This window comes from Poecile atricapillus, chromosome 1 (assembly GCF_030490865.1).
Source record: "Poecile atricapillus isolate bPoeAtr1 chromosome 1, bPoeAtr1.hap1, whole genome shotgun sequence".
NCBI classification, from domain to species: domain Eukaryota; kingdom Metazoa; phylum Chordata; class Aves; order Passeriformes; family Paridae; genus Poecile; species Poecile atricapillus.
This window is the reverse complement of record NC_081249.1, coordinates 33,450,138-33,564,565: the sequence shown is the minus strand read 5'-3', so window position 1 is coordinate 33,564,565 and position 114,428 is coordinate 33,450,138. Positions and strand designations below refer to the sequence as shown.

The 114,428-nt window shown below is 41.1% G+C and overlaps 2 protein-coding genes across 9 annotated transcripts; both read right to left on the bottom strand.

Annotated features, from left to right (window-relative positions):
• Positions 1 to 2,555: 2,555 nt before the first annotated feature.
• Positions 2,556 to 67,085, bottom strand: JADE3 (jade family PHD finger 3). Of its 8 annotated transcripts, none has more exons than XM_058854569.1 (13): positions 66,816 to 66,906; positions 51,820 to 51,948; positions 49,272 to 49,324; positions 35,002 to 35,061; positions 33,782 to 33,864; positions 23,141 to 23,298; positions 21,086 to 21,276; positions 18,732 to 18,943; positions 16,086 to 16,253; positions 10,337 to 10,453; positions 9,402 to 9,875; positions 7,527 to 7,644; positions 2,556 to 6,015 (listed from the first exon to the last, which is right to left on the bottom strand). In XM_058854569.1, exons 4-13 carry the CDS (start codon positions 35,048 to 35,050, stop codon positions 5,123 to 5,125), a joined length of 2,463 nt encoding a protein of 820 aa, XP_058710552.1. In that variant the 5' UTR covers positions 35,051 to 35,061; positions 49,272 to 49,324; positions 51,820 to 51,948; positions 66,816 to 66,906; the 3' UTR covers positions 2,556 to 5,122. The 8 variants fall into 8 exon arrangements, with proteins under 8 accessions (XP_058710552.1, XP_058710532.1, XP_058710542.1 ...); XM_058854549.1 differs by lacking the exon at positions 66,816 to 66,906 and adding an exon at positions 66,231 to 66,622; XM_058854559.1 differs by lacking the exon at positions 51,820 to 51,948 and having other exon boundaries at positions 66,816 to 66,892.
• Positions 67,086 to 74,170: 7,085 nt separating this feature from the next.
• On the bottom strand, positions 74,171 to 91,067 carry RP2 (RP2 activator of ARL3 GTPase). The gene is made up of 5 exons (XM_058829425.1): positions 90,853 to 91,067; positions 81,533 to 82,198; positions 79,776 to 79,890; positions 78,164 to 78,249; positions 74,171 to 76,755 (listed from the first exon to the last, which is right to left on the bottom strand). The coding sequence occupies exons 1-5, from the start codon at positions 90,991 to 90,993 to the stop codon at positions 76,672 to 76,674; spliced, it is 1,092 nt and encodes a 363-aa protein (XP_058685408.1). The 5' UTR covers positions 90,994 to 91,067; the 3' UTR covers positions 74,171 to 76,671.
• Between the last annotated feature and the right edge of the window lie 23,361 nt (positions 91,068 to 114,428).

Sequence of the window (114,428 nt, the reverse complement as noted above, 5' to 3'; positions counted from 1 at the left end):
AACTGTTACGGAACTGTGAAATTACAACTTGTGTCCTGCTCCCCAGTGCTCTTTTCTCAGGTTAGGATGGGTGGGGCAGCACCTGAGGAAAACAACAGAAACCAGAAAAAATGTCTTTAGGATGTTTAAGCCAAAAGAAACCATAAAGGTGTCATTATGGAGCCTACCCAGAGATTTAAAACAATGTATATCAGATAAAACAGCCAAGGCGAGGCAGATACCCAGCTCCAAGGCTGCTGAGAAAGCAATGGAAGGCAGGGAGGATCTGCCCAGCCTGAAACAATAGAAGAATCCCAGAGAAAGGGCAGGGCAAGGTGGATCCAGGAGGTTGTCCCAGACAAAAGAAGCCGACTGGAAAAAGGAAAGATTATCTGGAAGCTGCATACACAGAGGCAAGGAAACTAATGAGCAAATATCCAAGGCTGCTTTTCCTTCTACAACCACGTGGTCACACAAATTTATTCAAGCTCTCTGCTGAGGGGTGAACTTGAGGAACAGAAACAGGCATTTCAAACAACCTACCCAACCGCTATGTAACATTTTCTTTCAGAAGTGTGTGCTTGCAGTCACTTTAATCCACCTGTCACATCCCACTAGATGCACTGACTTGGTTAGGAGCAGAGCCTGGCAGCACAGCCAGAATCATCTCTGCAAGAGGGACATATCATCACAAGAGTTTCACTTCAGGAGTGGCAAAAGTGCTCAGCCATGAAGCTGGTGTAAAAGGAAGGTTCTGAAGCAGTAGTAGCAGGGCATCTCTCATGAAACCAGAGCCCAGAAGTCTGTGTCTTCACTTCTTCCTAAGGAAGCTGCACTGAAGCACTCCATTGTTTTCCATCTCTGCCCTTCCCCGGTATTTTTCCCTTGCATGCCAAGCTCTGTGGTTGTGCAAGCAGCTTTTGTTCCTTAATTCGCATCAAAAGCATATTTTCCTAATAGATGTGTCAATTCACTGCAGTGCTAAACCTTTACAAGTACTGGGATCAGTGGTTTCGCTGGATTATCTTCGAAGCTCCCAGAGGAAGGCTTTGAACACTGGGTCCCTCCCAGGTATCAGATCCACATCATGTGTCTACAGAACAGCCTGCACATCCAGGCCAGGTCACCAGAGGTACCACATCAAATCAAGGGAATGTTTCAGGCTTAATAGCTAAACAATTTTAATTTCTCCTTCAATTGTTTGGGATTCATGGTGCAAAGAAAACATTCTACAAGTGATATACACAAGTATACAAGAACGGAGAAACAGTTCTTTTAGGGCAGAAATGATGGTGCTCAGAACCATGGTGCAGTCTCTTTAGTCCTTGGCCCATGTTACCATCAACAAGTAAGCCCACTGAGTTATTTGAAAAGACTCTACAAACCAATAGTAGCTGTTTCCAAATTAATGGGGACACCAATCTCCTTCCTTGGCCCTGTCTTTCCCACATCCCAGCCACAAGCAGATGGTATGTGGAGAGAGAATTAAAAGCCACCAGTCAGAGAGTCACAACAAGGAAGTCTGCTGCTGGTATCTGTTGCAAGATGCCTTTAGGGAAGAAGAAATCCTGGTCCTGAAAAACAACTGACAGTTCAGTGTGTACTGCTTCTTCCTAGTGCTGGATTTTCTTCCCTTCTGTCTGCATCTTTACTGCCTTTTCCCCTTTTTTTACCTCCTGTTTGCTTTTCAGCTGAGGGATTTGAGCTCTATTTCATGCAAGCTTCACCAGCTGCAGTTCCATCCTGCCTGGGGCTACCTGCTCAGTCACTCCAGTCCTTAAGCCAGTCCACAAGTGTGTTGTTGGCCACTCAGCTCTGACTCACTCTGCTGCCACCACCAGACCCATCGCAGGCAGGAGCATCACTGCTGCCTGCAACACCCACATTGCAAATCCCATCCTTCTCTTCAGCTGCAGAGCCATTCAGAGCAGGAGGGATGCTGTGGGATCAGTTGTGCAGCCAGCCCAGCACCTTTTCCTCCACCTTCTCGTTTTGCCTTCTCTGCTCCAGCCCAGGGAGCAGCTCCTCTGTGCCAGAAAGGTACCTCACAGCACCGGCCTGTGGGAGCAGGGGGAATTACAGCAAAAGGTCAGGTAAAACCGACAGGAGCCCGGGAACCTGCTCACCCCACTCTGCCCTTTGCACACAGACTGGCGAGTGTTCAGCTGCGCACGGCTGCGGGGGTACAAGAAGAGGGATCAGACAGAAGGCCTGGCTGCGGCTCTTCCTCTATAAGTCACTTTGTCCGACCAGGGAAAACCAGCCGTCCTACAGCATAAGCAAATACATTGAAAAGCGAGGCCAGGGCAGCAAATGGTCTGTTACATTTGCTCAGCTAGGCAGAAACGAAAGCCAGGCTTGCACTGTTTGCTATACACAGCAAATTAGTGCTCAGCGACTCTTTTTTTTGGGAGGCTGAAGGGGAAGGGTTTGCCTGGATACTTAACTTGTTAAAGTATTGCCAAATCTGCAGAAATAATTTAGTCCTGATGGACACAGAACTGATGAGTTTTACAACCTGCCAGACACAGAGAGTAAAGCCCTGAATAAATCACAACAAATGAAAATATTGTTAGCAGTTTCATAATTTAATGAAAAAGTACTTGTAAAAAGGGGACATCTGAAAAAGACCGAGTCCATCTTGGAAAATTGAATATATATATATTTATATATATAAAACAAAATGCAAAAACACAACAAAAAATTGACAAATAAGGTTAAGAGGTAATACTTCAAAACAGTTAGCCACCGAATGCACAATAAAAACTAGCAAATGCACTTTGGGGACAATACTTGAGAACTACATAACCAAGGGCTCCTTCATATGTCTATTAAAATCATGTAAAAATAAGCAAAACCATTGCCCAGACTGGAAACAACTGAATTGATAACCCCAGAAGAGCAGAAACGCTGAGTTTTGCTGAAGCACCATTTTCCCTCTCTTCTGTCATATGCTTCCAGCCACAAAATAACATGAACACTTTGCTGACCTCCCAGATAAGTGTTCCCAATAAAAGCTTCATAAAATTTCATGGCCAGTGAGAGAGGATTACTAATAAATATTGAAGGAGAATTAAGAGAATCAGAACCAGAATACAAATGAACAGACATTTGTTTACTTTCTGAATGACCCATGGCTTAGAACACAAAGCATTTCCCATAAAAATAAAATATGTGGAAACCTAAATTGCTACTGCATATTTACACCAAAAGAAATATTTTTGAAGATACAGCTATAGAAAGATCAATTACACAAATATACATAAAATCAAGAATTAAAAAAAAAATTAAAAAAAAAATAAAAAAAATTAAGATGCATGAAGCAAACAGAGCAGATTGGCCAAGTATACTTTTTTTATTATTTCACTACTGAAGACTCCTCCAGCCCCTGACCTGCTAGTGCTATTGCAACTAGGGAGATTTCAAAGTTTAAAACAAATCTGAGAATCTCGTTGCCATTTCCCAACCTAAAAGCAATAAATTAAAACTATGAAGCGAAACAAGTTGCTGTTCAGATCCTGCATAGTCATCTTCACACTGTGGGGGGAATGCCTTTTTGTTTGTAGACAAAAGTGAACCCTCAACAGAGCTGTACAACATGCCCTACACGACCTATGGGTCATTTCAGCCAGTGATGTGGGGACAGAAGATGCCTCTTTATGAAATGTACAGCATTTCAGACAAAAACAGTGCAGTTGTTTTGCTGATCAACACAATACCATCTGTAAAACAAGAAGTTAGTTTGCATTCAAACAAAAAATGCCCTGTCTTTGAAACAAATAGAAAGGGTTTCATTCCCTTCCCTTCTCAACTCCTCAGTCAGTATTGGCTAAAATTTAATCACCATTTAACAACTGCTGATTTTAAAGGACATACAAAAAATGTGTTAGACTGGGAAACAGCAACTGATCCAGAGGTTGAAAAGCAGCGTAATAAAATAGTAGATTTTCAGCAATTAAAAAAACCCATTTTTAATTAAACCATCATACTCTAAATGATGACTGGCTAAAATTTTACAGACCTAGATGCCAGAAGACTCCTATGCCTGTGTTCAGGCAACTAGGGTTGAAAATTTGCACCTGAAAAAAAATCAGCTGAAATTATTTCTAATTCAGCTGACTTTAAAAATACCAGGTAAAAACACCTCTGGATATGAAATCTCAGTTTCAAGAGGAACCTGGCATCACCGGTGATTGCCTAAATGTAAGTGTCAAATAGCATTTTTCTTTGAAGTAGTACATCTACTTTTGTAAACACTATCCACAAAATTAGCCATCTGTACTTGTTAGCTGGGTAAAATATTTACAAGTGCATCCCACAACAAGCATCTATGTACAGAGATTAAAAAAACTGAAGTACTAGAAGTTGTATATTTACAAAATAAGCGAATTATTGTGAAGAGAAACACAACCTTCAGCAAAAGCAGGGAATGGGGGCACGTCTAGAGGTCAGCGAGTTTGGCAGCGCCAGCGACGCCTGCTTCCGCCCTCCGCAGGGAGCCTGCAAACGCCACTGCAGGCAAAGCCTCCTGCAGAAGGGGATCGTCTCTTAGTAGTCACTTTGGGCCTGATCCAGCAGAGCACACCGGCATGCGCTCGGATATCTGAGCACAAATGTTCCTGGGGAAACCAGCAGGACTTCTCACATGCTTAACTTCCTAACACAGCCGCAAGTGCATTGCTGGATCAAAGCCATACTGCAGGTGCCATAACAACGCAGTTTCAGTGTCTCCGTTTGCAGTCTCTTGCAACACCTTAGAGCAATGCAAGGACTTCTTTAAAACCTGTCCACCACCACGAGACTGCCTCCACATGAACACAGTGCCTTGCACTTAAGCTGGCAAGGTGGAAGCGGTTTCCTGAATTTCTGCACAGTTTACCGCTTTGTGCTCTCCCAGATGTTACCCTCTGATAAAACACACGATTGATTTCCACACGACTTTGTGGATAACTGAGCTAACCTTGCAAAGACTGCAAACCAATTCACAGTTGAATAAAACGACTGATTTCTCTCCCCTCCCCCATCCCCTACTGCAGCTCTTCCTAAATAGGTCCTAGACTATTTTCCGGAACCTTTTGATGCTGAGCTTTGCACTGGTACACTGGAATACATAAAGTCTAAATTACCCCGTGGGGGCTTCTAATCACCTTTGTACCGAACTGTGAGATATCATATTCTTTTTGTTTCTACTGTGACAGTCTCTTCCAAAGTCTTTACTCGGGCTTTCTCTCTCTGAGCTACTTCGTCTTAACCGCACTTGCTCTTTGTTTTCATCACTTTCTGCTTCAGAGTCACTCAGCTCTAAGTCAGGACAGTACCCATCATTGTCCTGGTATGGAGCACCTTCAAGTGTCTGCTTGCTCCACAAGCGATCTTTTGTTGCAAGTCTTCTTGTTGGCTTTTCACAGCACCGGAGATCTTCCGTGGTCCTCACCAGACTGTTGGTAGCCTCTTTAAAGGACCGGCTGAAATGTTCTATGGTGGATTTTCGGAATCCACTCTGGCTGGCCAAGTGAGCCGTGAGCACAGACTCTTGTTCGTAGGATGTCTGGCTGGAGCTGTCTCTCTGGCTCACATCTCCAGCCCTGCCCATCAGACCATTGGATTTGGACACCAGCCTTGAGTTCTCCTGCTGCACCCGCCCATTCCCGATGGACGACTGTCCGTGCAAAGCAGCCTGGAGCGCTAAAGGCTTCCCGGATGGCTGGCCCCGGTGAAACTCCATCAGCTGCGTGGGGCCAGAATCCTTTACTTCGCTCCGAGGCTTGCCAATCCCTACCAGCAACCCGTTACTTCTGCTGTCGTGCTGATACCTGGCATAAGATTTTGCTTTCATTTCAAACGATTCCTTTGACATTGGCACACTCCGTTTGCTGTAAACAGTGCTGTTGTTGTCAGGAGAAAGCGGTCTGTTGCCAGGCTTCAGCGAGTTATTTTTGCAGTCTCCTAATGCTAATTTGGGCATTTTTAGCTTCAGGGTGATCCTGGGAGGTGGGTAGAACAGTGTGTTCTCTAGTGCACTTGTCAGTGTATGGCCTACAGGAGAAAGAGGCGAGGAAGCAGAAGAAAAAGAAAAAAAGGCTTTTTTAAAAAGGGTAATTTCTTTTGTCATCTGTATCAAGTTTTATAGTCCATTATACGATCATGCAACAGTAAGAAGCATTTGCAAATAATTAGTGTGAAATTATTTTAGGACACTAAGGAAGAGCTGGGATAACCAAACTGTTCCAAATTATCTACAACTTTGGAATTTAGGTAAGCATTTAAATATTTTCATTAAAAACAACAATGCGCCCTTTTTACGGGGCTTTAAGCCAGTGAATTGAACCAGTTTTGAGATATGACTGAAGCTGTTCCAACAAAGCTGTAAAAAAGGTTCATATTCAGTTTTGGATGAAGAAAAAAATGCTTCAAACTGAGTTTCAATTTGGACTTAGTTCAGCTCTCCGCTTTGTATTATCAAATTCTCTAAGTTTTAAAAGTTTTTTACCTCAACACATGAGTTGTTTATGGTAATACATGCATACAGCACCCACTGCAAGTATCAAGCTATTATAGTAAGTATTAAAAAAGCACTTGTATTTTTAAAGACATTAAACAAACTTAGTAGACATTTCTAATAAAATGCATTTACACAAAAGCAAGGAGCTTCAGAGTGCCGCTGCTTCCATGAAGTTCTAGTCTGGTCTAAAACAGTTTAAAAAATCCATAAAAAACCTTATCAGTACTAATGACACCTATCCATGTTTCAGGGGCAGAGAAAAAAAAGCATGAAGACTTCACCCTAAACTGGTGAAGTATGTATCTTGAAAGACGAGATCTCAATTTTACATAGTAAAATAGCTGCCTTTCCTATTAAAAAAAAATAAATCCCAGTAACTACACCGGTATGCATATGCTCTTCCTCTTTCCAAATACTGTATTCTTTATTTTAAAAAGTTGCTGTAAATGTGAAAAGCAGAGTGGGGTTTGGCACCTGAGCATTCCTAAACAGTTACTAGTCTCTGTTAATAACCAGAGCACTTAAACTCTTTTTGAAGAAAGGAGAGCAACTGCAGATGGCAAGCTAGCAAATCTGCGCTGTTCATGACATGCACAGGGCACATGAGAACAGCAGTGATTCCCACCAGTCACTCATTCTCTTGCCTGAAGGAATCAACTACTAGCAGCAGGCAGAAAAGCCTTCTCAGCTGGAGAACCAACCAGCAGGGTACAGCTTGCTGTGGGGAACCAGTGCCATAGACCAGCAGCCCAACAGTGCAAAAGCCTAGAGATCACCACTGGCTCATTTCTGCTATCTGGATGCCACAGTGATAAGCAAGAGGCATATACCAGAAACAGCCATAAAATAAAGAAATATTCAAGTAAACATTTTAAGCGATTAAAATGTTCTCTTTGTGTTGCTGCTTTGATTGACTATGTACTTGAAGAAAATTCTTAAAGGCATTTTTACATGTTAAAAGCACTATTTAGGAACATAAAAAGAATACACTGCTTTAGTTTAAATACAGGCAGGATTTATAAATATTTTACATGTATATGATTACCTGCAGCAATTTCCTGATTAATGAGTTGAACTTGCAAGTTGAAGACCTGTTCATGTACTTTACTGTGGGACAACTTCAGTTTCTCTCTCCTGCTTACCATGTAGCAGAGATTTCTTACCTATGGAGGAATAACAGGACACTTAACAGGCAATAAGAAAATAAACCCAGATATAGTTTAAAAAGTGCATCAACAACAAAATCAAAACATGCAAAATCCCTTGTTAAAGTTCTTGTGAATATAACTGAACATACCTAATTATGCATTAAAAATATGTTCAGCCTGGAGAAGAGAAAGGTCTGGAGAGACCTTACTGCAGTTTTTCCCTATATGAAAAGGGATTATAAGAAAGACAGAGACCAGAGGCTGTAGTGACAGAAAAAGAGGTAATGTTTTTGAACTGAGGGAGGGCAAGTTTACTTTGGGCAGAAGGAAGACATCGTTAACAGTGAGACACTGCAACAGTTGCCCAGAGAAGTTGGGGAGGCCCCCTCCCTCAAGTGTTTAAGGCCAGACTGGATAGGGCTTTGAGTAACCCGGTCTTGTAGGTGTCCCTGTCCATGGCAGGAGCGTTGGAACTAGATGGTCCCTTCCAACCCAAACCATTCTGATTCAGTTCCACATAATTCTACTTTTACTACTTGTTTTAGTTAATAGCAACATTTCCACCTAAGGCAATAGAATAAGAAGAGACAGTGAAAGTTCTTGATAAACACCAGTAAGGGCTTTTAAAACACAGAAACAGCATAGGGGCTGGTTGAAAGGTATCTGCCAAACACACTTTCCCCAGCACTGTCATCTGTTCAGAACTGGAATCTACCTAGAAACAAAATTCCAAGATTCCCAAATTTATATTTATCCCAAGATATAACAGTTACATAATCTTGTGGCACAGAAGTTCAGAAACTTGGAGACAGGCATTTAAAATTATGAAACACCTCCACTCAGAATAAATATATCAATTTCAACAAAATCTGGTGCAAACCAAATATTTATCAAACAAAAAGCTTGACATGGTCTCTTGAAAACTAAAAAACAATCCACCCCCAAATACCAACCCTCCATGTGAGGTATGTTATGGGTTTTAAGTTTTTTTGTAAAGTAAGCTTCCATATCAAAAGCAGTGCTGGAAAAGATCTGAGATTGATTATGACAGATTCAAGACAACAGTTACACTGAGAAGTGCAAATCTCAGCTCCAACAATCTTCCTGTATTTTCACGTTGTTCTCTCTCCAATACTGTTTACCCTTTTCTTACAACGCTATTATCTCTCTTCTGATTTTACTTCCCCTCTCCTCATCACATCTATTTTATTTTATTACCTTTTTTTTACATTCACTGCCTACCTCTAAGCACTTGAAAATTGTGGGTGACCCTACCAACCCAACAGGCAGCCTCCAAGTGGTAACAAGTCTTACTCTTATTTTTTGCTTAATAAAAGCAACAGTTTTTTTCTCATTTAAACTCTATCACTAACTAGAACTACAGTGGGTCAAATAAATTTCCGCATTTTTTTTAACATTTATTCAACTGAAGCTGAAGTCATAGAGTCAATTACCAAATATGTCCATTGTGCACAGAATTATGCATCTTAAAACACATAAAGGAAGTCAGCAAGTAAGCATTTAAGCAAGTCAGGAAGTATTCCTGTCACATCAGACCTTTCACTGGACTGAGAGGGGCAGCTCTTGTAAGTCTCTCCAGAAGGCAGTGCAGCATATCAGAACACTTGAGTTGAAGCCTTACTTTTTCTTTCTTTTTAATTATTATTTTTTCAATCATCTCACTTTGCTTTCCCCATTCTCACTCTCATCCACAAACAAAGATCTTGTTCACCTGCAAATAGTTTTTCAAAACTGTACAAGTTAATTCTTACCCTCTCTAGGTCCTGCCTTAAATGCATGAACATCCTCATGCGAGTATGAATGCTATCTTCTTTTGGTTGCACCAAGCCATTTTCTTCATCCTCCTTGGGAGGAAACAATGGTTTGTTAAAGTTACTTTTTCGCTTTAATTTCCAGTAATTGTAGATGAAGTCTACAGCAAGTTTAGGAAGGCCCAGCTCTGCTGCAACATCTTCCACTTTTACTAGTGAGTAAAACTCTTCTTCCAGCTCTCGGAGTTTTTGGGCTCGCAGGCTCGTTTTCTCACTCTCTGTTTGCTTCTGCTCTGACACGCTCTTGGGGTGCTCCTCAACATCAGGCAGTGAATTCTGCTTGTTCTTGCTGTGCTTTAGACAATACGACTTGAACTTGACCTCATCCCCATCATCCAGGATAGTCTTCATCTCTAAACTATGCTCAAAGGCACAGGTGACATGAAAGGCAGTGATGCAGCTTTTCACAGAACACTGCAGACAAAGTAAAACAAAAAGCCTCAATTACTAACAGTAACAGCAAACCAGAAAAAAAGGACATAATTACCTCCACTACATGAAAATCCATCCCTGCCAAAACTGATTTCCTACACGTTCTTAGAACTATTGATTCCTTTGAAATTGGTATTACCCAATATAGCATTTTCTTGTTTGCAAAGAGCGTTCAATGGAAGGGGTTTTCTGTCCATCTTTGATACACACAGTAGTGGCTCTGAAACGTCTCAGCTTTATTAAAAAGGTGGCAACCCAGACTAATTCTTAATCTCTGTCTAGTAAAATAATTTGATAGCAAATGGCTTTGAAGAAGTAGACATCTATACAACAGCAATCTCCATTGTAAAGCATCTCTGAACACAGGAAGAACAAAATGCAAAACCAAAACTGCCCTTCTGACAGATTCACCCTTGCAGAGTCATTATGGGACAAGTACATACCTGAATGCAAGCACCAGTTTTCAGTTTGCATAAACTACACACTAGAGCCCATCGACTTGGTGGAATGTGAGACACCTTTGTGATTGGCTCCATCCTTTCTGGGCAAGCAATACTAACCTATAAAGAAAAAAAGCAGTGCAGAAAACAGTTATCAAAGGAAAAAAAAACCAAAAACAAACCACCAAGCTCTCAATATATACCAGAAGAAAGCTATCCATTCATTTCTCTTCCTGCAAGATCTCCATGTGCGCATACTTCTCAGAAAGGGACCCCAAAAGATCCCACATGCAGACAATAGTGTGGAATACTATTAGTTTAACCTGGTAACTCAAAGCTGCAATTATTCAAAATATTTGAGGCATCTACAGCACACCCTTGTTACGAACCAGTGTACTGGTTCCAGCCAGGACAGGGTTAATTTTTGCAGTAGCCAGGAGGGAGCATGGTTAGGACCAGAGGTTATTCTACACCAGCTCACATCATTTTCTGAGAGTGGGGGAAGGGCTGTCTTCTGGTCAGGTAAGTGTGGTGTGAAGACAGCAGTCGGGTAGCACTGGCTCCTTCTGCTACTGATATTGCAGCTCTTACTGTTTGTTTTCCTTTGTTTTTCTTATTTCATTGCTGCTTCCAGGAAGTTGTTCTTATCTCCGTCCATGATCCTTACCATTTGTGCCTCCAAATCCCCTCTCCAGCCTTCTGTAAGGGAGGTGGGAGTGGTGCATGATTTGAAGTGTTTCAGTGGGAACACTGAATTGGAGAATACCATTCCTAAACCACTACCAGTTGAGAGACTGCAGAAAATGATATTGAAGTTTATTTCCATTCCCTCGTGGTTTTGTTTTTCCTCTGTGCTGCTTTCACAGGTTTAACTTAAAAAGTGCCAAAATATAAGCCCATCAGAACAAAACAGGAACACTTTCCTGAAAAGTTCCTTCTATAAAATCCCTAGATCTGCTACAGTATCTGCTTCTGTAAACTCAAGATTTGGGACAGAGCCAGATCTTTCAGTCAGCAGCCAGGAAAAGCCTTGCTTCCCAGATCTGCTTCTCCATGGAGCACTCCCACTGCAAGAGATAATCCTAACACACTTTCCTAACTATGGACTGTATCAAATATAATTTGAGAAAAAATACAACAAACTTCTCTTATTGCAAAGCAGGATATATTGTCTTGTGCTAGTTTTCACAGACTTAGTCTGGATGATAAATTTGTCTCTGGTAGACCAGATTATAGATAGTACTAAAAGAAAGGAAAAAAACCCCAGATATAGACAGGATAGCTTTTCCTGTTCTTCGTTATATTAACTTTCACATAACTATTGTGATAGAAGTTTCTCAGTTGCCTGTTGTCTATATAGGGAAATGAGGACTTTCCTCTATGATCTGGAAACCAAAACAGATATAGATATATCTGCAGGAAAACCTGAGCCTTGCCTGACAGGATTTATCTGAGCACAGAAATGAAAACTTTGCCAGCTCTCTGACTAACATGCAGAACTGGGCCAGTATGGCACATGGGAGAAGATTTCAGTGGGATAACTGTCCCAAGAACATGTGTCCAAGAGCTTGGATTTTTCCACTTCTACAACACTTTTTGAATTTAGCAGTTGTGTGCCTTGGAGAGCTACCTGGCTGAACCAAAACCACAGTGCTGATACTAGCTAGGAAGCTCTCCACACTTTCTGAAAACACATTTGAATAGAGCAGACCTGTATTTCCTGTGGTGGGAATATGGACTTCTTCTCAAAGGGTCAAACTTAAGAATTCAAAGAAAGGAGGTTCCTAGGTCATGCTCCATAGCACTGGAAGGCCAGAAGAAAGCTGATGGCTTAAAAAAAGCAGTGAGGGATGAGATTTGAACAACATTTACTTTCTTTTTCTAGAAAACTGTAAGAACATTACAGTAATTTTCTTGGATTAACTCCACAGTAAGAGACACCCAGGAAAATCTGGGTTGCATGAATTATTTTAACATGTGATAATTAAACTGGCAACTTTACAAGAGCCAGTAGACAAAGCTGAATTTCCTAGCTTCATATATTCATTCTAAAACATGTTTAATCCCCAAGTATGGAAAGCTTTGCTTCAGCAGACCTCCCCAGTGAGGTAGACTAACCCAAAGATAGCAGTGCTAAGTCACAGTTGCTATGCTGAGAATATTTTTGCTACTCTCTCCTTATCATGCATTGCTTTAAGGATCATTTAAGTAGGTGGAAAAAACAGCCTTGCAAGAGATTACTCGGTTCGTCATTTCCATATTAGGAAAAAAAGAGTTGACCAAAAATTTATGAATTAATGACAAATTGTCTCAAATAAGATAATGTTTGTTACAGTACTTCCCTCTCTGATCTTCCAAGTGCAAACCTCCATCTTCTGGAATATACTGAGGTCAACTGGCTGCATGGCATTTCCAAGTCTTCATTAGGAAGACACTTAGATGCTTCAGAAGGTTCAGGTTTTAAAGAAGAATAGTCCGGCAACACATGATGCACTCATGAGACAGATGTGCTAACAATTTAACCTCTTGTGGCCTTCCTATAAACGGGTGGAAAAGTGACATGACTGGAATGCTGGAGTAGTTCAACAAAATCATGGTCAGCGCTCTTCAATATCATCGAATGTAGCTTTTGTGCTTCCAAAAGGCAAGAGCCTTTCATGTCCCTAACTTGACCATGTTCAAAACAGCTGGTTACAAGTTGCACACAGGTATTTCTGAAACAATACTGTACTAAGATTGACTGTTACCACTACAGTGAGAGACAAGACTTCCCTTAGGAATTAAGGGTTGTGTCAATGGGTCAGGCTATCTGTATTCTTTTCAAAAACAAACCAGAATCTGCAATGACTTTTCTGGAAACTGAGTAATATCAGCTTTCCACTGGGCTTCCCAGCCAGAGCTGGGAATTGACATAGAGCTTTTCCCTGTCCCTCTATGCCCCCTTAAATGTTCTCCCTGCTTCTTCCCCAGAGGGGACTCATAAGGTCAGGAAACATTTATATTGGAAATACTGTTCACTCAGCTTGTAAAGCTGACTGTTGATATTACCCCACTTTGTAAAAGCACAGAGGCACTCACAGAGTCAGGTGCAATTTATTAATACTGGCCTTGTGCCACCTGCATGTTTCTGCAGAGAGGAGTCAAGGCAAAGACCATTTGAACTTTGCTGCTCACAAGGGATCCAGAGAGCAGAGGCAAACTTTTCATCCCCCAAGAACTCCCATTCCAAGGCAGAAATGATCCATCTGCCATAACATGTAGTCATTTTCTCCATTTCTTCACCTTGCATCAGGTTACACCGTGACTATACTCTGAAGAAGTTCTTTGAGTGGGAGAGAGTGAAGACAATGGGTTGTTGAAGCCTATTATCTGCAACTGTTATGCATGTGATCAATCACCCTGCTGTCTTCTGCTTCCCTGCTAACCAACAGCTGCACCAGTGCACAAGGATCTGCAGCAGTGGCCGGGAAGGGCAGCCCAGTGGCTTGTGCACAGTCACTCACAGGAGCCGCTCAGGACGGTCAATTGTATCTTTCCTCTACAGACGGGGGAGTGTACTGGAAGAGGACCTGCCTGTTATAGGTTATCTAAGGCAGAGAAACACCTTGAATTTCAAAACACTCAGTACAGGTTTTCTAGTATCAGTGTTTCCTTTTTCTTTTGTTTTGTTTAGAAGAACACCTTTCAAAAAAAAACATGAAATAGACCACACACGTACACTAAAGCAAAGGCAGAAGAAAAACAGGATATAAACCAAGGAGTACACTTTGGAAAGTAAAAACCTTCAATCGTTCCAGTCAAGGGAGCAAAAAGAAAGCCTTTAAATACCATTAACTCACAAAGAAGGCAGGGAAGGAAAATATTTTAAGACAGTGCTGAATGAATTAATGCAGGAGAATACCTGGCACAATTGACTGCTACAATGCTAGACTACACTTGGTGACTCATGAAGTCTCTTTGAACCTTTTGCCACAAGACACAGACATATTTATAGCTCCTTCCTCCCTGCTTTCTGCTTTGCTCCGTTTTGTTAGGGCCACAAGAGGAAATACCAGTGACTTTATAATTCATGTTTCTTTTAGGAAGGTCCAGCATGCTAGTACCTTGGAAGAGAAAAAATAGATATATGAGAATACACATTCTCCCCTAAAGCATCCATCCCTGGCTCGTCAAACTCTACGTGTTTCTTGCCCCCTGCAGCACATAAGGCCACTCCAGACAGGAACTGACCTGCCATTTTAGTAGAGATTTACAAAGGGTTTTCCTGGCTTCTCTGGTAACGGAATTGTTTTATAAGTGACTACACACAAGCCGAAGAGAATGGATCCGAGAGGTATTTCCCATGCCTGCAGGTATCTGCCACCTCTTCACTATGACTGACATACTTGCATTGGTGTGGAGAGGAGGAGGTATCCAAAACCTAGAATCACTGAATGGGCTGTGGAAACAGCTGGATCCAAGCTCTCCCACCCTGGGTATCCCCCAGCAGCTTCTCTTCCTCCAGAGCCAGAGGGAGATGGGCAGGCAAGAAGCCAGCGTGTGCTTCCTGCCCGGCCACCATCTCCTTCCCAAACCTCACTATTCCTCTTCTGCTGATGAGAACAGCCAGGCAACCACATGCAGAACAGACCTCTTAGAAAAACCAGTCAGCTCAGAGCCAGGAAAGCTTCCAGTCAAGACACTTCATAAGCACAAGAGAAGCGATTTTTAGAAAATAAATATTTTTTGTTTTTTTCCTCAACTTCTCTCTCCTCAAAGGTGAAAGAGATGACAGAAAACACAAGTAGGCCTAAAAGTGCAACTGCAAAGAAAATTTCCTTAAGAAGAAGACATATACACCTGAGACAACTAAGAATTACACATTATATCTGGTTGCTAAGTCAAAAAAATACAAACCAAAATCTTAGTATCTTCCTCAAAGTTGTGCACACATTAGGCCTGTCTGTACTTGAGAGCAGAAGATTTAGAAAATACCGTCTCCTTGATTTCATGGTGCTGACAGATACGGCTACTGTCTCACATTAAACCACCCACCATAATGGATTTGTGAATCTTACCAGAAATAAAACATAAATATTCCAAGTACAAAATTAAACACAAACTCCATCTACACCTAAGTGAACTTTCTCTTTTACTGAACTACACTGTGATGCTAAACTTGATTGAAAATGGAGGAGGAAGTGTAAAACTTCATTATGAAACTCTCCGTAAATGCTATGCACAGATACATCAAAAAAGCTTTTACTTATAAAGTATATACAACATGGACATAAAAAATTCTCATCTCCCCACCATTCAGAAAAATTTTAACTCAAAGAAACTTTAACTACAAACCTCAGCTTACATCTTATAGAAATAATGGAGTGCAGGCAATCTTTAAACAAACAAAACTCTGAAAAAATGAAGATAATCATGCAAATTATACATCCATCCAAGCACACAAATTCATCCAAAAATCTGAGAGACAATGAACCTGCAGTTTTAAGATACAGCTCTTAAACAGTAATACATTAGCCCTTTCTAGCAGATCACAGATACCATAATGACACCAAGAAGTGATTGCTGAGTAAATGGAGGTGACAAAGTGACTCATTAATAGAATACAAGTCGAACTCTCACCCAGACTTCACAGACTGAGCAGGCCTATCAGAATAAAACCCAGTATTATGTCAAAGACCTAAAATCATGAGAATGTATAAAGGCAGAGGATGGAACAAGAAGGAAGAAGACAGGAGAGAAATTAGGGTTTTACCTCTGGAATCCAAAGAGCACAGCTCACATGTGCCCACTTGGTGCCTGTCCTGGTAGCTTTCATGGCACCTCCTCTTTTGGGACAGAGGAGGCACTGAGGATGTATTCCCAGGACACAGGTGCGACACAGCCAGCTCCCTTCAGGTACTTTTAAGATTCCATAGCAAGCCTTGGAGAAAAACAGGTATTGGAATCATTGTGCTGAAATTATTTCACACACAAGCATTCACATTCACACAGAGCAAAGCTTTCAAAAAGTAAAGGCAAAATCTGGCCTTCACTTAATCTGCTTGTGATTTCTTTACCTTAAAATAAGTCAAGTAATCCAAGAGACAAACAGTCTCAAAAGCAATAGTTTTTACACCTATTTATAAAACTTATCAATTGGGACTGTGCAACAGCACCGGTGGTACAAACCTTCACTTTTGCTTTTATTGACTTTAAACTTTCTGAAGTATACAAAATGGATATTCCTTTAAATTAGCTTCTGTATCTAATACTTTCTAAAATAACAATTTCCTACTGCTAAAAATGTAACACTCTTCTATTTAGATATGAAGGGGTATGAGCTGTTTGGCTGAAAAGAATTTCCTGCAATGTTTGCAGTTACAGTTCTGCGTATTTTTCTTTACATATTTATATAATAATGCAACAACAATTACAGCATATACTGGAATTAAAAGATGCTGGGTTTTATGCCCATTTCCCAAGTATTGAATTTAACCACATGGAAAATTAGAGATTTCTTAAGTTTTTCTAGGTTTGAGAACTAAAGGAAAAAAAGGAAAATTAATAGTTTGATTTCCAATTCAAATTCCTCGTGGTAGTTAATGGAACCACTGGTGGATGCTGCTGTATGTACACATCCCCCCTATCTCCATGAAGCTGAGCATACCTGAAATCAGTGGCTGTCATCAAGGTCTAATTTCACTCATCCACTCCAAATAAAAGTTTTATCAAAAGGGTGGATATCACAGGAAATCTCGTAATTTCTAACACTATCTCTGGTAATGATAACATTAAAAGACTCAAAAGAACAGGATCATTAGTTGTAACCGTTCTTTCAGATTAAATCTAGTAAAATTCTTATACTTGCCTTCCTAGCCTTCTGCTAATAAGATCTGAGTATTTAATATTAAACATTATCATAAAACACTGTACATTTATGTCAGGCTTGTAGGGAGGGGGACTTTCCTGAATTAAATGTGGCAAGACTGACTTAACCTAAATCTTTTTTTGATGTGACAACTCCTGTAAAAGCCCAACAGGGGGAGCTGCAATCCAAATTTTACAAGTGTTCTACTCTCCGGTATATTCCCAGCAGAATTCTTTCTGCTACTAGAGCAGAAGTGGCATTACATCTAAGATTGTATCTAGGGTTTTGGAAACGGACTGAAACTATTTTCTAATTTTAACTGATAAGCAAAGGACGCCTAGACCACTGAAACAGTAATTTCACAACATGTTTGAGGCAGCACAACATGGTACCATGAAGGAGGAATTTTCTCACACTCCTCCTCCCCTCCACCTCCAAACTGTGTGATGACAAAGACCTGAGGCTACTTGTTGAACCAAAGCTGATCCAGATCAAAATGCGACAAGCTGTTGTTATAGTTAGGATTTGCTCTAGCCCAGACACACTCCAGTTTGTTTCAGGCAGATCCAGGGCAAGGAGGCAGCAGACCATCAACTCAAGCTCAGCTGTCAGCTGACAACCATGAGCCTTTGACTGCAAATCCATCATTACTCCTTAACAGGCACAAGCAAGACTGCAGCAGGCAGCCCAGCTGCCAGCCACATTCCTGTCCTGGCCACCTGGCCACAGCCAGCTCAGGCTCACAGGCTGCTTCACACAGGGACTCAGGTCCAGAAAGCAGCCAGGCTGGAAGCCAGCCCACTGTGAGCAGGAGGTGACAGGTCTTTTTTCAGCCAGATATGTTTTCGCAATATTACTTGCAGTCAGTACAAAAATACATAAAAAGAAAGAATTTTCTTGATCTCTTTTCAATTTATAGCAAAACTCCCTTCCAGAACAGGATGCACAAAAACCACAGGATTCATACCCTTTTTCTGATTATAAGGATACCTTTACCTGACTATGCTGAGCTCAGGCAGTGCAAAGTCTTGGCTACATCTGAAACACTATAAATATGAGCACCACTCAGACTGAGACCATGGTTTTTGCAGGTGCTGATGGCTTCTGAAAAGGATCACTTTGTTAAAGTGCCTACATGTGGTTCCAGATCGACAGTCTATGTCTGACCAAGTAACTAGTCAGCAAAGAAAAAAAAAATAGCTCTGAAACAAATGATCTTTAGATTCACAAACAGGCAAACCAGTATTTCCTGTCCTGTTTATCTTCAAAAGCAGATTTAGTAATAGAGGAAAAAATTATTTACAGTTACAGAAGAAATAGCTGCATGTCCTAAAAACACACTTTGCATTTCTGCTAGACTGTGGCTGTCCACATGCTAGGCCACTTAATCTACTGTAATTATTAGAGTCCAAAAATTCACCTCAGTATCGCGCCACCATATGTAGAAAACCGCAAAGTCTTCCACTTAACATTTAAAACCCATTCGAATTCCACACTTGCCTGGATAAACTTAGACCACAGGATAGTGTCAACACTTCTGCAGGCACTAACCTGATGGACACAAATATTACATTTGTCACAGAACACCATGTCATTCCCATCTTCACTGTCTGGGGACCGGCACACATCACAGATGACATCCTCATCATATTCGATACCCAACCCCTCTTCAGTCTCGATGGCATGATTCATATTCTCATGACAGTGCCGCTCCAGCACTTCAATTGTCTTTTCCATTGTGTTTTCATCCAGGAGCCCACATCCTACAACAGAGAAAGGGTAGGGCAATTAGAGGACAGTCAGATGCTTCTGACTGAGTCAGAGAAGCAGGAAGAGAAACAAGACAATTTCTAGCAACTAATGGAGTAGACACAGCATCTAAAAATAAAAATAGACAAGATTTTTCACTCACAGACCAATTATAACATTGTTTTATAAATATGAGCAGAACTACTGCTTGAGTAAAAATTTCACACAAACCACAAGGTTGCACCTGGAAGAAAACACTGCAGCATAAAAGACAGCAGTTGCTGTAACTGCTGGCTGCTCTCATACAACCCTTCCTGCACTTCTGTAATTTTACACAACACTAATGAAATCCAAAAATCTCACACTGTGTTCTTCTGAAGACTAATGCCCTAGGAAATAAAACTTATGAAGAATACTTCATATCTTGTAATGATACAGAAATTGCCCTAAGTACCTCTAAGTCCACTGTGATGGAGTGATCAAAGCACGATGATCATGAAAAGTGCTTTTGCTTTTATTTTTCTGATTTTTTTTTAAAAGGTAAAATGGTAGATAAATATACTGTTGCAATCCATACTATCTGTTCACTTGAACACTACACATGCTACATACACTCACCACTAATCAAACTTAGCATAAGCAGTACCACGTAAAAAGTATTTGGTATGAGACCGGCCCTCAGTTTGCAGCTTCAGGACATGCACTGTGTAAGAAACCCTATGGTGTTCACAGCTACAAGCCATCTCCAAACTGCATCTTGTCAAAGTCCTTGCTCTAAAATGATCATGATGTTCACAGCTTATGATTTACTCAGGTCTTTAAATACTGGGATATTCATGTAAAATTAAATGCAGAGGCTAATATTTTAACTGAGGCTACTAATTGTGACTCCTTGTTGCAAACAATAAACGGGGAGAGTTAAAGAATTCTCTCCCATGCCCTAATACTTTCTCATTGCCTGAATTAAAAGAATTACTGAATCATTCAGGTGGGAAGGGTCCTACAGAGGGCTTCAGCCTCTGCCTGGGCTCCAAGCAGAGTCAATAGGAAATCCAAAAAAGGCTGCTGCTCAAGAGATACATGCAGTCATACCTTGAAAATCTCCATGGATGGAGATCTGCCCCCTTGAAAAGCCTACAGCTTTTGCTTACAGCATTCCTGTAGACCTGGGAAGTTTTTCTCCTTTCTTCTACTTATATGCAAGCTTTGGCACTGGAGCTCTGTTCTGAACTCCCTACTTCACCAAACCAGTCTCCCAACACATCTACCCATTTTCCTGAATGTATAACTGGAACTTTCTTGTGCTTGGAGGACAGCGTTCTTAAAGTCCTGATAGCTCTCTTCTGTAATTCCACCCTTCAGAGCTGCCTCCCAGATCCCACCCAGTTAGCCAAGTAGAAATGTGCTGTCCTGAAGTCCAGGACCAGAAAAACTACTTCCCCTCCTCACTCCCCTCCAGATCTCAGTCACTGCTATTTCACTGCTACTACAGACAATGCTGCCATTGATTATCACTTCTCTACAGGTCCTTCCTATTTTATTAACAGCAAATCCAAGAGATGCCAACCTGTCCTTCCTAAAGGACATCCAATCAGCAATGGCAGAATACTAGCCACACAGACTATTCCACCACAATTCAATTATTCCAGTGATAATTCCAATATTATTTTCTATAGCTCACTCCCACCCATAGATCTCTATACCCACAACTTGCATGGCAAAATAAAGTTTACTTAGCTGATTTTGATGGGCTAACATGTGTGAAATTTAATTACTCTGTTAAGAACCCAGCATGCAAGCTCCTCAGAACTCTGAATTTGTAGATATGTTCCAAGTTCAAGAAATGGAAACATCTGCTTTCCCTACATAAAATCTTTAACTTTTGAAGTCTTAAAATTAATTCCACCTGGTGTGGACTTCTCTCCTGCCTCAGTCTGCAGAAGTTGCAGATGATCTTGGATGTCAAGAAATTTTAAAATATAAAATATAAAACATTAACAGTAAAGAAAAGTAATTACTTTTTAAGTTCCTGTTTATCTTAGCACTTCCATTCAATTCTCATTCAGCAATCTTTAAGAGAACTTACACACTAGACCAGAACTCAAACAGCAGAAATGAAGTGCAGCTTTTGAAATGAGAACATGTTGTGGAATTACCCATTTCTGCAAGCTCTTCATTTAGTTCCTGGAGCCAAAAGATGTCCATGTCATCCAAGTCATAGCGACACACAGATTCTGCTAGTTCCAAAATGTTGATGTAACCTGGTTCTGTGGGTTCTTGGCTGGAACAGTGGATGTATTTCCTGGGTCGTGTATACAGTACTTCTTTCACTTTTTCTGCTACAACCCTGTGAGCGAAAAGAAAAAAAAGAAATACTTACAGCTTTTTAAGACCCATCCTTGAAAGACATAAAATATTTGCTGTAAGTGCAAAGAAAGCTGGGGCTTCACAGCCAGTAAGTATAGTCAGCCTAGGGAGACAGGATTCTGTAAATGTAATTTTTTTCAGCCAAAATGTTCCAATTCCATTACTACATATACAGAACCCTTTTTTAAAATGTAAGCCTATCCATATGATTTCTATAACAAATGCTACTAGTACGACAAAGCAACTTTCTGAAACCCACAGAAACTATTATGCACAAAAGCAATACAATCTTTGTCCTATATTCTTTCTAAATGACATAAGGAAATCTTGCCAATCATGAAAATACCAATCTCATGAAAATACCACGTTTTCCATGAAAGTTAAATTTATTCTACTGTAGTGTCTGTGTGTGTGTGTGAAAAGCCCTTGCTCTCTATTTGGGATACTCAGTCTACCCTTATTTTGTAAATAACACCTTATCCATGTTACAAATACATTATTTTTGTTATGCAAGAAACATTCTGATGCCAAGCAAAAATGTAAAGAGGAAAAGTCATCCAAGAAGCAAGAGAGAAAAAGATTTGTGTTCCCAACCTTTCAAGTATTTTTGGAGATAAAACTCAGTGTTTGATTGGTTTGATTTTGGAATGGAAAGAATAATCTGAAGTAGATAAAGTTCAGTCTTTCTCTGAATTCAATGCAAAAAGCCCTACATGTGGAAGGAAGCCAGAGAGTTACAGAATGGAATAGTGCCATGCATGAGCAGCTCTACATGCTTTCTGGAGCCGACCCTCCACAGGATAAGGAAAAGATAAAAACTCTGGAAAATAAGACAGCAAAGAAGGAGGAGGCAGTTGTCAAGCTGTATCCCACATAATTGTGACTGGACAATGTGGATTATCAATGTTAGCACAAACAATATAGTTCTGCCATTCTTCATCCCCCTTCACCCTGCTCATTTTTTCCTCTAATTCCCTTGTGAGCCTTTATTTTCCCTGGTCCAGCCAAATCTATAGCAATTTTTTCTTCTAATATAATACTGCTGGTATGAGCTGCAATATAGTTATTCTAATAACTTGGTACTGACAATAGCCTCAGTGGAAATTAAATTATGCTGGTTCAGCACTTTCACCAGACAATTCATTAATCTTTGTCTTGAAGACCACACTGGCATTAACCTTTCTGTGTTGAAACATGCTTTGTTTCTACCAGGAAGGGTTGCAGGACTACAGTGCTATGTTTCCCTAGTCTAAATAGCCTGTGAGAGAACAGAAGATTCTTTATCTATCTCCAGAATCTGAGATCACTGAATTTCTATAATGTTAAGCAGCCAACTGTGGTGAGAGAAGGTAGAAAGGGTTAAAACATTGAGAATAACCAAAACTGGATTACATAAACAAATGAGTAATTTTACCAGGTATCAGTGATTACCGAATGCCTAGTGTAGGGATTATATGCCTATATCATCATGCTGTGCAGGGAAACCTTTCAAGTAATATGCATAAGATATGGGTTTATTTTTAATTTATTCAACTCCCCATACTCAAATAAAAAACAGCTTTTAATCCATAGCACCATGTGACTGAGGAAAAAATATCTTTTTACATTCACAATGTAGATACTGTAACAGCATGCAGACAGAATGAGATCTGGACTGAAGTGCCACAGAAATGTTTTCTAAATAGGCACTTATGTGGTTCAAGAACATGTCTGAAGGCTGCTACACTGAAGATTTAAACATACCAACAGAAGAAAGCTGACTGCACTTAGACAACTTGGTTTTGAGCAACTGTCTTCTCTCAGTTGCCATTTTGTGCACATAATCCACATCTGATCACCAATACCTGAGAGAAGGCTGTGGAATAGTTTCTGGACTGGCTGGAACCTGAACCCCTTTCTCCCATTCCTGTTTCCACGTGTCCGCGAAGACGTAATACTCATCAGGGTTGACATGGTGAGAATCTGGGAGTTTCATGGCACTAATGAGATCCTTGCGGAACACCTGCAGGAAACACAGAGTGCAAAGATGTATTTGAGAAAGAGCATAACACTTAAGAATGTGGCAGGTATTTTTCTTACCTACACTGAACAATGCATATACACTGATAATTTTTTTAAAGAATATCAGTACAAACATATCAATTTGAAACTACCTAGATTATTAAATTTTGGTGTATCAGGTACAGTATGATGAGAAGTTTACACTAATTCAAAACCATGCTACTGCCCAAAGGCTAACCAGAAGGAAGAAGGTTTTTACAGGTAACCAGAGAGAGGAGAAAGGAAGCCTGCCTCTGATTCAAGACTCCTGACCGTATTTTCAACCAACTTATTGCCAGTCTGTAGGCTGTATCCAAACATAGATACAAGGTAGGATATCCTTTTCTTTCACTCAGTTCAGCTACTTTAAACTGTCATATTCATCATGGGCTACAAACAGTTGCCATGGCAAAACTGATGGATAGGCACTTGCTCATTTATTAAAACCACTTGAAGTTTTATTGGGTGGGATCTCTGAGCTCAAAGGCAAACAGCTGCCTTTGCTGGAACACAAGACCCGTGTTGCTCTGTGTCTAAGCAGTGATGGACAAAATCCAGCCTCAGCATCTTTTAGGAAACCTATACAATGAAGCAAACCATAGTGGCAGATCTCCAGCTGTAACACTTGGCTCCAAAGAGTTAAGTTGTTACAAGCATGCAAACATGATTATCAGTCATCTCAGAGCTTACTTAATATCTGTCAACTACAGGTGCGTGCAATTTAAGTAAAGGGCATATGTATCCTCTCTGGGTTTTTTCCTCCACTGCTACACTGCACCAGCTTAATGTTCACTAAAGCAAAACAGGTACTGTGACTTGGTTTAAGGGTGACATTGCAACTAATTAACTGTATTATTGTAATGAGAAATCAAATCCCCAGAGGGCAATAAAATGAAATGGAAAATATCCTTGCAGTAAGTTGTGACAGGTTCAACTCTCTTCCCACTAATTCAGTTTTATAACAAGAGAAGTAATAAACTATCATAGAGCCCAGTATCTTCATGTACCCTTTTCAATTTGACAGTATCAGACCTGTTATGCCTACTCCAAAAATTCTCAGCTGTTCTTGGAAACCATCAAGTAAACATTATTAAAAAAAGTCTCTGTGCTAAAAAGATACTGAAATAGCTGCTGGTGACCTGGAACATCAGCATTACTTCATTATGTTCTACAGCTGTATCTCATATGGGCAGCCAGGAGACCAAGCTGACCGAGGGTACTCAAACCTACGGACTCAAGGGTCTTGTATTTGCTATTAACGTGTTATCTGCCTTGGTTCAGAACAGACTGTTCACTGCTGTCTTCTGTATAAAACTCCTCAGGTACCTAACAGGCCTATATTAAAATATGAATGTCAAGAGCAAAAACATTGAGACTGCAAGCATCCATTCTTTTTCAAGCACTATATGTACACAAAAATAAAATGTAAAATGATTTATGCCACTTAAAAGGCATTTTAGTTTTCTGTGTTACAGGTACAGAGATGGGATTATGAGAAGCACTAACAGGGCACAATTCCAAAGAACACCAGAAGGAAAAGGTATGATACAGGAGAAGTGCAATGACTGCTTTAATTACTAGAAAATATATTTCTCAAATCTTATCTGAGGAGTGCTTTACAAACTACCTTTTAAGCCACTGACAGAATATAAAAGTGAAATACTTCATATCAAACCCACTATTTCTTAATCACTAGATGAAAAGTGCTACTAAAGACATCAGTATTCTAACTACATAGCTTAGCAGCAAATCTTCTGATTATCCATTACAGATGCAAACTGTATCTCTATTTTTAGAGCACAAACTCCCTGGAGCATGAACTTCTGCTGGGTTTCTTTTGACTGTTGTAAGTACTGACCACACCATCACCACGCCACACCAGTAAGTTCTCTGCTTAAGACTTTAACAATTTACAGTAACAATTAACAAGTAACAATTTACAGGTACCACTGAAGGTCAAAGATTTAATCAATAAAAAGATTAACTGTTGAAACCTTAAGGGACTCCAAAACTCAGCTAAGACTTCCTAAGAATTGCCTGTTCATACTCATGATTAACAGTGCAATTGAGGATTTCCTGCAGACACTTGGAATCATTACGATCTTTAGCTCTAGTCATTCTTCATTTCTTCACGTGTGCCAAAGCAGGGTCTTCCACCAGTAAAATACTCTCAGTGGGCATCATATGAGAATACTCAGTCTGTATTTCCTTTGTTGTGGAAGTAAACCAAAACACTCAGGGGACCCAGAGAGAGTTTTCTGACAAATCAAGTAAACTCTACTTCAGCAGTCAGCCTCAAGGCTATTGAACTAAGCCATCTACACAAAGAGCAGCACACATGCCTTCAGGATTTAGATAGCCAGCTTCTTCTTATGGCTGCTTCTTTTCCAACATTTATTTGAAAAACAATGTTGCTCCTTTACTGTGTCCACAGAACAACAGCTAGTCTTCTCCACAGCAAACACTCTCCCCTCTTGCCAAGAACCACCCGCACTTCCAGTTAGCCCATGAAGTGCAGTGGTCATCTTTCAATCACCCCAAAGTAATCCTACTTCTGACTTTATATAAAGCACAACCCCTCAACTTTATTTTAACATCAACTGTAATATCATACATATTGAAAATACCTGAAAAATGAGCACGCCAAGGCTAGGCTTATAAGGCATTCCCATCCAGAAACATCACTCCTCACTACCAGACTCAGCTGATCCCAAGTGTCCTTAGAACACAACAGAACAGAGCTGAGCTATAACCAAGTGCAGTTCCCAGAGTCTGCTGCATACACACAGAAGTGGGAAACTCTGCACCACTCAGAGCCTCCCACTACTCACAGTAGTTACTGTGTGACAGTGGGATTTTTTAAAAATAATTTCTAACAAAAAGAGCATGAAAGTACAAAAAAGTTTTAGCCTTATCATGCAAGACTGCTTGGTCTGAACTTAAAATTTCATTTTGCTGCTAGGATTTTTTTACTTCAACCACAAACAGTGCAGCACTTTGACTAAGTTACATCAATGAAATGTTTCTGCTTATGTCATCGTCTCATAAGCTAATTGTTACCATTTCATTAAGAACTTCTATTACATATTTCATGCTTTAGAACTGGGGCTTAAATCTAGAATGAAAGACCTTCTTCTTTAATCATGTTGTGATTTTACACCCAGCCTGAAATGAAACACTACTCAACCACTCGCTCAACCCCTCCCCTGTCTTCCTCCCCTGCAAACCCAGTGAAATGGGGAGGAAAATCAAAGTAAAACTTGTATGTTGAGATAAGAACAGTTTAATAATTGAAAATAAAGTCAAATACAATAATAATGGTAAATTATAGTAACAATCACGATAATAAAAAGGAAAAAAGCCAAACAAGTGATGCACAATACATTGCTCACCACCCACTGACCAGTGCCAGATTCTGCTCCCCAAACCCAGACAAGCTCCCCTTCTGGGTAACTCCCCCAGTTTACGTAACAATTCTGTGGTGTGGAATATCCCTTTGGTCAGCTGTCCCAGTTATGCTCCCTCCCAGTCTTTTTGGTTTTGTGGTCTGTTTATTTTTTTATTGTGTACCTCCTCACTGACAGGGCATGAGACATGTAAAAAAAAGTCCTTGACTTGAGATAAACACAAATTACCAAACAACCAAAGTATCAGTGTGTTATCAACACCATACTAATTCCAAATCCAAAACACAGCACTGCAACAGCTATTGAGAAGTAATTAGCTCTACCGTTGCTGAAACCAGGACAGGTCAATATTAAGTGTTTTTCTCTGCAGTAGAGGTCTGTCTGCTTTTGCTGAGGAAATGAGAACCTCCTAGTCAGCTCTGCGGGACACACTGCCATCTATAAAGCCTTTAAAAGCTAAATTCTACAAAAAGTCTTGAGAATTACGGATGCTCTGTTCCCCCAAAGTACTAATAAACCAAGCAACAATCATATCAAAGATACTGTTCGTGTATTATATTTGTTTTTCAGACTTCTGAGTCCTATTTAGAAATTATGTTAGAAGAGTATGTCCGAGGATAATTGACTTCTTAGAATTTATTTGAAAATGCTTCACTGAAAGCCACCTATGATTTGAACCCAAACTCATTCTGGAAGCACTCTATGGAAATGCAGTATATTATCTTCCTCGCTGGACCCTGCTGTGCTTACTCTAAATAAATCAGGCCCTGAAACAAAGAATACCATTTTGCATAAAGTACCCCTATCCATTAAAGATATCAGGAAGAATACAAGTAATGCTATAGATAACTACAGTAATTTTACTAGCACTGAAAACAGAGAAGGGTCTTGACAAAAAAACGGCCTTCTACAAATCCCATCTTTGATGAACAATTCAAACATCAGATCTGCACAGGCATCATGTCAGGCACCTTCTGTTCATGACCACAGCAAACTTCAAACCACATAAAGAAAAAAATCAGTGAAATAGCTTTTCCAATACCCCTCTGCAAGCTACTACCGAAGCACGTATGAGGAAAAATAAATGGATTGTGTCACCTCTTAAAAATGAAGTGAAAGCCAGCACTTCTTGTGACATTCTCCATGCTTTCAGGTACTTTGATCAACTGCTTGCAAACTCCCAACACAGGTATCACTTGTCACAAGCATCTAGGCCATGACTGGGAACCACACCTCCAAGGCTTAAGTAAATTATGGGTTAACTGCCCTTGTTACAATCAAAGCCCACTATATGCTGGATTGCACATAATTGCTTCAGTCAGGAGGCTTCCCCTGCACCCAGCAGAGCTCAGCAACAGGCTTTTCAGTTCACACCCATCACTTAGGGAGTCAGAAGACTCACTGGTCAGAAACACAGACCTATGATTTTTTAAGAAGCCAGAGGAAACTACTATGTCCTGTCTTCCCTGCAAAAGTATATTAAATCTTTCACAGCAAACAGCTTGGAATGAGGGCCAGCATCTTCGCTAACCACATAACAGCTAGCATTTTCCTAGATTTTTAGTGTCCCTCTCAATGCACCTCAGAGGCCAAGTTTGGAATTCCACCATCAAACACTTGAGTTTATATGAAATGTAAATTACTCAAGAGTTTTTCCATCATGTTGAGGGTTAAATCATCTTTCTTTATTCTCCTTTGAAAGGATGTAGTAACTTTCATTCCATAAGCATCCCCAAGCACTAAGGCTTACTCTACTATTCTCAAGTACAGGCCCTCAGCAAACACTCACAACACAGCAGGTTTACACCTGTAATCACCTCATAAATAATAAAACAAAATTTAAATTCTAATACAACCTATTACAAGTGTAATATAGCCACATAGTATCTGAGCATAGCTTATTTCTGTATAGATATTTGACAGTATGTGCAAAAAACTGCCCATTTACAGGGGATGAAGTTCCAAGAACAGAATTTGGTGAGCTTATCCTGGAAAGGTAGAAAATTTTTTGTTAATACATTGCAACCTGGGCGTGAAGTTTCTCAACTAAGACACTTACCTTATAGAGAAGTACAGGAACTTAAGGCAGGTTTGCTTTGGTTGGTTGAGGGATTTTTGGCAGTAAAGCAAATAACAGGCAATATAAATTTCAAATGGAAATGAAACTACAGTTCCAGGCACATATACCAACTGGACTGAGAAACTTAAAATGTTAAAAATGCTGTGATAGACAGGAATATGTGTAGAATTAAATCTGTAGTTCTCAAATAGCTACACAATTTGACAAACAAGGCAGTAAATCCTAATGTTAAAACCCCCTACTCCCTAAAACTATTTTAATGAATTATCCAGGACTCAAGCAAATTAAATATTGTACTTTTCATCTAAGTAGCCATGAATCTTCCTAGCCTCCTTTTACAAGCAAGTATAGGAAAAGCCAGGAAATTGGATACTAAATCAATGCTACCTAGCATCATGTCTCTGACAGTATCTCATGAGCCAGAAGAATGTGCAAGAACATGTCAAATTTCCTTCTGGTTGCTGATCAGACATAAGCTTTGGATTTTGGGGTTAATCCTAGCAATCAATTTTTAATGTGGTATTATTTTATACAGATATTTTAAAAAATCTGTACTTGCTATCATCTGTCCAATTCCTTTTTTAATCTTGTTTCATTATCAGGCTCAACAACATCCTGTAGCAGACGAGCCCCCCAGCCTAATTGCATGAAAAGGATACACTTTTAATTGCTACAGATTTTCTAACTTTTGACCCCATTTTTCAATGCTCACAGCTGCCTTTTCTCTCCAGTTCTTCCATTACAAGGACAGACAGAACCGAAGCACTCTAGCTCTGCTGTTTCCAACCCATTCATACTTTACTGTTATGCCTGCTCATTCACTTCAAAGGTAAAATAGCTCAGCCTTTTCACAAGCAAGCTCTTCTACACCTTTCTGCATTTGGGTCGCCTCTTCCTAAAGAGTTCAAATAGCCCCAGACAGTAACTCAAAGGGGAAAATAAAAAAATCATAGAAGTAACTGATGAGTTTGCACCTCCAACCTTACATATTTTTTTTTCAATCAACTGACCTAAGCAGGCTAAAAAGTAGCTCATGGGTAACGCATGTTTGCCAGAGGTCTTGAGAGGCCTGTACACCTCATCCCAGATAATTCAGGATTTTCTAAGGTAAGCATGCACATAAAAGTGGCAATCTCTTATTACACATGGTACATGCAAAGCAATCTAATTTAACCACATTGTCCATTCATTCACACAACAAAATCAAGCACTTTCAAACTGCAGAGTCCATTTGCTGCCAAGAGTCTAGTCTTACAGGGTGCTTCTCAGGATCAAGACCAACGATTTATGTGGCACTAAAATGCCACTAAAAAGAGTTTCACGTACCCAAGTACTGAATGCAGACCATTTACTTTTGGAAGACAAGCTGCATTTCACATGATAATACAGCTGTCACAATCTGCAATGAGGGATTAAAAACTACTCTTGCTGTGAGATTCAAAACCTTATTTGCAAAGAGAGGTAGAATATTGCCATGTTATATGGAAAGGGTATTTAAAAAAAAGCACAGTGCTACCTTAACTTCTTTGCAGTTTCAAGAGGGAGACGGGATTGAAAAAAGATACACATAAATTTGAGTCTCATAAAGATCTCTTTTTTGTGATCCCACAAGCATAAGGGAAAGGACATGGTCAGTCATTCAGGACAGTCCAGCTAATGAGTTTTCCCTGCAAAAATGATTCCCACTACTTTGCCATCATTTTTTGCCACAGCTTTCATGGAGACAGGAAACTGCCAAGGTTTCACACTGAGCCAGACATCCAAATGCCTCCTACCCTGCTGCTCTACACAGCCTATTGCAGAGGGCTGTGAGTCCCTCCTGTCTATGTTTAACACCACAAATGGTATGAGGCCAACATCATCATAAAAGTCTCCAAACCAGCTATGACTTTGTATTATTGGTGTGTCTCTAACCTCAACACAGCTAATTTATTCACAGTAAAATGCTAAAGCTAAGTGGGTAACAGAAATTTTAAGTCACCATTTCAGCAGTTTGTGATGATTGTAATACAGAAGGGAAGCAGCAAGAAAGCAACACAGTCATGCTTTTTGACATTACCTACCGAAGCACCATAGTCTGAAAAAGCCTCATTATAAGCTTCCCTTGTTCTCACCTTCTTCTCCAAGAAGACTGGAGTAAGTTGAAACCAGGTCCAACCCCATAACATCCCTTCTGGATTGATACAGGCTCTGGAAATGGGCTTTGACATTTGCACTGTAACACGACACCTCTTGACCTGGCAGTAACACCAGATGACCCCAAACCCACCTGGATTGTAAAGCACCTAGAAGGCAATTCAAGGCAGAGCAGTCCTCAGATGCAGCCACTCATCACTTTTCACAGGCAACTTCAGAGGACACTGACATATTTAGGTAAGTCCTGAACTGGCACATGCATTCACTACTTGCTTGTTGGAGTACCAAACCCAAGCTTTTATTTGGAGAGAACCCAGGTACTCAGGTTGGGCTGGTGATGGTAGAGGAAGCAGAAGAAAGCGTATGTATTCACATGCAATTTATTTGAAAAACCAAGGCTTACTGGCATGAAATAAAAATTAATGCATGAAGACCATGAACAAAAATATTCCCTAACAACTATTTATAGCTTTGACCTTCTAGATTTTCTGCATCACTAACTCAAGAAACAGCCTGCTGCCTGGCAAGCAGAGGTGAATGAAAGGAGAGCAATGACAACTTGTTACAGAAAGGCCTTGCTAAAGAGATGCTGTCAGCCTGAAAACCTAAATTTCTATCTAATAGATATTAGACAACTATTAGTACAAAAAGCTTGTGAGATTACAACATGATTTTTGGAAGGGTGTGCAGTGGGGTCCCTTTTCAGTATTTGCTTTGCACCCCTGTCACCACTTGATGCATAAATAATCAATTTCAATGCTCTGCTGACAAAAGCATTTAATATAATACACTTCCCAGCATATGCTTTTCAAGGGGGTGAAGGGAACGCTTGCTTTTAGTGGAACAAAAGCAGAAACTTTTAACCAGAAGTCTTGTGTTCAAGAGATATAGTACAACTGTCACCTTCCACTTCCTTTCCAGGAGAATTTAGTTTTTTTCAGGGATCTTTTAAATATTGTACTCAGGACATTCTTTCCAAAGAGGATATATTCTGAAGTTTGGGATAAACTTTTTTTTTTCTTCTTTTTTCCCCCCCAGAAGGAGAATCCTAAATCAAATATGACAAAGAGATTCCAGCACTACTCGAAGGATTACAGAATGAAATAGACTTGTTAAATTTCAAGTGTATATTCCAGATTTTGTTCCTCAAAGTTTCATATCTTCAAGCATTAAAGGAATCAAAATTTTTCCTCGGAACTGGTAAAAGGCAGGAAAAATTATCTCAAAAGGAGGAACTGAAAACACTGCTCATTTTAACTCCTAGAACTTATGCAAACAAATCACTTGTATGCTACATAGATGGACCACATCTTCATAATTATTGTTTTAATATACATATGCACATAGAGAAAGAATGGAGCAAACTTAAAGAAGGCTGTAATAGGGCAATCTCTAAGAGGAAGAGATACAAGAAGAAAACTGAATGGCTGGGCAGAAAGAAGGGATTGGTAGGGGACTAGCACTGAGACGTATCTGAAACATCAACAAGCCTGGCAATATATGTGCTTCAGCTCCCATTTACACAGCTTAACTGGTAACAAAGTTACTGCTTAGGCACACATGAGCAGAACTTACAAGACCTCAGTAGTCACAGACTGTTTTCACATTTAAATTCTTACAGAACCATAATCCTCATAACAACATCTTAAAGGCAAAAAGCTTACTGGGTTTTTCTTAACCTTCTTGGTGGCTGCATATAAAACACTACATAGCTAGTTCTAGCCAATTTTATTTTTTAGAACTTTTTTTTTGCATTTTCTTTTAGAAATGTGAGTTTTCTTGAATTGACTTGCAGTAAGAATTAATCTTCCAAAGAAATGACACATTCTGTATCATTTACCCTGTTCTTACTACACCAAACCCACCCAGTTAGCAGCATTTAGAAAAGAAGTATGAGGCACACTTGCTGAATAGCTTAAGCTATAGGAGCACAATCTACATATTTCACATAGCTTTGCACAGCAGTAACCACTCAGGTAAAAAGCTGCTGGTATAGTAAACAACTTCTGGGACGTAACTTCAAATTCTGTAGAAATTAAGTGGGGCCTGTCAGTCTTTTTTCAGCAGTCATACTAAAACTCTGAAGGACTCATTCCGAGGCAATGTGATAATAAGTAAGGGGAATTAGCTGCAAGAAATATTTCTCCAATTTGCAGTCAGTATCTGACTTCAGCCCTTAGGAAAGCAAGCACAAAATCTGGAGAAGGCAGCCAACAAATCTTCCACTAAGAGGGGCTACCAATGGAATGGTTGACAGGACAGCTTTGGGCACTGGATTGTGCATACATATCAATTTATTAAATGGGTCAGTACAGGTCCAGTGACAGTGGTGGTAAGTGTTGAGGTTCTAACAGGTGGAGATGGCAGAGTAAACAAAAAAGCTACATTGATAGTAAAAAGCCAAGAATAACGAAGTAGCAGTGCAACCACTGCACATACATATCTTACCCACTTAAGTCCTGCTGTTTCATCCTGAAGCAAAAAGACAGTATCCTTCCTAAACACACACATATGAACAACTTTTCTGTGCTATGCTCTCAAATCCTAAGACCATACCAGCTTTTGCCCATTTCAAAATGATATTAAAATTCCAGGGAAAGAAGGAACTGCATGTTACTATCTGCAAATGCCGTAAGTCATTTTGGTCCATCAAACACCAGAGTTCCTGTAATACTCACACGGTGAGGAAAATGCGGGTTCACAGAGAACTTGACAGGTGACAAAAGGACTTACCAGCACTAGATTCATAGCTCACTTCTTCAAGGCTTAGAAACATGAAAACTGTATGAAAGAAATCTAGCAGTGAACAACCCAGTTCTTACCTCAGCAGGCTTCTTTTGTTCATTTGCTGGTGTTTTTGACTTGCTCCTGTATTTAGAACAAGAAGAAAAGGAAGTGGAAGGACCTGTTAAAAAAAAGAAGAAATAAAAAAGGATCATTATAGCTCAGTTCAATTCATTTGATTTTTCCAGTAAAACACAAGGCACTCCAATCTCTTGAATTATAATTTTTGACAAGATGTGGGAAAAAAAAACCTGTTAGGCAGTCTGTAGGCTTAATTTCAGCTCCTCCTGTTCTACTCATTCTTTATAAAACCACAGCACACCAAGTTTATGGGTACATTCTGCTCTGCCCAATACAAGCATGAGTAAACAGAAACAAGCAGACAGACTGCTTTCCTTCATTTACTTCCCTTCTAACAAAGTGGAAGAAAGAGTAATACAGAGTTTGAAAATGCTCAAAAAAAAAAAAAAAACAACCCAAAGAACAAAGTAATGACACTAAAATGTGCTAACAAGAGATACAAAAAACCCATATTGTGGTATCTTAGATGTTTCTGACAAAATGTTATTTCATCAGAGGATACATCAATGACTTGCAGCGAATATCACAATGAATCATTGTTATCTATAGAGCTATTAGATAGGCACAGGTTTAAAAGAAAAAACAAGACCCTGCCACACAGGGTTGTTCCGTTTTGGGTTTCTTGCATATAAAATGGGAAGATATTTAGGTGGATGTCCGCCAAGGAAGACTTGAAATGTAACTTTACTAAATTGTTGAACAGACCAAAGTGGATTAGATCAAGAATCAGTATGAGATAATGTAACAATCAGTATACTGATTATAATTCTAACACATTAATGTTCAAGTAACTTGCCACCCCCAACTGTTTTAATGTTGAAGCTCTGCATACCATGATACAACAGGATTCTTTTTAATATAATAATCACAGAATAGAACCCTGGGCAGTAAAATTTCTCTTGATTTACAAATTTCTTCTTGCCAACTATGAATAAGAAAGATATACAAGTTTCTCTTGAAATTCTAAGTATACTCAAAACTACCCTTATAAGATCCTTAGCCCTATTTTCCTCCTGTAACATGATTCAGAACACCAAAGACCACAAATGCAAAAAGAAATCAATCAAGAAATATGTTTTTTCTTGAATTTTAAGAGGTGCAACGGTTTGCCCTCAAACCACAGAAGGAAACCACAAGGGGGTGATAGACCAAATAAAAACTAGCAGGTATTACTTACTCTCATTGTCTGAACTGTCACTGGTGCTTAGATGCCTGTGGCGTTTCATCCTGACGCATCCTAAAGAGTGAAAAAAAAAAAAGTTGATGGCAACCGTTCTACCAGAAAATCACCAGCTGCTGGCTGACACCAAGTTCCTCACACTAAAGGCAAAGCTCCTCTGAAGAGGTCTCAGGCATTGAAATAATCCCAGTTAAGTCATTATGTTTTATTTCTGTAAGCAACTATTAGATCACAGTACTATTTGTGAAACTGAGCACCCTCAAAACCAGCATGCCTCTGCTGGGCAGAGCTTGCTTTTAATTTTGCAGAAAGAAGTGCAACCCGCCAGCTGATTCCCGGCAGGGCATGAGCGGTGCACTGCTCGACTCAATGTCCCATCTGTTCAGCTGGAGGAAGAGTTGCCATGGTGGCAGTAGCTAGCTGAGAGACGGGTGGAGTCCAGGAAATAAGGTGGATGCACAGTAAGGCAAGGATTTAGAAATATAACATACCTTAAAAAAACCTGAACAAAGAAACAAATTTAAAAAAGTAGAAAGCAAACTTAAGGCATCCATGCAAAGCAAAAGGAAGATTTTAAATAGCTACAATCATAGAAAGCAGTACTGATGCAATTTAAGTCATCTGATCATCATTTATTTCATAAGCAATGTGGTTTTCCCAAGTTTGAGAAGGGATCAAGAGTACCACTGAGAAATACTTCAGTGGCACTGCACCAGCTGCATTAAAAAAAGGTATTGAGCTTTTCAAAATTTATTTTTTAACATGTAATGCTACAGAGAGAGGTGTAGAAGAACTTTCTTCACCTCTCCTTAATAAAAGAAAAATCAAAATGGTTATTAGCTATATACTCTAAATAAGTGCCAAGAAAAATCCATATACATTCTTATTAGTCCTGCCACTCTATAATATTCAATGTTACGTTTGTTAGTGAAGGCTCAGTAACAGTTCACAATTAATAGCAGTAAATAAACCCTATGTTTGTAATGGATTGAATGAGAAAATCAATAAAGAAAACAAGTAAAAACTAATTCTGCAGGAATATACAAGAATTCGATTTTTTTGCTTGTTTTTGAGCAGAAGATAGGCCCAAGCAGGTTACAGATAGCTGAACCTGAAATGTCTGCAGTACTCTAAGTGCCAGCTTGGCTATACCTGAAATGTAAGCAGCTTCATTGCTTAAACATAACCACATGCCATTAAAAAAAGCAACACAGCTGAATATCCCATTTGATAAGAACTCCACATTAGTTACTGTACAATGGGTCTTGAGATTATCCAAATACCACGGGATAAACAAGATCACCAGACAAGAGAAGCCTGCCCAAAGGCTTTGAAGAGATTGAAATTGAATTGTTTGCAGCACAAGTGTTTAATTTAGTGGAAAATTTCAGCAGTCTTTGTATTTAAAAGAGTGAGTTTACTGAATCTAAATGCAGTGATTACTCAAAGTTTAAATCAATCCCTTCAACCTGTTATAAAAAAAGATATTGTCCACACTCCTGAAAGCAGACAAAGGAAGCGATGCTTCCAGTTTTCAAGAAAGCAGATACAGAACTTCTGAGTCAAGTATTTAACCTGGGGGAAGACAGAAGACACAGGACAAAGGTCATTTGCATCACCACTTAAGCAACAAAAAAAAATTCCATTAAATAACAAATAATTTCCCATTAATTCACCTTCTCACAGCTCAGACAACATAGGGGAGACAAGGCAGCCATGCTATATGTACAGGCCAGTGTCCAAGAAAAGAGTGATATCAAAAATTAAATACCCGAAACACTACAGGACTTGTCTTCCAGTGAGAAATATAAGGTAGCTTGTACAGAGGAAGAAACTTCCATGAAGCTCTTGGACAAAAGCTATTTGACATGTAGAAGGCACTTGGGTGAGAAGGACTTGCCTTTTTAGATGTTTTGGGGGCACCAGGCTTGAAGTTTGCTGCAGGGTACTGCAGGCAGGTCTAGAAGACTACTTGCAAATTGCCAACATGAGAAATTGAAAGGCATGGATTTTAAACAAGAGCAAATAAAGTTGTACTGCCTGCTTGAGAGCTTGCACTCCAGGCCAAACCCAGCCCCTTGGAGTACGCAAATCCTCCTAAAAAATGCAGGCTCTGCCCAAGACAACTTAGCTGCTGGAAGGCTTCATCTCCAAACAACCTAGCTTAAAAAAGACCATCAGGTATGTTATAAGACCTTGGAAGACAAAAAGAAGGGTCAAGGTGAGCTGTATTCCCCACTTCAATTTCTTAACAAGTACTTCCATTTCTTAGCAAGAAATAGAAATGCTTGCTACTTTGGTTTTATGTTCAGATGAAATTTTGAGCAATTGTTAAAAGGCACTGAAAGCTTACAGCAGGCGATCCCCATCTCTTAGAGTACATACACACACACACACACACACACACACACACACACACACACATATACACACTATATATATTGTTGCATATAAACATGCAGCAATAAAACATTTTCACTCTGTCCTAAGGACATCTTTCTGCAGAGCATAACATGAGCATTCAATTGGAGTAGGATCAAACATGAGGTTGAGAGAGACAACTACAGGACAGAACACCCAGGAAGCCTGGAGTTCTGCCTGGGCAACTGAGAAACAAGAGCAGAGATGCCTATACTTCAAAGTCAGCTTATATAGAAATGGCAAGTGTAACAAAAACTTTAGCCCAGAAAGCACACCTCTGCCAACAACTCCATGAGGGTAGAAAAACAAACAAACAAACACACACACTGAACAAAAGTAACAAGGTGTTATTTGAGAACTTGTTTTGTAGCAGCTCAAGCAAGAGATTTACACCTCCATGATAGCAGACAGAAAGAGAACAAGTAGTCACTGAGGGCAAAAATCCCTAAATAGTAATAGTACCGGATTCCTGCCTGATTTTTTCAGCAATATTAACCACATCAACAGTGTATAAAAATCCACAGTTACAATAAGTTACAGGTGTGCTGTGTTTGGCAAGTCAGGTTATTTAAGTGCTAACAGGCTACAAGTTCACCCTATGTCTCCACACAATGCAGGAGGACCCAGAGCCTCAGCACCATTCAGCAGAGACCACCTCTACACTGGACTTCACTTTTCTTTTTAACAGAGAACTCCTTTCCTGTACCCTTGTGTACACTGGGACTGCCATACAACTTCCATCTCACTTCCACCGCAAAGCATGAGGTCTCATCAGAAAGGCTCCCTGATAATGATGCTTCCATTCCCTAGACACTAGAGAGGGATCCCAAAGTAACATTCATTCAGTGGGAAAGCTCCTGCCTCACTTCACCTGCCTGTGAAAAATAGAGAAGAATCAGCAGCTCCTCAATTCAGAAAAACAGGGGATACCCCCTTCTCCCTGCACCCCCATGAAAACTGATAACGTTTCTCACCTTCAGTCCAAAATCCCCAAAGCAGACTGGCATCCTTCTGTTTGTCAGGCATCTTGCAAATGGGCATGCTGAACTTCTTGACTGAATAGACTTAAGTTCTAACATTTACACTTTCTAGCAGTTCCAATGTACTAGCTAAGGGAGTGTAAAGCAACTCAACACTGAAACGTTATTGCAGAGCAAGATAAATGTGGCTCCACCTCCCCCCCCCCCCCCCCCCCGACCAAATGCCTGGAGAAAATCCTTGGTTCTCAGGCACTAGACCACAATTCTCACTAACTTAGAAAGTAAGTAGGGATGCTTTGGCTATGGACTTGAAGAGTACGCAGGCATTATAGGCAATCACAAGATTACTTCAAAAATTATCATTAAAAATACAAACATAATATACTTAGTGTGTTTTTGCCCATTTTTTTTCTTTTTTTTATCCGCAGAGGGACTAACATCTTATTAATCACTTGTATGACAACATATACAAATCCTAAAGATGCCCACCCTTCAGGGATCTTCTAACTGAAAACTGAAAAACAGAAGCAGCAGTAAGAAATCATCATGTCACAAGGAAAAAGATGTGAAACTCTCAAGGCAATTACTGCAATGAAATATTTGCTGGCATAATTTTTAATATGGATTACTAGAGTTATTCCTAAACTTGAACCATATTCTGCACCTGTTGCACATCTGACTTGCCAAGCCACGGCTGCACATTTATGCCAAATTTGCTTGAAGCAGCTTAAGACATGAACTGCAACTTTAAAAAAGAAAAGCCAGCCTCACTGCTTGCTGTCACCTTAACAACTGAACGCAGGTCAAGATGCCCTGAACCTTTTTGTGTGTTTAAGCAGAAAACAACCCTAGGAAAACCTCAGCCACAGACAGCAACATTGCATTGCCAGCTTTCCCTGGCTTCCAGAAGGCTGCTGTACATATTGGGAATTTTGCCCTGGAGACAGAACTGATGCTTGTATCCAACACATCACTGCACTTTCAAGGAAAGCCAGGAAAAAGCCACCCTGCACTCACCGGGCTGAAATTAAAACATGGATCCTGAGCTAAGAGGAATCAATACCTCAGCCAGCACGTGCAAGAATCTTAGGACAGCAACACTTGTATTTCCAAAAATCTAAGAGATACATTTTGAAATTAATGCTTTCTAAGTTATGTTTGCTCCTTTTCGCTAATTCACAAACAATGCATATATTACCAAGACACATACTGCATGTGTACGATTGTGTGTGTAATAACACACACATTGCTAAAGCGAACAAAAAGCAGCTACTTGCCTCTACCACCATTCTCTCCTGGCCCTGAGGAAAATCAATGTTGCACTGACTTAAGGCACTTCCCACTTTTGAAAAGCTAGTTACCATGGATTACTCAAAAAAATCACTCAAGCAGCTCATGTAAGTAGCTGACAGGTAACAAAATTTCAGAGCCTCATGCAAAACAAAAACCCATTTCAAATACCCAGAGAAACAAATAAAACAAATATTTTTTTTTTTCATTTTCAATTTGCATCAGAGTAAACAACTAAATTTACCAAATAAACTACTACATTTAGCCTCTTTTTCTAATGCATTCCTCTGGATAGTTCATCAGTAACAGCAGACACAAGGATGAGATATCACAGAGTCTGAATTTGTGCAGTATATTAGGCAAGACATCAGTGACAAGCGCACAAAATGAATCCTTAAAGCCAGCCAAGATTTCTGAGCAAAACAGTATCTCCAAGGAATAGCAGTGCTTCCTGGCTTCAGTTTGTTGCAGACAAAGGTTAAACACATCCATACACACTCAGTACCTGTTAGGACCTACAGAGATGGAAAACACAGAACCAGAAAATTCAAGAAACTGTTAAGCAAATATATCCTAGACCTGTGAGATTTTACTTCTTCACATCTTAAAATAGCACGACAAAAATGGAATTGGCCACAACAGTATGGAAATTTTCAAGTGGGACAAAAAGTAACCTACTTTACTTTATTAAAAAGAAAAACAGCATCTATGTATGAAAACCAAATGACAGACTACATGCAAATTTCAGATTAAAATTCTGTACTTATATTTTTACAATATGGCTTGTCTTAAAAAAAAAAAAAAAAAAAAAAAAGGCAGAGGCAGTAGGTAGCAATTTTCAAGTCTCCAAAATGTGGTTTATGTAACTGTTAAATTTAGATTAGGAGGCAAATTATCTTGAAAGGTCTCCAGGAAATGTAGTACAGTAAAACCATTTAAATAGGTCAGATTTCATAGTCAACTGCCAGGGAAATTACAAAATATGAATAGAGTTAATACAACCTTTCAAATAACTAGAGGAAGAGAAATCACTCGTGTTTGGGTTTATTATTATTATTTTTTAATATCTTATCTAATCTCACAAAAAGGCTATATAAACTGGAAAAAATACTCACTTAAAAACCTGGTGCAGCAATATTTGCTACACTGAAAAGGTTTGAAAGGTTAAACAATTCACAGAAGGGAACGTTCAGCAAAGTCACAACCTTAACAATCCTGTGATTGCTTTTTTATTTCACTCTAACCAGATAATTCTTAAAAATTTGTAGTATACTCCTAGTCTACTCAAGAAGCCCCTAATAGAGTGACCACATCTATCTTAGTCTCCCCTAACTCTCAAAATAAAATAATAAATTATTTTGTGAAGATTGTTCTGGGCCCATCATAAGATATGTTTTTTCTTGCTACTATTTTACACTAAGCCTTGATTAACATAATAATCTGTAATTCAACAAAGGAGGAATGCACCGGTTTTTAGAAGCAGCAGTACCAGCAACAACCAATTCCTTTGTTGTCAGGCAATAAATAACTGTAGCAAGCAAGGAAGTGCACATTACAGGAACCTGGTTAGTAACATGGGTCTGTATGAAGTAGCAACAAGACAGTCTCAAACTCTGTCTTTCTTGTATGTTGCCTCTTTATACAAAGCAATCTAGCAGTTGCCTCAAAGGTATTGCAGGTTTAAAAATGAGAAGAATAAAAGAAGTCCAAATTATCATATTCCAACATGACTTATCCCCTGAAATTGCTGAATTCTGGACTGAAGTCATCGGATAGATCATAAAACTAGGATGAAGAAACCCCAAATATAATCACACACACGCATTCATTGTGGCTTATGGGCCAAAAGGGAATCCTGACATCATTTCATGTGCCCTTTCTACCATGATGATCCATCATCCAGTCTAGTGCAAAGTACTTAATGACCATCACTCTGCCTTTCAAGTATAAAAAGAGGGTAATTGATGCGACTAAATATTAATAACATTCTCCAACGTCACAATAAAATACAGCACACCCCAAATACCTTTCCTGCCTTGAAAACAGAAGTAGTTTTTAATTTCTGGTACCATATCCATGCATTGACCCACTGCAAGGGCAGGGGAGCAGATTTACACCAGAGGCCTTTGAAATTGCCTGACACCTAGCAGCTTGTAAAAAACCAGAAATCCTCAGAAGAACAAATCACCAGCAACACGTGCAATGCCACCATTACCTCAGCAGAAACTCTCCAAGAGGCTACAAAGAAATTAAATTGCAATGTCTTCCCTGTGCTTTCCTGACATTCAGCAGTGACTGAGCACCCTTATTTTCATCTTTGAGGCAAGCTACTCGTGTTGTGCCTGTACACAGAACAGCCAGGTGGGCCAGGCTGACATGGAAATATTTCTGCTCATTAAACACACAGTTTTAGCATTAGCATCCTGAAGACGATACTGACCTCGGTAGAGTCAATTAAAATAAAAATAAACATAAGACTGCCATTAATTCAAGCAAATACACCACTGGTTCTGAGCTACTCTCTGCTTCAGTCCTCATTATCAATTTTCTACTCCTGAACACAACACTGGTTTTATACCAGCTGTTTATTAACAGGACTATCATTTTCCCAAAACAGCAGCAGAGATTTGGACACACAAAATTATTTCCTTCAAAACACCATATTGCATTTGAATGCAAGTCTGCTTTTAAAATAAAACAAAGAAACAAATCACTTCCTTCCCTAGAACCACAACCAGTCTGGTGCTGCCTGGCATCACCATGCTTACACGCCTGAAGTGTGTCTGCCTGGCTGCAGCCCAGTGAACACTCCTCACACCCACCTCCCAGCTCCTCTCACCCTCCTCCTGGCATCACTCCCAGACAGGGAAAAGCCTAAAATGAGGGTACATCCCTCAGGAAAGGGAGTCACGACCAGCAGGGTAGTGTGCCTGCCCACCCCAGCCAGATCCATCCCCTTGCTGTAGGCCCCTCCCTGGGGGAGCAAGGAAGTCTCCAGCATGATGAAATGAGGAACAAGTTCCCAATGGGAAAGTCACAATGATATTGAATACACAAGCACCACCACAAGCTGAGGTGGCCAGCAAGATATTGTCAAGGGCGATGCCACTACAGTTCTCACTTCCTCTGCTCAGCATCACATAAACTGTCTCTTGTCAGGCGGCTGGAAACAACACAGCAGCTAATTGATCCCTGAAGGAAATGCCCAGGAGGCAGGGGCCAGCTCACACGTGGCCCTCTAACTGCACCTGCACCAAGTGCCATGGAAAAGCACCTACCCCAGTTACTGATGCTCAGGAAGCTCATCCGCTTGGAAGAGCCTCAGCTGGGGAGACACAGTTATTGATCGTGTTCTGTCTGTTTTACAGGGCTTTCTCAGAAGAAAACTCATACTTGACTTAACACTAAGACATTCAAGAACCAAGAGACAAAAGAAGAAAAGAAAACCCCACTAAGCCCATTTACTAAATGAAGCTAAGGACAGTGTCTGTTTTGAAAAAAGACTGACGTGGATGCACAGCTACTAAAAATGGACCGGAACAGGTCATCACACCCTATGCTAAGCCAGGCAAACAAGGGGCTGCCTGCCCAGGGGGCTCAAACACCCAAAGACAGCCACGTGCCCTGTATCTGCAAGGAGACTGCAGGCACAGGCATGCCAAGCACTGGCAAGAAACAGGAGCAGCATACACTTCACCAATATGACTGAGCAGAAAAACCTCTGAGCGCTTAGCTGGGCTTTCTATTTTAAGAACTGGTATGATTCACGTTACCTTGGCTCTAAGTGTTTTTCAGTCCTCACCATATCTACCCTAATGATAAGCTCATATTAAGCAAGCACTGAAAGCCCTGACATTTCAGAGCTGCAGCGCAGAGCAGCCATACATCATGCTGGAGCCTCCGGCATCAGCAGGCAGCTGCATCCAGGTCTCCCAAGCGCATATTCTGTGACCTTGCCACTCACTGCCCTTCCTGCTGATGCACATGTGGAAACAAACAGAAGAAAAATCAGAAAAATCTCTACTATGCACTAAGTATTGTTCTGCTATTGCACAGTGATGAAACTGCAGGGAGAGGGGAGATGGGGACAAAAAAAAAACAAACCCACAGAAGTGTCACTACTTAATTGAAAACTAAGCAATAACCAGTATTAGACTAGCTCAAGTGAAGCCCCACTTTGCCCCATCTGCCTGATGTTGCCAACATTTGCCCACTTGTATCTTTTTTTGTTCTTCAGCTGTATTAATACATGCTTTCATGACAAAATACAGGTGCAGGAACTAGGATCACAGGCAGAAAATATTATCAAAGAAGGAAGGATCTAGAATTGTATGTGCTATTTGGGATTATGAAAAACTTTCGTATTAATAGCACAGGCAAAAGTTCTTATATCCTACAAAACACCTGCTTAAAAAATAATTCAATTTTTTTGTACTTTCTAATAAACATATTAAAGTAGGTTTCACTGTTCTTGCTTTGTTCTTTTCAAATCTCAAATAAAATAATCCAACAACAGCAGTCTGCATTAAATATTTTATCTGTTCTGACTCAGTCTTTTTTTTCACTTATAATGCTTTGAAGAGACTAACCACTTCACTGCAAAATTTTGCATCACCAATAAAACCTGAAGGATTGTAAAAGGCAGAAAACATCAATATGCATCTTTATACCCTACTCAAAAAAGTAAGAACACAAATATTTTCCTGCAGGAAACATTAGGCTGATAATTTCTTTCCTTATCTGACAAGAAATGACTGTCATTTACAAGTTGAAGTAAACAGTCTGGATGCTAGTTTTCCTCAAGTAAAAAGAATGCACGGAGGGGATCATTGGATAGGAACAATTAAAAGGAATGTACTGTCACAGCCAAAACCCTAAATAGTATTTGGAATATTTCAGATCACCGGTTGAATACTAACATTCTACTACATTTTCTAGCATTTCACATAACATGTATATATGCAATTGCCTTATTATTTTGGTTTTCCATGTCAAAACATCACAGCATGAGAAAACATTTACTATAAGGTTTCTTAAAACACTTTTTAGTTTAAAAAACGTTTTGAACAGACAAAAAATCTGTCTTAATAACTAATGGTTTAAAATTAATTTTAATATCCAGTCAATTAAATTAATGTTATGTACTACAATCTGTAATATACAAAACATCAAAGGACGCAGAAGGTCTTTTAGTCAAAGAGATTTAAAATAGATTTTAAAAAATAAACATCATTCCAGGTTTCTCCATATCACCAAAATGAGGTGGGGAAAAATCATTATGAAAGAGATACTACAGTCAACTGATGCTTGTCCATTTTTACGTGCAAAGTAAAGGCAAAAATCAAGTATTTTTCCCTGTCATAACATGAGCTGCAGCGACAACTAAATAGATAGATAGATAAATAAATAAACAAACAAATAAATAAATAAATAAAGCCCCAGTCCACTGGGGCTGATGCTACCCTGAAAAGAGGAAAGGATGATTCTATTCGTCCAAGGTTTCAAAAATGTCACATCTTGTTTGGGAAAGCAGTCAAGGGATGCATCCTGAAAACCACATAAGGTTCAATTTCTCATCAAATGGCCATGTTGAAGCCAAAGTACTTTTATATTTTTTAATGAGGGGACACACTGATCAAGACTGACCATTAACAGTCCTCTAAATTCCTCCTTCCTCTTCTGTCCTGCAGAAATAAACAAGATTTAAACGAGTAAGACTAGGCCATCACTATTCTACTGTTCCTAGTAGGAAACATGTCCTTTTCAAGCTGTGCTTAAGCTGAGCTGATGCAGGTGGCTTTTATGGCACAGGACAAAAGGTGCCAACCCACAGGGTGGATCACAAAGAACACAGGGACTCAAACAGGTGGACTCTGAAAGTAGAAGAGAGCACTCTCCATCCCCTGAGGATAAGGAACTATCACAGCTGACCTTCCAAAGCTGCCAAGGGGTGAAGTAATGAGTCTGCCTCCAAAGCAGATCTCTTGTCCACTCTGCACTCCTGTGCTGGCAAGAACAGAAATGCCTATGAGCAATGGAAGCAGGAAGGTGTTTCACCACATGTTTATTTAGCTGGTAAGAGCTACAAGATGCTGCAGCTGCTGCAATTGAATCCCATGCTGTCAAGAGCAGTACTAAAATCTCTGCTGAGAAACAGAAAGAGAAAAGATGTCCCAACTGAAAGTACAACTATGAAACTGAAAAAAGCAAACAAAACCACCTTTATAGCAGCATCACTCTTAAGACTCCGTGATGCAATGCAAAACCTGCAACTGATATGTTTTGTACATGCAACTCCACCTGGTCAGGGGTCAGGCCTGTAAAGAAGCTGCCTTCTCTGCAGGCTCTTACCTCACCCAGCTGCCAACATGGGGCAGACTGCAGCTGTACCAGTTACCAGGGGCTCTGCAAAGGAGAGAAGGCACAATCAAGCCTGCCCTTGGACTGGGGCAGAATAAAGCAACCCAGACTCTGGCCATCCACTTCACCAGCTCTGCAACACCAAAAGTGACTGGCTATTCACACAGAAGCTGTGATCCGGGGGCAGATCACAGATCAGGCATGTGCAGCTGCTCCCTCAGACATCCCTGCCAGTGAGGCAGAGAGCTGCTGGCCTACTCCAACATTAGCTAAGGTTTCCAGTTAATACATACACAGCCACACCACAGCACCTGTGAGACACTTCTAGGTCTGAGGAAGATGACAACATACACATTAACTAAATGTCTTTAAAAATATGGTATTTGGACATTCCCAAATTGCCTGTAGCCAGCTACTGTAGGAGGAGAACAGCACATTGATGCAAGAGAGATATACTTCTGGGAAGGCCCAAGAGCAGCAGCGACAAGCACCAACACAAGTCTGTCTGGTTTCATTTGCTACACCCACTCAGTGACACAGAGAAAGCTTTATGGATGAGCCACATTAGTGGATCACTCATTCATGCTAAGTGCAAGGCAGTATCTTCTAGCTCCCTCGACAGCATTGGAGAAGTATTTGCAGAATGTGAACCCCCAACTACAGCCATAAGGAAAGTTTGCCATGGCTTTAGTGTAAGAGATGAAACAGACTGAGACTATCAGTGAAAGGAGGATGCAGAACAGGGGAGATCTGTTTTAAGTGGCAAAGAGAAGCAACAGAATGAAGAGACTACTCACAGATTCTCATGGCCCAGGAGACAAGGAAAACAAAGTTACAGAAGAAACTTCAAGGGAAAGTAATTAAGTGAAGAAAAAAAGTCATTATGTACAAAATTACTTTGAGAAACTCCATACTATGGCATATTGCAGAGGCTGAAAAGCAAACAGATTGAAGAAAATTAGGCAAAATGGAGAACAAGGACTATTAAACACAATGTCATGTCAATCTGCTGGAAAGCTCAAATTCAAAATTTTACAACAGAGCCAACAGAACTTTATAATGCTTTCTTTCCCTAGGTGTCCATGGCTGACCATTATCAGAGACAGCAACTGGCCTAATTGCATAGGGTAAATCATCTGAAACCACACATACTCATAACCCATTAATTCCCCTCGGTACTATGGATTTCACTGTTTTTTAATTCACCACTTCCTAACCTGAACTCTGTGGACTACAGATAGATGAGTATCTATAGGGCTGTGATAAATGTTGAAATAAGTACGTCTATCAGATAAAGGTTTTGGTTATGATGACCACAACTAGCAGAGATTCTGACACTTGACATACTGGTTCCTTTGAAGTTTGTTAATTGCTGTTCACCAAACTACTCTGGTCAAAATTATTAAGTAAAAGATTAAAGCATTCCCAGTGTACTTCAGTTATTGATTTTTAGTTTTCCTTTTTTAAGGAGAAATCAAATAAACAGTTGTACAAATACAGCCTACATCCATCTTAGGGCCCTGTCCACCTGAGATTTTCTTTTGGGTTCTCTTCTATTCTGCAGAGATTCAATCCCTTTAATAACTACACTTCCATGTCTCAAGTTTAAGAATCAACTACACTTACATTTTCTTTACTTCACCTTCCTAATATGGATAACTAAGAGTGTTCTCATGTGATTCTTACAGGTTTATTATCTCAAACCTTTCCAAGATACACATCTTAAGTTATTCTGTCTCTCTCCTCCCTCATAAGGAAACAACCCAAAACCTCCAGCCAGCACTGTATTGCTGCACTTTTGAATTCTGCAAGCTAAAATCTTAAAAACCTACTTAAACTACTTAGAAAAATGTAACCATGCTTAAACTTTTGCTTGTAAAGCCCAAACATGATAGCGATCCATCTCATCTGAGCCATTAATTTCTTTGGTGAAATCTGTCTGAGGTCATCTTTTCCAGCTGCAATGGCAAAGCACAATGCATCGTAGCCCTATTAACAGTACAGAATCAGGTGGGAGGAGAGGCTGATGCTGGTTTTGTGTAGAAAAGAATTGCTAAGCCCTGACCCCTGGAAGACAAAGCGATGGTGCAAGAGTAGTCAAGGCCAAAGCTCTATTTGCAGAAAATCAATGGGTTATGCACAATAGCAGCTGCACTCAGATGTTCACAGCTCAGCTGGAGTCTGTAGATCTGGTCTCTAAATTCAGAGTATTTGACGTTGAAAACTAGAAAAAAAAAATTCCAAAAACAGTCCTCCCCTCCCCCCCTTTTTTAAAATTTAAACAGTCAAAACAGAAGCAAGCTTTGAACTAAAATTCTTGAAATTGAGATGAGTGAATCCCTTCTCTTTGCCGCTCCTTATGAAGCTTGGTAGCCAGCCAAATGGCTCAGCTTAGCTTCACTTTCCACATCAGTCCAAAAGTTGAATAAGTAATAAAACTTGCATGAGGAGAGGGCTTTATAATCACATTAGAGACATGCAAGGGAGACCGTTTACCTCGGTTCACCGGACAGCTTGAACAAGGCTTCATAATGAGGGACAGGTGTTGGCACCAATTAGGAACACTCAGCTCACCGCTGACATTGGCCCCTCAAAGCATTGACTGCACTTTAATCCTCTAACCCACATAAAAGAAAAGCAGAGTGGGCAGGAAAAAAAAAAAATCTAAAAATGCCTCTGCAGAGGACTGAAATATTTTTTGCTTACTTAAGGGAATAAAATAGAAGTGTCACAAAACTGCAGAAAGTTCACTATGAAGTATCTTGAGTATATCAAGAATCTAAATCTTCTGCATAAGCACAGTATTTAATTTTAGGAAGGGTATCACCATGTATAGTATGCATTCATCACAACTATCAAAATCTATATCCAGAAAAGAAGCACAGAATAAAAAGGAGTAGAAGCAGTGTGTAAATGTTGAGGTAAGATAAAATTATTCCATCTATGCCTATCAGCATTTCAAGCATTATGGGATACATAAGCTGGATTTTAACTGAGATTATTAAGGAGTCCTGCAGGCTGAAATGTTACTGTTAACAGCTTCTTTTATGACTTCCTCCCCTTTAAAAGACTTTATATTCCTTTAAAATTCAGAAAGCTTTCATTTAAAAGGTGATATCTGAAAGTTGAAGGTATATAGATTCAATTTACACATTGTAAACACCAACACACATATTTATTTATTTATTTTTAAGTATCATTTCCTCCTTCACTTACATGCCAGGTCATGAGGTAGATGTTTTCGCTTCAGCTGATGGCATCACAAGCTCCTAAAAAAATGAAAGGAGTGCTTTTAGGTAGTAGGAGTGACATCAAGCATTTAATGTTTGAGCTACAATTTAATTTTTGGCAAGTAAGTGAAGGTTGTATTAAATTTTTATTGCAACTTTCCCAAGCAAATGATATGCCCAGAATATAAAGCCTTAAATTCCACAATTCTCATTTGATATGTGGAAAAATGAAATGTATCAGCTACATGTGCACATACTATGATAGAAATGCAATAAGTACTACAGCTAAAAAGAAATTTATAAGAATATACTCAAAGTTGATTTTGCCATCCTCCTAACATGAATGGGATCCAACTTCACCAATACCAACCAAATGAAATTTTAATTAGTATTTTCTCTATACTGTTTTGGGAATAAAAACACTTCAACAAACACATTCAGATAGATGCACGCTTATTCAGCTGGCTTAAGGTGTTGACTTCTCCTTATACACCAAATGCTTTCTACCTTCAAGAGGGTCTTCTATGAACCAGGCATGCTTAGAAATTCATAGGAGGGCAAACAAAATAAGCATAGAGGGAAATCTCCATGTGGCTCCTGATTTAATTCCTCATTACATTCCTCCAGACCTCTCCTTGACAACCCCAAATAATTTAGCTTCCCTGGCAGGGATTTTGCTTACTCACCCTTTTTAAAATCCAGTCCTGAGCCTTGAGCAATATTCAATATGGGAATAGAAGGAATTTTTCCCTCCACCAACTGCCCATATTCCCCTCCTGCAGGACCATGCACATGTAAGTTTTGTGCCCTATTGTAATGCACATGGCAAAGGCATTAAGGCCGTCACACCCAACAGATGAGTTGCAGCACTCCTCAGAGATGTCAGCAGCCTGACCAGGGGCTGTCCTGGTGAGGCTTCTCCCATGCCTCGGAGCAAAAAGTTAACAAAAACGGGACAGCTAGGAGCTGTGGAAGAAAGCATTAGAGAGCAAAAATGCAAGTAAAAACCAAGGAAGCGATAACTGCATAGCCTGCCAGAACAAAAGGAATTTATAAAGGGGATATAACAATGTTTTTCTAACCGAAATAAGGCAGTTTCTAGCCGAAGTGTCAGCACCATACTCTAACATCTGCGCTCCTCCACCCATCTGGAGTACAAGAAAAAGATACAACCACCCATCCACTGAGGGGTGGCACAGATCCCATTACTTATTACAACTATTGTTGCTCAACTCAGGCTGTGGCATCAAAAGAAAACATTTCCTTACAATCTATGGAGGGGGTGGGGAAGAGAAGGGGAACACATAATGTATTACAGCTCCTGTATGTTGACCATGCAAAATTTTGAAGTTTTGACTCTACTAATTCTCTTTGATTTAAAGGTTCACTTTTTGGGGTTTTTTTGTGTTTGTGTGTTTGGTGTTTTGTTTCTTTGGGGGAGGCAGCAGAGGAGCTTGGTTGGTATGGGGGCTTGTTTTTTTTTTCATCTTCCTAAGTTCCTCTTCCCATCTTCCTGACATTCTCTGGCTACCCCACATTAAGCAATTAACTTTGAGCAACACAGGAAGATCTGTAGATCAAAGCAGTACTAGAGCCAAGGTTGTTGAAACATGAATCACACTATGTGGGTTGGGTTTTTAACTTGAGATAAGCAGACACACTCTGCCGCCACCGCCACCACACACACGCCCCAAAGGAATCCACAGGGTCCGTGCAGGAGCCTCCCGACTCATCCAGAGGGACCCGGCTCAGGGGCAGCAGAAACACCTGGCACTCAGGGAGCGGGGGTGGCCAGAGGGGCTCGCTTTAACAGCCCACTGCTGCTCTGTCTCGAGGCTCCAGCTAAGAAATGCCAAGAGCCTCGCCCACAAAATCCACTGGAGGAGGGAGGACAAGTGAAGAAAATAAGTAAATGATTAATAAATGGCTGGCTAATTTTTCCAAACATGACTTTGAATGAATTTTTCTTATGACATATTTCATTATGGGATAATTCTTTAATGTCCCGATTGAACCCATTTAAGTTTTCCATAGAAACACAAGCAAAGCCCTGGTTGTGGCAGCTCAAATGGCATCATTAAAATGCTACACAGCCTACAACTTTTAAGTGTGAACAAAACCACAGCTTTTGCCTCCCAGCTGAACCACAAAACTAATATATTTTTGAACTCTTAATTAAAAACACATTTATTTGCTCCATCAAATGCCAAGATGAACTCTGAAATACCGGAAGGTTCAACTAAATTTTTTTTTCTTTCTGTAATCCTTTCAGTATACAGTCATAATCTTCAGTCCCAACTTTACTTATTCCACAACCATGAACAAATATACAAAATGGGATGAAAAATACAGTTGCCCATAACAAATACTGTTTTCTGTTTTCCTCCTCCTTGTTTTCAAAGCTTCAAAAGCTGTCTTAACATATTGATTGAGAAACACTAAATTAAATCACCTCAAATTAATCATCAAGGAGTTCTTCCCCAATAGAGTTAAAAAAAAAAAAAAAAAAAAAAAAAAAAAGGGAGAATACCAACCTTCCCATGAGCAGCAAGTTCAGGAGCAGGGTAAAGAATGCACAGAAGATGCTCACCCTCCCCTCCACACAGACTGCCAACTCCTACTCTCCAGGTGCATTTGAAAAAGTAATGGGCCAGCAACAGAAACTGTGGCATGAAGAAACAGAAAAAAAAAAAAAAAAAGGAACTAAAAGACAGTGTAGATACAAAAAACAAACCTAGAAATGCACAGTAGCTTTTCATAAATACTGCCTGAAAACTAAGCATTACCAGGGAAAAAAGCGTCAGCAAGATTTATTCCTTAAAATACAACTTATAACAACAGAAGGCCACTTGGAACACAGATCTATTTTTGTAGTTATCACTACTGTTACACTATCACTCTCTCTGTATTTTACCACAGTGCTTACCAACAGCCAAGCCACCAAAACAAGAATTGGACTGGTTGAAAACAGAGCTTTGTGCTTTTCTCATCAACCAGCCCACACATTGCACTGCCATTTGCAAAAACAGAGATGGTTGCAGAAAAAATATCTGTCAGGGCCTCGAAAAAGGATGGCTAGGTAGGACCGAGAACTCGGACTCTGCATAACAGAGGCTCCTCAGCATCTCCAGTGGAGCCCCTTCCACACTGTGTGACCCTTACTGCCAGCAAGTTTGTCCCAGCATTTTAAGCACACCTTTCCCCATGCTGCTCAAGGCTTTACCAGGTCTCTCCCAGCACTGGACCCTGGTGATCCCGTCTCTTTCTTCTTGACACAGTTTGAACACCAACTTAACGCTCTTGTCAGTAGGTCCTTGTCTTTCCTCCAGACTAAACAAAATCCAGTTCTTTCACCCTCTGCTTACAGGATATGTCTTCTACATTTCTGATTCATCTAATTGCTGCTGTCTACTACCCTTTCCAGGGCTGGCACACGAAACCAGTATGAAGTTGTGATGTGTTGGACAAAGTCTCCCATCTGAATCCTTCCCTACACAGAAAATGCTGCTATCTTTTTACAGAAAAATATCCTTTACTGTCAGATGAGTTGCAGATAATAACCCTACATATAAACTTCAGTGCACTTGCTTTTGCAACAGCATGACTGTTGTCTCGAGTCCTGGCTGTGAGCAGTTATTGCTGCTGGGGCCCATTGCTCTCAGCATGCAGGAATGACCTTTATGCCACAGAGCTGCCCCTCCATGCCCTGCTCAGCCCCATCCAACCCCTCCTTCTAAACTCCTTCTCCAATCTGTCAAAGTAACTCTGAGTTCAAAGCTTCTTCTCAAGTAGACATGCAGCTCCACCCACCGGGATTCAGGTATTGAATGAACAGAGTCCTCATTCCTTTACCCACATCATTAATTGCAAATATTAATTCACCTGTCTTGTTTGAAACTAATTAGCAATTATCCCCTCAGTTTTCTCGGCAGCTACAAACATTCCTGTGAGCATTTCAGCTAATCCATGCCTCCTTAGCTAGCTTCTGATAATATGGATTGCCTGATAACTTGCATCATCTACTGTGCAATTCCTACCTCACAAATTACTTTCAAAACTGAATTAGAAAGCTGATCTTGTGCTGCTAAACCTCTGTTTCAAAAATAATCCCAGGCATAAAACACTGCTTAGGTGGGAAAGATATTAGAAAATAATTGTATAATTTCCTGGTTTTTTTACAGACTATCTGTTTCAGATATCTAGCACATACAGACAGCACCCCATGGACTACCAGTAAACATCACATAAACCTCTTACAAAAGGCAGATCAAAAATTTAATACTATCAAGATAGCAAAAGAAATAAAGCCAATAGTATTTGAAATTATAAATATAGTATGATGCAGGAAGGTAATGGTACTCTTTCCCTTATAGTTCTGAAAAAATCGTAACAGAACAAGTATCCAAATACCAAAACAACATCCATCATATTTAACTGAAGAGCTATTTCCAGGTAATATTTATCCTACAGTGATTAGAGGCAGAAAAGAAAAAGCCAGCAAGCTTTAACAAGTCTTGTAAAATCCCTGCAAAGTCTTTGTAGCTGTGTTGGATTTTTGCTTGTAATAAACTGATTTGTAGTTTATTCCTCTTCTTCACAAGCTTCTAAACAGTCCTGACTACAGTGAGTACTCTCCAGCTTCTTGATTTTGATGTATCTTCCACATTGGCTTAGCCAACAAAGTAATTCAGTATAAATTCACAATTCAGTTGTAAAAATCTAAATCTAAAAATCACCTTAAGGTAGATCAGAGACACTGAAAGCATTTAGTAAAGCCTGCAACTCTCTAGCACCTTCACTTCTTTCCACTGTCACAAAACTATTTCATGACACCTTTATGCAGCAACAAGCCTATTCTTAATAACAAACAGTGATTTAGTAATTCCCAGCAACCAATTAAAACTTGCTGGGAAAACAATTTCCCACAGTGGCTTACCCCACTTTCAGACAAACAATGCAGCAGGATGTCTAGAAGGATAGGTTTCATAAGGCAACTAATAAGTAACATCAAGAGATTTTATGAAATGCTCTGAAGTCCTGGGCCCCAGGCACTCAGATGGTGACCCAACACAACAGTTATTTAGCTTGTGTGTAGTGCCAACCATTCTGCAAAACACTCAAAACATCCTACTGATTACTTGAAAATAATTGTTACACAACGTAAATAACATATACCTGCAAAAAACTGAGTCAGGCTGAAAAAACTGCCCTTACAGGGAAAAGATACTAAGACAAATATAAACAACAGCTACTTTAAGATGCAAAGTTGTTTACATTCTTCATATCCAGGTAGGAGATTAGAATGAGTCAAACAAAAGACTGGGTCTGTAAGAGATGAAATGTAATGGGACAAATTTAAGAAAAAACCCAAAAAGTTTAGGCTTAGCATTAAGGAAACATCCTGAGAGTCAGAACTGTTGACCCATGTCCCCAGGGGGAGGACTGGAGGCTGCAGCTCTTGACATTTAAACAAAGACTGGACAAGAGTCCCGGTTGCTGCACTGCCAACACAACATGCTCCGCAGAGCTCAGCTCTTCTCAACCCAGCCGGAGGGCAAGGCAACAATAAATGGGACTTGAGTATAAAGAGCACTGCACAAAGTGGTTTGTTGGGACTGTCTGCACTGAGGGCTGCACCTCACCACACACACATGGTGCTGTGGAGCAGCAAGTACTGTGCATCAGCTGCTCCACAGAACTCATGCATATTGTTGCCTGCTGGTGAGAACAAAGTAATCACAGGTAGCTATCCCACCATCTCTCTTCCCTACATCAGAGACTGAGATATATATATTTATATTTGTATTTATATATGTATCCCTGACAGATGCTGTGGTGTACAGCTGCATGCAAGGACAGTTAGTACACAGCAGCTCAGATCCCTGCTCCTCTTTTGCAGGACAAAACGTTAAGGAGATGTGTTACTTCAGCCTGGTGCAGGATGCACCTCTCTGAAGAGCAGGTATTCCCTGCAGCAGGACACACAGCAAATCAGAGGAATGTAGCAGAAAGAGAATACAAATGCATGAGGCAGAAGGCTGCAGTACAAGATCTAAACCGAGATAAAAACATAAGAAACTTGATAGGAAGCTTCCCAGAAGCATGGAATGGGGTACAGGCAGAAACAACAAAAGTATTTTGGCACTACCTACTACCTGGAACTTAAAAACAGGTCTGTGAACCATAGAGCAGCAAAAACAAGCTATTTATGAGGATCTGGAGCAAAACAAAATAGATGCAGTTCTTGAGGAAGGAGAACATTACATGTTCTGCTGTTAGCCACAGCCACATGCTAGCCAGTTGGATTTTAAGTATCAACTCACCTCATTCGACTTGTACCTCCTGTACTAAACAGATGTGCTCGTTTAGCAACAGATGTGGATTTCCTGTAGCTGAGTGATGGCAGTACTGTTCCATGCTATTTTCTGAAGGGACGTTCAAACAAACATTTCAGAGGCAATAATCTACATGACCTAGAAGCATCTTTTTCCATAGCCAAATTCTATTATTTAATGCAGTTATATTTGTACACAGTTAGGGACCTTTAGTGGAGCTCAAAATAAAAAATAAAACTATTTAAGTGTGAGAACTTCTAAAGTATGGTAAGATAATAGATGTTATGTTTCTGATGGCACAGCTATGCCACTTCCATATTTTCCACAGCAAGTCCCATGACCCCACCACACACACAAGAGAGTTACAATTGCTAAAAGCAGTGTATGGATCCTCTATACACAATGGCAATATAAAATATGAAGGGTCATATTTAAACTTTGGACCAAAGTAATACCAAACTGTGCACTTCAATGCATTCAAACCAGAGCTCTGGAACAAGGAACAGCAAACCCCACAAGGTTTTAACAACCCATGCAGCAAATGGAAAGACCTTTACAGAGGGATTCAAAGTGCCCAATATGTTCAGGACAGCCAGCTCACACACCAAATAGGGAATGATGCCAGAAATCTCTCTCCTCACAGATTCAACTACAGATTTGCAGCCCTGTAAATGGATACCTTCAGGAATCAGATACATGCTTGGACCTTACTTAGCCCTCTCCTTACATACATTCTTCAGGCATCAAATGATGCCTGAACATAAGGTGTCAGCAATAGCCACACCTGCAAAGGCTGTCCTTAAATTTCAGCCAATCTTCCCAACCCTCCTCTCCTGTCCACCAACCCTGCCCCAACACTTTCTCCCTTTTTCCCAAACTCTCTCCATTGCACAACTCTGCTGCTGCCTACCTACAGCACTTGAGCATCTATGGTCATTACCATCACTTCACTGGAAGACTACACTGTGCAAGCATTGCTTATCTATGTTGTGATGTTTTGCTTCAGCCATTTACTTGCAAGATGACCAACCACCAGTTGCTGGGGAGTGTTGGGAAGAGCTTGTGGCTCAAACCACCACCTGCTTTTACACAGCAAATGAGCCTGCTGAGCCTCTGTTCCAATCCTAGTCAATGCAAATAGGAAGAAAAAGGAAACTAAAAACAAAAAGATTGAGAATAATTTATGCCTGGATTACAGGAGGAAAGTTACTACACAACTTGATGACAGCAAGAAAATATTTTGTCTCCTTTTCTGGATAGACTAAGTTGTGATGCTCACCAGTGTACAACACAGGCATTCAGAAAGGCTACAGAGCACAATTTGAAATTTCGAATTTCTTCAACTTCTTCCACTACGTGCAATTTGAGTAAAGAGTAGTGTAGACATACTGAATATTCCTGGCCCTTAAGGGGGTCTCAGTGGCCAAAGAAAAATAACCCTCATAAAAAGCTCACCTCACATAAAACCATTTAGAGTCAGTATTTAACTGAATGACAGCTCCCAGAGTGAAAAATAAGGGGGTAAGAAAAAGGTAATAGTGTTAACTTCACTTGATTATCACAGTGATTTAAAGTACTTCTGACATCCTTTATCAAACTTGGGACATTGGCATTTGTGATTTTTCACAAGGAAAGCCTCTCTGCTCTCTCACAGTCAGACATCACACCAGCACCCAAACTGTCACCTTCCACTGCAAAGAAACTGCATAAATAAATAAAGCACCCAAGCTTTGCACTTCGACCACAAAAACACAAGGCTTGGAGCACAATCAAATGACAATTAATGAAGCAGCAGACACTAAAACACAGTAAACAAGGCTTCATCAACTCCATCCTCTGTGGCTGCAAATCCCATAGCAGCAACCAAATGTGCAAATCTTAAATGGTTGGAAAGAGTTGTGTTGGGGTATTTTTTTTTATTGCTATGAAGGAGAAATCTGTGCCAATCCCGTTCCAAAGTCTTTCCCACTCAGTTAGAAAAAACACATTACAAGCTCTAAGAAACAAGCAGGGAAATTTTGGTCTTGGTGGAGTCAGTGGGAATTAAAGCCAGTGCCAAAACAAAGCCAGAAATTAGCAAAACAATTATCTGATGAATTTGTGAGCAGAATTCCTAAATGACAAAACTAAGTTTATTTCTTCTTAAAAACTTCTGATGCAAATATATCGGGGAAGGATGGGGGATTGCAAGACCAAGTTGTAATGCAAGAATACTATTCTTTTTAAAGCACCCACTGTCAGAAAAACTTGCTGTCAAAAGGAAAACCCTTTAATAGAATTGTCTAAGATATTTAGATCTTTCTGGTTTCATGTAGTTTATTAACGTAAGACTTCCACTATACAAAGTTGTTGCCTTTATGGAGGCAAAACTTCTGATACAGTTTGACAAGGGATAAAACTAGACTTGGATAGTCTCCCACCCATGTCATTATGGCTGGGTTTCCACCAGTTCCAAGAAGGACAGCAGGTAACACTGCCCTTCACAATACACTAGCATTAAAGAAAAAAAAAAAAGGAAAATTTGCCTTAACAGGTTTGGTTCCTGAGAGTCTAACATTACTTCTGCTTACCTGAAGCACAAAAACCTCTATAATCCTGCCAGATCTGGAAAGCTCAAAAGCAGAAGTAAACAAAGGAGCTGAGCTTTTTCTCCTTTGAGAATTGCCATCATGCAGTTAAATCCGCAATTCTGACTGATTAAAACCCTATGAACCTCTAAGAGACCACAAACAGGCAGAGGTGCAATAGAGTACCCTAATGTGACATTAAAACCTCTAAAAGATAGATCTAAAGACACTTTGTTATGGCCAAAATAATCTGGTATAGGAGTGAAGCTGGCTCAACTTGTATAGCCCCTGTGCAAAGACTGACACTAATTCCACTTCAGAATTAGGTGTACATGACCAGTCAGATCATTATAACAGTTACACCAGAGCAACAACTTCAAGCTGTCATAAAAGCTGACTTCTTTGATAGAATGATGTTAGGATAGATTTCCTACAATTATTTAAAGGGGGAAAGAAAACAAAGCATTTTGACAAAAAAAAAAAAAATCATAGAGTAGCAAATGGTTTAGAAAGGGTTTGATACAAGTAGCCAGGATGCATTTAAATCTTTTAAAAGTTACTTCACTTAACCAATGCATTGCCACTGTCTCACTCTTTCTAGCAATTCCTCCCTACATAAAAGCAAGTCTGTTTTGAAACACTTTTATTATCTGTACCAAAGTAAATACAATTGCTGATGTGTTTAAGCCAAACATACTTATTGAAACATATTTAACTTCCTTAACCAAGCAAAATTTACCTATGAACAGGCATAACATAGAAATGGTTTTTGTTAAACACTAGCTAAAAAGTCATCACACCAATATCAACATTCACGAGGAAAATTTTATATCACAAACACTTCTTTTAATGCATTTTTAAAAATACAACTTGAACTTGCAGTGCATGATGCTTTTGTACATACACATATGTAAACCCCCACAAATGTACCAGCCACAAAAAAAAAACCTCACAAAAAACTACAGATGAATGTAAAGGCCCCCTTTATCAAACCGAGCAAACTTACACCAAAAAAACCCAAACCAACAAGTCTGCCAAGATACTTTCAGGTTGACTGCAAATAATCTGGAAGTCCATACTGTCTGTGGTCTGGTACAGGAGACAAATTTAATTTTACCTAGATGATTTACAGGTCCCAAGAAAATGGTGAGACACTCACTGGAAACACCATTTTCTCCAATAATAAGGAAAAAGTTGGAAAATTAAGTCGAAGAGGGGACGGGCAAAGGGAGACTACAAAGGCATCAAAGACATGGATGGCTGAGAGAGATAAGAACTACAAATCACATTCAATTCTCATTTGCAATTGAGGCTTTACTTTTTCCCTTTTTCAAGAAGTGAACACAGAAAAAAAAGGAGCTCAATAATCTTAAAAAAATAATTAAATGGCACCTGCATTCATCTAGTAGCAAAAGCTACTAGACTTCAGTAACCTAAATGAATGCACATCCCTGTTTGCTCTTACATATAGAGGCTTATGAAAATCTAGAACATGGAAGTACATAGAAGATGCCAAACAAGACAGCACTTAAACCAGATTAATCCACGGAATGAGAGTCACAGGGCTCTGACTGATACTGAGCTAATTGACAGGAGTCTAACCTTTCTAATAACTCATGTCCCACCTTCTAAAGTTTTATGGCATTTACAGAGGAAGAAAAATGAAAACATCATGCATCAGATCTATGTGTATTCAGTTTAAGCAATAGAGAAAAGACTACCTAAGAATACTAAGTACTGAAACAAAGTTTAATCTCCTTTTACATGGAGCTCAGGGGAAAGTCCCATTTTCAACAGTATTATACCACAGATATTCTGTCTCTGTATAGGTGTATACAACCAAATAAGGCAAGTCAGATCTCCATCAAAACTGTAGAAACACACATGAATGTAACCTTCCAGTCACTAGCAAAAAACTCATTCAGTTGACATTTTAAGTAAACTCATTGTACACTAGCTCTATATTTAAGTATTTGGATCAAAAATATGTTTAGTATTAACTTCAGCAAACTTAGGCATCTGAAAAATACCTGAATAAAGAACAACTTTCACAATTTTCATAAAATATCACTGGAAATTATAGCATGATACATTAAAAAGTACCAAACTACAAGAATCAAAATTAAACCACCTGAACTTATGGAAACCAGTTGCAAAGGGCATACAAAATAATTTTGCATAATTTCTATTTATATAAGAATATGGAATTATTTCATCCCACAGGTTTTTTTATCTTTCTTTTTGGCCCAAAAATGTGAACAAGCACTAACCAAAGAAAGTGAAGAAAATCAGTATTTGTTATACTTCCTAGATATGCTAACAGCCATTACAATATTGTTGTTCATAAACATGTGCCTTCTATTAAGACCAACTTTTTGGTTCCTACCTCACTCTCAGCACATTCTGTTGCAGAGCTGCAAGTTCAAATTTGTCAAGCAAAATGCTTCACTTACTCCTTAAGATTGCTCATTTCATGCTACAATGGAAATGATTACATTGTTAACGTAAGGAAGACTGCAGTATCATTATCAGGTTTAAGTATCTCCCTTTCAGTTACTTAAATGACAGGCAATTTGATTTTTGTAAAAAAACTCAACTGTTGTTGAATTAGGCCCAAGCTGAAGAGTTGCTAGAACTCCCCCAAACAAGGTTAATGATGTCAAACTGAAGCAGCAACACTGACAACTAGTACCCCTTCCTTTTTCAGAGCTCAGGTCAGCAGCTCTTGAAAAAGAACAAACAAACAAAAAAGCTAACATAAAAAGCTGTTATCTGTGCTTGAAATGAGTATTTTTCCCTCCCTCCTATCCAACAACATCTAACAAGTTTGCACTGCACTGCAGAGTAATCACTCGTTATCACTATTTCAGTCACTATTTTCCTGCTGGGAAAAGAGTCTATTAGTATGAAAGCAGGAAGAGGAGCACCACTTTATTACTGCTCTTTCTATCCAAGTATTAATAAAAGTGGGAGAGGTATTAGTCCTACCTCTCTGCTGAGGCTCCTCCTGGCCAGATAATTACTGAGCCTAACATTTTCCTGGGTGTCTCTAATGCACTCACGTACTGAGTATTCCAGCTCCACAAGGTCTTTGGTTGGCTTCTTTTTTCATTAAAGCAAAAAACCTGAGCAGGACACGGGCACTACTTCCTATGATGAGTTCTCCACAGCCACTTTGACATCAAAGCCTGCAAATTAATGCTGAGAGAATATTAAATAAATACAAGCAGTTAAAAGCAGAACAAATAAAGAGAATTAAACAACACAAGGAGTCCCATTAGGGACATTTATTTCCTCCCTTGACAGGGTACACATTTCTCCTATAGACTTTTGCATCCAGCAGTTCCAAGATGTCAGGTTTTCTGACATGTCAGCAGATAGAAAATACTACCATTTAATTTTGCTATCCTTGATATGTAGAGGAAGATTTAACCATTTGCATACTAAAAGTAATAATTTTCTCAATACCACCATCATCTATAGAGGAAGCATTATTTAAAAACTGTCCGGATGTTAAAAACAAGACTTACATTTTTAAGTGGTATGAATGAAAACTCAGAGTTTAGTTATGATTTTCAAGGGCTTGTGAACAGCCATGTTACCGTAACTCTTGTCTAACACTTGTAGTAAATCTATCATTTTTCTACAGATTTAAAGAATTTCAGTCATTCAATATTACGTGCTAAACGATATAGCACAATTAAAAGATGGCACCCAGGCAGAACCTCTCCTATGCTTCTCCTCTCACTATTCTGTCATCAACCCAACAGCATATTCCAAAACAAGAGCTACCTGAAAATATAAAACACAGCTTGGAAAACTCTTCGTAACACAGTCACACAAAATTAACTACTTCCAAGAAATGTTCCTGGTCAGTTGTTTCACTTTGCAGTGCCTGGTGTGTGGGGTATCACCCCTCTTTGGAGTATCTCGGGCATCGAGCCTCTACTCACCCACTGCACTACGCTAACCCTCAGAAGCTGTTGGACTTGCTGTGCACCAAACCACTTGTGCAGGCATGAAACTGCTCTCTAGGACATGAGCAAGAGCCTGAGCCTTTCACCAGCACAGGCTATCAATAGTCAGGAGCTTTAAGCACATAAGACAGACCCTCAGAAAATATTCAAGCAAGAACTTTTTAGAGCAAGGAGGGGAAAAAAGGAATAAGGAAAGAAAGGGGGCTGGGAAAAGCCCAGAACAGTAGATTAGCAAAATAATATATAATTACCTCAAGACTGTCTGACAAGCATATTCTATTTAGCAACCAGTCAGGCATGTGTATAAACCTGTTTTTTAACATCTCCTAGAGCTCTAATTAAAACACAAAGAGGCATTAACAACACAATATGTTCACCATTCAATTCAATAATCAAGAAACACAGCTCTTTGATCTAATGCTGTAACAGGTGTACTTCGAAGAAGAAAAGCACTCCCAAGTTTTCAAAGTTTAACAAGCTAAGGCAAGCATCCCAGTGTTTAATCCAGGAGAGAGTTATAACAAATAGCATCAGCAGTCACGAGCTTATCCTCCCACCTTCTCCTGCTTCTCTGAAGAGGGCGACTAAGCAAGTGCCAGTGAAGCCTCCACAGTCATGCTCACAGCTCAGGGTCTCTTCCATTCCTTTAAATCCGAGTGAAGCCTGCATTATAGCTCTACAAATGCAGGAGCTTTCCTTAGGTCCAAGATCACACATCCCAGACTGCTCTAATCCCCAAATTCTTGGTCTCCTACACACTGAGATATTGAATGTTGGAAAAGTTCAGATGTCATCTAGAAAAGGGTAACTTGGAAGCAAATGAATATGAAAGAGTCAACAGCCCAGGGAAACAGGGAGGTGCTTGGTAATTACATCGGCATCTTTCCACAGAAGGCAACACCCAGTTTGTCACATTACATTTCTAAAACTTATTTGCCAGATACCTTCTTGTAGTCAAAATAAATTGAAGTATCAATAAAAATAGTATGTATAGACACAATTTTTATGGGTTCTGAACATCAGACATGCAGTTGTAGCTAGAAAATAGCATAAAGAAAAGTACTTTTAAAGTGACAGGTGTAATTGATTATTTAAGATGAATAAATGTAAAAGAAATCAATTCTCAAATCAAATCTCCATTCTTTTTATTAGCAGCATTAGATTAAAATAAGCTATGTACTAAAATGCAACATTTCATACCGTTATCTCACTTTTCAGAGGTGCCATCTAGCCCTCCAGATCTCCAGCATCTCTCACTCCCACCTGACCCAGCCTCCGCCAGCACAAAACCTGCCAGGGCCTTGACATAACATTTTGTACATCAGTCTTCAAGATGCAAATAGCATCTGTTGGCTTCCATTACATAAATACCCCCGATAAGAGCTATTATTAACTTGTTAGTTTCCATTTTAAGTAAAGTATGTAAAAATTGTATTTATGTCTCCAATTACATGAAGCCTCGAGCATTATAGGCACTTTGTATCTTCAGAAAAGAGAAACACCACACAATTTCAGAGGTTCCCCTCTCTGAAGAGCTCAAAAGCCTCCAAGTCCCCTTAGCTATAGCTCCCACAAAAATTGTGGGAGTGGAGATATTAAGCAGCATGTGCAAATAGCAAGTTTTGGCTCAGTCCATTTCTGTCTGCAATGAAAGAAGTCACCAACCAAAACACAACACTACCACTGATCTAGACAAAACAGTAAATTTTTGGTTATAAAATGCATTGAGAGAATGATACCTATACTTAACAGAACATTAACTTTTAAGTTCTGGTCGAATACAACATTCTTGGCTATCAAATTGCCTGGTATTTTCTGAAGAGAGGGCATAACTGCACCATCAAACCCATTTAAGTAACAGCCCTCCAAAGCACATACCAACTTCTGAAGGAGACTCCTAGGGACTAAAGGAGAAAGACAAACCACAGAAACAGATGCTTACATGACATTTCCATCCATGGATGATAAAAGATGCACTACAGAAATGGGTGCACATTCCTTCTCCAGATGCTTTCCATGTCTTGCCAAGTTAACCAAAAATATGCAGGCACTATGCCCCACTTCTCACCCACTGGGACACGATGGCCAGAAATTAATTACAAAGATTGAAAAAAATTACCTAAATAGACCACAGGGAACACTTTAGGAGTGTTTCAAGCTCAAGTCAGCTTGTACAGGGTTTAGCTTCACTTCTCCTGATCAGGTCTAACAAATCCAGCCATTCTCACCGTGGCCTTGGACACCTGCCAACACACTAGCCAGGAGCTGAGGTCACCAGTCAAGACATCCCCTAGGCCAACTGCAGCAAGCTCTTGAGGAAAATGCTCTACAGCATTCAGCACGTGGTAGCTACTACAGTGACCATGCACACGTGTCTCTGCCCATGTGTATATACATATAAAACTGCACAGGTAAAAATAATACTCCGTTGTAAGATAAGAAGACATCATACAAATTCTTCCCCATAAGCAAATCATCCAGGTCTATGAAAAAAGCATGCATATTTTAAAAATCAAAACAAAAAGCCCACAACAATCCCAGGTATCCCAATAAATCCCAAACACAAACTTCCCAATTTTCTGCCACTGAGAGGAAATCCACAGAACCACAGAGAAGAAAACAGCTGGGTTTATTCTAACACTATACTGAGATCCATTTATCTATCCCAGGCTCTTACATTCACAGTGGCTTTTAATGGTTTTAATGAGATCCCAAATGAACATGCATCCTTGCCAATAAATGCCACTGCATATGTTCCTAGATCAGTTCTCTAGCAAACCTTTGCGGGTATCTGCTACGTGTACGTAATGCAAATACAACAAAAAAAAAGACCTACAGTCAGACCCAACTCAGAGGAATTTTTCCTACTGGGGGAGGAGGCTTTTTCTGTAAAAGGAACCTAGAAAGAGGAAACATCAAAGGAGGGACAGGTAAGAGAAACAGTTCTGCTATTTTGATTACTTTTACTGCATCTAAAGTCCAAGTTTTGCAAATAAAGCTTTCTTCTCTCTGCAATAAAAACAGGGCACGTCATGTCTAGTCTGAAAAGAGGTCACAAGTTCACTTAAAAAAAGAAAAACAAAACAACACAAACTTTAGATCCTAAAAGTACTAATTTGCTTTTACTTTGAAAAGGTACATTCTTAATGAAAGAGGCTTCAAACTGCATTTTCTCCCATTGGTAAGTGCAGGTAAAGACTTTTCTGATGTCTTCTTAACGAACTCTGTGGCAAGCTTGAAAATCATGCAAACGTGCCATCATCCAGGTTGATCTTTCCAGCCTAAGGCTCTCGCATTTTCAAGCCAGCTCTCTAACCATCACTGTGATGAAGTCTCAGTGTACAGAGACGAGCAGGTGTGCTCAAGATGCTCTACAGGACAGCACACAACAAGCACCAACCTGATGTAAAAAGTCGGCTGCTGATTAAGCGTCTCACAAGCTTATACAAAATATATTTCTCTTAATCTTTCAGTTTTAGTGTAAAGGCTCTTTTACATTAACAGAGAGGTACAACAGCTTTCAAGTATCTAGTGTGTAGTAACTGAAGGTTTTCTAAAAACGCTTGGATGTTGTCATCAGCATCCCTTTTCTCCTGAACATGAAAAAAACCATAGGGCTTTGAAGTACAGCACAATTTAGTGATATTTTAATAAAAATACATAGCTACTCATTGTAACAATTTGTAAACAGTAGCTGAACTCCTCAAGTAACTACAAATGCTTTTCATAAAATAATTATAGTTAAAAAACAGAAAAAAGTGGCGTTTATTTGCCTGTTAAGATGTGTTTTAGGGTACCTTGTACCAAATTCTCCTATTAATTATCCCATTATTATTTGCAAGTGTTACTTTTCCTATATCCTCAGCAGCTAACCATACGGGTCGCTGTACATCTGTAAAACGAAGCCATGCCTTTGCAGAAAGACGAGCAGCATTAAAGCAAACACCGTGCAAGAGAGGAAGGTTTGATCTGGAGAAGTGAAGTCGGGACCTTCCCGCTGCTCTGCCTACAGGCACAGGGGGCACTGGGGCGCCATCCACCCCCGCCGCTCAGGAAAAAAACTTACCTTGGCGGCGCGGCCGGGCAGGCGGGAGGGCTGCGCTAGCGCTTCATTGTCAAACTCAGTTCTAGCAAGTTCCTCGACATACCGGCGGAGCGGTGCTCGGCGGCGGACAAGCGCCCGGCTGTCTGTCTGTCCGCCCGCCAGCCACGCCCAGCCGCGCTCCGCAGGGCCCCGCCGGCTCGGGCACCGCCGGGTCGCCGCCTCTCCGGGCTGCGGCGAACAAAAGGGCGCTCGCCCGGGGGTCGCCCGGCCCCTGCCACCCCCCGCGGGCGCAGCGCCCGCCCGGCTCCGGAGCCGCCGCAACTTTTCCCTCCGGACGCGGCCGGGGCTGCAGCGCCCACACCGGACGGGCCGCCCGCCGCCCCCGGCGCGGCTCCGCGCGCTCCCCGCCGGTGCTCCACGTACCGCGGCGCCCGCCGCCTCCTCACGCTCGCCGCCGCTTCTTCCTCCTCCTCCTTCCTCCTGCCCGGCCTTGGCGCCAAACACCGCCGCCGCAGGCCCGGCGCCTCCCCCGCACAGGCCCGGCGCGGCGGCCCCGGCGCCCGCCCCCCGCCCCGCCTCCATGCGGGCAGCCCGGGCCGCGCTCACCTCCCGCCGCCGGCCCGGCCCGGCGCGCCGCCGCCTCCTCCTCCTCCTCCTCCTCCTCCTGCCCCGCTCGCTGCCGTGGGCGGCCGCGGCCGTCAGGGCTGGCGCTCCCGCCGCGGCGGCGGCTCCTGCTGCGGGTGCTGCTGGTGCCGTCCCGCGCCGGCGCGCATCGCCCCCGCCCGCCCGTGCGGGCCCGTGGCCGGCGGCGGCTCCCGCCCTGCGTGCCGGCTGCTCGGCGCGCCCGCAGCCCGGCCCGCTCCTCCTCCGGCGGCGGCGGCCGCACAAGAGCCCTATTGTATTATTGACACTGCTGGGCTCCAGGCCCCGCCTCTTCCCCTTCCCTCCCTGCCCGCGCCGGGCCTTCCTGCCAGCTGCGCCGGCAGAGCCGCCCCCCGCCCGGAGAGCGAGCTGGAAGCGGACGGCGGGGAAGGAAGAAGGGCAGCGAATCTGGTGAAGGTGTGGAGCGCATGTCCTGTGAGGAGCGGCTGAGGGAGCTGGGATTGTTCAGCCTGGAGAAGAGGAGGCTCAGGGGTGACCTTATCACTTTCTACAGCCACGAAAGAAGGCTGTAGCCAGGTGGGGGTCGACCTCTTCTCCCAGGAAACCAGCGACAGGACAGGAGGACACAATCTAAAACTATGACGGGAGGTTTAAGTCGGACATGAAGAGGAATTTTTCCACAGAAGGGGTGATGAGAGGTTGGAATGGGCTGCCCAGGGAGGTGGTGCAGTCACCATCCTTGGAGGTGTTTAAGACCGGACCTGGCACTCAGTGCCATGGTCTGGTTGACAGGGTGGTGTTTAGTCATGAGTTGGACTCGATGCTCTCAGGGGTCTTTCCAATCTAATTCATTCTGTGAAGGGGCTGGAAGGGAAGGTCACAGTTCTCAGCCCTTTCAGTGGGTGTCAGGGGCTGAGGGGAGAGAACCATACCTAAAAGAGTATCAGAATGAGGGACAAGAGCTGGATCCCACGTGTTACTTTTCCCTTTGCCAGTTCAGAAGATGAGCCAAGGGGCAATGCCTGGTCTGCATCCCTGAAGCCACTGGCTACCGAGACTCAGCTTTGTACTGGACAGCTGGTGGCAGGGACAGAGGTGGCCAGGCACCTCACCACATCCCTCTTACCTTCCAGCAGCTTCTGAGGCCACAGTGCACCCACCTCAGCCCAGTCCAGCAGTAAACTGAGAACATATTGCCTAAATGGCATAACTTGTAAAATAATGAGCATAAAGTTTACTTTAGGGCAGCTTTTAGCCAGCTATCAATGTTAATCATTCAGCCCATGACATTGAAACAATATTAGATAGAAAGCACAGCAAGAAGTATCAGAATAAAGGAACCTGGCAAAAATTCAGCACACCTCCTCCATTGTTACACCCCACACCCACACTCATTTCCCATACTGCTATTACCAAGTATCGCTTGCCTCAAACCCTCTGGAAACCCCTTTTGCCTTCCTTACCAGAAGGACTGCTGTGAAGAGTCTTAGCTGGAGATCATCCTTCAGCTGCTGCAGCCCCATTTCTCCATTCTCATCCTCAGTAACTGAGGCGTGGAAGGGCTATGGGAACTCGGCAGAGAAAGAAATGGAATCTAGGGACTCAGATCTGGGGTTCAGGCCTCTTGAGCCCAAGCACAGAGAAGAAACAGCAAGATTATAGTGAGTACAAAGGAGAAAAAGGAAGAGATAAGCAGCAAGCATGGAAAGGATAGTTTGGCATGCCTGAGCTGCATTTCTACAGTGTTTCCTGACAGCAGCTGAAAGATGAAGAGAAACAGATCATAAGAAAGGAGGCACTGTTTCAGCCAAATGTTCCATCCAGCTCAGCCTGGCCTCCCACCTGCTCTACCAAGTCACGGGCACCTCGCACTGACTTCCTCTTGGCCCATGTGAGCATCAACAGTAAGATAGTTCCTCTGAGTACTCTCCAAGCCTCCAAATACTTAATCACATTTCCCAAGCAGTTTGTGGAGTGTCTGTTTAGTAACCCTCAACAAATCACTTCTCCAAGTACTTGTCCAAGTCAGCTCTCACTGAATTCTTGTAGGCTTCTGACTGGCAAGGACTTCCATGCATCTACTACCTGCTGCAAAACAAAAAAAAAAATAGTCTTTTTTCTTTGGAATAACTGGTTCATATTCCTGAATGTAATATGAGGCATAGCTTTCTACAAATGCAGTTAGACCACAACTAAGCAGCAATGCTGATATGTATGACTTCCTTCACACACCAGCGATCCCCTCATTTGCCTTCAGTTCATTTACCTGCCAGAAAAGCACTCTGAGCAGCTTCAGAAAACCACAATATCGAGTAAAACACCAAGAATGCTGCCCCTACCACCACCACATGTGGAACTCTCTATATCAAACCAGGTGGACCAGGCAGCAGGGTAGGCAGTATTGAATTTAAGACAAGAGATTTGAAGACCCAAATGAAGGAAATTCAGAGTAATAAAACTAAGTTCATATACTAAAGACCTGTTTTCTAGTCATAAAAGAAATGAAGTCTGAGTTAAACTAAACAAAAACCATTTTCAAGTGCCAATATCTTTATTAGGATTTCAGAACATTTTCTGTGTGTCCATGAAACCTGCTTAATAGAGTATACATATATACACACACACATACACAGACAAACATATAGTGTTCAGGTATCCATCATTCTGAAGGACATTAAAGAATGCACATCCCCATCAGTGTAGGAAACATCCCTACAAATAAGTTTCCTGCCAGATTACTTTATATGTGAATGACCTTATCAGGAGCAGATGCAGCCCAGCCCAGGGAAGGTGTTTAGCAGCTATCTTCATTTCCCATGTCTGGAATCACACCCACCTCCTTATACTGGTTGTCACATGTCAGGAGTAAATGACATCCAAGCTTCTATAGTAAATCCATAGCTTTACACTGTGGGCTCATAGCCAAAAGATAAATGACATAGGAAAACCCATATCAGAAAGTCAGTGGGGCTACAAATTTCAATAAATACTTTGCGTTCACTGTGTATTTCTATACACATAGAAATAAATAGGAAGCAGATTGTACACTTTTGTTTTTTTAAAAGACATATGCAACACAGTTTCTGCATTTGTTCTTGAAAGGATGGACTACAGATGTTCTATCACCTAGAGAATATAAGGAATTTACAAAGCCAGATGTTAACATGTTGATAAAATGTAGCACAAACAGGAAGTCATCCCAAGGCCAGAATGATCTGGAAACTAGAAGAGGTATGATCAGGGTAAAATAATGTATGCACATATACCATACCCAACTTGAACCAAGTCCTAACTCAGCTGTACAAAAGCTGTCTGTGGTATATTAGGGTATTAAGAAAGTTACACTGAAGTAGCATTTAAAGTTTGAGATGGTCATGCAGAGTTTAACATGGATCTGAGCCACAAAAGAGGCACCTCTAACTAAAATACCTAGAAGTACTGCAGTAAATTTCTACAACAACAAGTATTTTTGTATACTGCATCTGTTATCACTGATCAGATGCCAGAGAAGAAAAAGACAACAAGTATGTAATAAGCAAATAGGCATTGGAAAGGCCTGGTAAGTTAATTCAAACCCCTTACCTCCAAGTCTTCATGGCATTCCCAGCCTGCACATAGAAGCTTCCATGGCCAACAATTCCAGTTGACTCTGATAAAAGAAATACATAGATACCAAAGGCTGGTATACCACTTTCCTTTGAAATGTGTAGATGCTGCATAAAACTCCATCAGCAGAGCAGAGATACCATTGATGAAACACTGATAAAATGTCCTTGAAAGCAGAGCAAACACTGGCAGTTACTGGCAAGAGACAGAAAAGCTTAACTCCTTTATTTTCCTTTCACATTGAGCAAAGTTATTGAACTGTTACCATAAAGCTTAAACATGCACCTGCAAACGTGAGCATTAATTATGACTTTCAGTCTTCTGTGGAAAAAAATGCAACGCAGAATCTTAAATAAGGATGGCTAGCCATCTTTAAACCCTTGTGACTAAAAATGTTTCTGATATTCACTAGTAGAAATAGAAGCAAAGAACACTCAGAGCTTCAAAAGATAGTCTTTAAACACTGAGTCCAATCCTTTTGCACTTGTTGGGGCAGCTATCAAAAGATGCCCTCAGGTCATAGCACAGCCCTTCCATTTTATCTCCAGGACCCTATAAAAAAAGGCCCCTGAAGTGTTGTTTTTTTGTTGAGTTTTTTTTTTTTTTTTTCTTGTGGAGGGACTTCAGAAATGTGGGGGAAGATCTCCCTTCATAAAAAGATCAGCACATTCAGACAAAAAAAAAAAAAAAAAGTACTTTCACAATCATGAACCTTTTACTCTCTTAAGAGCAAAATGTGCGAGTTTCACTTCCCAGGATCTGACAAGTTCAAAGTTCTGTGCTTAGGGAGATCTTTGATTTATCCTTCTCCTTCTTTCTCCTTCTAAGGAGAGGGCTGCCAGTAGCTTTCAAAACTGATTAGTATTATAGTTCTGTACCTTAAATGCATGGAAGTAAGTACCTAACAAAAAAAGAATCAAAGAATACATCTTAATGCTTGTGTTAGTGAGGAAATAAAATTGCCTGAAAGACCTGGAAAGTTAGCTGCCTCTCTAGTGATGTACATCAGTTAGGGGAAAATCTCACCACAGCAGCAGAGCATCCATTTAAATAGGGGAAAGTAGGGCTGCTGCTCCCTTCAGTGCTTAGAAATTACAGCTCTGTGGTCACCCCATTTTTCCATATCCCCCAAAATGTTTAAATTCTTTTTATTTTTGAGACACAGGATGGCTTAATAGCTTAAACAGAAAAAAAAGAAGACAAACCAAAATAAAGAAACAAACCCAAAGCTTTCCAAGTTTTCTTCCCTATGACAAAAGGTTCCTAAAAATAAAAGTACAGATTCTCGCATGACTCTATGAATTGTGACTTCACTACCACAATACTTGTGCTAAAATGAAGTTGGAAAAGCAGAAAGATACATAGCACTGTCATCTAGACACAGTTCTTTGAGCTCCCAGTACTGCAGAGGTGCTTTGCCTTAAATTTAGCCTCTTCATTTGGGTAGAAGCTATAACAGCACATTGCTTTCAGCCTTCGCAGTTTGGGAACATCAGACAAACACTCATTTAAACTGTTCAAGAGCTTTTAACATCAGTAGAATTTCCAAGCTATCAACTTTACCTGTTTTTTGGAGGACAAACTTTCTACAACTGTTTTAGCAGAAGGATACAAGCAAAATCCACACATATTTGATATATCTCCTAGACCCTTGCAGCACTGGCAATTCTAAAGCCTTGAGCAATTAGAAAAAGGATGACTTGTACTTGACAGATGCTGGTCATATTGCTTGATACATATGCTGGGAAAGTACTGAGATATTCTGGCCATGAAATCGTACATAGCTGAGGATTGTCACTAAATGCATTAAAAAAAAAAAAGGAAAAAAAAAAAAAGAGCAGTTGTACATTTTTCTTTACGTACTCAGAAAACCTCAGAGCTTTTTTTAAAAGCTTCTCTCACTTCCCTGTCCTTTTCTTCTCTCTTACTCAGAAGCAGAGATGACTACATGTGCCTCAGGAAGACTGACCACAAACATTACCAGCAACAGTCTTATGGCAACTTGGCATTCTGAAGAGATGAAAGCAGTAAAAAGCATTTTTCTATCCAACTGGACACAAAGATATTAATGTCTGGACTGTAAACGCTCCATAACTCCAGGCATTCAGTTAATCCTCCTGCACATCCTGTTTCTACCAGGTTTGATGTTTGCAAAGTTTTGCTGTATGTAGATGGTTGTGTTGAGAGACAGAGCTCAGAATAGACAGCTCTAAGAAAAGCCTCCAGGATGGCAGTACAGTGAATGATTACCTTTCAGAAATTGTTCTCAGCAAACTACTATAGCTCATAAGGCTCTGCAATCAATGTCCAGGGAATGGGATGGACTCCCAGAGCTAGCTGCCTTCCCACATATACTGCAGCAAAACGCAGCACACAGCTTCAGGAACTGCTACAGCCAGTTGCACCATCCCACTCAAATCCATGGATGCTAGAGACGATACTTGCAATCAGTACTTATTCATAAGCTTTTGAAGCTGTTGGACTAGAATTTTCATGTTTTAGATCAGATTTAAACATGCCTTGGAAGAGCTGTTCCTGTAGACCTCCAAAAACCTATGTCACCCTTGTGGTTTCAGGAGGTTTACTTATTAATTCAAAAAAGAAGTGGCACAAAGGTACCAGTGAGTCAACAAGGAACTTGATAGCAAAACACCTAGAGTTTAGGAACTAATCAGGCAGGCTACTGGGCTGCTCCTAGGTGTTAAAAGATTTATTTCGCTATGTCCTGCAATAAATTTTTAGGAAAACAGCCTGTGAAATCAGTATCTTTTTAGAAGATACCATTATCAACATTGATTTAAATTTGTGCAGAACGCTGAATTCTGTATTAATAAAACCTAAATACTTAAAAGACAGCATTTAAATAAGAAAATATTCAGCTACAGAGTTTTACTCATACTTAAGTCAGTAAAACATTTTTTTCCCCATATTAGTCAGAATGACTTAAGCATATATTTTGTAATAAAAGGTTAAGGCTGCTTTATGGAATTGAAAAAAGTCTGTCCAAGTTATGTAAGTGCAGCCTGGTATGTGGATTAAAGTCATGCAAAAAAATGTATATTAGATATGACAAAAGAAAGTGGGTGATCTAGCAACTGGGGCACAGATACTTCATGTTCATATTTGAAGATGTGATTGGCAAAAATGGTGAAAATACTTAAGGGCAGCTTTTCTATGATTCACACTACATAAAAAAAAAATATTATTGGGCAACTTGGATCCAACTGGGGTAACAAGATAGTTTTTAAGCTGTAAAATTGTACAATAATAGCTAAAGGTAAACCAAAAGCTTAGATACTTTAAAGCTTCATACTTTTACTCATTATTTTCAAAAGACAATTGTATTGATACAGTACTTTATGTTCTTTCTAAATATTTGTGCTTAGTGAGAATTACCATTTCTGCTTGGAAAAGTCACATTTCTGACCAGTTTAAAGCCATGTTTGGAAATTTATTAAATGTTCACCTTTTTCAGGAGGATTTTACCAGATTTCCAATATTAAATGGACCTGCTTTCTAAATTAACTATTTTACTACTATAACCACCACAATCTCTGACTAAGGAAAAATCCCTGCTGTCAAAAAATCATGTTTTTGAATGCCTAGAGAGTTAATGCTTATTTTCTATCAGCTATGAGTATCTATTTCAAGATACATCCCTCTTTAAACATGGAAATCAGTTTTTATACCTACTATAATTGTTTTTAATATACTATAATTTTAAAAAGTCTTCAGAATCCAGAGTTCAAGTATTTCAAATGTTTATTATGAATCACATTCACAGTGTAATACAAATTACATTAAAAGTTACACAAGAAATGTACAAAGAATACATGAAACATGTACCATTCTGTAATGCAAAGAATTCCTGACTCTTAAGCTAGAAGTGTTCTTAACACCTGTTAACAAGAAATGGAAATCAAAAGATAGATAAATAATTGGATTTATAAACTCCTTCATTATTTAGGGATTTTTTTATCAAAAATTCTTTGTGTTAATAAACAGACCATCCATGTTAAAAAAAAAACAAACAACAAAAAAACCCATTGCTCTTTACCAGCATGTAAAAAAGTTATTCCACTGTTTCAAGCCTAGCTTAATTTTTAATTAATCATCCTTTCCTCCAGCAGGAGTCACAAAAGTCCATTTAGCACTTTGTTTCTAGAGCAGGTTGATGATACAAAAAATAAGCTATAAACATACACATAATCATGTGTCAGCATGTAACTTTGGAAATATTATATGTAAAAGTTTAGAGACCAAGGTAGTCCAGTATATCTACTGCTGATACAAACCACACAATGACAGTTCTGAAGTACATGACATAATTTCAGTGTACTGTCCATACCAAAATAATACATTTACTGTACTTGTCTAGATTAATTCTTATAAATGTTGACTGATGAGTTGTGCTAGTACTTTGGAAGGCAAGGTGAAATTTTTAGTTCTTTTTTCAGCCTTGCCTCACACCAAAAAAAAAGAAAAAAAAAAATTTAAAAAAATTCTGTCTGGCCAAGTGCAAATAAGTGGTAATTTCTACCAATTGGATTCTGGTGGTGGCTTGATTTTCTTTCACTTTGTCAAATAAAAACATTTCAAAGAAGTGGCAATTTTCTTACCTCTAGTACACCAATGGTTTAATTTATTCAGGATATATTCTTCCTTATTTAATCTATCCATAACTATAACAAGAGGTCCTAAGGATATATTCTCTAGTTTAAACTAATGGCAAGTATTTGCCCAGCAGCAACAAAATGACAGTTCAGAACTGCTCTTGGGCATTACAGAACTATGAATTTCAGAAGAAATTCTTTCATGTGGTAATTAAAAAAAAATTAGAGATGTGTTTTTAGCCATCCACTTTGGAGCTCCAGAGCTACGAAACTGATGAGTGAAGACTCATTTTCAGTTAAGATTTGCAAGATCTTCCCCTTTGATGCATGACCATAAGGAGGAAATTGCTTTAGTACCTCAACACACCCCCAATCCATTCAATGAATTGTAAAGGCTATGCAAACTGGCAAGCCATGTTTTAATTATGAAATTTGGTTTTGTGTATCTGCATGCAAATTGGTTCAAGTATTAGAGTGCTTGTAAACCTGGACTTAAGCTTTAAGTTCATGTAGAAAAATCAGTAAGGATGTAATATGCAAAAATAAATCAATCATGTATTTAGTACCCATACAGATTTGCATTCTAATATGCATTACTTAGCAATAAGCATTATTACTGAACACTATTCAAATGCATCTCATAAAATGCTGGTAGCACTTCAGTCTGTCTTTAGAATTCATACAAAATAAATCCTATGGCAGTATGTAGCACTTTACAGCACTTTCTATATCAGTTCTGCATGTAAAAGCCTTCTCCTGGGGTCTAGCAAGGAAGAACAGGTTTTTAATGCCATCAAAGTCCTTCACTGACTACTGGCTGTGTCCTTTCTAGCAAACAACAATAAGCCAGAGGTTTATTGTTCCAGGTGCAAAGAAACCTCATGTATATCCCACATGTGAGCTGGCAATGCCAGAGGCAGCTGTATCACCAAAGAACCTGAGCAGACCTTAGAGTAGCTTCAGCAGAGCACTCATGCTCAGGATCCATCTCAAAGCAGAAAAGCCTGGCAAGTGCTCACTTCCAGAATACTGTTGTGGCAATGCTCACCATAAATGCTGCTGCAAACAACTTTATTCAAAAAGCGTGCTGAAGCAGAATAAGCCAGTCCCAAACTGCTTTTGAAAGCATGCTGCAAGGACAATTCATTTCAGACTAAGCTTCAGAAAACTTCAACGACTACAGCTTCCTTCCTGGACTGCCAGTGAAGAAAATTTGCATGCAGAAAAATTTTGAAGGGCAAGTTTCACATAAATGCACTTTCTAAATAATGTGTCTGAGTGAAAGATAACAATCACTACTGCATCAAACTTGGATCAGCACTGCACTTTTAAAATACGTATAACCATTAGATGTTGTCAATAAACATTCAAGTGTCGACAGATATTTAGAAATCACCGTAAAAAAGTTAGTAGAAAATCTCAATTGTTTTTGAAGTAAAACTTAAGTTTCAAACACAATGCACATGGCTAGCTATGCAGTTTACTCCAGTTCAGATAATATGGTATTAAAAACCACCAGTGGCTTTATAAAAGGGATATATGAGAAATACAAAACTAAATGACAAAATTACTGTGATATTCAAGCCAAGCGACATCCAAGTGCTGACACAAACCATACGTGAGCACCTTCATGCTAAACTTCACATTCCCATCTGCATGTCAGCAAAGTTGTAGAAATTTTCTACATCTTGAGATGCTGATGTTTTGCTTTCCGATACAAAAACCTGTTTTGTTAAACAAGAAAATCGTTATGTGTCAGTAAAAGCAGCCGTGCTCATTTGGAATCAGTAATGCTTATTTTTAGTTTTGCATTTCATGAGAGACACAACTGTTGGTTCCCACTGCATGACAGAACAAATCCAAGTATTTTCTCCTCCCTGATGCATCCGCTATTTGTTATCATGACCCTTTCCTAGCACACGTGCTGGCTGCATTAACCCTTGCCTTCAGAATCAGGAGTTTGGGGCTTCATTATTCAGGGGTCACAGCTTCAGTTAGTGTTTATTTAATGTATTTTGATTGGTAAAGTCAACTCTCTCCAGGAGAGCAGGGGAAAAATTAAAATACAAAATTCTTAGACAACTATCCTATAACAGAAAGGGAGAGTTTGTAAGAAAGTCTTCCTTGTGCTATATTACCCTTAAAAAAAACTTTGTTGCTTCTCTAGCAGATGACTATTTTTAAAAAAGTATCTTCAATTACTTTTGCATTTTTCAAAATTTATCAATGTTTGTGAAAGTCCAAGCTCCGGGAGCGTTACCTTTGAAAGCTTTCAGCAGATCAACAACAACTGTCTTAGGCAATAGCCAAACAGCTGGGTGTAACAGAGAACGTTGTGGCTGTTCACCCATCTCAACATGCAAGTAAAAGCCTCAATCAAAAAAATTAAATGAGATGACTTATTACAAGATGACTGTTTTCCAGAAACTGGTCAGCCTAGTTCCAAGTAAGTCTTTTGAAAGGAGCTGAAAGACAGCAAGGAGCTGTGTGGATGCTGTGTCTCAAAGACATTCTAGTCTTCTTTTGAACAGCTGCCTGAAAGCAACGGGTTTGTTAATCTCCTGTTATCAGGAGTGCTCTAAATGTTTCCATAAACTTTCTCAAAATCATTGCCATTTAGAGAAAGGGAATGGCAAGGAAAGTGTGGTGTAAGGAAGCTAAAGTGAAAGAAGCTGACGGAAGAAAAAAGAACACTGTCTTTGAAGGAAAGCGTTCTGTGGTATCCTACACAGCAAAAGTGAACATGGAAAAAAATTTAAATCCCCTCATATTATCTTTCTCATGGTTTAATAGACACAACACCACACAGTTATGTGACTAAATCAAAGACTTGAAGCAGAACTTTCTTGTACTATAATTATAGAGCTTGATTTTGCTATTATGTGAAATAACAGTTTTAAGTGGAAATCTTGTATTCTTCAGTGGATATGGGAACTCCCTTTCCTATGACAATTTTCTTGTCATACAAGTAACTTGTGTTTTGAGTACAAAAAACCAAAACAACAAGATATTCCAATTTTACTACGCATGAAACTAAAAAGATAGTGAAGTATGTCAACATTATATCTTGACCATGAAGTAGCTCAGACGTTTTGTAATATTTTCTGGGAATAAAGCAATGCACCAGCTTACCTTGGTCCCACTAAAAACTTCATTTATAGTGCTTCGACATTGTTCCACAGCACCATCACCATTGAATTCCAAAGCAATCACTGGACCTAGAAAACAGTTTCATCTAAAATCAATAGTAGTTCTAAGCTTCACATTGAAACAGTAGATTTCTCGACCCATAGGGAATTCTGAAGCTTGCAAGAAGCATGTTATTTTTTTCACTTGAGCAGCCCCACAACAATAGATAAAGAATTAAAAAGACTTAAACATGTTACCAAAAAAGTACAGTGTTATCTGCAATTCCATGCTTTGTTTTTTTTTCCCCAGAGATTTGGGCAGGATTCCAGTTTTACCTCTTGAAAGGCAGCAATAGCACAAAAATGCTAAGGAGTGCATCATGGAAGTGAGTCAGACTATGCTGCTCAAATAGTGAGCCATTTCACAGACATCTGGAGTGGAACTGAGTCATTCAAGCATTTTTGCCTCAGTCCCAAGATAGCGAATTGCCTGATTTTTATACTTGTTCTCACCCACTATTTGCAGATCTGCTTTCTCTGGTTTCATTCTGAACATGGTATTTCTTCCCACATGACTGCAACAAAGCCCATAAGCTAGACTATCATCATGTAAGTGCAATGACTTTTGTCCTGTTCTTGCAATGAGCATCACAGACCTCTCATGTCACCATGAAAAAAACCTGCACGTTGCTAGCAAGTTTGGAAATGTGTAGTGAGCTTTAGCATACAACAGATAACAAGATGTCAGTACTTCTGCAAGAAGAGACAAAACCCAACTGCAGTCATATCAATAGAAAGTCTTTTGAAATACTCTGATAGTACACTATGGAGGCTAGCTTTGGAGCAAGCTGCAGGCCCCATGGCCTGCCAGGCCTGCCTGAGAAGCTAGCCTGGGAAATTCATAGGAGGATTTCAAAACAATCCTCAGAGACAGAAAACAACTGCCAGGTGCTCTTTGTCTGTTCCCGTGTTTTCCTTGCAGGAGAGGGTCAGGGGGTGGTGAACCCCACTGACCAATGATGGTAATGTAGCACTTTACTAACCAATAAGAGTTTCCTTTCTGTACTTTTCACGAACTAGTCTATATAACATGGCTGTAGCAATAAACTAGAGATTCTCTCCTGTTCTGACTCCCTTGAGAGTCCTGTCGTTCTTTCCTGCCGTTCCCAATTAGAACGACAGTACACCAGTTACAAAAAATAATTTTAAAGGCTTATCTGCTTTATGTACATCTCTACTGATTTTCTTAAATGATTTGTACAGAAACACTGAACAGCTCAGTAGTTGAGCAGCACTGGTGACATGTTAGAAATAGTCTAAAAGCATGAATTTTTTTTGACCACTCCAGGCAGATCTGCATGTGTCACTGCTCCTGAGCTATGTGGTTGGACCACTAGAGGGGGAGCAGAAACAAAAAATACAAGTGAAATAACTAATTTCTGATGCCTTCAGGAGTTCTGGCTGGTTTAGAGCTTCACTGAAGCTTCCAAAACTCATCTCAAGAGGTTGTACAGTATGCCCTTGAAATACAAATTTGTCCTTCATTTCTATTTCTTCTCCAGAACTCTCTAGTGACAGATTTCTATATTGAGAGGAGAAATAAAACACAAACTCACCTTTATCCAGCAGCGGAATGAATTCTAATGCGCTCTGCTGAAAAACTCTGTGAGCATCCTCTGCCTTCATTAAGACTTCTTTAGTCTGTACCAGCTGAAAGCCTTTACTGGTCATCTGTTAATAGAGAAAGAAGCATTTTTAACATGAATTCTAAGGTGAAGTTCAACTTGACTATTCAGATTACACTGTAATAGACTCATTTTTCCCATACACATTAAGTCTCAGAGCAAAGGGACTCTTTTTGCTCTTTTCAGAGACCATTTGCTTTTCCTACGCTTTTATTTATTTTCATTCCATTTATCCAGATTTTCTTCTCTGCCCTAGTGCACCTAGAGAAATAAATGTGAATGTTTTTGTTTTATATATTAGGGCCCAGGGTTATGTATTTTTCCCCACGATCCCTCACAAGCAGAAATTAATGGGAGTTAAAGGCATTCAGCACCTGGAAACAAGCAGTCAGTTCGCTTTAGTCTGCAATAGTTCAGTCAAGCGTTAGCTCCAACTCTCCTCTATCCACTGCTGAGGTTTTCAGGTTTGGAACAATAGTTAATGTTTGAAAACACATATACACATCCCACCCCCTCGTTTTTACTCTAAATCTAGCATGAAGCTAAAGCATGGGGGAAAGGAGCAAATGCATTTTTACTTCCAAAACATCCATTAATCTACAGAACGGTTAGATTTCCACAGAAACTCACTAACTAGTCCTTTAGCATCTTCTTAACTCTAACTTCTAAATAACTACTAACAGAGGAGAACACATCTATTACCCTCCTCCTCCTCCTGTAGCTATTCCTTCATCAGAAAAAGAAACCACCTGTAAGTGGTTATCTCCTTTCATCCAAGTAACTCAGTAGCTTAGTCCCATAAAAGCCCAACTGGGCAGTGGGGAGGCAAGGAGGCACCCCACAGCTTTCTTTCCTTGCAGATAAAAACCCAAGGGAAAGAGCTCCACCAGATGTTCAGTTGATCATACAACACTGTGATCAGCAGCTTTTGCAGATACCACTCTCAGATGCTGTAGCCCATGGTTACTGGCTCTGCTCTGTGACATCCTTGGCACTTCAGGATGCTGAATGCAGACAGACTCTCCCAGGTTTTAGCCTCAGGAAAGTACAAACTCGGGCAAGCTTGGAAGCTGCTGTAGCACAGGAAAAAAAAAACCAAACCAAAACAAAAAAGACAAAGAAAAAGAAACCTGAAAACAAAAAAAAAACCCCATAAACCAAATAAAAAAGCTATGTAAGTCATTAAAGACAGCTGACCAGTTGTGACAAAACACTCACTGCCCCTTTCAGAAAAAACATTCCAACAAATTTTTTTTTTGCCTGTTGGTACTGGAAAAACTTTCAGGACAGGCTTTTGTTAGCTGAGACTTTCAGGACAATAAGGTAACAAGTTAATCAGTTGCATCCCTTTCACAAGCATTGTCAATCACTTACTCTATATTTGACCAAGTTCATAAAACCTACTACATATTTTCTTCAGAGCATCACTTGGCTGCATCATGATGGAAAAGTACACCAGAACTGTTAGAGGACAGATGTGCTACTCACAGGATGTCAACTGTAAAGCAACTGACTGATCAAATGAAATTCAGTCTCTTATCTTGCTTCAAGGTTTTAAACAATTCAAATGAGTATGGTCAGTAGACAAACAGAGCCTCTACAGCCCCCCTTCAGGGAGAATCAGAGGCTGTCCAGAAGAAAGTTTAATTCAGAATTTAAAAACCTGAATGAACACAAAGGTTGCTTACCTCATCAATTAACTTCCTGGCATTTGCAGTTGTGTAGTCACCAGCAAAAAACACAGCCAAACATGATTCATCACTGTTTTTCTGTCTCCGCCCTCGAGTTATGGGTATTATGCTCTTTGTAGCATCAGTAGAAACCCTGACGGCTTTCAGCTCCTCAGAGCTGGGCAGAGGAACATAATCTTGGACTACAGCAGTTTCAGGCAGAAGGTCCCAGTTATTTTCTCCAGACACAGGGGTAAAGTCATGGATGTTGCTCCACGTGTTATTGAAGATACTCAGACCAGCGTCTTTAAATTGTAAAGCAAGCTCGGGATAATAGTACTGGAAACATCCAAATTTCATACCTGTGGAGGACTCTATAATGGGCTGGGTGGCACAGCACAAGAACACCTCCAGCTTTCTGCAGTCCCGTGTGCGGAACTGTTGGCAGGCAACCACACATTTACAATCTTTGCAGTCACGGAAAAACACGCTGCCTTTTATTGGTCCTAAAAAGACTTGGCAATTTACACAGTCATCAATCGTGATTGTAGCAGAATGGTCAAATATGTAGATTTTACAGTTCTCGCAGTCCTGTATGACAAACTGTTGTCCTGCTACTTTTCCAGGCAGTCGACCCACAGTTTCATTTTTAAGTCCGGAAAAGGTGTAATCTTTGGGGTCAATCTAAAGGAGGAATAAAATTAAAAAAAAAAGGTTAAAGTCTTCAAATGCAGAGAATATTATAACGCTAAATGCCCACTGACTTACACTGACTGAAGAAATTGTATAGGAAAAACTGCCACGAGGGTCTTCAATGAGTGATCAAAGATCAGAAGCAACTCTTTTAGCTAAAATACTGGAATACACTGAATTGAGATACAACTAAGAAGTGAAACTAAACTTCTGAGATGCTCCAGGGGAATAAAGAAAAACAACTCAGTTTGTCCTTTAATAAAGAAAGGGCAAAGGGAGCTAGTTTTGACTGTGGACTCTCAACTGTTTCAACAAGAATGACGGTTCTGAGTAGTAACAGTAATATATAAATTGTCCAACATACTTACAGATTTATAAATCTGGAGATACACAGGATTTCCTTTTTGAGTAGTTTTATTGGTCATATTTCAGTGCACACATTGCAAGGAAATCTTGTTGCTGTCAAGCAGTATCTTCTCTATTATGCTAGCAAACTACAGAGAGCTCATTAATCTGCACCACAGCATTATCTTGCGCTAACAATGACCAGATTTTTGTGCTAACAAAACATACGAGATTGTTTTAGCCTGGTCCAAGATGCCAAAAACTGGTAGTGGTGGTACAGGGGGTATGTTTGCAGATCATCTCCCCTCCAACATCCCTCTCACTGGGGCAGAACACTTGAGAGAACCTGTGGCTTTCCCTGGGACTCTCCTTTAAGGAGCAGCAAATCATGAGCCACACAGCACTTAGGATGGATGCAATGCAGGTAGAAAGCATGAATAATACAGCCCATGCTGTCCTAAAACCAAAGGAATCTGAGGTGGCTTATTTCTAGATATAAATTAACTCTCAAGCCAACTACAATTCCTGGAGCAAATTCTACTCTGCCCTCTTGTGAAAGCTCATTAAAACAGCACTTAGTGTGTATGAGTGTATGAAATGTATGAGTGAATGTCTAACACAAGACCACTTCACCAACTTGTTATTTGATTATCAACCTTGAAGCTCTTAAAATTTGCTGTACCATAATCTGTTATCACGCACTACCACAGTTTAGGTGGAGTCCAATTTCTAAAAAAACTTCTTCCTAGCATGTCAAACATTGACTCAATATTTAGAGACCAGCAAAAGGCATAAACCAGAATGGGCTAGCACCAGACATTCATTGAACCAGCCTAGGCAGCTTTTGACTGTAACAGCCAAAGGAAGCTAAAAATCTCTACCAGCTGATAAAATGTATTTTGTGCAACATATATGACTTTCAGACAGGAAAGGAAGTCTGATCAATCTTCCAAATAAAACACAAGCTGAGACAATGAAGATGGCTTCCTAGAATTCTCTCCTCAATCATATTTAATACCACTAGTACACACCAGGAAAGTTTGCTGGAAGTGTTACAAATCAAATTGGGAGACCCAAAAGATAAGGGACACCTCATGAAGACTCAGTCACACAGCATCCTTTGCCTCCAAGGCCTTTAGTCTCAAGTAACGTTATGCATTTGATCCTTGTATTGTATATACAAGTTATTTACCCTCATATTCTCTCTTGAGAATATAAATATTAAAATTGCTTTTGGACATACTCTTCCCAGGTATCTCCTATAACATTTGTGTATGTTTCTGTATATCTGTATGTTGGGTGTTGGCTTTTTTTTAAAAAAATAACTATGGGAGACAGACTTGCTGCTTTCAGAAGAGGCACAGAGGAACAGTTACTTCTCTTAGGAATGAGAAGTTCAGTGTTTCCAGAACTTACAGCTTTTTCAAAACCTGGGACCTAAGCACGTCTTTCTGAATTGCTCTGCTCCACAAAGCCTCAGAAACAGCACTAGCTCATCTTACCCTGTGGCCTTTGCAAGGACATGCGAAACTTTGCAATTTTATTTAGGCCTAGGTGAAAAACACTGGTTAGTCAGCAAATTCACAGATTATAGACAGTTTCAAATGAGAGTTTTTGAGTAAGAACAGTAGTCAAGATAAAGATAAAAGTTCAGCTTATTATCAAATTCAGGAGCTCCTCTTTATTTGCCTATTTTCCAGAACTACGAGTTCCACCTGACCCAGCTTCTCAGTTTGTTGACCATGCCAGGGAATTTGTGTATTTACTTTAACTTTGCTTTGCAGTTATCCTTTTAAAGACTTAGAGAATTTATTGATTAACACTGTAGTACAGACTGGAGGGACTTCATGAAATAGATTTGATACTCTCTCCCCCCACTGGGTTATTGCCCCTGAGAGAAGGGGATAAAAGACTATAGCAGATATAAATATTTCACTTCTCCTGTGTAAAAGAAACGTGCCAGAGAAAGAGGTCTGAAGGCAGAACCATGATTTTGAGGATGCACCCAACAGCTCCTTATATGCTCATAGGATTACAGAACAGTTTAAATTGGAAAGGACCTCTAATTCCATCAAGTGCAACCATTAACCTGACACTGCCAAGTCCACCACTAAAACATGTCCCCAGCTGCCACATCTACACATCTTTTAAATACCTCCAGGAATGGGGACTCAATCACTTCCATGGGATTCCTGTTACAGGTCTTTCCATGAAGAAATTTTTCTTAATGTCCAATCCAAGCCTCCCCTGAAGCAACTTGAGGCCTTTTCACCTTGTCCTATCACTTGGTACTTGGGAGAAGAGACCAACCCTGACCTCCTCCAGCCTCCTTTCAGGTGGTTGTAGGGAGCAATAAGGTCTTCCCTGAGCCTCCTTTTCTTCCAACTAAACAGCCACAGCTCTCTCAGCTGCTTCTCATCAAACTTGTGCTCCTGACCCTTCACCAACTCCATTGCCCTTCTCTGGACATGCTCCAGTACTTGTGTGTCTTTCTTGAAGTGGGGAATCCAGAACTGAGCACAGGATTTGAGGTACAACCTCAACAGTGCCAAGTATAGGTCATGGCCCTAGTCCAGCTGGCCACACTACTTTTCATATAAGCCAGGATGCCATCAGCCTTCTTGGTTCATGTTCATCTTCTCTGAAGTCTTCAGGTATCATCAACAGGTTAATATCATACAACCACCTTCCTTCCCATGACAGTGAACACCAACTGCTTCTCAAGCTCTGTCTTGGCAACATAGCAAAAAAAGCAGGCTAGGAAAGGCAAAAGAAACAGAGGAAAAAGCATCTGCAGTCTTGTACAACCATAACCAGGGCAACCACAACATTTCTCTGCCCATCCATTTGGTGCTCCATTGGCTATTAGATCTTAAGCATGTGGCAGGTCAGGAAAACTCAACTATTTGATAGCTCATCTACTTGTCCTTTGTATTTAGATAAAGTTTAAAAATACTTTGTCCAAATCCACCCATCTCACCCAGACAGATCCTTTACTCTCCAGCCCTTAACAGGTTGTTTAAATGTCTTCTTTTCCTCAGGTTGATATATGTTCAAAAGATGACAATATTCATAGCAGTAACTCTTAATATTTTCAACTGAATTCAAAGAGTTCTTAGAATAGATAAGAGTCATACATGAACAGATATTGGCACAGCTCAGGAGCTGAAACCTCCTAATTGAAATGGCTATGCACAGGTTCAGGAATTTACTCCATAGAATGATCTAGAATAACCAGATGTGATGATGGAAAAGCCCTTCCTAAAGGGCTAATATTTTTCTTTCTCAAAACAGGCACAGAAGGCTAATCTTTGGTTATTAGCAATTACAATGGTAAGAAGTCTGTTACAAAGAGCTAGAGGACAAATTGTAAGGAGCAAGCATTTTAAAGAACAAACAAAAGGAGAGAAGTGAAGGCAAACAAGCTTGTCATGGCTGCTTACAGTTCTAGGACATCCTGTTACAAGTGCAAGGTGTGTTAAGCAGCTTTCCTTCCTGCAAACCCCTGTCTTGCAAGCAGGTCAGAGGCTATGTGAAATCTGCACATGACGTACATCTCTTCAGCCACCATTATCCACTTTACTGGCACCAAAACTGGGCAGCTCCCATTTGGAAGAAGACTTGGAAGTAAAAGACCTTCACAGTTGTTAGTGGTAACTGTACCTAGAATCATAAAGGATCCCACTATCTTAAAGTGTTTCTGGTATGAGTTCATGTCTTAGTGAGACTTTTTCACAGAGAAGGAGTTTCAGTCAGCAGTGATATGCCCCTACAAATATGAGAAGATACTGCTGTTTGTAACAGGTTACAGCTCTCCTCTAGTTACCTGTGTCTAGGCTGCTGAGCAAACAGTCTGTAAAGTATTTCTAAACCACTTACACTAAGGTATTCTCTTTTAAATATAATTCTCAAAAAATTAATTCCCCATTTCTCTAAGTCACTACCGATGGCAGCTCAGAAATGAACTGATACACAGCTGATGACATGGAACAATTGGCTGCTGACCCAGTGACATTAAAAGCTGTCCCTATAGGCTAGGCACACCAACTTAAGAAGCTTTAAGCACTATTTTTGTCAGCAGGGGAATTAACATAAGGGAAATAAGAAAGAAAAGTACATTCCCAGGCCTAGATACTTCTGCATATTTGTACTTACATGGGTTTGGTGCCCTCAAGTAATGAGTTGCAACATCCTCTGGAGATTGCTTGTTGAAGTTGCTCACCCACCAGCAGATTTCAAGATTCTTGCACAACAAGAAAAGATGGAAAGAGTAGTGCAGGTTCCTGTCACTAGCAAACAGCTTTTCATTTTGGAGCATCTCCTGCACACCCTGACCTTAAAAGTGGCAAATTCAACAGTCTGAATGCTCATTTTATTCTATTCTTGGGAATCTTCATGCTTTTCCATAATGCCCTTAACAGCATAAAATGGTCATTCACATTCAGCAAACCACTGCCAAACACTGCATACAGAAAAAGTGAAAGAAGAAAGGAAGCTACCACAGGCCTGTACTTGGTCTAACTGGAAATACTGCTTGATGTGAACCTTCTGTCTATTTCTCAGTTGATCTGACCACATTTCGAGAAATACAGCAGTAGTTCTGGTGCACCAGGAAACATAAGGGAGATATACTGGATTTAAGGACAAAAATAATTAATTCTTTAGAGAAAAACAAAGTTATTTTATTAATTTTCCAAAATAAAATACAAAATGGCTACCTAAACAAGATCTACACAATTCAAGATACCCAAATCAGCTCAGATCATTCATGAAGAATCCTCAAACGTAAGGTAATTAATGAAAGACTATCTGTGATTTAGGCAGAAAGTTAAACCTCTTGAGGTTTTTAACTGTTTAAATACAGCTACACAGCACAATAACAATGATAGCTTGTTCCTATCAACTAAAGCAGTTAAGTTGCAAATCAGTTGACATAAAACAAAACTTTACTTGTTCCTCCTAAAAGTAAAAAAAAAAAATTATCTGGGAAGGAAAGTTCCTCTAAGCTCTAAATGCCACTGTGAGCATAATTAATCTAGCCCTATTTCTTTGGACATGAGACAACAGCAAAAAAGATGATGCAGCTATTTGTGTTTCTTCTGTGGAGGTCATGAGTGTATCTGCCACCACAAGACACACAAGCCCCAGCTCCTGCCTGTACATACCCACATGGTTAGTGCTGTTAGTCATACAGTGGAAAAGGAAAACAGTCCAGGTGGAAAGCTAGCTGAAGAAGGTTGAAAGGGGCTGAGAACCACTACACTTGGTCAGAAAGAGACTCTCATGACAGCCCAAAGACATCAAGAGATAAATCCTCAGCATGCAATGCAGTAATAACACACTGGAATAAACTGTGCTCTACTTACATTCATGGACTTAGAATCCCAGAGCAGCAAGAAACTGAATACTCATCCTTCTCCTTTCTGTTTTCAAGATAATCTGATCCTTTGGTTCTTTTAGTGCACCATAAGTAATCTTCACAGTTCTCTGAACCAAAGGCTCAGGAAGCATTACTGAGACTCCAGCAGATTTACAATGCTATCTAAATTTGATTAAAATTTGCATACCTTAAAAGTGCCGTCCTCACTTAAAGTCACACAGAAATCTGAAAAGCCTCCTCAAATTCATATACTTTCCTTAATTTCAATTCAACTATCAGCATTTTATAGTATTTTCTATTTAGAATTTCCTACCACATGGTCCATTTTTGGGACTATTGCACAAGAGTTACATGGTCATTGGGATATCATCATATTAGTCTTTGTCTAGGGCTACACTAGCAGACAATATCAATACTAATCATCTTTTGCCATCAGAACACCATTAAAATAGGTTCAACTAGCAGTGATGTCCTTCAGAAGCAGAAGAAATAATTTTGTTGGAGGAACCCCTCAGGTTCAGTCACCCGTCTACACATCCTTAATCACACAAATATGCACACAAGTGTGCCTACATTTTTCTGCCGTGTCAGCATGGCATTAGTTTGGAGAAAGACAGCTGTGGTGTCTGAGTAGCAAGATATACTCACCCGTAAGAACAGACAGAGCATGGTTTACAAAAACTACAGACAATTGCCAAACCTGCTTTTAAAACTGCACTATATAACCACAACTGCATCACTGAGTAGGAGAGCCTAAAATTAGAAATACATCCCAAACTTAATTGGTGGAAATAAACTTCAAAAGACAATTTAACACAACTGTTGACAGAGTTGAGGTTCTCAGGGTTTAGAATACAATTCAGTGCACTTCATGAACAAAAAGGAGTCTTGATGCCACAAATTTTCCAACTGGTTTCAATTTAACTTTGTGTACAAATACAGACTTGTGAAATAAGTATATGTGAAGCATCAGAAACAAGAATGCAATAGACAACAGGACAAAGTATCACAGACAACATTTAAAGCTATGTTAACGCTGACAGGGTATCACTTAACACAAACTGGGATCAACAAGTTTAGTGCACCAAGTGCTCAGTACTCCTTCACCCGAGATAAAGTGATCTTAGGTGCTTTCCTGGTTTAATGTATTAATATTACACCCAAAAAGCCCAATGAAAAATAAGGCTGCAAAGAGCAAGAGAAATGAACTCAGACATTAAATAGCCATTCTTAGATGTACAGTACAAAATTAAGCAGCTAATTTGATGGTTTACACAGTTCACTAGCACAGCTCAAACTCACTGATTTTTCTGGTTTCTGAGAGTCTTTTATAGACAAGGAGGAAGTTTTACATGCTATCCATGACCAAGGTTTTTTTACTCCACAGAGATAGACTATCGCTGCTGTAACAGTTTCACATGTTAGCTTGAGCCTACTTCCAGCAAGTTAACAACAATCATTTCCATAGCAACAAGGCCAGCTATTCTCTGAACCAAGTCTTTCTATATGCTGACTTTCCATCTTTTAGTTTTCAAAGTTAGCTGTATATAAGTAGATGAGGTAAAAATTCTCATACCTGTTGAGCTTCAGCTGCTGAATTTGCTCTAAAATTAAAAAATATTATTCCAAAGAATGATTTAGTAATTTACTTTTAGACAAAGTTTTGTTCTGCCACTCTAAAATATGGCTTCACTACAGCCCCTCCCGCTGTGAGAACAGTCTCCATACGCACAATAAGTTATCATCCTCCCCTTCTCCGCTCTCTAAATATCCACTATCCAGTCAAAGCAGCAAGCCCAACACAGATTGCTCATCTTTATCCTCGAGGAACCAATTCTTCCAGGCCACACGCACACTCTCTAGCTCATCTCCATCTAAGCTTGTTTTAATCTACTTGCAAGACTTAAGGGACACCCTAGAGCACCTGGCGAAGTTTGAAAAACAAGCAAGCTAAACATTCAAATAAGTTCACAAATTTTCTTTTCCATACTTGTAAAACATGGCCTAAAGGTTTGAGGATTTTGTTTGTTGAAACCACGTCAATTAAGTTCACCGCCTGCCCCAGTTTCTGCTTCCCCCACCCGAAGGCAGCTGGAGAGGAGAGAGAGGCCTAGTAGGGCTACAATGTCATATATTTAGGAAGTGAAACTTGAAATGAGGCTAGGAAGAAATATTTTTATCCAGCATTTAAATGCTTTCCCGCTTAAGTCGTCATGACTGCCTCCAGGAGCTCTGGAAACAGCAAGGGGAAGGATTTGTCTTTATCTGCCATTTTAAGGGCTAATAAGGTAGTTCTACTTCCTCTTAAAAAAACCCCAAACCAACACCCAAGCAGGAAAAACCAATATAGATTGTCAGGACACACGGCACGAGTTTTATGCCTCCGCTGCAATGCCAGGCGCGGGGACTCGCCCGAGCACAAGCAACTCCCCAGCCATCAATCCCGTTTTGCTTGAGTGAAGCAGGCACCCAGGGGACTCCGTTCTGTCTCAGGAACCCCGACGGCAGGCAGACACCCATGGGAACTATCACAGCCAAGCTCCTGCCCACAGGATACTGTCCCACCGGGAGGCAGCGCCAGCCCCCTGCGGAGCGGCCCCGCACCGGGGAGCGATGCTCGCACCGCCGGCAGCCGCGGCATCCAGCGCGCCGCCCTCTCCACTTGCACAATTTGAGAGCGGTTTTTACCAGGGTAAAATCCTTAGGCTAAGCACTTTCTAATTGTTTAAATAAGCGCGCTGAACTGCGCGGACCGAGCCGTATCAGCTGCACCGGGGAAGGCGTGCTCCCTGCCGGAGCACACACTCCGCCGCAAATCCCGGGCGGCAGGAGAGGGCGAGACGCTGCCCACTGAGAGAGGGAGAGCCAGAGGGAGAGCCAGCCCCAGAGCCAGCCCCAGCCCCAGCAGCCAGGGTGGTACCTTGGCTCGCAGGTCCCAGCTGTACTGCGGCGCCTTCTGCTCGCCGCTCGCCGCGTCCTGCCCGGCTCCCGCTTGCTGCTGCTGCTGCTGCTGCTCGCCGCCCCGGCCCGGTTTCCTGCGGCGGGAGAAGAAACACCCCATGGCGCTGCCGCTGCTGCCGCCGCCGCCCGGCGGGGAGAGGCTGCGAGCGGGGAAGGGCTCGCCAGCGCCGCGCCGCCCCGCCCCGCCGGCTTCCGGTTTTCCCCCGTCTCCCGTAGCGACCGCGACATTTCCCCCCGCCTTCCCCTTCCCCTTCCCCTTCCCCGCCCCGTCCCGCTCCAACCATCGCCTCCGGCCCGTGGGGACGCCTGGACGGGGCGGTGCCCGGCAGCGGGCGAGGAGCCGCCGGAGGCAGCGCACCCGCGGGGCTGGGGCAAGCGGGACAGTGCGGTTTGTCAGTGATCGCCATGGCTCCCTCGTCCCCGGGAGGGTTCCCCCCGGGAGGGTTCCCGCCGGGAGACTTTCCCCCAGGAGGGGTCTCCCCGTGAGGGTTCCCCCCCGCCCGTCCTGAGGGAGCGGCTCGGAGGAGGAGGCGGCTGCTCGTAAACCCAGCGCTCTACCGAGGTGAAAGCTGTGTCCCTCCCGGAGCCGTGTGCCCGTTCGGCTGTGGAAGTCGGAAGCAGAACGCCCGGTACGGCGTGTAAATACAAAGCGACTAATGCTAAATCGTGTCCGTTTCTTACGGATGCGTCGGTGCCGTCCCGTCGGGACGTGTGGCACCGCCGTGCTCGCCTCCCTGAGAGGGCTGCCCCGGAAGACCCGGCTTCTTGGAAGTGTTTCAGAGCAGCAGAAGTAGCAAGTGGCGGCAGGAGAAGCCCCAGCGTTCTGCTGTTTTGTGCCTTCCATTGCAAATAGTCGGGCTTCCTATGTTGGGCTGTGGTTTGAGAGTTTGTTGTTTGGCTTGGTTTTCTTTGGCTGGTTTGTTTTTTTGGTTTTTTTTGGGTTTTTTTCCCCAGAGGAAAAACCTACACTTTTTTTATCAGAGTGTCTGGCCAGTCAAAAACATTTTTGCCGAGATTTTACAGATTCGATTTCTGTGGTTGAGGTGAAGTACTTCAAAATTGTCTCTGGTGTTTTGTTCAGTTCCTTCAGAAAGGAACCTGCTCTGTTGTGGGGTCCCTCATGGGCTGCACTGCGGATATTTGCACCACTGTGGTTCTTTACATGGGCTACAGGGAAGCCCTTGCTCCAGAACCTCCATCCCCTCTTTTTTTTGACCTTGCTGTTCACAACGATATTCTCTACTTTTTTCTCCTCACCCCTCTCTCTCTCTCTGGTACGTAGTGGTTTTGCCCTTCCTTAAATATGTTTTCCCAGAGGTGCCACTGCTGTTAGCGGTGGGGCTCAGCCATTCCCCATGGTGGGTCTATTGGAGCTGTCTGGAAGTGGTTGTGCCCTGCTTGGGACAGCCCGGTTTCCTCACAGAGACCACCTGTGCTGCCAGCACCTGGCCACCTACACCTGGTCCATACCCACTAACAAAACTTCAGAGACATTTTGTATTAAACGAAGGATGACATTTCTGCTGTAGGAACAGAAGAGATGAGAAGCCAGGAAATGCGGCAGAGCAGTGCTCTGCCAGTTGAGCAGGTTGAAAGGCTTGTCCAGCTCAGGGGCCCGAGAACAGCAGAAAGGAGGAAGTGAAACCAATTGTTCATAAATGGCTGCTAAGGAGGAGGGGAGACTGACACCCTTTTTGGCGTCATCTGTACCGCAAAGCCCTATGCCCGGGCAGTAGTGAAGCCTGCTCTGAGCTTTTGAAGCTACAGTTCGAGTCAATAGCTACCCTCAACACCACCAAGCCCAGTTTTACATCTTAGCTGAAAAGTGTATTTGATCTATGAGCCATTTTCCTGTGTTTCTTGTGCACTGGTTTGCTGATCTTCATCTAAATCCTCTGTGCACCAGCTCTTTCCTCTAAAATTTTGTTTCAAACCAGGACACACAGTGCGTCCAGCTAGGACAGTTTGGGACTGTTTGCAAATGCAGGAGTCTTATACATCCTCTCCTCTTCTAGCTCACTCTCTGGAAATCTAGCAGTCCTCCCAGACCCCCGTGTATCTCATACAGAGTAGCAGATCTGCAGATTAGCAGATCTTCAGCCTTTAGGCAATCAGGCTCCTCTTTCTGTGCATCCATTAATGAAATAAAAAAATAAAATAAAATAAATAGAAGGAATAGGAAACATTTGATACATTTTTGTTAAAAACTAAAATACCATTTAATTAATCTAAAACTAACAAAACTATGTTACCAGAACATCATTTTCCCACATAAATTGCTGTGTTTCCTGTTGTAACAGAAAACTTTATACTTTAAAACTTCTGTGTGTGCAAAGAGACTTCTTATCCTGCTGACATGCAGCTCTGTAATGGAACTATCTCACCACTGCTGTAGTAATGCTTCAGGAAAGTATTCAAATGCAAGAAAAATAAAGTTACTTTTATATTGCTAATGAGAAGATGCAAGGCAAATGCAATTTCCCATGTTGCCATGACCAATATACTTGTCCTGCAAAATTATCAGTCCCATAGAAATACGGGATTTTTGTATGACTGCAGCTGATCAGGAAAGGCCGTAGGTCTTATTTTTCTGGCATAACACAGGCTCTCAAGCTCTAGGGTGTTTCCTGACACCAAAGCCCCAGAGTACTTACTCCTGAGCAAATTAATATGACTTGTGACTTATGAGCACATAACTTCTTAAGAAATTGCAAATGCGTAGATCAGTTCTTAATTCTCTATTCATCTGCCAGACAGACCTAACCCTCTTGGCTTCTGAGATTTGATACAATCGTAGCCTGAAGGGTAGTGATACAAGACTGCAATAGTATCATAGACACTACCAGCCATGACTACACTCACCTTAATTTCAACAAACTGCTGTAATTAGTGATTTTCCTCATGGGGATATTGTGAAATATATCTAATTACAGTCTAACACACAGGTTTGTGATCTCCAGAAGTGGTATCTAGGTAACTGAAAAGTGAAACATTTTCTTTGTAAAGGATACATTTCAAGGTATTTGGTGAAAGAGGCTTGCTGTAGCCCACGCAGCTCGCAGGGAGCCTTTCAGCTCTCTGCTGTCCTTCCCAGGGCAGCAGTGATGCCATCCTCAAGCAGATGGGCAAAGCATGTGCATGGTCTGTGTCTCTGTGTGGACTGGCTCTTATTGCCACGTTGCTTGGTAGTGCTTGCATGCTCACAGATAAGGTTCTAACTCCTTTTCCTCCTTTTGTGTGATACTCTTCTGCATTGCCCCAAAAGCACAGAGAGGGAGTTCTCAATAAACATCAGGAGCTGGAAACCTGCCCAGGTGTTGAGAAGGCATCTTAAGGAAGCAAGAGCTCGTTGTGTGCACATCTGCACTTCTCCTATCATGGGTTAGGATCTGTTTGTCTTGGTGGTGTTGGGAGCTTGATAAAACACACAAAGCCAAACTCGGACAGCCTACATCTTAATGAGATTCATTGTATTTTCTGTGTGTCTCTTAAAGCTCTTGTAATCATACCTTTGTGACAAACATGAAGTGTGTCTTGTTTAAAGCAGGTTTTTAATCCTGCTGGTTATAGAGAAGACCTTGAAAATATAATTTCTAAGATATGAAAATAAAGAAGACAAAATAACATAAATACTATGATTTTCTGAAAGCTCCTTTCGTGTTTTCTATCAGGAAAGATTATAAATCCTATGTTTGGGATCCTAGCAACTTATCTAAAATTGGTATAAAGCTTTGAAAATAATTCCTACTGAAGATTAGATTAACCTATACTCATACACAATTGTGAATTACAGATCAATTCTTTCACAGTATTCAATTCCTTACATAGTGTTCAACAGAAAGGAAGGTTGCTTTATTGCTGGGATCATTCTCTGAGGCTGTTTTCACACACATTTAAGAAAGAACTATCACAGAAAGCATTCCTTGCCTCCAGCATCTTATTTAAATCCCCAACCACCTATGCAGTGGGACAGCACAAATGTTTGCACAGACTTGGTAAACTGCATTGGGAAACAGGTGAATGTGTAAAACAACCATTTCAATCAGACATCTGTGTATTTTAGTCTCATGTACTTTTTTCCTTTCTTTCATTTTTTTCTTTCTCTTTATTTTTTTTTTTTTTTTTTTTTTCCCAGGATGAGAGGAATGATGAGCTTGTCTTTACAAACAAGCTGTGGGTCAGTTGATAAGATGTAGCTATCAGTGAGAGACGACGGAAACAATGGGATGGATTCCAGTAGAAGATCAAAGAGGCACTGAAAGAACACTATGAATTCCATAAAAGTTAAGAAGGGATTATGCATTGGGGGGTGGGGGGGGGAAGGTATCGCCGCCGTTATCAGGCGTTCCGGGAAGGGGAAGTCTGTACCTCTCAAGTACCTCAGCCTATGGGGAAAGAGAGAAGGGACAAGCGGCCGGGAATTAGGATAAAAAGGAGGCTGCGTCCTCCAAAAATTTGAGAGACCCCAGGGGAATGCCCCATGGCCTCTCCCTTTATTCGAATAAAGTAAAAGGACTCCTCTGTCTCCTTTTTGGACATAAACCTCTGGTGTTTGTGGGTTAATTTTCCTGACAAGGAGCAGATGAAGAGTATACAGACTAGGATTTTCACACAGAGTCATCACATACTATGAGATCATATTGGCCTTTTTTTTGTCTCTTTAGCAGATTCTCTACTGCTGGAAATTCTTGCCAGTCTGAACACCAAGAGAAGCTAGTCTGCAACTTAAGACAGAGTAGAACAAACAATATGGCTAATTTTGTGACAAGATGTACTAGAATCTGTTTTGCATTGCTAATTGTTATTTTGGACTAATGTCCTTCCCATTTTCAAGCAATACATGGATTTTCAGCATCTCCTTGCATACAGAAATTAGCCCTGGTCACCAGTAACTTTGCTGAATCATATTATTGCTGGTCAACAAAGAAATGCACTCTTCCTTTGTAGTTTTTTGGGTAGCTGTCCCAAGCATAGAATTGTCGTTCTAATTGGGAACGGCAGGAAAGAACGACACAGACTCTCAAGGGAGTCAGAACAGGAGAGAATCTCTAGTTTATTGCTACAGCCATGTTATATAGACTAGTTCGTGGAAAGTACAGAAAGGAAACTCTTATTGGTTAGTAAAGTGCTAGATTACCATCATTGGTCAGTGGGGTTCACCACCCCCTGACTTTCTCCTGCAAGGAAAACAAGAGGACAGACAAACAGCACCTGGCAGTTGTTTTCTGTCTCTGAGGATTGTTTTGAAATCCTCCTATGAATTTCCCAGGCTAGCTTCTCAGGCAGGCCTGGCAGGCCATGGGGCCTGCAGCTTGCTCCAAAGCTAGCCTCCATATAAAATCTGTGATATGCAGCTTTAATGCTGTGGTTCTGCAAGTGGGAACAATGGATAGGTGTGCCTGTATCCCAGGTTACTGTGGACTTAGCTGATAGGACAAGGAAAAGCACAAACAGCTGAACTGAATAGTTCATTTTTGCTAAGTTGTTTGTTCAAAAATTATCTTCCACATACTTCCAAAAAAATTACCTTCCCTGTAAGAAGTTACACCTTGCCTACAGATCTTTTCCTGTCACTGGTGTACAGAACCAAAGTGAGCAGTCTTTTCTGCAGTACATGAGATGCAGACAGACAGCACAGTATTTAAAATAATTCTTAAAAGACACCATATAGAACAAGTTATTTTAGAAGTATTTTTTACTGAAGATCCAAATAGTCAATAATTTTTAAAAGGCATAAACTAAAAATTATTGTCTGAAGGAATTCAAGACTATATCCTAATAGCATAAAGGACAGCATAATGCAAAATAGAAACCCCACACTAATTCTGAACTTTGCCTCAAGCCATCTCTGAGACAGATATTCTGCAGCTGGGAATGTCACAATTGGCTTAAGGGCTGCTAATGTAGTGGGTGCAGTTACTCAAACAGAACATAATTAAGTTTTCAGCTATAAAGCATATTCTTACAGGTTGATAGATCTCACACAGGAGTGTATATCAAAGATCCAGTTTTATGGTATGAAGAGAGCTGCCATAATGAGGGTATTGCCAACATTTAGGTTGCCAGAAAGCCTTGTGTTCCATCTGAGCCTCTAGCTGAAGCAGATAGACCCCTCAGTGTGAGCCTGATATTTCTGAGTCTGAAAAGATTTTCGGCCTGCCAGTGGCTGATTTCTTCCCAAGGGAAGATTTCTCGGGAGAGTCTTTCTTTCAAGGACAGTTTCTGTAAATAACTTATGTTTCTCAAAATAAATCTGTACAGCTGTGCTGACTGTGTTTCTCTTGTTCCACCAATGGGACCAGAGAGGTGTTGTTCCTTTTACCAATCATGTTAAGTCTGTATCGGAACACCTTATAAAAGGTACTAAAAAGTAGACAATAAAGCCTGATTTTCTGCCTTTGGAATCAAGCATCTTTATTTCGTCTCCAACAGCGGCATCTGGTGCCCCGACGTGATAATACAAGAGCGTAACGAGGTACCGCGCTTCCCCCACCTCGGTGTAGCAAAGGGGTTTATTCTGCCCGGAGCGCGGGCTTCTGCCTGCCCGCTCTCCTTTGCTGAGGAGGCGAATTCTGATCGCCGGAACACCTTTCCCAGGGAGCTGCAAGCATGATAACAGCTATGCTGGCTCCAGAGGATTCCCTAGTCCTGGATTTATGGGCGGACGTTTGCCAGCGCCGTGGAGTGGACATTCCTAGAGCCGATTTTGAGGCTCTCTATCTCTGGGGAAAAAGGCATGGGTTTTTTCCTACCGCTGAAAAATCGATGTCGAAAGACTATTGGCAGTCCCTAGGCGATGCCTTGTTCTTCCAATTGGTGTTTTCTGGAGACGCGGAGGTGGCAAGACTGCTTCTGCCTTGGAAAAAAATTATTACGATGCTTCAGAGCTATGGAGAGAACTCTAACTCCGACGTCTTGACCGAGGAAGAAGCCTCGGAGCGCTGCTCCGAAGAAGGAGCGGGGTCTGATCCAGACGGTGCTCTGGAGGATTTTGAGTCGCCAGAGGCTGGGGCGGTTTTTGGACAGGGCTGCGCTTTTGGGGTTCTCTCTCCCTCCCGGCCCAGTGCTATGTACTCGGCTGGCCTGTCCCTTTGGGAATCTAACCCACGGATGGGGAATTCGCCTCCCGTGCCGCAGGTTGCAGAGGGCCGGCAGCAAGGCGGGGGGGTTGAGACTCTCGGAAGCCCTCTCCTCCCCGCCGAGCCGGGGCCGCTCTGCTCTGCGCTCGGGGAACTGCGGGTTGGAGGGGAACGATCCATTCTCTGTGCGTTTCCCGCTGTGAAGGGGAATGGAAAGCCGGCAGCTCGATCTCCGCCGCCGGCGGCAGACGGACCTCAGGGGTCGGTCTCTGTGATCTGTGCGGTTCCTGCGATGGTCCCTGTTAGTGCCGCGGACCCATCTCCAGTGCCCCGCAAAGGGGGGAGATGCGCCGCTGTTCCCAGGCCGACCCTAGGTCCGGCGGCGGCCGCTGCCCGAGCGGCGAGCGGCTCCGCGCCGATCAGCGCCGGCGGGGGAGCTGCTGGAGTCCCCACCCCGGGCTGTGCGGAGAATTCCGCAAATTCGGCTGTACAGCCGGCAGCCGGAGGCTCTGTCGACCTGCGGCCGGACCCAGTCCCCCCGGGGGGCTGCACCGCTCCTCCCCGCCCTGTGCGGGCCGGGCCCCCAGTGCGCCCCAGCTCCCCACCCTGCCCCGCGCCCCCACTCCCCGCGGGAGGGGCCGGTCCTTTGCCGGGACCGCTTCTCCCCGAGGCTCCCTCCCCCATCGCGGCGGCGGGCACGGGCGACACGGCAGGTGCCGGGACCCTCCTGGCCCCACCTTCTCTCCCTGCAGCGCCGGGCGTGGGTGACGGCGATCCTCCGCCTCCCCAGTCCTCCCGAGCACCGGGTTTGGATGCGCTGCTTGGGTCCGAGTCTGCTGTGGGCTCTGCACCGCAGGCGTCTGCAGACCCTGCCATGGCTGGCCCGGCTCCTGCTGCTGTGGCCGAGGCTCCCAGATCCCCACCCCGCGCTGGTCCCGGGGCAGCTACGTCGGCTGTCCCTCCTGTATTCACCTTTGGGTCTGGCGGTGACACAGCCGTCCTGGGGGAAGTGTCTACTCGGAGCAAGGGACATCGAGATGGTCCTTATTCAAGTGGCCATTGGACACTCCCACCGTGCCAGGTCACGGTTTTTCCCAGCGACGCCAGGAGCTTTTGGGACGAAGTCCAAGCCAAGGCTTTGCAGATGAGGGAATGGGACCTGCTGGACCATTTCATGGGGTCTGGAGGTAATGTTTCTAGCTCTGCAGATGCTGGGGGGCACATGGTACCTGCTACAGTGGATGTGAGCTCCGACCACTTGTCGGTACCTGCTGCAGTGGATGTGAGCTCCGACCACTTGTCTGTCCCTGCTCCTGTGACATCTATGGGGCTGGATCAAAGGGATGTTGTCGCCTTGCAAGGAGGTCTCTGGGCTTTCCCTGTGCCTAAGGCGTATCCTCAGTCGGGACAGCCTAACACAAATCAGATTATATCCTTCAAAGCTGTGTTGGACATTACAGACAAGGTGGCTAGATATGGTCTGGGTTCTCCAGAGGTGATGGAGATGGTTGGAGTCATGAACTCTGAGCCACTGCTACCACATGACATTAGGTACCTGGCTCAGGTGTTGTTTCAGCCTGTCCAGCTTGAAGTCTTTGAAGCCAGTTGGAGGAAGCTAGCTGGGAAAGTAGCTGCACACAATAGTCAATTGTCTCACCAAGACCCCAGGTATGGGGTTGGATGTGATCTGTTGACAGGTGTAGGCAATTTTGCCAACCCCGATTTTCAGGCTACCTTTGACCCTCATGTGCTGGACCAGTGCCAGAAAACAGGCATGGCGGCACTGGTGGAAATCATAGGGTTAGCTGCTCTAAGACAGAGGTTTGTCACTATAGTCCAAGGGACTAACGAACCTTATTTGCACTTTGTTGAGAAACTCTCTGCATCCTTGGAGAAGCAGGTTGAAAATGTTGATTTGAGAGAACTGCTGCTCAGAGACCTTGCAATAAGCAATGCCAATGATGAGTGCTGGAGGTTGATTGAGGCCCTCCCCGGGGATCCTTCCTTACCAGACATGGTCCAGGCTTGTGCTAATATAGACACCACAGATTTTAAGACATCCTTGAAAGGGCCAAAGGGCAAGCAGCAGAAACAGGTGAACGCACAAGCCACCAAAAAGCAGGGAAAACAGAAACAGAAAGGGAAAACTCCCTCGTTTCTGTGCACTCGGTGTGGAAAGCCAAACCACTATGCAGAGGCTTGCACAGCAAAGCTAGATGCTAAGGGCCAGCCTTTGCCACGTTTGGGAAATGCGAAGCTGAGTGCTTTGGGGAAACATGCGCAGACACAAGCACTTCCCCAGGGTCCCGCTGCCAATGCAGGTCTGCTCAGCCAGCTTGTGGCCACCACCCGTGGCTCAGCTGGACTTGATGTCTGCACGGCAGCAACAGCAGTCTTAGACTCTTGCAAAGTGCACAAAGTTCCCCTGGATGCCTTTGGACCCTTGGGGGAGGGCAAAAGTGCCCTCCTCATAGGGAGGTCTAGTGCCACCCTTCAGGGTATCATTGTGCATGTGGGACTTATTGATGCTGATTATATGGGACAGCTTTATGCTATGGTTTCCACCCTCACCCCCCCTGTCACTATCCCCGAGAAAACACGCATTGCTCAACTTGTGCCTTTTAAGTCTTGTGTTTCCAGGGCTGCAGATCGGTGTCGAGGGGACGGCTGCTTTGGGTCAACTGGAGCACCTCAGGTGCACTGGACTGCAACCCTGACTGACAAAAGGCCTGAGATGTGATGTACCCTGTGCCTCCCTGGGGCCACCCCGCTGGAGATCCACCTGCAAGGTCTGATTGACACGGGCGCTGACGTAACCATACTGTCCTCCTCTGCATGGCCTCTGCAGTGGCCTCTGGATCCTGTGGAGTCGCCTGTTGCAGGGTTGGGTGGAATGGCACAATCCTTCATCAGCCAGCAGCCTGTGCTGATCATAAACTCAGAGGGACAATCAGCTATGATTTGGGTTTATGTTACCACGGCTATGGCTAACCTCTGGGGGTGGGATGTACTGGCAGTTTGGGGGGTATGGATTGGGACGGATTTTTTGATGGGGGCCACTGTGACGAAGGGCGCACCGTGTCCTGTGCCTCCTTTATGGGGGCTCATGGACAAACCCATCTGGGAAAATCAGTGGCCCCTCCAGGGAGAAAAAGTAGTTACCCTTTGAGATTTGGTTCAAGAGCAAGGTACAAGCTATGCCAGTCTGCCAGGTTCCATAACAGAAGGTAATGCCAGGGCTGACAATTTGGCTAACTCTGCATGGGTATCACCTGAGCCTGATGTACTCATGCAAGGCAAAGCATCGCATGAATTTTTTCACCAAAACGCACATACATTGCAAAAAAAGAGTTTCAGTTGACCCCAACTGAGGCTAGTGACATTGTCAATTCCTGTGATGACTGTCACATGCTTGCTCTGCCTTTACCAGTGGGTGCAAACCCCAGAGATCTCAAAGCCTTGGAGATTCGGCAAACAGATGTCACCCAAATTGCTGAGTACCAGGAGTACTTTCTACTGTGAAAACCAATAATGGCCCTGTTTACGCCTCACAGAAAGTGTGGCAGTTCATGCAGTTGTGGGGTGTCTCACACAAATTGGGCATTCTGCATTCTCCAACTCACCAAGCCATTGTTGAACGTGCTCATGGTACTTTGAAGCGGGTTCTTGAAGAACAAAAACAGGGAATGCAGGGTGAAACCCCACAAAGTCGATTGGCAAAGGCTTTGTATACCTTATGGTGCTGCAGAATTCAAATAACCTGGTCATCTTGAACCATCACCTTTCTTTACCGGCTTCAGGCGAGACACATCAGCCCCGAGTGAAGGTTCAGGTGCAAAATTTAACCACCAAGCAGTGGGAAGCATTTGAACTTCTTGCTTCGGGTCGTGGGTATTCACAGATACTGGGGTGCACTGGGTACCTGCAAAGTGTGTCTGACCTGACCTGCAATCACAAAGGCAGAACCAAGCCAACAGGCAAACCACAGGCTGTGACCAGAATGAAGGTCATCAAGCAGAGGAACCTTCGAGTGATGACACAGATGCAGAAGATGCGAGTGATCACTCGGATGGTCCCTCTACAATCAGACATTGAACATCCTGCTCCTTTTTTCTTTTTTTTTCTTTTTTTTCTTTTTTTTCTTTTTTTTTTCTTTTTTTTTCTTTTTTTTTTTTTTTTTTTCCTAGAAAAAAGGGTGAGATATGAGCCTGATATTTCTGAGTTTGAAAAGGTTTTCAGCCTACCAGTGGCTGATTTCTTCCCAAGGGAAGATTTCTCAGGAGAGTCTTTCTTTCAAGAACAATTTCTGTAAATAACTTATGTTTCTCAAAATAAATCTGTACAGCTGTGCTGATTGTGTTTCTCTTGTTCCACCAATGGGACCAGAGAGGTGTTGTTCCTTTTACCAATCATGTTAAGTCTGTATCGGAACACCTTATAAAAGGTACTAAAAAGTAGACAATAAAACCTTCTGATCTTCTGCCTTTGAACTGGAGTCAAGCATCTTTGTTTCATGTCCAACAGTGACACCTCAGTTTAATGTTAAATGAAAATGCAATGTAGTTACATTAAAGTTTATGAGGTATATCTCTTTAGTTCAAGTTTAATAGGGCAACAATTCAGATAACAAGCTACAGTGCTGTTTCAGCAAGGCATGTATGCACATGCTAAAACCTACAGATTTCAGTCAGATTTGAGGGAGTGAAAAGAGGTAGGCATGTAGTTAAATTGTGTTTTAACAGCTTGCTGCATCATGGCCCAGCAGCCCTTACATTTTCCCCAAGCTTAGAGTTCTTTTTTTTTTTTGTGGTAAAAGTGAGAGGTGCTCTGAGGTGTATCTGAGTTAAAATTGACAAAATCATCTGTCTCCAGTTATGTCTCTTTATCCTTTATGCAGGTCTCTAGCATCTGACTTTGGGGTGCTCAGTGGAGCATTGTTGCAAAGGTAGGGTCATAGAAAGTTCCCCTCTGTCACAGTCCTAAGGCAGAAAAGTCAAGAAAACACTTGGTAAAGGTGGCTTGCTCCTATCACTTGGCATTTTAGAGCCTTAGACTGTAGGTTCTATTTTGCTGGGTTTTTTACTCTTACTACTAAGTAAGAGTCTGACATAACACCAGTCCTCTTTCACTGTTGGTTTCAGCTGTTTCTGTGGCATGGAAAAAGAATTGCTGAGACCTGGGGTAGAGACTGTCCTAATTCTGGTGCAGCAGACCATGACAAATGGGTAATTGGAAGTGGCAATGTGTTAATTTGCTATTGCACAATTCATCATAGTTTGTCTATCTCAGGTTTAATCTTACATTGTTGCACAGTTTATTGGTGCTCTTCCAATCTGAAGCTCTCAACATTAGTTTTGTGGGATGTCTTTATCTATGGTGCCAACCTGACATGCATATTGTTCTTGTGGGTGTGAAGAGTGGCTGCCTGATGCTCCCAGTGAGATTGGCAAAAAAGTGAGAAAAGTGGGATCCTCAACAAAAATGTAGAAGATATCGCTGATCATTTGTAATCCTGCCAAAATCTACTGAAGGACTGCAGTAAGGCAGTACTCTACCTACATTAACTTTAGAGAATTACACGGGAATCTATAAGCCTGAGCAACTCTCACACAGGTCAAGACTTTATAAAATTTCAGCGGCATAGTAATGAGCCAGTGAATCAGATTTAAAGTGCACATTCAAATATTCAGTGTTAACTGTGAAAAAATTCTGCTGTTAAAGTAAACAAACACAGGATTCTGTTTGTTTTGCCTTTTCTTCCCTTTCTGTCTTTCAGCAGAATGTGCAATAAACATTCTAGATGTTGTTTTTGGAAATAGTGCTGTGCCACTCTAAGACTCTGAGGAATAAATTAGTAAAACCATTGATAATACAAAATAGCAAGGGATACTGCAGAGTCAACAGATGAAAAGAAAATCCTGAAGTAATTATTGTTGGGAAGAGATTAAACTCTAGAGCCTGCTTGGCTATAGGGAAGACACATTAAGAGTGGTTTTCAAATAATGTATTTTGCACTGCAGGAGCAAAAATGTTCAGCATAGAAATCAGTAAATAAAATGCTCAAACACAGAGGAACTGGAGTGGGATGAAAGATATGTTCTCTTGCAAAACAGACTCATTCACTAGAGAAAAGTATGAATTCTAATATTGTAAGGTGAAATCCCAAAGGAATCCTGTGATCATAAACAGGGTTAAATACACTGCATATGACCTGCATGTACTTAGGCAAATTGGTCCGGAATTAAAAGTCGAAAGAGGGGAAGCACAGCTAAGTCACAAGAAACTGATGCAGAGCTGGCCACTGAGTAATGTGAAAATGGGAATATCTTTGATTTAAGGCAAATTAAGTATTTTCTCATTCAACCCTCTAGTGTTTTGATGATTTTCAATCCTTCTCTTTTTAGGAGCTCAGGGGTTATTCAAGTTGCAGTAACCTCTCCAAAAATTTTCATCCAAAGAGGCATCAGAACAAGGCCAAATAAAAAAGAAGAATCAAAATCCAGTAATGATAGCTGAGTTTGAGACTCACACTTTACTCTGTTTCAGACCTATTGAGCAGGACCTACGTACTCAGAAAATTGTTGTCTCTGGTTTTAATCATATAAGGAAAAACCTTTCTTTCCTGTATATCTGTTAGTGGCTGAACATCTTCAGGCAAGTGATCAGAGAGTGCCTTTTTTTTCTTTTTCATTTCACAGTACTCAGTGGAATCAGTTGTTGCCAAACTAGAGTCCTGGGTAGACTTCCTCAGCCATGGTACGGTATGTCTACTAGTTAGATATGGGGCTCTGAGTTTACAATCTTTCTTTAGACCACGGAAAAACTGTAGGGGTGGCAGTTCATCTCAGATAAGCACTTTTGAATGGTAGCTAACCAGACCTATCTCAACTTCCAATTTTTCTTTCTTAGTAAAGCAAACAAAGAGTGATGAACGCAGACATAGACACCAAAACTTTAGGCAAGGCTTCTTTAAGTTAATCACGCTTATGTTCAATTGTTTGCCATTGATTATTTCCAGGGGTTCTCTCCAAGTTATAGGTGCTATACATAAATGAAAACCACAGCCTGTGCCAGAAACAGCTTACATCTGGAGAGCAGCTAAGTCAAAACAGCTCACACACACAATAAATCAATTCACACACACATTAAAGCTATAACAACTGAGCTTCAAACAACTGGTTAAATTATACTCGTTATTTATGAAGATGTGTCATAAAGTTCCTTTACCTTTAAGAAAGTTAAAGTTGCTGGGGTCTCCTGGGAGTCTTTTCTCTTGACCAATTATCGGTCATTGCTGAGAATTGACAGCAGTTTTAGCCATTGAAAAGTAGAATCAACTCGTGAACCCCACCTTAAAGTGTACACCCAGAAGTCTGTGGTGCTCTTTTGTTTTTCCTGACTGTGAAGCGTGGCGGAGCTCCGGCTGGCCTCCGGTTCTCTGCCCAAGCCATGTGGCCGGGCAGGGGCCGGGCCGGGGCCGAGCCGGGCCCGCCGCGTCTCTCGTCTCCCGGCCGGGAGATGAGGCTTGCCCCGAGCTAGGTCGGGCTGGGCCGGGCTCGGCCCGATCTCTGGTTCAGCTGGAGGTTTTGCTGTAACTACATTCACTAGAAAGCTGCTGAGTGAAAGAAGAAAGAAACTCTGAGCCTGCAGCACGCAAAGACAGAGACCACGCTCTCTAAAAGCAGCTATGAAGAACTTTCCAGCGCAGACGGCTCTAGCTCCTGTTCAGCAGAGATCACCGAACCATCTACAAAAAGCTTGGGCAAGATTTTAACTCTTTCTTATCCAGATGAGACTTGCGGATTAATCTTTTCATCCAGAGAGAGAAAAGGAAAGTAATCAACATGAAAAGAGACTTTATAAACTACTAGTGGCAAGAAAGAAAAGAGACTTCAAGAAAGGTAGAGAATTAAGGAGATGCTTTAATTAAGCTGAAATATCTTTCTGTTAAAACTATGGAAATGGACAATAAAGTCTTGAGAAAAACCCCTTTAATTCATAATAGAGTATGGAGAGGAATAAGGTGTTCAAAGTGTAAATTTAAGTAATAAGTGAAGTAATTGTGGTATAGTGAAGTGCTGAGAAATTTGAAGCCTTGAGAGGCAATGAGAAAAACTGTTTCTTAGTGAAGCTCACAGAAGCAGATGAAGAATACTTTTTTGCCTTTGACTAACTTATCCTTAAAAATGCTATCTTCAAACTCATGACCCATAACACATTTCAGAGTGATGTGGAATGGGAGGGGTGGGCTTTAATAACAGTAGCTCTGAGCAGCTGATATCAGAAAAACGAGAAACTATAACAAAAATAGTTTTCTTGTGACAAACTCCATAAATTAACAGAAAGGAACTTCTGTTTCTCTACAGAAATTGAGGAAAAGACTATGAAAAGAATTAGAACTGTTTAAACCATCAAAATTATACAGTTTTTGTCTCTGTTGTCATGTAAACAAAGGAATAGTGAACAGTGAGAAATGAAAAGGTTTTTTCTAAAAGTTTATTCTGGTGTTCTTATTCTTGTAGTTTGTCAATAAACTCCTCTTTATTCCTTTTAAGTTTTATACCTGGTTTGCTCTTATTTTAATCCATATCTCACAGCAGAAAAATAATAATTCTTCTTTCCCCCTTGTTTGTTAATTACTAGTTCAAAACCACGACATTTCTTGGTGGAGAATGCGGGCAATCAAAATTAGCAAATCTAGACCACTACATTAATAGTGTTACTGTGAGATAAAAGGTTAATTAAGAGCAAAACATAATTGTCTTAAGTTTATATATAGCAGTGATAATAAAAGTCTAGGAGTGAAAAATAGTGAATGTTCTGTTTCTTCTTTTCTGTCAATTTATTGTGTTAAGTTGTATATTAAATATAATTGATAATTTTTTAGGTGAGGGTTCACAAGTTGAAGGGGTGGAATGTCATAAAGTTCCTTTACCTTTAAGAAAGTTAAAGTTGCTGGGGTCTCCTGGGAGTCTTTTCTCTTGACCAATTATCGGTCATTGCTGAGAATTGACAGCAGTTTTAGCCATTGAAAAGTAGAATCAACTCGTGAACCCCACCTTAAAGTGTACACCCAGAAGTCTGTGGTGCTCTTTTGTTTTTCCTGACTGTGAAGCGTGGCGGAGCTCCGGCTGGCCTCCGGTTCTCTGCCCAAGCCATGTGGCCGGGCAGGGGCCGGGCCGGGGCCGAGCCGGGCCCGCCGCGTCTCTCGTCTCCCGGCCGGGAGATGAGGCTTGCCCCGAGCTAGGTCGGGCTGGGCCGGGCTCGGCCCGATCTCTGGTTCAGCTGGAGGTTTTGCTGTAACTACATTCACTAGAAAGCTGCTGAGTGAAAGAAGAAAGAAACTCTGAGCCTGCAGCAAGCAAAGACAGAGACCACGCTCTCTAAAAGCAGCTATGAAGAACTTTCCAGCGCAGACGGCTCTAGCTCCTGTTCAGCAGAGATCACCGAACCATCTACAAAAAGCTTGGGCAAGATTTTAACTCTTTCTTATCCAGATGAGACTTGCGGATTAATCTTTTCATCCAGAGAGAGAAAAGGAAAGTAATCAACATGAAAAGAGACTTTATAAACTACTAGTGGCAAGAAAGAAAAGAGACTTCAAGAAAGGTAGAGAATTAAGGAGATGCTTTAATTAAGCTGAAATATCTTTCTGTTAAAACTATGGAAATGGACAATAAAGTCTTGAGAAAAACCCCTTTAATTCATAATAGAGTATGGAGAGGAATAAGGTGTTCAAAGTGTAAATTTAAGTAATAAGTGAAGTAATTGTGGTATAGTGAAGTGCTGAGAAATTTGAAGCCTTGAGAGGCAATGAGAAAAACTGTTTCTTAGTGAAGCTCACAGAAGCAGATGAAGAATACTTTTTTGCCTTTGACTAACTTATCCTTAAAAATGCTATCTTCAAACTCATGACCCATAACACATTTTCAGAGTGATGTGGAATGGGAGGGGTGGGCTTTAATAACAGTAGCTCTGAGCAGCTGATATCAGAAAAACGAGAAACTATAACAAAAATAGTTTTCTTGTGACAAACTCCATAAATTAACAGAAAGGAACTTCTGTTTCTCTACAGAAATTGAGGAAAAGACTATGAAAAGAATTAGAACTGTTTAAACCATCAAAATTATACAGTTTTTGTCTCTGTTGTCATGTAAACAAAAGAATAGTGAACAGTGAGAAATGAAAAGGTTTTTTCTAAAAGTTTATTCTGGTGTTCTTATTCTTGTAGTTTGTCAATAAACTCCTCTTTATTCCTTTTAAGTTTTATACCTGGTTTGCTCTTATTTTAATCCATATCTCACAGCAGAAAAATAATAATTCTTCTTTCCCCCTTGTTTGTTAATTACTAGTTCAAAACCACGACAAGATGACATACCTATTGAGATAAATATAGTGCATAAATAACCATGGATCATACCATGAAACAAATCCATTTAAGATCTTATTCAGATGTATAAAAATATCTTAGAATTTAAATGAGTTATGGTAAACACAATATTAATATTCTGTATTAAACTGGCTTGACATCAATTTTTTTTGCACTGCCTATTTAAAATTATTTATTTTTAAAATGCTTTGCTTTGAAGTCCATCTCTCTATTTACTAAAGGACTAAAGAGTAAATAACAGAAAGCAACAGGAATATAGTTGGAAAACATCAAAATAGACTGCAGAGGCTGCATCAGCAGCTCACAAGAGAAGGTTTCTCCAACCAGTCCTGTGGGAAAGCCTGCCTTCCTAATCACACAGTTGATTAGGTAGGTGTTCAGTGCTCAGTGTCTTTTGTTGCCACTCTTGTTGCTAGTTCCACCTCATTTTCATGTCAGTAGTTTCTGGCAGACCTGGTCCTGCCTTTTCCTGCTGGCAAATTTGATATCCCAGGAAGAGGATAATTTCTAGCTTCTTTTTCAAGCTGTGGAGATTCTATACCCTCTGAGAGGATGACAACAATGACAGTTGCACCTCTTGAATGAAATAGAACCCACAAAAACAGGGAACCAGAACATTATTCTTCTGCTGATGTTAACAGAAATCCTTACCCCTCTTTGACTTTCTGAGTCACTGCAGAGAGAGCACTGCCAATTTTACTTCCTGGTTCTCTTCTTGCACTGGTTCCTTATTTCTCTACATGAAAATAATAGCAGGTGGGCTGGTTTTGGCCAGGACGGAGGTAATTTTCTTCATAGTAGCTCCTGTGGGGCTATGTTTTGCACTTGTGCTGCAAACAGTGTTGATAGCACAGGGATATTTTTCCTGCTCAGCAGTGCTTGCACAGAGTCAAGGCCTTTCCTGCTCCTCACTCCACCAGGGAGGAGGCTGGGGGTGAAAAGGAGTTGAGATGGGTCACAGCTGGGACAGCTGACCCCAGCTGGCCACAGGGACATCCCACATCATAGGGTTTCATGCTTTGGGATGTATAGATGGGTGGAACTAAAAAACAAAGAGGCGGAACTCTCAGAGTGGTGGCATTTGTCCTCCCAAGTCACTGTTATGTGTGATGGAGCCCACCTTCCCGGAGATGACTGAACACCTGTCTCTCCATGGGAAGCAGTGAATTAACTCCTTGTTTTGTTTTGCATGGCCTTTGCTTTCCCTATTAAACTGTCTTTGTCTCAACCCAGGAGTTTTTTCACTTTTACCCTTCTGATTCTCTTCTCCATCCCACTGGGGAAGAAGTGAGCAAGTGGCAGGGTCAGGCTGAGCTGTTGGCCAGAGTTAAACCATGACACTGGGAAAGATAAATGACAATATGTTATTAATTGACAATGAAAACATTGCTGGAAAACATTCGCTCTGCTGAGTGTTTGGAATTTTTGATGGATTAAAAACTTTTCACAGTCTTACCCTGGCAATGGGAGAAAACTGGGGCTGGAATTAATCTGGCAGTAAGGTGAGGTACAGCAGCACAGAATTATCCCATAATATGTGACAGTTCCTCTGTGACCTTGGCTTTTCCCCAGCAGCACAAAACTGCTATGAGTGACTTTGCCAGTGCCTTGGGCTTAATACCACTAGAGGTCATGCGATGTACTTATCATCTAAGCCGCTTTTGGAAAATGCTGTAATACCCACATCTAGTAGATGTATTTGTACTAACAGTATCTGCAGACACTGCTCTGGCCTCTAGATGTCCCAGCTTTGTATGCAGGTGATAACTACACCACAACAGTTCACCCCATCTATTCTACTGCCCACACCTGGAATTTATCTCGACTGGCACACAACAGGGGAAGCATGAAGAACTGGGAATATACAAATAATTTTAACATGAAAAACCTTCTTTATAGAATGAAGTATTTACTAAAATAACGAATAAACAGGTAAGGACAGTGAGGTATAACATCAAATCCTTCCTTACAGTACTGTAGGTGGTGTTTGTTCCTACAATACCGTTTATGTCTGACCTAACTGTGGTGATCCATTAACAATCTGTCTTGGATGTTTCCTATCTTGGGGTTACAGCCTGCAATTATATTGATTGCACCTCAAGGCAGCTGACAACTACGCTCTGTCTTTTGATTTCAGCTCTTTGTATCTTTCTCCTCTTTGCATTTGGCCAGCAGCCTAGCAATCAACCAAATAAAAAACACCCCTATCTGCATCATCCACATGAAAGCTCCATGTCCAATAAGCACGTTTTAGGGGAGCTGCCAGACTTGTCATTCTGTCACAACGCGGCCCAGATCTTTTACCAAAATTTTCCAACAGATGCAGATTTGTGGTGAGAGGGTTCAGCTGTTGGAGCCAGCATGTTTCCCTTTAGAGCTTTCTGTTGGTATTAGCCAGGGTCTGCCAGAAGTTAAAACTTGCCCAACAGCACTGCCTGCACCAGCCCAAACTTTCTTATTCATGGAAAAGAGCAACCAGATCCCAGTATTGACATCACCTAGTCTTGTTTTGAACTTATGTCTAATTCTCATCTTTCAGCTAGGCAGCCACTTCTGCCTCCCTGAGTCAGGGTTCTCCCAGATAGTGTGGAACTCAAAATGAGCCAGTATTAGTTGATCAGTTTTTTAGTTTCCACAGTAATAAAAATTTACAATTAAATTTGCTTTGAAGCACCACTCTCAGACTTTTTCCAGTATGGAAAACTCTAATCTAATCTCATTTTACCATCTATCAGTAATTTTGTCAAAGTCTATAGGTATCTGAAGGGAAATTGTGAAGAAGATGGAGCCAGGCTGTGGGCAGTAGCAGGACCGGAGGAAATGGACACAAACTGAAACACAGAAGGTTCCCTCTGACCATCAGAACACAGTTTCTACTCTGAAGATGACTGAGCACTGGTACAGGTTGCCTAGAGAGGTTGTGGAATCTCAATCCTTGGAATTGTTTGAAGGCTGTATGGACATGATCCTGGCCAAACAGCTCTAAGTGTCTTTACTTAATCAGGGGGGTTGGACAAGATGGACTACAGGGATCCCTTCCAACCTCAGCCATCCTACACTTTCTGGCTGGTTAGCTGACGTTCTGTCTCTCCCTTAGTAAGTTATTTCTCATTTGTGCAGAAAATTGCTTTGATTATATGACTTGGTATATTTATATAATATATTAATATACTGTTAATAACTCAGCTCCTTCAGCAGAAATAGAGCCTATGTCAGCCAAATTATACCTTCTTACCTCTAGATATACCTCAAACCTTTAGGCTTCTTTCAAAGCTGCAGAGCAATTGTTGTCCACCACGATGGGAGTAATTTATCCACGGGTGTTTTAGGATCTCATATTTCTAGGAAAACTTGTTTTCCTGTAGGAGAAACTAGAAGTTTCCTGTTTAATAATTTCTTTCCAGAACAAGTGCAAAAATAAGCACCTTCAGACATAACTTCTCAAGACAGATTTAACCTTTTTCTGTCTAATGTCTCGCCACGCCTCTGGGCTGCCTAATTCAGGGGAAGCCAAGATACTTAGGATAACTTTACTAAGATTCATTTTCTAGCCTGTGCAATGCCTACAGGCATACATTTTGAGCATAGTCAAGATTTAATGAAGCATGATTTTGACTTTCTGTTTCTCTTTCAAGAAGAGAACAGAGGAATTTTTTATTTTTTTTTTTTCAAAAGGTTTGGTATAACTGTATAAATATGGAATAGAAATATTTTACAACAAATTCGAATGCCACAACACTGTACCCACAGTTTTCCCAATTTTGCCTCCTTTGTGCATTCAGGGAAAACTTTCGCAGACATTGTTTCTGGTAGTGGTCACCTGACACCTGCCACTAATAGAGCATCTATGTGCATGACTGCAGTTTCAAATGGTGTTCACATAGCCCCTGCTTTTGTGCACAAGGTTCACAAGCCTCAACTGAGTCTCACTTACTCTTTTTCAGAACGTTTTTTCAGGCTCTTCTGGCACAGGTGGAGTTGTGGCACTTGTTGAGCTGTGATATTCACTTGTTTTAATATTTATGGGGAACAGGGAGGGAAGCGATGAGTGATGAGAATGACTGCTCAGCTTCTTCTTTGAGTGATTACAACTTTGAAAGTCATAATCATGATATACACCTGCAAAGAGTAATGAATGGCCTTCTTCTGAGGAATGAGAGACAACCTGCTTTGCCTCTAGTAGAATCACACTGATATCACAAACAGCTAGAAGGGGAAATAAATCTGGATACGATGGAGATGACAGAGCACTCTCAGATAAAATTTCTAGTCATATCCCTCTCAGGCACTTTGAAAGTTTACTGTGAGTCAAAAGCTGTGAGATGTGGCTGCACAATGAGTGACTATTGCACCTTGCAAATAGCACAAAACAGCTTTTACTCTAGCTAGACTTTTGTCTACTGGAAAGGCTAATTATGATTTCTGCACTTGCATTGATGGAAAATGGCAGTTCTGACATTTTCTCAGCTATATGACACCTCTGCAGAACTGATACAAGCAGGGAAACGTGTCACAATTGTTAGCACTTCCAACAAGCTGGAGATTTGAAAAGAAATGGTTTTCAGTAAAAACATGACATGTTCTTCGGGATTCAATTGCAGAACACTTAGCTGTCTTTAAACTCACATCTCAATAGGGCATGTTTTATGGGATCCTGGGGTATGTGGATACCTTACACAGACACAGGAGAGTTGCCCACACAATGATGCCACTGGTACCAGAAGTTAGCTGTGGGTTCAAAACAGGTTGCCATTTTAAAGCATGGTGATGGAAGGGTTTGGCTTAAAAGAGGAGAAAGAATAAAAAAGGGGGAGAAGGGAGTGTGGCTGACATGGAAGCTGCTCTTCAAGGCTGACCTGACAGCTAACCAACTTGCTACTGCATTCTGGATTAATGTGCTAGAAAATGTGAGCGTGCAAAGGCAGTTGCATAAACATGCCATGTATTAAGATAAGGACCTGTTTGATTTTCCATTTTTTATAAGCCCAAACAACAGTGAGACCTTTCTCTACCAGAATCAGTCCTACAACAGCATGTTAGATCAGTGAAAGTCTCAAAACTGCTGCTTTCAACAGCACAAAGAGCCAGTCTCAACAGACTTGCATAACACAGAAAATGTCTCAATAGAGCACCAGTTCTCCAGTGTGATTGACAAGGCATGGATGATGTTAACACCAACAGTTCAAGAGAGAGAGAGATTGAAAATAGGACCTTGCATTTCCCTTACATGATATTATTCAACTCTGGGAATGAGAATAAACCCAAAGTGTATATCAGTTCATGTGATAAAAATGACTTTCTTGACAAACAAAGCTATAAAAGTGCTGAATGGACTCTTCGATGGTGCTTCTGGCAGAATGAACATTTTAACTAGACAAGACTGGTAGGCAAAGGGTAGACTGAACCAGATCAGTCTCTGTGGTGTTTTGGCCAGACTCACATGACTCAATCCTGAAGTCAACTACTTGCCAATGTAAATATTTATTAGCATTTAATACAAAAATCCTCCTGCATCCCTCCAAGTATGGCTGAACTCTGTTGAATGGCTATATTTTGTCCAATGACATATTTCACTGCCATTCTATAGTTTAGTTATCCACTTGGCCTTCCATCTCCCAAATCACTCATTGTTTCTGCCTCAAGAAGGGCCTCTCAAACAGCAAGCAGATCAAAGACCTCTGCCTGGGTCCAGATCAAAATTAGCAAAGGGAAAGAAAGCAGGAATAGAATCAAAACACAGTTTTGCTAAGCAGGCAGGCTGACTTCTGCAACATATGTGGTGGCTCCTGGGCAGAGGTCCCACCAGTAGAGTACATGAAGTTTTAGTGCAGAACAGCTTGGGAAGGGAGGTGAGGCCTACCAAAAAAAATCTGGAATGAAAACTCTAACTGCAGGACTATTACAGTGCTGGAACTACCCCTTGAGGTGAGATTATTGATGTTCCTAATGGACCAAAACCAGCATGGAGACCTGGGAGTTACACCACTGTGAGGAACTGAGCTGTGTCAACATGGATCTCTTACGAGGGTGCAGCCTGGTTTACAGAGATGTATAAAGAAGTTTAAC

Coding starts and splice junctions, on each gene's coding strand:
- JADE3 (XM_058854612.1), bottom strand. CDS start 35,050: ATGAAACGCCACAGGCATCTAAGCACCAGTGACAGTTCAGACAATGAG. Junction 33,865..35,001: donor TGACAGTTCAGACAATGAGA/GTAAGTAATACC, acceptor TTTTTTTAACAG/GTCCTTCCACTTCCTTTTCT. Junction 9,876..10,336: donor AAACTGGTGCTTGCATTCAG/GTATGTACTTGT, acceptor CTTTGTCTGCAG/TGTTCTGTGAAAAGCTGCAT.
- RP2 (XM_058829425.1), bottom strand. CDS start 90,993: ATGGGGTGTTTCTTCTCCCGCCGCAGGAAACCGGGCCGGGGCGGCGAG. Junction 79,891..81,532: donor CCAGGAAGTTAATTGATGAG/GTAAGCAACCTT, acceptor CTCTATTAACAG/ATGACCAGTAAAGGCTTTCA. Junction 78,250..79,775: donor CATTCCGCTGCTGGATAAAG/GTGAGTTTGTGT, acceptor ACTGTTTTCTAG/GTCCAGTGATTGCTTTGGAA.